This window comes from Scophthalmus maximus, chromosome 16 (genome assembly GCF_022379125.1).
Source record: "Scophthalmus maximus strain ysfricsl-2021 chromosome 16, ASM2237912v1, whole genome shotgun sequence".
Lineage (NCBI taxonomy): Eukaryota > Metazoa > Chordata > Actinopteri > Pleuronectiformes > Scophthalmidae > Scophthalmus > Scophthalmus maximus.
In genome coordinates this window covers 8855260-8998698 of record NC_061530.1, presented here as the reverse complement: position 1 = coordinate 8998698, position 143439 = coordinate 8855260, and the positions used below count along the sequence as shown (strand labels likewise).

Genomic DNA, 143439 nt, shown 5'->3' with positions numbered 1-143439 from the left:
GAGGGAAAGCCTGTAATTTTTATTCCCAGCCAAGAATCCCAGCTGAGATCGACAGGAGCTCCTCGTCGGCGGTTCGCTCATTACATCTCACCCGCGCCGCATGCAGATGTCCTATTATCCAGTTATTGTCATCTTCGCCCGTCCTTATCGACTTCCCCTTGGCACACATAACTGAGATGTAACAACCTGAAATACTCTGCTGCAACATAAGAGACTTTTTTTACATCGGGGAAGCTCATTGATTTTAATAGAAATGGAAAGATATGTATCCTATTCCTACTTCCAGTGAAATGGTTAGGCAGGAAACCCCCTTTCACTCTCCATATTTCTTACTTTACCCATGAACTCATTAATAAGCAAACAGCAGGATATGTTGTGGCGTCTTCTGTGGCTTTCCCTCTGTGTGTGCCTCAGATGTTCCATCTGTCAGGATCTCTCTGCCTGCTGCTCTCAGACCACTTGTTCCTGTATGGAAAGGATGGCCTGACACTCTTGCTCCACCTTCCTGTTGAGCGTCTGTCAGAGTTTAACAAGAAAGCCTTGCTGTGGATGATCCTAGCACCATCTAGAGGCTGACGGAGCGACTGCCGCAGCAGCGTGAATGATTCATCTCTGAGATTATTCTACACGAATCACAGCAGTGTTACACACATTGATTTTGTTTTGTTTTGTATTGATTTAAGGTTTGATATTTCCATTTGGAAGAATGTCCCTGTGCAAGTTAATTAAACGCATTACAAGCCATTCTAGACAGACATAATCTTTCTATTGAAATTACTTATTATCTCTGGATATCCAAAACAAGTGGGCTTAAGCAGTTCATCTACTCAGGCACATGTCTACACCCTCTATGCCAGCACCATGTGGAGACATGGGTCATAGCCGATTGCTATAAAACTCCATTCACCGCCGTGTGTGAACATATTTTGACCGTTACTTTGCTTGTGTGTGTCATGCAGCTGGCAGGCGAAGGTAGAGGCAGCGAGCATGGATGAGCTGGGCAGCAGGAACAGCAGCCTGCAGCGGAAGAAGCCACCGTGGCTCAAACTGGACATCCCCACCATCCAGCTAACACCGGATGACTCGGCCACACACACGCAGGTAAAAGCGCCACACCAACGCTTTTCACAACAGAGGAGAATAACTACGGGTATTACCAATGATAGAAACGTGTGCGTGTGTCCGTGTGTGTGTGTGTGTGTGTGTGTGTGTGTGTGTGTGTTGCAGCCAGTAAAGCGCCTGCGCAGTGTCAGCATGCCAGGGGAAAACCCTCAGACCTGCATCGCTGCCTTGGAAACTTCAAACAACTACCTCAGACCTCCTCTGGAGAGACAGCCCTCCATCACGCAGTCCATCAAGAGGTTAGGAGGCACACACACACACACACACACACACACACACACACATACACACTTATCTTTTCGAAACCCATTCTCCGCTGATTTTCTCCAGTGGCTATTTTCCTATGACTTCTGCATGTCTTCTCTTCAAGAATTCTCTGCATCATAACCCTTAACTGATCTAAGCCGTGGTCTCCATTCTGATTTAACACAAACTAATCTTGACGTCTTTTTTCTCTCTCTCTTGTTCCCTCCTTTTTCTTTGATTTTTGCCTCATTTATTTCTGCTTTTCCCCACTGCCTCCCTGTCTCCTCCCCATCTTCTCGCTGCAATGGGTGTTCAGTGACAAAAGGGTGCGCTTTGAGCGCGTCAACACAGTGCCCCCAAAGGGCCAGAGGAGTCCCAGGAGGGTGTCAGCCGTTCGGAGGCGGTCCTGCGTCCCCAAAATACTGAGCCGACGGCGTTCGTCCATACCCAAACAGATCATCAGGTACAGGAGAGGTGGAGGAGAGAGGGAGGGAGGGAGGTTGAAGGTGTTCTGCTTCCGCTTTCCTATTTGCAACGGTGTGTTCTTGTTGAATGTAACGCACAGAAGAAACTGTCATCACGCGGCTTCAATGAAAAGGTCAAATGCATCATTAATATACAGACGGTGTAAAGGCACTTCGGACGGGGTAAAAGGGGAAAACTGGATGTAAATGAATGCGTTTACCACCTTTTATCCGTAATTGACAGATTTTTTTGCACGCCAAAGAAATCCCCCCATCGCTCTCCTCATCTCTTTGTTCCACAGCTGTGAGTGCCTTGAAAAGCGTCTGTGACACATGAAGAATGCACATTGGGCGGCGTATTAGTGTCAGTCCAGGTGACACACAGCGCCATATGGTTTGAGGCACACAAAATAATACAATTAGTCATACAGACCCTCTACGCACCACACAGAGGATGTGGGCCACATCAAAGCGGCTCCCGCCATGTCGTCAAATTGAACGTAAATGTTTGAACGTGGGGCCAAAAGGAGCGCTTCGACGTCTTAACTGAATCACACCGAGGTTTATTAGCCTTGTATGTGCGGGTATGTGAGAGAATGAATGTGTTTGAGGTTTTTTAGAGATCTAATGGGATTGAGGGGAGGTTTGTGTACATGAGTCCTCGGAGGTTAGTCGAGGTACCTCCTCCTCAAAAGGACTTCGTAAATACAGGATAAATCTTGTTGCCGTTCAAACAAAGCGCTTATCTGTGTGTGATCTGTGCGTGAGCATGCTGACTCGTAGGGTAACCGGGAGGGCGCCGTGACCCCTGTTGATATGGAGGGCAACAGGAGAGCTTTTTTTTATGAGTCACGCTAAGGAGAAATTGATTTTCAACTAGCAACTAACCCTCAACTGAACGATCTTTTCCTTCTGCTGCCACAAAATGATCTGTGCGGCACAGGAGGTGCGGTTCACACTATGGGCTGTGGTTCGGAGAAGCTTAACGTTTGTAGTATCCCGACTCCATTGTGTGTGCTCGTATGTGTGCGCCGGTGTGTGCGTGCGTGTGTGTCTGTGTGTGTGTGTGTGTGTTTATGTGTGTGTGTGTGTGTGTGTGTGTGTCGTGTCCAGGCATGTCCCGGTGCCTTTCCTCCCTCTCTCCTCCCTCCTAATGTGTATGTGTGCATGGTGTTCCATCTTTCTTCTCTCCCTCCCTCTAATCTCCTATTTCCTGTGGAGTGCTGGTATGTTAAAGGGGGAACTGGTGTTTACACACACGCACGCACACACACACACACACACACACACACAGTTTGACAAGGACCAGAGCTGCTGTCTTCTCTGCCCAGTAGGTCACATCCTTTTACGCAGTTCTCGAGAAAGGACACTGGGACGCCTCTGCCAGACACTGACACATTCACACACTCTCTCTCTCTCACACACACACACACACACACACATACAGTCGAATGGAAACTTCTGTTGCGTGCTGCTGGCGACACGGGGTCAGAAAGTTTCAAGATCCTCCCGCTCATTGTGTGCTGAATGAGCTGGTCCAGCTGGTGGAAGTCCTCCGTGGATCCTTTTTACATCAGGACATTCCCCGCCTCGCCAAGGAGATCAACGCCAGCTTTCCTCTCACTTTTGATTACTCAGCCGCTCGCTGAGCAGGACAGGGGAAGTTACACCGAGTCTGGACATGTGGTGATCATCCTCTCTTTGCGTAACAGCAAGTGTTACAAGGTACCGCTGGCCTGGATATCAGGAAATCCCCTTATGGAACGTTTCATGTGTGATCTGCGGTGGATCAGTGTGCGTTTGGCGGATCATGGTTTAACACAGGTCAGGGGCTAAGCGGGGACAGTGTGTCAGTGATGCTGGTGATGGAGGCGACGCAGCTCCATAGTCCCAGCCCCCCTCAGGTATGACCCAGACCCCGAACCCCTCCTGGAGCTCTCCTGACAGGTGGGTGTGCTGTAGTTTTACTCAACCGGAGCTACGAGATACTCAATGTTGATCTGAGTCAACAGTGAGTCATGTTGACCAGTTGCTTCGTTAATTAGCGCAGGCGGTTTGGGGCCAAAGTCGAGATATGTCAAAAAAATCTTCATTTCGAATTTTGACTATCGTCGTGCTGGAGAAGACAAACATTCTGACTTCCCAGAGGAAAGGTTTGTGGTGTGACACAGCATGTGGATCAATGTGACACTAAAAGGACAAGTGAAAACAGAACAGTTGAAACTGTCCCTGTAAGTTTTTTTTGTAAAGGCCCAATTGCTGTTACTTCAGAGATGGACATGCAACAGCTTGTATTCATTTGCTTTTATTAAACAGCAAAACATTTGGTGAACTGATGCGTCAGTAGAACTATGTAGAGCTGAACTTGCCGTAGAGAAGCAACAACGAAACCCTCCGTTGATTTACCCACTCCAAACTAAATACCTATTACCCAAGCTTACATTTATCTTTTTCTTTATTCTGCGCTGTATTTTTTCAGCAGTGTAATATATTTAGACTGTCCCAAGATCTTCTACTTGATTTCTGCGTCCAGACGATTTCGTCCAGCCTGTCGTCACGGTATAGTAGTCGAGGCAGGACGTGTGTGTACCAGCCTTACCTGGGGGACATGGGAGCGACTCGTGGGCTGACATGAATCTTGATCTTAATCTATGACGTGTGATAGAGTTGTGCAGTCGTCAAATGGTTGTGAATATATTTTGTTTTTGAGTTTTGCCTGGGCCAATGTGTCGTGCATGTGCGCAAAGACAAATTACCACTGATCTAAACAACTACACACACAAGCAAGCGCCATCTGGCCCGATATAGGGCTGCATTCACATTGATTTACCTTCAGCGCTGTGGATGTTATCCTGAATTTGATCTTTTCCTTATTTTCAGTTAATTTCATGTTATGACCCCCTCTCCCCCTGGCCTCTCACTGTCTCCCCCCTCCCATCTGTGTGCACCTCCTCCTCTCCTGCGCAAAGATGCCGAGTCTGACCCCCCCAACTCTCTCTCTCGCTCTCTTCCCAAACCTCTCCTCTTCGTCTTCTTCACTGGAAGAACAACAACCAGGGCCAGGCCGCCCCCTCCCTGCCCCTTGCGCAGCCTTAAAAGGCTTCCCCAGCTGGCCTCCTTCTGGATGATGAGTGCCGAGTGTTTATTACTGAGTGTTGTGTTCTCCAAACAGTTCCCCCCCCCCTCCTGATCGGTTAACATGCAGGCTGGCTCGCGGCACTGTTAATGGTAAAAAAGAGAAAAAAGGACCAGGACGCACGCGGTGAATGAGAGTTTAGATGAGAAGATCAGATCATCTACTGCAGGACCGGCAGGCAGCAAGTGCTTCTTTACTGCTGACCGAACAGAGGCCAGCATAAAATTGCTATATGTCCCTTTCCGCTGTAGCCAAGAGTTATTAGTTTCCATTCACCCTTCATGCCGCGTGCAGTTTTACACACAACAAAAAGTAGCTGACATTGATCAATGCTTTTGGTTTGAAATTTCGTTTTCATATTGTAAACTCTGCATTTTTGCTTTCTATTTAGCATTTGTGGTACCAACAGAAAAGGTTCCATATGTACAGAGTGCTAAAACCAGATTCTCCCTGTATTACAGATAGACCCCTGTATTATATATAGACCCCCGAAGCCAAGATGTATTCGTTTCCCGTTCACCCTACATGCCCCATGCAATCATTCTTTTTTATACAACAAGAAGAAGCTCAAATTGATCATCGCTTTTGTTTTATTTTGTCTTATTTTTGCTTTCTATTTAGTATTTGATGTAACAAAGGAAAAGCGTTAGGTTTCATACGTCAAGACTGCACAGCAGGATTCTCTCTGTATTGTAGATGTCTGGCTCTCTTTCTCTCTCGCTCTCTCTCTCTCTCTTTCTCTCTCTCAGTATAGACAAGAAAATGACAAATTGTACCCGTGCCTGTCTATTGCTTTCTGCCTAATTTCCTCATGTCCAAGATCGTACAAACATACCAGAACCGTCGTCTTTACTCACTGACCCCTCCTCTCTCCAGGGGTACGGCCGACTGGTTCGGGGTGAGCAAAGACAGCGACAGCACCCAGCGATGGAGGAGGAAGAGCCTGCAGCACTGCCGCCACCTGTACGGAGGTCTCAAGGCTCAGGTGATGAGGGAAATGGAGCTGCACAGCCAGGACAACCTCTCCCTGGCCAGCACTGAGACCCCTCCTCCCATCTACCTCCCACCCCTCCACCCCAGTCACCACCACTATGGCATGCAGAGGGTAGGCCAGTGCCTTGGGGAATAAACGGAAGAATTCACTCCTTTTCACGTCGCTTCTTCCACTCTTTCACTCTCTTTCTTATTAGCTTAATGGCGCTTGCTTTTCCTCTTTGCTTTGTCATCTTGCCTTGGGTTCGATTGATGGATATTCTTTCAGACTAACACGTGGAGCTAAGTTTTTATGTGAAAACATTAGAATATTTGCCTGTTTTGATGTGACATGCTTATTCAACTCTAGTGGTTTTTGCAGAGCTCATGGGCCCTTTTCATCCCTCCCCGAGGCCGTGGTGTCACCCGATGTGCCTTGCAGAAAAAACACTGAATGCTGATTGGCTGTAAAGCAGAGCAGGTCAAAGTACAGTGATGATGTCACAGCATTTCAGACAGACAGACAGACAGACCAGACAGAGATTCCTTGAATTGTAGTATACAGACTATAGAGTGTTTTGATAAATGATTCAGTGTTTCATCTAGCCGGTTGATTGTTTCATGAAGCAGCCCAGGGGTGACAGTGCAAAATCTAAAGTCTCTGCTGCTATTGTCAATCATTTCATCAACACTACGTTTTGTAAATTGCCATATAACATTTGTAAAACTTTCTTGTCACTGAAATCTACTGATTGAAAAAATTAGCTTCACCTGATACATCAATCTAACCCCAGTTAAGATGTGTGCTCACTGTTCTTACGCTGTGTGTATACTGTTGTTTACTGTCCGTGGCTTGACTGAGTATTATAAGTACTCTCTGTGTGTGTGTGTGTGTGTGTGTGTGTGTGTGTGTGTGTGTGCGTGTGTGTGTGTGTGTGTGTGTGTGCGTGTGGGCAGATCGTAGACCCCCTGGCCCGGGGTCGTGCCTTCCGCATGGTGGAAGAGGTCGGCGGCTTCAGTGTCCCGCAAACTCCCCTCACGCCTGGCACCGCCTCCCTCTGCTCCTTTTCGAGCTCCCGCTCCGCCCTCAACCGGTTGCCACGACGACGCAAGCGGGAGTCTGTTGCTGTCATGAGTCTCAAGGCTGCAGCGGCACTCATGAAGGTGTTTTTTTTTTGTTTTTTTTTCTCAATACAGAAGTCTGCCTCTGACTCTTCTAAGCTTCTGCCGACCCCTCTTTTCCTGAAATGTTAATGACTTGTCTTATTAATGCACATTAGGAGCAGCTATAACTTCATATAAGGGCACACGGCAGTAGATTTATCTCCAGTTAATAAAAGGAGATTGTGCTCCGGATATTCAATGATCTCCATTTTTTTAATGCTTCAAAATGAATAGCATAGTATAACTATAGTATGTGCATTTAAAAAAATGCACACACACACACACTTAATCTCCATAATTTTCATGTTTTTGTAAAGAGATTCTTAGAAAACTCCCCTTTTTTCTCATTGCATTCTGCTGTGTCCCCGTCTCCTACACAAATGAATGGACGGGATTTATCTCTGAGTTTATCTCTGTGTGTGTGGGCATGTTACATAAGACATGAGATCAGCTGCCGTGCCGTGGATTAAACTCTTACTTTACAGTAATGTGTAGATGACCCCCACTGGCAACAGATGCATACACTGTACATATATACAGTGATGGGTGGGTGTTCAGGGAGATCCACTAGTGTGTGTTGAGCAGGGGGGAGGGGGTTTACTAGCAGATGGTCCACGGTGATGCACAGCGGATGCTCAGATATCTGCTGGAATGCGGTCGGAATATTGCAGAAGTGCAGCGCTAATCCAGCGACACACAGGAGGTCACTGCTGCTACGTAACCATAATACGACATTATCAAAGTGGCACACACACCGCTGGGGATTCCTCCGGATGAACTGTCTGACCCGGGGTGTACTCTGTGTTTCTGCCTCCCTGGTGTGAGCAGAGGCTGATAATCATATTGACCATGGTCCCATTTGTTGTCATAGTGATATACTGATACATCACATTAATTTATAGAATTTCTTCAGTAATGCTGCTTTATTGGCATGACTCCATACAGAGACTAATCATTGTACAGTGTCACTCTGACATCAGTGGATGACGATGTCTGTGTTCGTATTTCGGTTTGTCAGGGCCGGACGTTGGGCGAGAGCACCGCTGGGCGACATCGCAGGCGGAGTTTCATGCCTCCCAGTTTCTTCGAAGATGACACCGTGGACTTCTCTGATGACCTGGACACTTCCTTCTTCACCAGAGTGAGCTGATGTGGACACACTTCCACACACTGCCAGGCTAATCCACCTGAATCAACAATATTAAACTCAAAACTCCACTTTTCTCCGCAATTTTTAAGAATATATAATTCATGTATAGAATATTGTTATTACCAAATAAGTTATACATTTACATTACAACTTGATTTATTCATTTGACACAATAATTAAGCTCAGACCAAAGTTGATCCCCGGCTCCTCCCGCCTGCGTATCCTTGGGCAAGACACTGCAGACAGAGTGTGATAGATATAAAGTCTTGTGTAATTTAAGTGCTTTATGAATTGGTGTATAAGTTTGTGAATGTGAATTGTACTGTCAAGCGCTTTGATTGGTCAATAAGACCAGGAGAGCACGAAATAAATACAGTCCATTTAACATTACTGTGGTTTCATGTGTTGGCTCTTGCCATGCCGCTGTGCCCTTCTCTTAAAAATGGAACATATTCCTAGTTGTTTAAGTTATGAATTTCTTCTTACTTAGACGTTATCTTTGTAGGACGGACTGCAGGATGAGTTGTCGAGCTACGCAGACGAGGTTTTCGAAACGCCGTCAGAGGCCGCCCTCGACCAGCTGGATGAGAGCGAGCTCACAGGAAGTGCGCTGGATAAGAACGAACTGGAGAGGAGTCACCTCATGCTGTGAGTTTTTATCTGTTTACAGAATTTGTTATGTGCACATATGAATTCTCTTGCATGCTGCCAAACATTTGTAGCACTGAAGAAAAATTCTACATCTAACAACCAGTGGTTTGTGATTCTTTCCTCTGCTCTCCTCTTCCTCGATCCAGGCCCTTGGAGCGCGGATGGCGGAAGACGAAAGACGGCCCTCTGGTCCAACCTCAAGTGCGTCTGAAACAGGAGGTGGTAAGCGTCGGCAGCCATCAGCAGCGGGGACACCGGATCGTGGTTCCCGTCAAGAAGCTGTTTGCCCGAGAGAAGCGGCCGTACGGGCTCGGCATGGTCGGACGCCTCACAAACCGGACGTACCGCAAGCGCATCGACAGCTTCGTCAAGAGGCAGATCGAGGACATGGACGATCACAGGTAAGGTAGATGATTCTATTTTTCCCTTGGGGCGTGACAGTCCTCTGAGGTGAAAGCAAATGTAGCTGAAATTGTTTTTTTCTTTCTTCCTCAGGCCTTTCTTCACATACTGGATCACATTCGTCCATTTGCTCATCACCATCCTGGCTGTGACCATCTACGGCATCGCCCCTGTGGGCTTCTCCCAACATGAAACTGTTGACTCTGTGAGTTTCTTTACGATCTTTAGAGCGGTTGTTCTGTGAATTTCAGTTGAATTACCTCAGAAAAAAATGGATGACTGAGTAATAAGAGTAACATTTTTTTAGGTGTTGAGGAACAAAGGAGTTTATGAAAATGTTAAGTTTGTGCAACAAGAAAACTTCTGGGTGGGTCCAAGCTCAGTAAGTTTTCCCTTATAATTTTCTTCTTCTATCTGTTGTTGATTGTGCTTTATGTCTACTTCTATAATCAATAGTGTCCCTCTGAGGCGACATCCACACTAATATGTTATAAACACATCACTTTTTCTGTCTTTTCAATCCTGAAAACCTCTTTTTACTGAGGATGTAGCCTGACAGGGCTGTGGGATTCGCTCGAGGCACTGAATTATTGTAATGTCGCCCCCCTGCTGCTGTCCTGCAGGAGGCACTGATCCACCTGGGAGCCAAGTTTTCCCCGTGCATGCGTCGGGACCAAGAGATCCAGAAGTTGATCCAGGAGAAGAGAGCGAGAGAGAGCGAGTCCGGCTGCTGCGTGAGGAACGATCGCTCCGGCTGCCTGCAGACGTTACAGGAGGAGTGTTCGGTCAGTGAAACCAGAAACCAGACAACTGACAGCTACGTTACATCGGAGAGAACTTCTTCAGTTCAGTCTATCTTGAAGGTGTAACTGGAGGAAGTTTAAAAAGAGGTTCACTTTCCATTGCATTAAATCATATCAGACAAACTGTCAAAAGCATCTTCTGAAAGATATATTGACAAAGGCACAACATCGGACAGCACAGTAGCAGGTGAAATGCCACCTAGAGAACTTTTAAACAGTTAACTGCATTCAGCCGAAGGAGCCAATGCACAAAACCAACGTGTACAGATTACAGCTGATTAAAAAAAAATTTTTGAAGCTACTTCTTCTGTTGATCTACTGCAGAGCACCCTGGCAGTGTGGGTGAAGTGGCCTCAGCACCCCAGTGCTCCCCATCTGAATGGTGATGTTCGGCAACATGGTTCAGTCTGCCATCAGGACCCCAGGTGACTTCAACATAGTCTCTCTGTTTGTATGATGATAATTATTTTTCTTTTGTTTGAAATAAATGTAGAACTGTGGTTTGCTATCACTATCATGACTTCTGACACAGTGAGGTAAAAACGTTACAGAATGTTCCTGCAGTGTTGAGGCTCAGTCGTTTTTGATGGAAGACAAAAATATTCTGTCTTTTTGTTTAGTTTTATTAAATTTTGCATTTTATTTTGTAGAATTTGTCTGGAGCCAGCCTCCGTCTCACCTCACGAGTGGCCTGATGACATCACCAAGTGGCCCGTGAGTCCAGTTACATTCACCGAGGACCAGCACAGTTAAAAAAAACAGCGCTGCAGAATTATGAATGATGAGCGACTGTAAACTTTTCCCTGTGGCTGTGATCCGTAGGTTTGCACAAGGTTCAACTCGGGGAACCACACCAACCTCCCCCACATCGACTGCACCATCACAGGCCGGCCCTGCTGCATTGGGACCAAAGGACGGTACGGTTCAATCGGGAGACGGTGTCTCAGCCATTATCAATTTTCTGGTTGCATGTGTACCAAAAAACATCTTTAATTTGGCTATTTTCACGAATATTAGATCCTCAACACTCTTTCAAATGTTCCTTTCTGCTATGAGTGGTTGCTGATGAAGCGCATGATGTGTGTCATTTTTGCAGATGTGAAATCACCTCCAGAGAGTACTGTGACTTTATGCACGGCTACTTCCATGAAGAGGCCACCCTCTGCTCACAGGTGCAGTAGGAGAAACAGAGCAAACACTGCACAATTGATATTTTTGCTTCTTTTCAACCCAGTCAGTTTTTCAGAGGGTACCTGTGATGCGTTGATCCATGTAAAACATCGCCGCTCCAGCTGAGGGCATTGCTCTGCGGGTCTTTGTCTTATGTGTTGACCGATTGCACCACTGCAGGCTGTAGCGCGCTGCGAGCGGACGGACTTTGGACTGAATTCAACACTTTCATTTTCGTCCACAGGGTGGCAGTGGATCTACAGGCCCTCACTGTTTTTCTCCTCTCTCTCTCCTCCTCCAGGTGGCTTGTATGGATGATGTGTGTGGTTTGCTGCCTTTTCTCAACCCAGATATCCCAGACCAGTTCTCCAGACTCTGGCTGTCTCTCTTTCTTCATGCTGGGTGACTGAACTCCATTCCTTTTTTTTTCTTTGTCTCAGCGTTTAGACGTGAGAATTGAAAATGACATGTCAAATAACAGGTATATTTGGGTCAATGTTTTTGCTGTCTGTCTGTGTGTGTGTGTGTAGGATCCTGCACTGCCTGGTGTCTGTGTTGTTCCAGATGACCGTGCTGAGGGACATCGAGAAGCTGGCCGGCTGGCTGAGAATCTCCATCGTCTACTTGCTGAGCGGCGTCACTGGCAACTTGGCCTCGGCCATTTTTCTGCCTTACAGAGCAGAGGTACAATGTGACTATTGAAACAAAACTGTGTACAAGACACTGCATACGGAGCTCCAAAGTGTATCAATATTAAATTAGTAGCAGACATTTTGAAATATGGGGCTGACTTTAACCACTCTCAGCCCCTGGCGGTTTAATTTCCTCTCAGGACCTTCTGATTACCTGAACTAAGTTAAACAATGATTTTATCTAGTGGATGCGTGTGACAGTTCTGTGCCGTTTTCTGTTCACCCATTTCCCTCTTTTCTCCCTCTCTCAGGTGGGTCCGGCGGGCAGCCAGTTCGGCATCCTGGCCTGTCTGTTTGTGGAGCTGTTTCAGAGCTGGCAGATCCTTGAGCGACCGTGGTGGGCCTTTGCCAAGCTGCTGGCCATCTCGGTCTTCTTCTTCTCCTTCGGTTTGCTTCCATGGATTGACAACTTTGCCCACATCTGCGGCTTCATATCGGGATTCTTCCTGTCCTTCGCCTTCCTGCCGTATATCAGGTAGGTGAAGAGGGGGATGTTTGTGGTTCTGAGATCAGTTTGAGCCTCTATGACTTCATCATCAGATGCGTTATGCTCGGTTTCTCCTTTTCAGCTTTGGCCGTTCTGATATGTTCCGTAAACGGGTCCAGATCTGCGTCTTCCTGCTGGTCTTCATGGCTCTGCTCTCCGCCTTGGCCGTCCTCTTCTACGTCTACCCCGTGAAGTGTGACTGGTGCGAGTACCTCACCTGCATCCCGATCACCGACAAGTTCTGCGAGAAGTACGACCTGAACGCGCACCTCCACTGATTGTCAGCCCTTTTGAGATGTCGGCTGGAAGTGTTGTTGCAGCCAAACAAACAGCAACTTGAGACTGAGCAGGAGCATTTCTCCAGGAATAAGGAAGATAATTTCAGGATTTCATGTGGAGGTATGAATAAAGCCTATGCACGGAAGCCTCCAGGCATTTAACAAATAAATATTAATGTGCATGGTGGGGGGGGGGGGGGGGGGGGGGGGGGGGGGGGGGGAGTTACAAAGGCTACCATTTTTTTGCCAAATGATGTACCTCTCTTCTTACGTAACGTAATAGCACCCCTCACTGGCCAAAAGGACCTCACAACCTGACATGGCAGCAGAGGACGAGCTGAGGATTTTGGTTTTGTACTTTAGACCTGTCCGAACAGTTTGGTCCATTTACTGGATGTTCTCAGAGTTAAAACTCGCCAAGAACTCTAAAACTAAGTGCCTTACTGACTCACAAACCACACACATACACACGTGTTTTTTGTGCCACGTATCAGTTTTTTCTTGTCAGCAGTTTCTGGCAATACAGGCAGTGCTCCTTTACCTTTGTAGAAACTGTATTTCATAATCTTTGCAAAATCATGTACAAAGAAATACGTTTTTACACAGCCTTGAATCCACTTCCGTCACCGATGGATAGTTTTTTATAATTTATTCACCCCGTGTTACACGTAGAGAACGCATTGTGAATAGACATTAAAATATGACTTTGTGTTGTTGTTTTGTGGTGGTTGCGTTTTAGCTGCCTGACAATAAACATGACAAGACACGGACTTCGACTCATTTTTTATTCATTTATGCCGGTGTGTTTCCTACGGCGGATATGTCCAGGTGACGCTTGGAACTCACTACCTCTGCTTCATTCTGCACGTTACTGTGTGTAATCGGTGCAACGCACTCACCGACTGCACCACCGGAGCCTGTAAACGGCCCACTACACACTGACATGGCAAGGAAATGTACATTTTCCGTGGTCGATTATTCAGATAATCAGGTATTAAAAGAAACAGTATGTAACCGTCATTTTTTTAAAATCATATATCTCCATGTTATACAATAGAACAATTATAATGAAGAAAAAATATTTTAAACAGGACTGTAAACTTCTACAAACTGACACACAGATTGATCGGTCATCACGACAGTGGAAATGTGGGATTACTAGTTTCACAGACACAAAGAGGCCAGGGCGGGTGACTTTACTTGAATGGCTTTTTTATTTAGGAAACTATCGCTAAAATCTAAAATGAAAAAAAAGACAATATGCCACAGAGTAGTCTAGCAGAGGAATGTGACAAAACCAAACCAGTTTTTGTATGATTTATTTTTTATTCAAATATGAGCTTCAGTGTTTACTGTGCTCCCACAACAGGCTCCTGTGGCGCAATCGGTCAGCGCGCGGTACTTATAAGACAGTGACCTGCGGAGTGATGCTGAGGTTGTGAGTTCGAGCCTCACCTGGAGCAGTGGAGTTTTACCATGGTGGTTGAGCAGAACCGACTGATCGGAAGACACAACTATTATCCAGTGTGACAACAACAAAGTCCACAGGCCTTTTGGTTTCACTCAGCAGCTGCCCAGATTAAATGTTGTCTCTCTTTCACAAAAAACTTCTGTCAGTCACGTTCAAACTATAACAAGATTAACGTTAAACCCACAATAATCACATCAAAGTGGCACCATTTACTAACTTCTTCAAAATAAACTGTTCAAAACTAGACAATGTTTGATACGTTGTGTGGGTGTACGATATGATATTTTTTAGAAAGTGGTCGGGGGCTGAAATAGTGACTTTTGCTTTGATTATCAAAGAACCACGAACCTTTACTTTCTATTTATCACACTTTGATTTAGAGACTAGAATTTGGCATAATGTCAAATGTATTTAGTTGTACACAAATGGTCATTTCCTCAACATGATGCTCTACCTAGTTGATTCGTGCGACTTCTCAAAGGTTTCACGCGTGAATCTCTCGTGAACCGAGAGGGCTATCAAAGCATTCGGCCTTAAAATCTCCCCGAAAGTGTCAGTGTCTCGTTCAGTGTTCGAGGTGGAGGCTCTGCAGCGGCTCCAGTGGCGCAATCGGTCAGCGCGCGGTACTTATGAGACAGTGACCTGCGGGGCGATGCCCAGGTTGTGAGGTCGAGCCTCACCTGGAGCCGAGTAGCTTTATAGTGGTGGTCGGGCGGGGGGGGGGATGTTTTCACCGATCTCAAGACACAACTGTATTCTACTATGACGACAATGAACTACAGGCCTTGTCTTTCATTCAGCAGCTGCCTTGGTTGAAGTATGGACGTGTTCCTTAAAAAGAGGCAAACCTCTTTTTAAGGAACACTTCAAAATAATCATTTAAAGCTTCCCCACTGTCTCTTGAAGACAAAGTCCCCGATGAACCCCTGTGTTTCCTCCGTGCTTTCCGACAGTCAAGCAGGATTCTCCTGGTTAAAAGTCAACATGTCAGTCTGATTCTCCATCGCTTGTATTAACTGTGTGAGACAAGAGGTTTGTTGTTGGGGTTTTCTCAGGGAAAGACGCTCACTAGATGGCAGCCCAGGACCTATAACTTTCGACTTTTCAACATGACTGCATGCTCGGGCTATACCGCTTCAATCACAACAACATCCCGGTTGTTGTCCTCGTTGTGCTGTTCCGTGGGATTTGAATGTCATTAATTCAAGCAGAAGGTTTATTAGCGTGCACAACTCTTATAGGTGCCCCTGATGCTCCCTGTGTGTTGTTGTACCACTGGGTTTGTTCTTCCCGTTGCTCCCCTCCCCATCTCGTCAAGTGTACACACACACACACACACACACACACACAGGAACAGACATCACCCTGGAATTCATTAAGTCTTGTCTGTAATTGGGTCTGAGTAAATGTGTACTTACGTTGGAGAGGAGCTCTGAGAGGCCGAACCGCACAGACAACACTCATCCACGTACAACAGCGAAACTTACTCTGTTTGCACTTGATCAAGTACATTTTGCTTTTTGTAGTAATATATTAGGGATTCCCCAATGTCCATTCTCCACTTTGACCTCATCCTTTGATAAAAAAAATACAATAAGTTAAAATAAATGTAATTTAATTAAACGGATATGTATTTTAGCCTATATACTTTGAAATGTTCATCTCATGTTCCGCTTCAACAAGTGGTCACATAATATTTTTCACAGTATTAACAGTCAGTTTCTAACATTGCAGCAATAAGGAAATAGTTTCCTTTTCTTCCTCTACACACACACACACACACACACACACACACACAAACACACACCGTGACATTTTGGTCATCTGGTTATTTGGGGGCTAGAAGGTATTTCCGCTTTCGCGATGACCTTTTCGATATGAATTCTAGACGTCACTCACGTGTGCCGGAGAAGGCCTAGTGTTTCTGCTGACATTTTATCAGCCCGGGTGACGGATCACAAAAAATAACATTCCAAAGGAATAGTTTAACATTTCGGGAAATGCACTTCCTCGCTCTCTGGCTTGAGCTGTTTTCAGATATGGAGAATTAGGTCTGGACAAGGCCGTTCACATACGAAGAATGCAGCGGGAGATCGTCAGATTCTGGAACATTTAGCGACGGGCGGCATCCGGGTAGAGCGCCCAATCGCTCGCTGCGAATCGTTCAGAAATGTCCCTGCCGTAATTCTCAAATGGGCCCACTTGAATCTTTTCCAGAAATTATGACCAGGGGGGCATGCAGCAACATTCCCAGAAAATGTCCAGACTTCAGTACGTGTCTGGAGTTAGCTTTAGAGAGCTATTTGGATTTTGTAACCCTTGGATAAAGCCAGGCTATAGCTGACCGGCTGCTACTTATAGCCTGATATTCGGCATACGGACACGAGTTGATACGGCAAACCTGCCAGCATTCAGTTTCCCGTTCACACATCCTGTTGATGTATCAGTTATAGTAAAAGTAGGACATGTTTGGAGTCGTGTTTCTGGTGACTTCAATATTAAATCTCCTTTTTGGTCTTGGCCAATGTCTGTAATTGCTAAATGCTCCACTGTGTTCATCAACAACTAGTCACTAACTTTGTCTTGTTGTCACCGGGCAGGATGCGTACCGCTGCTGAGAGATGATGCTGTGATGGTCAATGGAAACAGGGACGTTGCTGCTCTTCAGAGCCCAGGGGGCACTGCAACTGTGACCCCTTTCACATTGTCCCATTGTCATTTCATGAAAATACAACCACAGCAGCTTTGCGCAAGATCTAAATATCATAGATTGCATGTATAACACTGTGTTATACAGTGTTATACATGCAATCCTCCCACTTTTGTCATAAAAGCTGGCGCTGCAGCTAAAACTGACAAAATAATGACACGGATCCTGAAAAATGATCTCAGAACTCGTCTTATTCTGTCGTCTGGTTGGTGCTTGGCCCTGATAGAGGCAGCGCCGAGAGCCATTAGCCCCCCTCCCCCCACTCACTGCCAACCCCATCCAGTGAAGACTCCTCATAGGAAATTATCTCTCCCCCCTCTCCTCCCCAACTCTCCCCACCCCCTCCGCACACTTCTCCCTTCTCCAATCCAACTCCATCCCTTCACATCCTCCTCCTCCTCCTCCTCCTGTCCATTTCATGCCTCCCTATTTCCATCACTCATTCATCATTAGGTTTTTCCACACCACTCTCCATCATGGCTCCTATAGAGATGGTAATGTGTCATGAAGAGGATGGTATCTATCTACGAGCCATTGATCATTATCAAACGAGACACACTTAGATACCCCTTACATATACCCAGTCCTCCTCAAGTCATCTCATCTTTAGATGGATGGCAGTTTTTTTCGGAATGGTTAGATAGGTAAAGAGATAGATAGATAGATAGATATATAGATAGATAGATAGATGGATAGATATTGCTTATGTACTGTAGGTGTTGTGTATGCCTAGAAAGGCGACTCTGAAATGGGACCCAGACAGCTGGCCAACAGGTGGCCACTGACAGACCCTCTCTCTTCATTGTGCCTGGAACAACCAAGACACACACACACACACACACACACACACACACACACACACACACACACACACACACACACACACACACACACACACACACACACACACTCCTAAGACTCAGCACCCAGGCCATCAGGTGGAGGGGGTGTTGTGTGTTTATGTGTGTGTGAGAGTGAGGGGGGAGGGGGAAGGCAGGCCTAGTACACACCTGTCTGGTGATCCCACCCTAAATGACAGAGTTGATGGAGAGTAATGTTATAGTTCCCTGCCCCCAGAAACCACATGGTCCCATACACCACCTGGACTGACAGTGAAAAACCTAATCCTGCCTGTGCACGTGTGTGTGCGCGTGTGTGTCCAATCATTTTTTTTATCACTGGAACGAGAGATAGGAGCACATAAATTGACGATCAATTAAGAAACTGTAATTAGTTTCTTAATTAATCATTGGTGTTTTTTGGGATCATGTTTTTGGGTGTAACATGCAATAAACCAGTCTTGCCATGTGCCATCCTCCAATACATTTAAAAGCCTGGCATGCAGAGTGCTTGAACCTTGGTGGACAGATATAACAAGTGTGTATCTGCCAGTGAGCAGGAGAGAACGCTTCTCTGTAGAGCAAACGGTTTCAGTATTGCACATGAGCAGGTCATCTAACAAGTGGAGCGTACCTGTGTTGTGTTCACGGCATGAAATTAATATATGAGTATGCATAGTGTATGCAACCCCGATTTTCCCATCAGAGAAGTGTTGCTTTAGAATGGCTTACTGCCCCTTTAAGTCCATGAGCCTCCAACTTGATACCATGAAAAATAGTCAGTGTTTTAAACCCAAGGAAGACGACTGATTGACAAAGCCATTCGTCATACGCCGGAGATGCTATGACTGGCTTCGTTTGACATAAATTGGGTACCATAGAGATTGTCATCTGCAACATCTTGCTGCACTGAGTTCTAGAGATTGTGCATCAACAAGGGGAAGGCCAGGGGATATATCAGGACATAATACTGTAATATGACTTACTTCCTGAGTCCCCCCCCATGCCCTCAACGCACACATTTCCATGTCATCTCCAGAGGACAATCCTCCTCTTCCTTGCCATGTGTCCTCCAGCCGTCCTGAAGACCTGCCCTTATTCTCCACTCATTGGATCCCAGTCACCAATTACACCCGAACACACACATGCACACACACGCACACACACACACACACACGAACACACACACGAACACACACACACACACACACACACACACACACACACACACACACACACACACACACACACCTCATTAGTGATCACTCTAACGATACTCTTTCCCTCAATGCCCTCTTAGAATCTCTCTGATGGTTAGTAATTCTCTCTCTCTCCTTTTCTCTCTCTCTCTCTCTCTGTATGCAAGTGCACGCAACATACACCCCCCCACCCCCTTGTGGGTTACATCTCACTGGATTCATTTTCATGGAACTGTTATCTGATATTCGCTCGGTGCACATGGGACCCAGAGAGGAAGGAGCAGAAGAAGAAGAGATGAGACTGTCAAAAAAAAGAAGGAAGAAAAACAAAAACGAGGTGCAGTGAGAAAAGATAAGATGAAATTAAGACCTGTCTCCAAGCAGGTGCCCGGAGTGTGTTAAAGTTACGGATGCACCGTCTGGTAAATTAAAGTGTACAGTGGGAATACCTCAGGGATCAGTGTTAAGTCCCCTAGTATTTAGTTTATATAAGAGATCTTCCACAACAATGTCACGGGAGAGAATCAAAGGTTTATGCTGATGGCCAATTAATGTCTCGGTACTGGTTAAGACAGAAGGTATATTTTCTTCCAAATCCAATGAACAATTTTATTCGGGGGTGAACACATTTATTTGGTCACTCAATGTTAAGATCATGGTGTACTAATGGATCCAAATCATTCCCAAATTAATTTTAAGAAAGATTTAAAAGCAACAACTTGGAATTCTGGATGATAACCAAATTCAGTAATACAGTTTTTCAGAAACGTTAACATTTGATTGTTTCCCTGAGAGATAAGCATCTACTTTCATTACTCTGCATTTGGGCACTCAGCATTCCCCTTAAAAAAAGATATTCCTCATGTTCCCTTACAAATAGGATAAACAAACAACAAAAATAAATCATTCCAATCAGTAGATGCAGAGCAGCAACAAGTGTGTGATGCCCTGCTCACTGCATTGAAGGGCAACTTTTGCTCCACCATAAATCCAGAAGACCTTCTTCAGAGTCTATGTCCTAGTAAAATAAGGCTCGAGGAAGTTGTTTTAAGTATGTCTTGAACCAGAAGCCTCACCTTTCGCAATACTCAGGGAGCGATTGGCCTATTTCTTTTAGGTTCGTCTGGAAAATAATCAGAGTGAAATAATTCAACTGCACCGGTTGAGTTTTTCCACTATATTAATTTGAACTCAACAACCTAAAGATGTATATTTTTGCAGTCACTAGATGGCCTCCGAGACAAGTCCACTCACATCTCTATTCAGGACTAAAAGGATCACACTTCTGGTAGATTTTTACAGTGTGAAGGTAGTGAGTGAGAACAGTCCGTCCCATTTCCAATATTATACAGTCTTTACAGTCGTCGGCGGAAAGTGGCTCTCCCACATTGCACTTATTGTTCATAATGAGCCACTCTGCCCCCCCCCCCCCCCCCCCCCCCCCCCCCCCTTCATTTCACTCTGTTCCAAGTAAGGAATGGGTCAATAAGGATGCTGCATAGCTGCAAGGAAGGAGCCATTGTGTCCGGTGTAAGACAAGCAGGACTAATCATTCTACAAGGCAAGTCGGGGCCTGTCTGAACCAAGGAGCGGCTGCTGGCTGTTAGCAGTCAGTCACGATGGTGTGATGGGCCAGAGTGACTCAGCACAGGTGGATGAGAAGAACACGCAACTGTCAAATCCCAATTATTGTGATTCGATTTTGCTTCTTTAAATAATGTAGGTTAACGTTCGGTAACGATCCACTCCTCATATTGTCTGTCGTTGTTTTACAAATTGCACGCGCTGTCTTCAACAATTCAGAGGGAAATATTGTATTTTACCCAGGTACATGATCACATTAGAAAAATGTGCTGTGTTGTTGCAGAATAAATTGCTAATTTTATTTGAAATACTGAATTTAATATGAGCTTCAGTTTGACCAACCACAACAGTAAATGCACCGGTTAAAATCTAATTAGACAATAAAACACAATATAATATATCTTGAGTACTTTTACCTTTGATACCTTAAGTACTTGCAGTCAAGCCTACATGCTTGGCCATATTGGCAACATGAGCAACAACAGGAAGAGCTGGTGGTGATATAGGCAGCATGACAAACAGTTAACTCTAAGCCCACTGCTTGCTTGCAAGAACAAACACACTCGCATTCCTTCGTGTCTCTTCGTGGTTACCACCTTCATTTGCCGCAGAGCGCTTCTCAACATGACCCGAGGAATCTCCGGGATCTCAGCCTGGCACAAACGCGGCATGACATATCCTGCACTCTTCAACACATTAACGAATGCAAATATGCAAACACACAAAAATCACACACATCAGGTCCTTCCTCGTCTAACGAATTAAGTTTCCTAAACGTCCACGTGTCACAACAGGACGTGGTGTTCTGCTTCCCCGAGCGTGGCGGAGGGACATTTTTGTCGGTCAATCATCAGCGGGGTAAACCGCTTGCCCGTTCACATGCGAAGTAACGCATCAGGAGAATGTCCGGGTCAGAAGTGTTCTCAACAGCAGTAGAATTTCCCAGATCACTCAGGTGAGGGGTGGCGCCTGTGTACGAGCGCCCACTCGCTTGCCATGAAATTTCCCGCAGATGTTCCTGCTGTGATTCACGCATGGGTAAAAGTGACGGAAAATTCCATCTGTACAGGAGTCGAGTGTATCTATGTAACTCCAGGTGCCCACAGACACGCTTATGTTTTGCTCAAGTTAAAATATGTTCGACTATTTGTGTCTTTGGATCGACTTTGCAATTGCTTGAAAAACTTTGCTTTGCATTTGGTCGCCTTAGGTCACAAGTCTTCCAAAAATCTGCTATTAAATGTTTGCCTCCATTAGATTTATGCAAAGCGAAAGCAGTCATCCTGTCTGCTCCCGATGCAAATCATCCTCCACCACTGCGATTCCCAGTTTTCTGAAATTTCCCAACGTGTCATTTCTTTCTCTCCTCGTCTCCCGCCATTATTCCTCCGGAGCAACAAATCAGAGCATCCCTTGTACGAGACACAATTTGACAACCAAATCAGTGTGTCAGGACGGCCTGGCCATAAGATGATGAGATGAGGCCAGGACTAAACACTGTCATCAACGTCCATATAAAGGGGAAATTTTCTCCCTGACATTTCTGAAACTTGCTTGAACATTCTCATGTTGATGATCTACAGTGTTGACTGATCTCCATCCTTTGCACACAAAAAAAAAAGCCATTTCATCTGGGGTTCTCAAATTGATCTTGAACCTCGCCAATCAGCTAATCATCATCCTCTGATAACGGACAGGAATCAGTCTCAAGTGTCTTACAGTCAATAGGAGCACTTGGTATGAGAGGAGGAGTCTTGAGTTTGCGGGGTGAAACCAGTGGAAAATTCCACAAGTAAACCCGTGCCTCTGATAGATCGCCACCACTGCAACAGCTTCGGTCAATACGCTTTAAAGGATCGAGGTTAAATCAACAGCAAACTCTTTTCCTCTCACCGCTTATCACTGGACATCTGTAAACTCCACTTTAGTCTGTTGCTTTATCTTTATAGGAGTTCCACTTGTGTGAGGTATAGAGACACACACACACACACACACTCTGCTGCAAACACAACCTGTACTTGTCAGCTGTTTAATCTCAAACTCTCCGACCTGTTTACCGTGGGTCACCTGCGTCAACAGTGACATGGATGCAGCTCTCTCTCAAGATTAGACTCTTTGTCGCCCCCCCCCCCCCCCCTCCTCCAGAGTGTGCAATGGAGCGACAGAGGGGCAGATTTAATGACAGAAGAAAATACCTAATAAGTGTGGCCGTATCGTATGTCACAGCTTTTGTGGCGTGACGGTTGGCTGTGTATTTGTTCTCGGAAGAATTACTCCTGAATCTCCTCCTTTGCATCTTGGCTCCGTGCTGCCGTCATCTTTCATTTTCTGACTGGCTTTGTGGCATCGGCCGGGGCAAGCTCGGGCTTGCACAGCCAGCCCTCCCAAGGTCTGAGGCATGCAACATGTACACACACACACGCACTCACGCACTCACGCACACACACCCTCTCCTCCAATCAAATCCAGACCCACAACTAAATGACTGATTTTGGAGTAAGCTCGGCTCTTCAGAAGAGACCAATCATGCATGGCTTCTGCTAAAGAGGCTGCACTTGCCTGCTGACCTGTCCGACCTCTAGCCATTGTCCAAGAGAGCGGGGGGCAAAATTTTGTTTATTTTGTTATTCTGTTTGTTTGTTTGTTGTTTTCCTAATTTGTTAATCATCATTGCAATACATAATCTCCAGGAGAATCTCTCGGGAGGGCTGGTGTCCATTATAACCAGTAGTGTAATGAAAATGTCCAACTGAATTCCCCGTGACTCTTTCTGTGAGGAAATATAAATGACATAGATTATCACTATGTACTCATTAATGAATAGTTTATCCTGTCGTTCAAAGAGGGGATGAAACAGTTGTGGGACTATTTGTGGAAACAGCGTCTGAGTTTCAGGACTCTGTAGATATAGCTCCAAAGTTGGATAATAAAACGGCACAATGCTAATTCGTAGCGCTCAGCCTGTTATTACCATGTCTGGTCTTGAAGCAGTCTGGCCATAATCACCGTTTCCTTTATTCTTCCTCTCAAGTTTAACGCCAAACAATTTGTCCTTAACAGTTTTCCTGTCCATTCAAACCGCAGCGCTCCAATTGGGTACATAAAATCGAACCCCTCCTTTTCCCACCACTGATAAAACCCAGTACATAAACCCGACAGCTCTACCAGCCTGCCTCCTTTCCCAGGTATAGGATACCCAGCAGACACAACAAGCGTGACGCTGGCGGTTTAACAGGGGGGCCTAGCCGGTCTTGCCAAGTTCTTTATGGTCTGGGGTGGGTTGCGGCGGTGAATAGGCCCCTGCCAGTAGCCAGCGGTGGTCAGGGCTATACATAGGAGAGGGTCTCGGCAGGCAGCCATTGTCATGTTAAACGGCGCTTTGAATGGAAGACGATGGGCAGGACACACACATAAAACAGAGGAAAACACGAGGAGGGGAGGCAAGGAGAGGAGACAAACACTCGACCACCTCGGAGATGGCACACATGTTATCTAGCAGAGGCCTCGAGTGTCGACCTTTATGAGACCCTCAGTCATTTAATACACTATACCAGCGCTCTACCTTTAACACTAAATAGCTAAAGTTGACCCATTTTTTTTCTGAAACTGACACCAACCTCCATAAAGCCAAGGTGCAACCTGTCACTACTCCTCCGAGGAATAAGGATCAACGAAAATGGTCCCGATTCGAAAGCTTAGGATACTAGCTAATATCAAAACGGTGTTTTAAAACCGAAACCATCTCCGTCCAATGAACGTTTTCGCTCCGTCCATACTAACACACCTGTAAACGTACAGTATATACTCGTCCTACGCGTACACTGGGCATGCGCGTGGCAGAGTAAACAGGAAGCGGAGACTGTTCCAACACTGCAGTTGGAACAGTCTCCACTGACAAAACATTACATATTCAAATTCTGAATTGTGAGATTAAATGATACGGCAGATATCCGCTCTGCGCAGCTGTGGTGGACTACATCAAGTTTTGGTCATTGGTGTGCTTTTTTTTGCAGCCATTGAAGTATATGTGGCGGCTGAAGACCAGCTGGTTGACAAGGGTGCACTTCAACAACCCTTCCAGTGGACATTCAAATCGTGCGATGGAGACACGATGGAGTCGCAACCAGAAGGTGACGCATTCAGAAGGCGCTAGTCACTGCTGACGCTGCAGAACTGTAGCAGTCCTCTGGCCCACGTTGTGCCCCACGTTGTGCCCTGTAGCTATCAGTTATGGAGCGCCGAAACTCTGTTGCATGTTACACCTTGGCGGGTGGAAAGAGCACGGGAGCATTTGTCAGCTGCCAGCTCGGAGCAGGGAGGGCAGACAAAGGGTTAAAATGCTCCGGCTGCCTGATAATCCTCCGCCGTTAAAAGCCCTCCAGAAAGACGTGACGTGTGTGAGGTAATCAGTAAAAGATTCAAGTGTGCCAGTGTGTTTGTGTGTGTGTGTGTGTGTGTGTGTGCGTGTGTCACACTTGTGTACACACACACACACACACACACACCACTGAATGAACAAAAAGAGAGGGAAAAGACTGGCTAGAGGAGGGAAGAAAAAGAGAATAAACACTCCTCTCACTCGTTCTCACTCAGACCCTTTCTCCTCTCCTTTGTCTCGCTCCCTGCCGTGTCAGTACAATGTGACGGAAATGTTCAAAGCAAACACACACAGAGTCACATCTGAGGACGGCTGATATGACCCGTTTCCATTCATTCTTCTCCTTCTCGTTTTGCCCCGTCCCCTCTCCTCTTCTCTCCCTCTCTATATTTGTGTTGTTTGCTCTCCGGGTCGTCTCTGTGGGCAGTGGGACCACCTCGTGAGATTCAACCGTGTTCAATGACCGCACAGGACAAAAATGTCCAACTCTTGCACTATCCACACCCCGTGTTGGCATTTTCCCATTGTTGCTAACAGGTGAGATTTTGAAAGAACGCGCTTCTCAAAAGTTTTTGGGGGTCGACGAACAAAACCTTGAGAACATTGTGGAAAACCCTTTTGAAGAACTTTGACGCAGCAGCAGCTCTCTGTCACCTCCAGCTCTCTCTTTGGTACATAACATGTCACTGTAAAGAAAGCAATATCAGTCAGTCTGTCCGGTCTGTGGCTCGAATATCTTGTGAAAAATTCATTTTATTGGGGTTATGTATTGTGTATTGTTATACAATCGGGGAACACAGCCACAAGCCAAAGAAAAAACACTGTCCCGTTCCCAAACAGGCCTGTTTGAAACCAGCACTTTACTAATAATATTGATGCTCCTGACTAGGAGATTCACCTTCGGCATTGAGTATAATACTGTGTGTATCGCCACGTTTCCTCCATGTCTCTCATGCCAAAGAAGGACTTTGACATTTCACCCCAAATATACTCATTCAGAACTCGTCATCACCGTAATTGTTTCCCCTCCCCGGCTCGGACGGACCAATCAGTCTGTGGCTGGTGATCTTCAGTTGACCTCCGTGTCGTGGCATCATGTGCCTTCAGAATTTGGCATTTAGATGTTTAATTGACTGTCACTGATAATGGGACTGTGCTCATTCAACCTGTGTGGGCGCTGCGAGGGGTGGCACAAAGTGACAGAGAGAGGGAGGGGGGGAGGGAGTGGTAGAGGAACAACACTGACCACATCTCCTACTACAGAACCTATCCCACAATTTGTATTTGAGCTAATGAGAACATTCCTCCTGTCCCGTGGAAAGGAGAGGAGCAAGTACGGTACAGTCGCAAAGCCACTTTATAAGCTGTGCCAATGGCAAAGATGTGTCTGCAAGAGGTCGGTGTCTCGACCTGAGGGGGAGTTTGTTAAGTAAGCAGAGAGACGTTAACTTACTGGCGAGTTCTGACGTGTGAGTCTGAGCTGGCAGGTAAAACCTGCAAAACACAGACGGACGGACGCAGACGAACGTCTGCACAGCTGTGGACGGAGGCGAATGAAACAGCGACTGCAAAAAAAACTGCAGAGGTCGATTTCAGTGACGTGAATTGCCCTCAGTCTGAACCGGTTTACACTTCTACCTTTTACGTTTCACTATAATCTCTCTGTTTTGTTTTAAAGTGCACATTCAGCATTTTAACTCACTGTTAAAGTTTCTGTATTTTTACTGTGTGTGTGTGTGTGTGTGTGTGTGTGTGTGTGTGTGTTGTATATTGCACACACACACACCCACGCACATCGCTCAGTGCCCACTGCAGTTTGCGGGTAGTTGGCCTCTTCCCTGCAGCCTCCCAGAGGAACAGGGATGTTAACTGGCATTGTTGGGGGGCTGAGCTGAGGGTGGCTTTTTAATAGCTCATGATTACTCTGGAGAGGGGAGCCCATAATTACAACCACAAATGATTTCACGCCCCTCACCCCCACGATGTGCTGTGAACCTAATCACAGGGAAGCACAGAAGGGGTGTTGGCGGTGGAACTGGAGCCTTCGACAAAAGGAGGTCTCCCCTTTGTTTGCAGACAGGAAATCGAGAAAATGAAATGAGCTTTGAGTTTCGTCAAGTTCGAGCGCTGCGCCGCCGAATGGAAAGTTTGCAGAGTTCTTCGCACTGTCAAGAACACAAAGAGCCTTCGGCTTTAGTTCTTGGAGAGGTTTAAAAAATGCTAGAGCGAATCATTTATATCTCCATTACATAGGATTTGAAACAAAAAGTATTCTGTGTATTATCTCATATGTAAATGTAGGCAGTCCAAATTACAGTAAATGAAGCTGTAACCAAACAAAATTCATAGAACACCAAAAAATAGTATTTTACTTTTCATTTAATGAGATGCGCTTGTTTTCCCAGAGTCAGTATAAAGACTCCCCGACATATCACTGCGTCCCCTTCACTTGTGATCGTCCCTGCTGGATTTCTGTCAACAGTTCCTCTCGTGTAGCAGTCTGACACCCCTTCATCTCTTCCCGGAAAGCTCGAGACGGCTTCTCTGTCATTGCCTCATTTGTTATCCATTGAATCAAGACAAAGGGCTTTCACCACAAACCACCTATGGGGACAAGCGCAGCGGTGCAGCACAGGCAGCACAGGCAGCACAGGTGCAGTGCAATTTAATGTCATTTTTCTGAGAAATCCACTAACATCTTGACCTTGGTGTCCTCTGGCCTCGCAACAGTATTGCACACTCATACACACAGACACACACACAGACACACACACAGACACAAACACACACACAGTCACAAGTGCTGACAATGAAACGGAGTTAGCATTCTGCCCACACATCTCTCTTGCCCGGCCCGTGCCAGCCGGCTGGCCAGCCAGACGCAGACACACAATGGCCAGACTACATGTCCTTAATGGAGGTGTGGACAAACAGAGGAATGCCGGGGGAGAGGACGGAGCGAAGCGTACGTCTGCCCACATCAGCCGGACCTCAATAGAGATTGGCCAAGAACGCGTAAAAACTGGCCCCCGCAAGGAGTGAAATAGTAAAATGGGGTTTCTCTTCTTCTTCTCCCTCATTGTGCAACTCAAGTCTGAAAGGGGAAAACGCTGGAACGTGAACAAGTGTCCGACGCTTACCCAAAGCTAATAACATTTACTTGGACGTTCGGTTATGTTTGTCGATCAACAGGGGAAAGCGCCCAGGGGGTTCCCAACCCTCGGTGAACCCCACCTCCCCATCAGATGAACTCAAGCACCTCTTCGACGACATCGTGTTACTGAAACATCTTTGTTTCAATAACTTTTAGCCTTTTCACCTCATGTCCAATACTTTGCTCATGACTTTCTATATGAAGCTAATTCAACCATTTGTACTGTAATATATTCAATAATTCTTGATTTATTTTCCGGTTATTTATATACTACTATAAACTTTTAACTATTTTGACATCGAATCCATTACTTTTAGCTCTCTAAATCTCCTGCTAGCTAGTTTTCACACGCTCAATTAGAATGTATTGTCCTAAAAATACTAAAATGCTCCCATGAAATTTGCATAACAAAATCTTCAACTAGATGGTGAAATGAAAACATTTAGTAACTGCTGTAGTCACTATGAAACGGGAGATCGTATCCATCGTTTCCACCGATCGAAGAAACCTTTCCCTTCACACTTTCCTCATTAATATTTCTCCTAATGATGTTTCCCCGGCCTCAGGTTTTGGAGGTGCCCCGGCTGTCTCCTTCAGAAGAGGAGTAAATAAGCTGAGAGCTCTCTGCAGCCGCAGACACTGATCACCGTGGCCTGCTACTCTCCCCGCCACTAATTGACCATCGGCCAAAGGACAAACCTCAGCCCCTCTGCCGCGTCCCTCCCCCGCTCCCTCTCGTCCTCTCTTTGTGCGCGCCTCCCCTCACCGCCACCTTCTTCATCGCTCACATATTCCCAGTCTTTTCATGTGCTTCTTTAAAAATGCGTCGGTCGCTCCTGTCTTCCCCCTGTCCCTTCCCGCCATTTCTCCGGCTTTTCTTTCAATTTCATCTTCATTTCTCTCTCCCCTCCTTTCGCCTCGGCCCTTCTGTCTGCCAGAGCCGTCTGCAGCCCTGCATAATTAGCTGGACCGAGCTGCGGAGAGTCTGGTCCAGGTCTGGCTCGGCCTCAACCCGGCTCATTACAGAGAGAATGTGTCTGTCCCGTCTCCTCCTCCTCCTCCTGCTCCTGCTCCTGCTCCTCCTCTGCCTCTCTTTACTGTCAGGGTGTTTACAGGGTGAGTTGGTGGATTCTAAAGGTGAAAAGAAACAATGTGTCTGACATAGAGACACTGGCGAACGGATGCAGATGATTACGACAGTTTATATTTTATATGGTGGATTGCACAATTACCGAGACATCTTTATCTTGTTACCTCTCACAGCCCCTGATCTTTTTTATGTGCAAATATTTCAATTGCTGTGGAAGAAAAAGTTTCATTTAATTGAGACATTTGATCATTCATGAGATTTCATCCTGCTAACTCACTTTCCGTGTGGATCAAACTTTGACGAGTAATGCAACTCGCTACGTGTTCAAGAATCGAGCGGCTGACCCAAGGGTGCGCTACAGTTGCAGGTCACACAAAGGTTACATTTTTGTTGGGCTACTAATTGGCCATGAAGGGCACACGGCACCATTAGCAACAACTTGTTTACGCTCACCTTGTTTTTTCCCCCCGTTATTCCGTCATTACGGAGGATAACTGTAGACAGTATCTCAAATGTGTAATGCCGCGTGATCTGTTGTTTTGACTCTTTTCGATCCCATTACCTGTCATGTAAGTTTGCCGTATTTTGTGTTTAACTCAACTTACTCGACTCGGAGTAACTTGAAGTTGGCAACAATTTATGTCAGTGTTGTTCATTTTGCAGTTCGTGTTTCTTTGTTATCTCCCCATATTACACCACCACCTGTAGCCCCTATTTCCTTACTCATACCGGCTCATTTTGTTTCCAGCATCACTATCTCTCCGGGATCTCCCGCCGTCTCAATAACCTCTCGCCTCTCTTCGTGTTCCCCGCGCTTATTTTCTCCGACTCATTTACAACTCTCAGTTGCGTGTTCGCCCCGTGATGCTGCCTCTGATCTTCCCCCTCTCCGCCATGTCTGTGCTGTTCTTTCTTCACCTCTTGCCTCCCTCTCAGGCTCTCTGCCTTCTTTTGCTTTTTTTCTTCCCCCAACACCTTTTCCCAGTGGATCCCTTGGATCGCTTTGTTCCCCAGTGGCTAATTTGACAGTTCTACTTGCCAACCTAGCAGCGGGAGCACCGTGTGTGTGTGTGTGTGTGTGTGTGTGTGTGTGTGCTGCACTTCTCCCCTGAAAGCTTCTCTGTTATACAACACAAGTTCTTGCCTTAACACTCAAACACCTCACCTGCCAGCAAGTATGCGAACACACACACACACACACACACGCACACGCACGCACACACACACACAGCTTTAGCATGGGCCAGCATCTTTTTTTCCCTCTAAATAAATCACTGTTTCATTCATCCCGGCAACCCTCACAGGATATGCAGTATATCTAACGGATGGATGGATGTTTCATTTATGCGTTAGACTGTTTACACAGACGTGTGCAGGCTTCTGCTCGATCAGAATTCATGTCACTTCATGTTGCGTGTGTGTTATCTCAGTGCTCATAAAGACAATCATTATACGAGGTTCGCGGAGACGTCTCCACCTCCGGCGGCTCTCTACATGACAGAATGGGCGGACAGGCGTGAAGTTAAAGCAAAGCCGCGATTGGTTCCAGCGAGCGGAGTCTAATCAGCCATCAAGCGAGAGATCCTTAAGTGGCGCTGAAACGGGGGGACACACGATTGAAATGCATATCTGTCTGCCCACACGGATCACATGCAAATGCAGAGTTTAATACTGAAGGTTCACACGCAAATGTATAGGTATAAAACCAACAGACCCTCCGTTAGCCATCATGGCGTTCCAATGGGACTGCTTTGGCCTCAGAGCAGCAGAGCACATGATGTGCTAACAGACTGACGTGCTAAGCACATATCCACACAGAGGCACACACACACACACACACACACACACACACACACACACATGCACAAATACACACGGCTCATGAGAGCCTGATGCCTTACCTGTCAGAGGCAGGTGTGCTCCCAGAGGACCCAATCAGTTTTAATTAACCCCTTGTGGTGGAGGAGGGGTGCAGGGGGGCGGATGTGGGCGGGAGATGGGAGAGCAGGAGCAGGGGCTAAGAGAAAAACCAAGAGGAGAGAAATTTGTGCTTATCACCGCAAGAGAGACGGGAATCAACAGAGAATAAAAGCCATTGATACGATGCTGGTTATATCATAGCTCCTATGTTCTTCATCTAATTCCAGCACACTGTCCTCAAAATTTCCTAGAAACTTAGCTGGTACTTAGCTTTGAAATTGTAGAGGATATTTCCATCAAAGGTCCAGGCAAGATGGATTACAAGAAAATTGAGCAAGTGTGAGTTACTGCAGTTATTACATTTGTGCCTCGTCTATTTGAGCTTTTAAGAAGGAATTAAAAAAAAGGAAATTACCGAGCAGGGACATAGGGTAGATCATACACATGCGTCAGTATCTACCAGAGTTTTGTTTTTGGTTCATTTAGGATTGTAACGCTACATGTTTACAATGTAAAGTGTACAAGTTGTGAGAAATTGCGGATTTTTCAAACACATATTCTTCTGATAAAACATTGACTGTGCGTGAAAATGGACGTAGAGTCGGACAGAGTCCGGAAAAGTGAGATCAATGAGGAAGTGGCTGAAAAAAAGATTCATGACGTCAGTAAAAGTTTTCCTGAGGAGTTTAAGGTCTCAATCACTAGTTTCAGCTCTTCTTCAATACAGCACAATGTTAATTATGGCCTCCTTTGGAGTTCAATAGACGATAAAGCACAGTATGCATCAGGGCATGAATGCAGCGCGATTGACAGCTAGAACCGTCCAATGGGTGCAGCTCGCAGGTGTAGGTGGGCGTGCAGTGTCCTCAGGCTCCTCTAAATGTTGCTTCTTCTGCTTTCAAAAATCCAAGATGGCGCTGGTTAAAATGCTACACTCGAGCCTTCAAAACGGTAAATTAAAAACTAACGGCTGATGTCACGGTGGGTTGCCAACGGATCAGATTTAGTCCATAAAAGATGGAAGTGCCCCGTTGGGTGATTCTCTCTGGGCCACATTTTGTTTTTGTGTTGCATTGCAAAACTCTCTTGTAATCACTATTTGCACTATGTACTTTTGATTCATATCAAGACTAGTGTCAGAAACATTATCATGCCTTATACGCTCCAGTGTGTATGAATCTCATACAAGAATAATTGGACATGTTGCTGGATAGTACAATTGATTGCATATCTCCTCCACAATACAAAGTGACTCAGGTCTGGTCATTAATTTTCTCGTTCCTTTGAAAATATCCAACAATGACGCTGTTCATTAAGGGGGGGTGGGGGGGGTGTTCAGCACACTCAGGCTCAGGGGACACACCGCTCACCTGCGGCACCCAAACATTGGCGCACAGTGATTCACTACAATCCTGCACGATACCGGAGGAAATTAATCAGCGGAGGTGGAAAAACTTGAACAAATGAATTTAGAGATGTCACGTACGCAGCTGCCTCCACCCAGGACACAAGGGGTTCACTGAATGGTTCAATGAGTATGAAAATGGTGGAAAATCTCAGCCCGAGCAAACACCTACGGGAGACATTGCAGTGTGTGTGATCTCCGCCACCGTCATCAAAACTCTTCCGTCACCGTGTGGATCTTCCCCGATGAATGACAAAGGCACAATGGCCCGCTGTGTCTGACATTGACACGTTGACAGCCAGTGTTTGTGTTGTGTCATTTGCGTACGTCTTCCGCAGACACGCATCCTCGCCGACACATCATTGACCCCCACATCCATTATTGAAGGGGTTGGTGGTTAGTGCAACCAAGGCTCGGTAGATAGGGTGTCGCGCTGTAGTCATCCTTGTGTAATCAGAGGTGATTTCCCGCGATGAGCCCACGGTCAGTAAACGTCGGTACGTCAGTGGGCCTGTGTCAGAGAAGCTGTTCACGGTGAAGTGTTCCTCACATGTCGACTCACGTGTTTGAAGATGACTTTTGTTGTCGTTTTAATGCTCAATGTAGACAGAGGAGCTTTGATATACGCACATAATTTTATTTTGCTGTTATAAAAACCTATTTTATCGCTTCAGTAAGCATATAAAGGAAGGGCACAAGGCCGGGGTAATCTTGAGCAAGCGCTGGGTTTGAACACATTGCATGTGTTCTGTATGTGTGTCTGTGTGTGTGTGTGTGTGTGTGTGTGTCTGTTTGATTTGACAAAGACCCCCCGCAGAAAGTGTGTGAGAGGTCCCCCAGTGAGCCAAATGCTCCACCGCTTCACAAAGCAAATCGCAGCTAATCAAATAAGAGCCCTTACCAGTGTGCAGGCATAGGGGGAACAGTGTGTGTGTGTGTGTGTGTGTGTGTGTGTGTGTGTGTGTGTGTGTGTGTGTGTGTTTCTGGAGGAGGGGATGGTGGAGGCAGTATAGTGGCTTCAAGAGGTCCTGCATAGTAGGTGGGAGTGGAAGGACACACACCTGCACCACCTTGTACTGTCAAAGACACACAAGCGTGGCTTGATACACAAAGTCACCTCACACACTTAAACATCAGCCGATACAAAATGAAATGAATCACACATCTGGTGTCTTTTGTTTATCTTTTTGTCCTATGCTCATCACTACATCCCCTTTACTTTCTTAAATGTTCTGTACCACATAAAGTGGCCACGTGGAGAAAACAATCAGAGACTTATTGAAGAATCCGAGGTCTGACTGATGACACACGCATCCATTTAGGAACCAAAATATTGACGGTTCAATGAAAGTCTGGAAGTTTTTAACATACGTACACTTTAAAATAGGTTGAAATGAATACAGTTTGAGCAGACGGTGTCAATGAAAGGCTACTTGGTTGTATCTGATAGGGATGTGGACAAAAATGAGACCAGCATATTTGATCTAGAGATGACCAACTAGTTCTTGAGTAACTTGTCCATGTCAAACAGCATTAAAAGAAAAGCGGTTCAGTTGCCCTAGGACAAAAAGTTGCACATCGCAACTTGAATGTGGCGAGATGAATTCAGGGGCTGAAGATGTGATCCAGCCGAGGATCAGGCAGAGCAGCGGATTGAGAGGGTTGGTCCAGACTTGTTTTCTGCTCTGCTCCTTGGCACCGAGATTGATGCTGTGATGTGAATGGCAGAGCTCCAGCGCTGTCCTGGCTCGCTGTCTACACACTCTCGTCCGTGCGTACCCTCCTGACACGCTGCCCTCTGGCTAGCCCTCTGTGTGTGGGCATGAGTGTGTGAGAGTGTCTGTGAGCCTGAGTAATCTGTGAGTCCCTTTGGTCTCTGTGCCGTGTGTGTGTGTGTGTGTGTGTGCGTGTGTGTGTGTGTGTGTGTGTGTGTGTGTGGCAGCTGTGTGCCCTCCTCCTGTCTGCTGTGGGACAATCAGCCACTCGCTGCGACCACAGAGACCAAAGGCGCAGGGCAAGAATGTCTTTCAGTGACCGGGTGTCGGATGCCAAGTTGCACACATGAGTCAAAATACAATTACGATACAATTGGTGCACTTTTATTATGAATATTGTGCGCATGTTCTTGAGTTGGAAAGCTGTGCAAATGTTAGGGAGAATGCATTATCCTAGGTGTGTAAAAAAAAACACCAAAAATGAATTAATATCAATTGAACCATGATGATCAGTGGAGTTTCTCTTAGTCTTTAGAGCTGCTTTAAACAACTTGAAGAATCTGTCCAATTAACCATTTCATACAACCTGTACAAGCGATGCAACCGGACTTAAGTAAAGAAGGAGGTGAGCAAATCAAATGAAAGCGTGACTTAAAATAAAAAAAACGATTAACTTTCAAAACGGCAGCCATGGTAAAGGTGAAAAAAAAGGTTCCCACCTCCTACTGTAGTTGATCATCTAAAAAGAGACGTCTGTCAGAGAAGCTGCAGTGTATTGTATCAGAGGTCATACTAATGTGCTCTCACAACCTTACACTATAAAGCTATAACAGTATCATTATGAATCAGTTAGCTATACAGTTATATGATACAAGACAAAAGTTCTCTTCCTGACATTACATTAATTTAAGCGCTAAAATCTCTGTTCCAAGAACCAGTGGGGGGACATCCCTCTAAATATTTTTTCCCAATGCAAAAAGCCTTAAACTTGATTTGGAGGTAACTCTACACCTCTTCCTGTGTCATGTAACCATTTCTGATCCAATCATGATCGAGCGATCGCGCCTGTGGTAAGCTTTAATTAGCTCGCGATGGAAATTAACCCTGAGGTTGCAGAACCCCTGGGCACGTTCAAGTCAGCAGCGGTGTGGGAACACTTTGTTATATATGCAAAGAGCTAATGAGAAACAATAGGACACATGACACCCACCATCGTCCCAGTGGAAATTCAGTACACATGGCCAAGACAAAGCAGCAGTGCACAGGAGTGGACACCGTTCACAGTCAAGTGATTGCTGTGACTGACCGACGAATGCTGTGAGAGAAGATGTGTTGCAAGGGACCTCACATCAACCGAGCCGACCAGAGACCCCTTCAAGTAAAACATGTTTCCAATCTTCAAATGACTCTTTTATGTAAAAATTGTAAAAGTGCACATTGTGCGTACACATAAACAATTGTAAAGTAGTCAATTTTGAGTGCAAACACGCACCACTATCGCAGGCACATCATACAACACTTATTTAGATGCTCTCATCTTCGGGAGCTTGAGAGATGTAATCTCTCAAGATTACATTGCGGTGAATGTCTAACCCCTTCCCACGTGCTCCGGACACATCTCTGCAGAGAATCGTTACAGATACAGACAGAGAGTAACTGGGCAGGAAAAAGAATAAAAGGCATACAAGCCCTGTGCGGCCCTACCAGGCTGAATAGAGCATCTTTGGCCTGAAGAACCTCTATATGTAATTGTAATTTCCCGTCTATTTGGGGGCAGTTGTGTTTGCACTCATTTGCAGCCCTGCATTTGTCCACACTGCATGCTCTGAACAAATGAAATTAGCACATCAAAACTGAACTGTGGGTTCACGGTGCATCCGCAAATCATATGCCCAGTCGTCATTAGTCACCACCACATATGGAGGACTAAAGGCTCCTTAGGACAAAACCCCCACGAACGAGGCTTTTGATTAGGGATAAGCCACGAGAGACATTCGGTTCTCATTAGAAATGGTCCTGTTCGTATTGACTGTAAACATCGCCGTGTGCACACGTTGTTGACCACTTCCGCAAGTAAGTAAAACCGTAATCTCTGTAAATGAAAGAAAAAAAAACCTTCACCGTTCTTTACCGCGGTGCTTTTATTCTCATTTCCCATCCGCAGTTCCTTTCAAAATGGAACAGGCAATCTAAGTGGAAACCTGATTTGCATTTCATGCATAAACAACAGTCTTTTTTTTGAAAGACTATGTAGGTGTGTTTCCTGCCTAAGCCCCTCCTGTCAGACCGGTCTGGAGAGGCATTAATGGATGGTCTCCCCGTTGAATACCATCCCAGTCTTTTTCCCTTATCAATATGTGATGAGGTACCTGGAAACCAGAGACGGTTGACAATTTCCCGCCAGTTGGGAGAGGTGAAGGTGACTCGTAGTGCAGGTCAATCCCTGATATATGTGCGCAATCATTTGCTTCCATGCCCCAACGAGGAGATTTCATTCATCAGCTTGATCTAACACTTAACCTGTATGTGTAATCACGCTCACTCAGGGGCTCCTCGGGGGCCATAAAACAGGCTCAGGGCGTTTACCCGCTGCCACTTTTTTCTTTGTGCCACAATGAAGGATCTAATTAGTGAGGGACCCCCATCATGTGTCTTCTATCAGCTCTGCCCAATAAAGAAAAGCTTCTGTGGCTTTCCCCAATAAGCGGTGGGTTCAACTCGGTGTCTATGCCACGCTGGGAGGGGTGCTTCTTTAGCAAAGCTGGTTGACCCTATTTAGGCCTGACTCTAATCAGGAGCAGTCCAGAGGGTGCCATGGTGGCAATAAAAGACGGAGTACACCCTCTTCTTGTCTCCGTTGCTGCTTTCGCCCTCCTGTGTGTAACCGTCCCAAGCTCACACACGGGAACACAGGGGCTGATGCAGAGCCGCCCAGAGGGGGGCACCAAGGAGGAGGTTATAAAAGCATTATAAGCCAGGTAAGCCTTCAGCGACGGCGCAGCTTGTTCCCCCTTCTTTGAGCAGGTCCGCGTGCTGGGCAGTCCCGGCCTCTCATCCACCACGCTGAATAGAACCGCGGGACTCTGGCTCCACAGAGATAGTGTTATCTGGGCCGCCACGGGGCTCCGGTCGCAGCCGTGTACACACACGCTCAGCGGGCAGCGCACACATCAGCATGAGCGCAGACAAAGAAACCTGTGGACCAACAAAAACCTTATGGGTATATAATGTAACCTCACACAAGCGAATGGGCACAAGGTCGCAGACAAACAGAGACAAATGTGGAAGTTCACACATGACACACACACACACACACACACACACACACACACATTTAAGTGTAACAGATGCCGCTTTGGCCTTCAACTTGATAGTGATAGTGACACTGACGTTTCTTCTCCAGCTCTTGCCTTTCCACTGCCAGCAGGGGTGACCTCAAGGACTAGAAATGGTATCAAAGGCCCATGGCTGTCACAGGATCAGCCCCTTCTATCGGCTCGAGAGGTCAGTGGTCAGTGGTCAGTAGTCGGTGTTCGCACACCACAGCCTCAAATCTGGCTGTGGTACCCGCTGTTTTCAGGAATCTGAGTTATTCCACCCGTTCCTGGAGATCTCCACACATGACCTGTGGGACGGGGATTAGCCGCATTTCTCCCCTTTTTTCCCACAACAATTTCAATTAAAAAGAGATTTGAGGCGGAAAAGCGCATTTTCGTACAGGGCATGCAATGAAACCCTGAAATGTGGAGATGAGATGTGGCTCTCAGGTTTTGAGGGGCATTTTTTCTGTCAGCTAAGACCCGTCTTCTTATACTCTGATAGATGCAGGGTCAACATGGTGAGTGCACAGGTGGTACCACGCTGCCTGAGACTCTTCACAGTCTATGAATATACAATCCAAATCGGAAATAACATGCACATTTTTTGCTTTTAGTTCCCTAATAAAGGTTTCCCGACACTGCGGTGTGTACTTATTTTCCATGACCAAAAATGGCCACTTTTGATGATCACACATTTTGGCCAAATTTTTTTATCAAACGGATAAAAGTTTGTCATGCAGCCAGCGATCACAAGATAACCTTTAGCCTTTAGGGAGCTATGGTTGAGCCGTGTTGTTGGGCAACAACCAGCTAAGAGATCGGAACGTGATCGATTGTACACTCATTCTTCGTCGTTTTTAATGGCGGTTGGCAACCAGCGTAATTGGCGCACAATCAGCAGCAGAGTTTTCCCTTTCTTGTGACGGTGGCAGATATTAAAATGTGGCGGAGAAGCAGAAGATAGATGTAGGGATTTTTTTTATTTTTTACTGTAGTGCTCATTTGTTTTTAAAACCAGCATATTGTATGTTTTCGATAGGTCCGAAAATTTAACATCAAAAAGATGTCTTTTGATGTTGAATTTAGTGTACAACGACAAGGAACCTTTGCCCTAACCACAACCACAACCACAACCACAACCAAATTAAACACAGCATTTAAAGCTTTAAAGGGGTCAAATCAAAGAAAATATGTGAGATGTTAACTCGTTGCCCGTCAGGAATTCCAGGAGACGTGACAATACACATGTGCAAGCAGTGAACCAATGAACAAAGTCATCCTCATCGTGTTCTCGGTTGCAGACATACCTCCCTTCAGGACTATTATAGTTAGATTCTTACACTTCAACTGCATAGTACTAAGACTCCAGTTGTCCTCCATCTTGTTATCGAGATGATGTCCTGGAACTGTGATCCTGAAACTGCAGCCTCCGGTACAGTAGAAACAACCTACTCCTTTGTGTTGGCTCTGAGATTTAATACCATTATGCTGTTTTTCATTTTTGATTTCTTGTCTTAAGACATTTTCAACCTTTTCATCCTAAACTGTGACCCACTGTGACCTCAGACACCCAAGGGTGAGGAACAATCACGAGTACTGCTGTGTGAACAATGGAGTCACAGTCACGGTTATCTGACATTTAACGCTATGCATAGAATTTGATAGTTCAGGTACATATGCTATGTTTACCCTGTGTGTTTGAAAATGCAAAGCGAGTTCAGATCTGTCTGTGCTGATTAATGATAAACCCTGGCCGACGTGTTATCTCTTGACTGCTCACACAGAGCCTTATAATCTCGACCACAGTATCCTCTACACTCGCATCCCATCATGAGCGCATGTTTTTCATCTCTCACAATCAAAAGACGAGCAAAAGTGTTTGTGTTACTGTTCTTTCTTTAATTGACACCATTTATTGCATCAAGGCATTATTAAACAGCTTTTAAAAAAGTACAAATGAAAATAACATGGTAAGATTAAATTGTCTGTATCAAACTTGATCAATATGATACAATATTAAAAATCTGGCTTTTAAGAGTTGAATTTGTGAAGCTGCTCATCACTTGTCACCCCAAACCAGCAGTAATTATACTCGTACATAATATGTAATTCAGATTTGTGGAAACAAACGATTCAAACAATTATTTAGAAAGAAGACAAAGACCAAAGTAATCGATAGAGGACAAAAAGAAATCCATCACCCAGTGATAGAAAATGCTACTCTTTTCTGTTCTTAATAATCAACACAAAAAAAAACCATGAATGAACTGCATATTCCTTATCAACAGATTGGCGAAATATAATCAACAAAGGTCCAATTTTCTATATATCTGGAAATAAAAACATTATAGTGAAGCAAACAGGAGTTATTGCCGCATGGAGTTAATTGTTCAAAAATAAACCAACGTGGACAGTTACAGCATATATGCATCATACATTATGGTCAGTAAACTTTAGAAAAAAACAAGATTTTAATACCATAAAAAATAAAAGGAAACATAGTGAAAAAAAAAGAAGAAGCTGTCTTGCTCCCCTAAAACTGCTGCCTATCAAAGTGCATAATGTTCGATTTCATGACTCAGTTTCAGGGCAGCTCCTCTTTTATGCTTTGCAATACGTCACTGTAGACAAATGGAAAATGTTCCTGCCCAGCTTCACGTTATACACTTCATGTATATATATATAAAATGGACTATATAACAAAGTCATGAGTGACTGATTTCTAATCTCACACTATGAATTTAAAATCGTTCTGGTGTCCATCCTGCTCTGGCGGCTCTGTCTCTCATCGTCACAAAACATGGCGGACAGTTGAGACGAATGGCTGATTTCGCTGCATGTCAGTACAAAAATGTTAGATGCTAATGTAGCAAAATAGAATCCTGTGTGTCCCCAGAGTCCCGCTGTGACAGTGCTTGTTTGTAGAGTGCTTTGAATGAGGCCTGTCGGGTTTTCTTCACTTTTCCTTCTGTCACTGTGGACAAATAGCTGTAGCTTATACAGTTCGGTCCGGCCCAGCGCTCACGTGAGCACATTCTCTTCATATTTGAGCTCCTACATTTTCAAAAAAAAAAGGGTAGGAAAATCCAACTGAGAGTAACCGTGCACACAGTCAAGGTCTTCGTCATTTTCTTCCTCGTGAAGACATTCGCTGACATCCATTTCGCAGAGTGACATTAGCCTTCAGAGTCTGCATGGACCTTTTAATTTGGTTGAATCAAAGTTACTCTCTCGTATTGTCATTTCATTCTGCCCCTTCCTGTCAATCACCCGACAGGAAGTAATGGGAGCCTATGCCAGGAAACAGTCCCTATAATAACAAAGTTTATAGTCACATCAATGTCTTTTGTTAAGGGCATCTTTGTTTGTTGGGCTTGCAGTTCGAGTTCAAGATAAGTTTGACATGATCGTGTTTGTATTTTAACACAAAAAAAAAGTAAATGTTATAAAAAATAAATTACAGATGCAGTGTGTATTGCAGAATGATTGGAAGAAATGCAGGAGTAATAGCGGTCTGGCTCTGTCACCTGTGTTTTATCCTCTTACAGGTAATGTGGAGTTGGACAATCAATCAAAGGCGATTAGACCGATAGCTGTGAATAATGAGTCAATGAGGTTTGGGGGTCAAAGGTCACAGATAGGCCTCCACTCGCTCCCACGGCTGCATCTCTGTGAAGAAGCCCTCGCACAGGCCGAAGCCTTGGTCCAGCGTAAGAGGGATTGCCTGCGCCTCTTCTTTGATTTCCTCCCAGGGCTGCAGCATCGCCTCCTCAGGCCGCTCCGGGAACAGCGTGGAGGGCTCGTCGAACTGCTGCAGGTGGTGGTGGCTCTGCAGCAGCTGATCGTGGTCCGGCTGCGGCAGATGATGCGGCGGCGCATGGAGCTCTCCCAGATTGGCCACGCACTCCATTGACCCCGCGCCCAAGTCCATGTAACCAAAGGACTGATGGTGGCTCAGGTGCTGGCTCTGACACAAGAGGTCCCCTCCCCCGCACCACCTCCCCAGGCCCGTCGAGTGCGGCCTCCCCTGCATGGAAACCTCCATCTCGCAGCCCAGGGAGCTCAGCGCCGTGTTGATGTCCAAATCCTCGAAGGTGCTACAGTCCCCGCTGAGAACGTCGTCGAACACCGATGCCAGGTCAAAGTCCCCCCTCAGGATGTCTGTTTTGTGTGCTTCTGTCCCTAACAGGGGGGACTCAGTCACCCTCATCATCTTGTTGCTGTTCTTAGAGGGCAGGTGCTTCCGTTTGCCGCCCACCCCTTGGTAAGGGCAACCATTTTGGGTGCTGTGATAACCCTGAAGCAGTTTGCTCTGTCTCTGTGTGCCCCCACTGCTGCTGCTGCTGTATTGGTTAGACGACATCCTCCTGCGTTTAAAGATGCCGTTGACAAACATGTCAGCATACTGAGGATCAATCTGCCAGAATCCTCCTTTCCCTGGCTCGTCCTTTTGTCTGGGGACCTTCTTAAAACACTTGTTGAGGGACAAGTTGTGACGAATAGAGTTCTGTGACAAAAGACAAAAAAAAAGGTAGGATATTTAACATGATCCCAAAGGCTTTGAGTCAGTAGTGCAAAAACCGAAAATGCCAGGTTGTCTTTGAAAAGGGAGACAAGAAGAGAGAATGAGAGGGAAGGGGTTGGGTGGGGTGGAGGGTGTATTGATGTTGTTTGTATGGGAGAGCAAATGTACCTAATGAGGCTTTCTAGTATCAGGCAGCTCTGTGCATTTCAAACATGATCAGCTGTGCTTAGCTGCTATCTCTCTCAGGAGCCCTCATTAACACACACAACACACACACAACACGCACACACACAAACACACACACAACACACAAACAGACACACACACACACACATTAGAGTGTTCCACTTCATCACCATTCCCCTTAGACAAAAACCCTGTGCGAGCGCTCCACTCCTGGAAGATGGAAATTTCAGACTCTTGCATTGAAAATCACTTGTCATGGAAATCATCAAGGCCGAAATTAGATAATTTAATGTTTTTTTGTTCTGCATGATTATAGTCCTGGATGAAAAGAAAGAATTTTGAGGGTTTTTTGTTTTGTTTCTATCCTTCAGCTGGTGATTTTTGTTTCCCCACACTGACATGGGCTACAGAACAGGTCATGTCTGATGCACTGTCCTCTGCAGACATGGTGTCTGATGGTGACACTGGAGTCAATTGCTCACCCTTCCCTCCCTCACCTCACCATTTATCTGACTCATCAATAATAGACGGACTTTTCTGGTCTCGGTTACCTGCCAGCTGGGCTCCGCGTGTCTGTAGTAGCAGAAATTCTCTGTTATCCAGTTGTAGATGGTGGACAGAGTCACTTTGGGCTGCTTGCTGGCCTGCATGGCCATGCAGATGAGAGACGCGTACGAATAGGGCGGTTTTACTTTAGGGTTGCTCTTGTAGTCGACCTCGACCGGCGGGCTGGCCTGGATGGGGATCTGTGGGTAGCCCGGTGTGGAATGTGCGCAAATGGCTAACCGCGGTGCCACGGTGGAGTCGCTGCCGGAGGTGACGGGGCTGCCCAGGTACAGAGGCATCCCGGTGGCCGCGGTGTCTCCAGCCGGAGGGCTGGACGGAGAGTCGGCGCCTCCTCTGGGGAGGCCGAGCCTCTTGAGAAAGAGGTGCTGCTGGGAGGACGGACAGCCCGGTCCAGCGCCGCTGGGTCGCTCCGGGTCTGCGCTGAGGATGGAGAAATTCTGGAGCCAGTGGAGGCTGGTGAGGCTGTCGTCAAGGGGGGCCGAGTCGGTCCCGGGGACCTGATCCTCCGGGGAGACCGCCAGCCACTTCTCCTTAAACTTGTTCGCGATGTCGGGGCTCGTCAGGACCGGCATCCTGGCTTTGTGCGCACGGTGAGGGCTGACGACGACCGAAGGATCTTCAGATGAGCATCTAAAGTTGTGTTTTATCTTGAGGCCAAAACAAAACAAAAAATGCAGTTAATTAAATGAATCCAAATTCTGCCTCACACCCAGATGCCAAATAAATCTCCACAGGTGGGAGCAGGCGATTGCTTGGTTGAAATATCCAAAACATGCAATGAATTCAAGCAGCAAATTGTCAAATGGTGCGTAATGTCCCTACCTCCGGTGACCTGTTTGGAGGAGATGCTCCGTGTGCACCTGTTGCAGTCCGTCCCTGCCTCCTCCTCCTCCTCACCGAGGTCTCAGCGGCGCATCCACTCTCTGCGCAACAAGTGCGGCGGGGGGAGGGCGATGCGCATCCGGCAGCAGCGCGTATATGGAGGAGCTAGAATTTCTTGCTTTTTCTTTTTTTTAAACGCCACTCAGGAGATCCATGTCGACTCCGAGCGCCGCGCTCTGTGTCTGACTCTACGTGGGAGGTGAAGACGTGAGAATGTATAGAGGCTGTAAAATAAGTCTTTCTTAAAGCCCGAGAGACTGCCCACTGTCCCTTTAAACGCCCGGGGGGAGTTCTGATTGGCTGCTTATCTCTCTCTCTCTCTCTCTCTCTCTCTCTCTCTCTCTCTCTCTCTCTCTCTCTCTCTCCCCCCCTCTCTCTCTCTCTCTCCTCTAACTAGAATGCTGCCTAATTGAATGATAAACGCGGAAAGTGTGCAGCAAACGATAAGAAGACTAACCAGTCTCTCTGTCGTTCATCTCCGTCTCGGTCTGAAATGTGACCCCCCCGGTGGCGCTGACAAAGACGCGCCACAGGTCCCGCTCGGAGCGCTCTCTTGCACCTCAATCCACTGACGAACCCGTGTTCACCATGGCGTGGCGTGACAGTGTGAATGTTACTGTCACCGTTTTGCAAAGTGAAAAGGCCAAAGAATTGTTACTGAATTGTTACTATGATTTTTTTTTTAAGGAGTGAGCATTCGCCTTCAAGATGCAGCCATTGTTGGTACACACATCAATCAGGCAGAGGTCATGTTAGGTTCCTCACATGCTGACATATAGCCTACAACATGCAGACACATATTCAGTGTACATGGTCCCTGTGTGTGTGTGTGTGTGCCGACGTCCCTGAAGAGCCAACGTGAATCATTAGGAAACACTGCCACCCAGTGGATTAATACTGCGCTGCAGCTGCAGCAGAGGGCTAAAGTACTGATTGTGGCACTTACAGTATCCTGTGGTGCAACAGGCAGCGTAGAGGCCCTGAGGGTGAGAGAGATGTTCTATGACCGTTGATCATTTCCTACAGTGGTGCACTTGAGCAGTCCCTGGGATTCATCAAGGCTGCATGCACGCCCAGAGTTCATTCTGGTTACACCGACTGTTGTTGGCGTTGTATGTTTTCACAGTAAATCTCATAGACCAGACAGCTTGACAAGTCTCATAGCCATTGCCATCAGATATTATTGTAATATTCTGTGAAGCCACGGAGTGTGGAGCCACTACATGTGAAGACATATGTCATATCTCTTAAATGAGGCACTACTCACGGGTCAAATGTGGGATTTCAGTAGGAATGAAGAGGTAGATTAACCCATTGTCCAAGAAGTAGTCTGGCACCGAATCTACAGTGGGACGGACAAGACAAGATATGTAAATAAAGCTATCCATGCTAGACTATTCGTTGCTAGACTATCCATGCTAGACTAACCATTGATAACTTTTCCAGAGCGGAAGCCACTGTGGCCAAGAGTAGCTATTACACAGTGGCATGCTGAATTTCCCTTAATTTCCCATTATCTTTTGCTGATAGGGAGCTTATTCCGAACCGGCTCCTTTTGGGAACCAGCCTGCATTCTGACAGGTTTGAGAACAGAGTGTCATGCCAATGTCAAGTCCCACTGCTAATGGCCAATTAACAATCAAAAAATCTGACGATTGTTGCAAAGCAAAATTTAGGTTATTTTTGTTGGAAAGAAATCATGGCTGACAGGACACAACTGCTCCTCATGAATTCAGAAAGCATCTTGTTTTCAACTACTCAACATTGTCACGACGTAGTTCATTTAAGCGCCACACGTATCATCCACCGTGGCCCAGCAATCGCTCTCTCTGCCGTGATCTCACGAGGATACGCAAACCTAATGAGATATGTTTGGTCAGGAGTTGGACTGAACTTAACCTGCAGGTTAGCCGTTCAGCATAAGTTACCATGGTGACTTACCCCGGTAAGAAGAGAACCAGCTTCTTACTTGCTGAAAAGCAAGTTTGTCTCAGAGAAATTATGTGCAAGCTAAAAATAATGATAATAAGAAAAACAATAGTTTGATCTAACAAAAATCAAGAGAGAGAGAGATTTGTCTACAAATTGTAGGTCAAGTGCTTGCATAAAACTTTTTTCTGGGCCCTTTTAAAATCCTAATCTCACTACTCAAAAGTCACAGTTCTGAAATTACTGGTGTCGTATCTCAACGTTTGAATCGTTTTCTGTCTCTCATGTTGTTGTCGTCATCATGTTCCCTTGGCCTCTTCCTTGACGCCTTCCCAAACGGTCTTGGTAATCTTGCTTCCTCCTCCACCTGCTGGTGGTCCTCGTCCATCTCCTCCTCCGCTCCTTCAACCAAATCAATGCTACTGTGAACAGGATCTTGGCCAGGCCTATCTGTGCCTGTGTCAAAGATGTTGTTGAACAACCCATAACAGCATACGGACTTGTTGTAGCTGGTCTCGTCTTCTGCTGTATCATGCTCTCCTGAACTTTTCCTGGATGGACCAGGCAGGGGGTCTTCTTCAGCAAGCTGAGCATAAGCAGCCGCATTTTTGACAGGATTACTTCCACTATCGCTGTCAGCATTATAGTGGCCATAGACGCTGCTGTCAGTGTCATAATCATCAGTGTTATTGTCATAGTCAGTGCTGCTGTCATCAAACTCATTCCACCAGCCTCTCTCTTCATCTTCCTGTCCACCCTCCTGTCTAGACCTCCTCCTAGATCCTCCAGGCAGAGGGTCTTCTTCTACACCCTGGTCCCCCTCAACACCTGCATCCTCTTCACTGTTCACATTGACGTTGTGGGTGTCTAAGCTATTGTCGGGACTGTCGTAGCCTACGTCGCCTTCGACGATTTCAATGATGACTTGGTTATCATCTCTCTCATTATTGTCATTGACAGCACGATGATTTCTGAACATTACTGGAAGAATTTCTATTTGCCAAACCCAATTCAACCAAGCAATGGCATTATCATTAAGATCATTAGCTGATGGCCGATCTCCTATTGGGTATCGGTAAAAAGACGGACCTGCAAATCAAATCAGTTAGAAAAGTATATTATTACCATTCATAGAATATGTAAATTGGTTACCATTAAACAGAGAGGTCCGTGTAAAATGATGAACCAAGTACTTACGGTTTCGACCGTTGTGATGTCCGTCTCCTCCCCTTTCCATTTTGACAGAAACTAAAAAGTCATTATATAGAAAAGTAATTCATTCTACCACAAAAGTCTGCGGCTACTAGTTTCAATTGATAACAAGATACTGGCAATAGTCTGTTCACATCAGAATTCACAATATATACATAAGCAACGCATATCTGGGGTTGCGCGGTGGTGTAGTGGTTAGCGCTGTCCCCTCACAACAAGAAAGTACTTGAACCATGTTCTCCCGTGTATGTGGGTTCTCTCCTGGTTAGGTTAACTGAAGACCCTAAATTGACCATTGGTGTGAGAGTGAATGGTTGTTTGTCTCTGTATCTTGGCCCTGCGACACACCGGCGACCTGTCCAGGGTGAACCCCGCCTCCTGCCCAATCTCAGCTCGGGTTGGCTCCAGCCCCCCCACGACCCCCAAAGGATAAAGCGGTATGGATGGATATGTATATCATATGAACATATTGGATAGATACATAAATGCAATGGAATGAAACCTTTGATCATTTGATATGTCATAATGCAGCTCTTGACTTCAAAGGCACTTTTTTCTTCATTGATTCTCATACACAGATTGGCTGAAAATGAAACAAGATCAACAATAATCAACTTTCACAATGCACAAAACACTACACAAAACCAAGGAAACTGAAACTAAATGTCACCAACTCTTAATTAGGCTGTCAGCTGTTCAATACAAATCAGCATGGCCAACGTTCTTCTCCGTTTCTTGAGCCCTTTCCAAAAATTTCAGGTCAAATTTTTTTTTTTATTACCACAGTCGGTCTGAAATGCAGCAAACCAAGCAAAATACTTAAACACTCACAAATCATTAAGCCCTCTTTTTTATATCCTTTTTGAGATGCCCTTTTAAGAGTACAATAAACAAATTGACATTTTCTAATAAACTTTAATCAATTTGATTCTTGTATGCAGGTCTTATGCTGTATCGTGCTCCCATGAACCTTTCCTGGATGGTGTCTGACATGTTAGACCAACAGTAAGTATCTAGACTAGACAAATTTAGACATTCAATATGGTACATCTGTTTTGTTTAATGCATAATTGCATTTTGAATGTTTTTGTTATACTTTGCACACCTTTGGGCCCTTTGATCCATGATTGGAAAAAGGAACACAGGGGTTGCACCTTTTATGGGTGGATAATAAATGATAATTGAAGGGGAGATGCATTAGAGATTCATATTTAGAGATTCAAACAACTTCTACCAGATCTGAATAGATGTTTTCATTTAGTTTAGCACAATTAAACTAATAAAGTATTGGCTCTTTGTGTAGCTGTATAGCAGACATTGAGATTGCTTTAAGCAATGAAAAGTGCTCTATAAATGCAATTTATTATTATTATTATGATGTCTACAGCAAATGTTTGTGGTTTTTTTTTCTTCTTCCGGGTGCTTCCCTTCACCACCAGGTGTCTCCATTTCCAATCTTCCGCCCACCCCTTCACTTCTGCTACAAACATGCCATTGATAAAAGAATGTTTACAGTTTACAGTTACCCACAATTCTGAGCGGTGTGAGGTCTCGTTTACACACACTTTACACACACAAACACACAGCCCGTTTCCCTTACTGACCCTAATCCAGGCACCTGGAGTATTTGTAAAGGGAAACTCAAGGGATTTATTGTTTTTGGGGATATTTTCAATTAGAGTATTTGAAGAATTATAACCTCAGTGCAACTCTGTTCTACTGGCCATGCATTGCCTTTCAGGTGCCAAGCAACCAATAATGTCAGATAATTGTTTTTTTTGCTCAACATTTGGTTATCATGTGCTGATTAATGTCAGTGATATTCAGATTAAGGCTAGGTTATCATTACTATGCATCTCGATGGTCACCTGGATCAAGATGGGACCTGGATCAAAGGCACAGTTGTCTGTATTGTAACCCGGTTTTAAAACCCTGCGTCAGCCTGCTGTAGTGTCCTTGAGCAAGCCGCCCTGCAACCTCACCGTGTTACATCGACAAAGGAGAAATGAGAATATGATGTAGTACCACCGCAGTCCGCATGTGATGAGAGCGCGCGCACGCAAACACACACACACACACACACACACACACACACACACACACACACTTGGCAGAGCTACGCACAGTGTACAAGACGCGCTCCTGAATGTACACCGTGGCTGTCGGCTGTCCCTAACTTAACTCCGAGCGATGTAATTGGCGCCGGTGGATTTGTTTACCATATTTGGCGAGGCGGTGACCCAGCGCGCCCGGCGATTGGACGAGAGCGGCCGTCATTCACAAAAAAAAGCTCGGCCTCCCGGAGCTTTGGCGAACAAAGCGCGCGCTCACGGGAGTTGTAGTCCAAAACAAACCTCTTCCTGGGACTCGTCGAGCGGCGAGTCGTCCGCCTCGCGGGGATTTCGGCGCCGCGCGTGTGCCGGCGTGTCGACTGTCGAACTACTTGCGATTAACGTGTCGTCAGGAGTCAACATTAAAGCCCCGTCGGAGGGAGAAAGACACGCGGCGCGGAGAGCCCCTTTCGCTCGCAGCATACAAATCCCACCGGCGGCGCCCCCCCCCCCTCCCTCTGATTGGCCGCGTCCGCCCGTCAATCACGCGGCGTTTCCCCTTCCACTACCGCTCCTACAGTAAATATTTGTGTTTGCTCAACCGGCTGTAATGGTGGACGACTGAGGCGGACGAGCGGAATACAACTCGAGCGAAGAAAGAGCGGACACACACGGTCCAGAGTGAGCCCCCAGAGCCAGCCAGCCAGCCAGCGAGTAGGACAACGGAGCTTTTCGTCGAAAAATGGATGAACTCAAACATCAAGTCATGATCAACCAGTTCGTCCTGACGGCGGGTTGCGCGGCGGACCAGGCGAAGCAGCTCCTGCAGGCGGCACACTGGCAGTTCGAGGTAAAAAAAAAAAAAAAGAAAGAAAGAAAGAAAAAGAAAAAAAGAAGGGGGGAAACAAACGATAAAGCTTCTTCGCGGCGGAGGGGACGTCGCTATGTTTCGGTGTCACCGACCGTCAGTCCGGACGGGAGCCTCGCGGCCACTTTGGAAGCTCTCGCCCAGTTGAACACAAACACAAAGCGCCAGTGTCGGAGCCCGTCGGGGTTCTCCTCTCACTGTGGCCGGGGGGAGTCGCTCCTCCGTCTGCAGCCCTGAACTTTGTGCTGTATTTAAAGTCGACACATCTGCGCCCCAAGCCGGAGTAAACGAGCCGGGGACAGGCGCAGCAGGGCGCAGCGTACACGCCACCTCATCCAATTAGACTTCACTCCAGATTAAACGCCAGTAATCCGACACATGACAGCGGCGAGAGGACCGTTACGCAACGGTCGTGCGGTGCCGACCGGCCCGCTACACTGTCGCTAGAGCCGGACAGTGTAGCGGTTCCCTCGCCCGCTAGATTGTTTATTTACGTCAAGGCAGCGGACGATTGGACGAGCTGCTGAGCATTGTGTTCTTGTCTGACACACACACACACACACACACAAACACACACACAAACACCGATGGCACACGAAGATGTAATTAATCCTCTGTTGTTGTTTTCTTTATTGTATAGACTGCCCTCAGTGCCTTCTTTCAAGAAACAAATATTCCATATGGCCATCATCATCAAATGGTGAGTGCAGAGACGAGGAGGAGGAGGAGGAGGAGGAGGAGGAGGAGGGTGGTGGTGGTGAGGATGAGGATAACAACATGCCTTTAAAATGCTCTTCATTGTCCCATTTATTGAATTATGTGTGTGTGTTGTATTATTTGGTGTTGCTCGAAGGGATGCCGTGTTGCAGCGGGCGGGGATGGGGGGCCGATAGACGGGCCCCCACAGGCTGGGAGGGAGGATGCTGTGCTAACAATAACAAAGCACATGTCGGCCATGTTGTGAGCTTCCAGAAATAAACACAGGGGCAGGCATGCAGCTGCAGCGGCCACACTGAGAGAGACACTATACACACACACACGCACACACACAAACACAAACACACACACACACACTCTCTCTGTATGTGTGTGTGTGTAGGGGGGAGTAGGATTGATTAATGCAGAAACATAAAATTCTACATTTGTTTTATTGGATCAACTTAGGTGCATAAAAACGGAAAGTATTTCCGGGTAAAAGAGAGAAGAAGAAAAAAGTCTGTTTCCAGGAAGAAGACAGCAACCGCTCACAAGCAGACCCCCCCCACACACACACACACACTAATCGGAAGAGAGAGTTAAACTGGAAGGTGTTAGGGCTGCAGCAGACTCTCCATAGACACACATACACACACACACAGGAGGTTGGACATTACGAAACACAAGCAGTGTTTTGGGGCTTTTAGCAGCAGCAGCAGCAGCCCACTTTGGCAGCACACAAGCCTTTGTCTGCAGCTGCATGCATGGCAGCATCCAGCAACAGCTGCCTTCCGGAAGAGTCTGACATGAGTGTGAGGGAATTTTGGACGAAATCGTTGATCGTTTATTGAATCTCTCTCTCTCTGTCTCTATCTCTGTGTCTCCCTGAAGGCTCACTGTCTGTTGTGTGCGTTTGACTCACTGTTTGTGCGGCAAAAACGGCCATCGAACTTCTAAACGTTTTGCGCGTGCTCTCTTTATGTCCACTTGGGTTAGTGCAATATTGCCAGTCAGCAGAAGAAATGGCTCTCTGTGATATGAATCCCTTTTTTTAACCACAGCTTTATTATAAGAAAAAAGAGTTCGGCCAGTAAATAAGAGCACACCATTCCCTCTATTTAGCTCATGAAATGTGTCCCTTCAGTTTAGAGAGCAAACTGTCTGCCAAAACAGGGCTGAGCTCGTTTGCTGCGGACACCGGATAATGAAAGTCGCGGAGAACGTGCAGCACCTAGTGTTTGTGGTGTTATTGTTACAGGCAGGTTCTTGCATAACAAGTTGATGACGTCCTTTTTTCACTTTTTTTTTTTTCTTTCACATATGCTGGCATGATCTTTGTTTTTGCTTTTGTGCTTAACATGCCTGCGTTTGTATTTTGTGCGGGCACAGAGTGGGTGTCTGTGTGTGAGTCACAACAGGACTACAGTAGGGCAGCATGTCCAACCTTCCTGCAGCTTATGAGGCCACAGTGTTCGTTGGTATACAAACCTAATCCACTTTGCTTGCTCGCGCTCTCACTGTCAACTCTCTCTCTCTCCCTGTCTCTCTCTATCTGTCTCTCCTGTGCCCTCTCTTTCTTCACTTTAAGAGTAAACATGGACAATATTAAGTTACAAGTTTGTTAACCATGATGTTGCGTCAGTGGCCGCGTCGTGTTGCAACACAAAGACTGGGCTGGAGAGGCTTCACCCCAACCCCACAGGCACCGGCCGATAGCCTGTAGACATGCACCTCTTGGCCGCGTGGCAGATTTGGACGTCATGTAGGTCACTCAGTTTGGGGATGCTGCTCACTGAGCTGGTTTACACTATTGTCTTTTTTTTTTAGGCCCGCAACACAATGTATGGGGCTTAATGCGGGATAACAGATCACTTTCCCCATTTCAATTTGGCATCGCAGGGAGAGAAAACATCTTGAATACCACAGTGCTGTTGTTAAATGTTAAATGAATGCATTTTGTTGCTAAACAAAAACTTGGATATGTAGGAATTGGCATTTCGATTTGTAAGCAATGCCAAGTCTGATTGTGTTTTTGCGTGTTATTGTTAATACATAATTTGTGTATTGTATGTCAGAGTTTTATGCCCTGTACCAATATCAAGTTGTGAGCTTAGTTGGTCCACTCCCCAGTCCAGTCTTTTGTAATGCTGTGAATGCTGAAGGATTTAGCTAAAGCTCCAGTCATTAACTATCCCGGAGCCAGGGGAGTGCCTTTGCTTTGGCACATGATGCGATCTGTGTTTTTGAATGAAGTCATCAAGGCTTACATCTACAGTATGTTTCACGATGGACACCCTCAGTCCAACCTCAGCTCTATGTTTCATACAACCCCTCCCTGTCTACTCTCAGTTTTCTCCTCCCCCCCACACATACATACACACACACACACACACCCTGCCCACACGAACACTTAGACCTTACCACAGCCCTACAGGATGCCACGCTCGCACCGACCCAAAATGGACCCCTTTCACAGCAGAAGGGGGCAGGTTTGACTAAAAACACAGCACCCGGACTTTCTTCACTTTATACACTCTTACTCCTCTTTTGCCTCCCTCCCTCGTGTCCTCTTCTCTCTCTCTCTCTCTCTCTCTCTCTCTCTCTCTCTCTCTCTCTCTCTCTCTCTCTCTCTCTCTCTCTCTGTTTACAGACACAAAACATCAGGTTCAAGAATTCAATTTGCTATTCGCATTTCCTGTGAGAGAATTTTCTAATCACTGCCCTGCTCTCGTCCTCTTGTTTTAGCCGCATGCTCAAAGCAGCCACCACCTTCAGAGCAACACGTCGGCGTGTCTGCTCAAAACACTTGGAACGCACAACGTATTCCTCTCGCTTCTGGCAGTTTGATGGTCTTACTGAATGTACGCGTATCCCTGCCTTCATTTGCTTCCGTGCACATTCTCGGGATGTTCCAAGCTCGTTTTAAGGCCTCGCCTAAAAGTCTGAGTTATTCCTGCCACAGTGTTTACAATATCTCCTTACACAGTTGGAATGCCAGCTGTCCAACAAAAATGCTCCTCCACGTTCTCATTGCTCCTCATCATATAATGCAGAATAATGATAGAAAGCGTTGTCATTTGTAAGAAAAATGACCTAAAATTGTTTCTCTAGTATACAAAAGAGGTAGGTATAGGTATAGGTAGATAGCTTCTTGTGCACACAAACAACTTGGGGAAAAAGGTATTTTTTTCGCTCCTCTGGGTTTCGATTAATCTGTGAACCGGGAAAGAAAAGCCGCCGACACTTCACTGTGTGCTCACGCCAATGTCAGTGTTTCCGTGATCTGTATGTCTCCCATGTGGGGCACGTCCAGGCACACTAAAGTGAATGAATCCTCATATGACCACATAGAAGGAAGTAGCCCAGCTGGATGACTTCCACTGTTGTCTGGGAACATGTGACCCCCCCCCCCCCCCTCTCATGTGACGGGGCTTGGAAACTAACAAACTAAGCCACACAGCCTGGTTTACATGTGTGTAATTTGTGCTGGAGTTATGACTAATAAAGACATTGCAACGAGGCCGTCATGTGGCAGCCCTGCAGTATAAAGTCAGGACTGTTCTGCTGAAAAGTGTGTTGTCTTTAGTAGGTCAGAGTAATAAAAATAATCCACTTAAGAAATATTTCACATTCTCCATCCCCCCCCAACCATGTCTTCACTCTTTACTTTATGTCTGCCTCTTGTTTTCATGTGAAATTTTTATTTATGTGTATCTGGTCTTTTCCTTTTCTTATTTAGATGAGTCAATAAACTAAATATAGGCATTAAATCATCTCTGCCATATCCATTCATAGAACTTTTATCTTTTCCGCCGAACTACCGAGAACAACCGAGCCCGACCCACATTCTGCAACCCACAGAATCACGAAGAAAGAGCTCTACGGTTTGAATGATCACATTTTTTTTGCTGGACCATTCCTCACTGGCGGTGACGCACAAGGTGAAGGAAACTGGGATTTTTATGAAGGGCAACGTCCAGCTCCGACTGCTCGGGCACAGTGACGTAGCAGACTGGTTCTGGGCACAGCGGGGCAGGTGATAGAATGGGCGTGGGGATGTTTAGAGGCCGTTTCCTGGCAATATGAACCCCCAGCAGGAGAAAGGAGCAGGTTTTAGTGTGTGTGTGTGTGTGTTTCTAGTAACTACAAACAGTTGGTTGCGGTGTCGGGGTGTGGCTTTAAAAAAAAAAGGGATTTTTCAGAAATCCAAACTGCTCTTCAATTAGCGATCTCATCTGACTGAGATTTGTAGTGTGACGTTTTCCCATGCAGAAGAGCAAAGGTATAATTACCTTCCCAAATTGTGACGTGACAACAAGCAAGACTTACTGCTACTGTCTTTCTCTTTGTCTTTGCTTCTGACTGTTTATTAACACACTGGGAGGGATGCAAGGTGGTTGACTTGAGCATATTAAAGATACTTGGATTGTTTCTTCTGATGGCTGTGAAGAACTGATGAAAACAAGTGTTGAGGGTAGTTTTGGCGAGCACCAAGGGTGAAATTGACTAAGAGCAAGGCGAGTCTATCACAATACAGACATGGCGTTCTCTGTCCCGATGGAGTCTACTTGCAGAAGATATTAAGTGCAGGATGGGGTGAAATCCAGTTTATTTTGTCCTCACTGTGTGTGTGTGTGTGTGTGTGTGTGTGTGTGTGTGTGTGTGTGTGTGTGTGTGTGTGTGTGTGTGTGTGTGTGTGTGTGTGTGTGTGTGTGTGTGTGTGTGTGTGTGTGTGTGTGTGTGTGTGTGTGTGTGTGTGTGTGTGTGTGTGTGTGTGTGTGTGTGTGTGTGTGTGTGTGTCTGTGTGTGTGTGTGTGTGTGTGTGTGTGTGTCTGAACCAGTGTATTATACAGCCATGCCAAGCAGTTTGCCACATCTGAAGAGGCTTGGCCTGTGCTCTGCATGTTCCAGCGTGTTGCCCTACATGTTTCCAGGAGCACAGCTTCCCAGAACCCTAACCACACACACACACACAGACTTTAGCTCAACTTGAGGGAATGGGAATCCATGTGGGATGTCTGCGAGGACCAGATGTGTTTATGAGCGGTTGGAGCTAGATTGGGTTTCACACTGACTCTCAGAGTCACCGAGTACACCCAGAGACACACAAGTGGTGAGGCCGATGGCTCGGGGAACACAAGCAGCACATGGGAACCTTGTCTGCTGCATAAAAGAGAGAGTTGTCACATGACATCTCCCTGGCCTGTCTTCTCAGGTCAGCAGTAGCGCTGCAGCTGGGCTCACCCTGCTGACTTGTGAGCACCGGCCTGCCTCTCCCTCGCCCCACTATTTACCATGCACTCACCTTACACAGCCTCGTCCGTCCCGCGTCTGCTTTCCTGGCTCACATTCACAACCCGTGACTCCTCGCCGGTCTCAATCCTACACTGAAGGCGAGGTGTCACTTATTTAATTACAGTGTAAAGGCAACATTTGTATTTTGAGTTTTTGAATTTAGAAATCTCCTGGAACAGCCAGCCATTCGTCTTGTTTTTCTACGCTTCCATTTCTAGTCATCTGTGCAAACGCTTCAGCAGATGCGGATGCATAAATCAATTTGCCTTTTGCGACGGCAGCGCTGGGAAATTTTGATTTGAGAGAGATCAGAAAGTCCCCATCACATAGTGTTCAGTGGTTTAGATTGAGACCTAACATGTGTTGAGTGTGCGGTGAAAGGAAAACTGAAGTGTATGAGCAGTCTTAAGAAAGTTAACCTTTGGCAGGCTGAGTGTTTGCATCGCATCGTGTTTTGCTCTTCCTCGCGTTGACCTTCGGCCTAGTAGTTTCTCTTGCCAGCCCGTTACCAGTTGAGAGGCCAAAGCTCTTTTTCTAGATACGAGTGGGCCAATGAACACCTATTGTTATAGCCTGTTAGCAATTGTTGTGAGCAGCACAGTGTGTGCATGTGGTCAAACAGACGACATTCTCCCCTCAGTCCCATCTCTTCCATCCATAGCTGCTTTTCTTTTTCTGTGTCTGTTCTCTCCTGCACTCGTTCTCCTTCCTGGTTATTGTACAGTGTCGGTAAACACAGGAAGACAGTCTGGCTAATGATCAGCCGAGTCCCGCGTGAGCTCAAATCCAGACATTGCCCTGTGTGGTTACAGTATTAACTCACACGTCCAGACATACACAGACACTTGGGCTCGACAACTAAAAGGTGGGTGAGGGGGTGGGGGTCAGGGGTGAGGAGGGGGGAGACGGTCACTTGAAAACGTTCAGCAGCACCTGTTGACCTCCTTCATTCTGTTCCGAGAAGGGAAACATCAAGTTTGAACTCCAGGCCTCTCCCAGAAAAGCCTGACTGTCGCCTCCATGTGTGTGAGCTGCGCTTGATGGGATGATAAAACACAGAAAAGTTGCTTGTCTGGTTTCGGTTTCGACGTGATGACGAGGTGACCCTGAACGTCCAGTACATGTGTAAAAGAAATGGCAGATTTCCATGTGCAGCTTGGAAATGATGTAGGCAAACAGAAGGAGGGAAGTCTAACAAAAAAAAAAATATATATATATATATATACACACACATATATATATATATGCATTTCAGCATGGACTATCTCTTAAATATGAAGAAGGATTTGTTGTATTTTGTATAATTATTATTATTATTGCAAACGTCAAATCTCCAGTGGGAACTGTGAATTTCCAGGTTATTTTAAAGGTGTAAAAATGTAATGAAGTGATTTGTAGTGTAAAATCTTAATAATGATTAACATCACACTTTTTGTATCATAGTCTTCATTTCACCACAAGGGCTTTAGGTGTAGATAGTGCATTTCTATTGAGAGACTCATGCAAAGCAGTTTTTGTAAATAGGTAAATTTCAGGTAGCAATGAAAACAAAATGTTGCCCTACCAAGAAGTCGTATAACTGCTATTTCTGTCTAAGTGTTATTATTACATGATCACTCATTATCTTGGTTATGGTGAACATGGTGGGCTGGCTTCACTTCTTTAGTAGGTCACGGTTGCTTTGGGATCCAACAAGGCCAAAAAAAACCAAACCAAAATCAGCAGCACTCTGCTGCAGTACACACACACCATAAGAGCAGCAGTCACTATTTAAATATTAAGCAGGTTGTCCGAATCATGTCGACTTAATGGTCTATGTAGTCTGCCCTCTCTCTTCTCTTTCCTCCCACCTCTCTCTCTACGTTCGGTTTCAGATTCTGTTTTACCATAACTCTCCCTTCTTCCCTTTTTAGACTTTTTTTTTTATTTGCCCCGTTCATTCCCTCTCTTCTGTTGACTTGTATCTGCCACTTTGCCCTCGTGTCCACAGCCCTCACAGAATATCAGTCAGAATTAGCCCCGACAGTTACACATTTACAGCACGTCTCTTTTTGTGTCATCCACGAATGGCACGGTTTATTTTTGTGGCACATTTTACCTTCAACGCCGCCAAACTACAAGTAGGGGCGTCAAGAAGTGTGATCACATTTTCTTCACTAGACAGCAGCTTTGCTCCTCTGAGCTGCCCTCGTAATAGTCCCTTTACTGTGCTCAGCAATTTCAGTGGAAAACTTGGATTAAGGATTAAGGTTAAATATCTGTTTGAGACTGAATGAGACCCATCGACACTGAAGAGGCTCGGAGAGTCGAGGCCTGCCGAGTTCTTACGTGGCCAGTCACCGTGTGTGCTTTCATGAGACACACAAAATATGAAAACAAGCTGACATAGTTAGTTGCCAGCAGTAAAAGGTCTGGACACATGTCGTGGAACTTATTACAGTATATGATGTGACGAAACCCTCAGTAGTAGTCGGCTGTAAAACATGAAACATTGCCTTCAGCTTCAAATATATGACCAAAATAAACATTTTGAGGTGTGCATGCTTAGTGAATAGCCTCAACTGCCAAGCCCCCTGTGCAGACACCCTTGTTTTTGCAGTCGTAGAGCTGGAGAGAAGAATTCATTCCTGACAGTCTCTCTGACCACGAGGCCTGTCGCGATAACTTTGTTTTGTCGGACGATACATTGTCCTAGAAATAATTGCGATAAGCAATTATTATTGTCATTTTAAGACGCCACTTTTTGCCACGGAATCTTGCGAGCCTGCAGTACAGGCCTATTGGATCGTTGCGAGTGTGAGTCAACTGCAGTCTTCTCTAGCACGATTTGTGTCGCTGCTGAGAGAAATGTTATCTGTAGTTTAAATAATGCAAGTCTTTCTCAAGCAGACGGTAACACCGCAGTTGGTGAGCTGCGACTCCGACACGGAGCAGGTGAGAGGACAGAAGCAGCGCGACTGAGTGGAATGTTGTTGACATTCATGCATTGTACGATAAGTCGATAACATAACTATTGTGACAGGCCTACTGACCAAAATCCACAAATCATTTTGTATTCGAAGCTATAAAACGGTACATCCCGCTCAAAGTGATTTTGTCTTTGTCAGTTTTCCATCAGTATATACCTCCCACTGAACAGTAAATGAAATGTTCTAATCCAAACAGAAGATCCAGTTCTAATAAGAACTCGGGCCTGAGGATCAGGAGACGGCATGCGTCATGTATCACCACCGCCGTCCTCGTGTCTCACAGATCTCTCAGCGCAGTTCACTGCAAGTGCTGACAAAGAATGCGTGAAGTGTTCGAAAGGGAAGTGAGAGAGAACCGGAGAGAAGGGCGAGAGAGCAGACAAGACATGCACGCAGTGAGATTCAATAGGTCATGATAGATCATTTGTGTGTCAGAAACAACTTTAGCAAGGAGGCAAAGTTTAAATGTGAAAGTGCGGCAGGCTTGGCCAGATGTCTAATTTCACAACAGCTCAAAAGTGGCTATGGATATTGTGAAATTTAGAAGGAGCAGTAATGGTCCAACCTGCGATCCTCCCCCAGTTTAAGAGCCTTTGTTGGAGCATTTGTTTCTTTGAATGACAGCCTGACACACAGCCAATGTAAGCTGTAACCAGACACCTCCAATTTGCTTGTTATAACTTGCATATGACATTTGATGTCAGCAAAGGATGTCTGTATGTTTTAACTAAATTCATCACACTTCATCTATTGCAAAATGCGGCTTAAAATTCCTGTGACAGCTGGAAAGGAGAGGGGGTGCGTGTGTGTTTTTCGCGCGATATTAAACGGACGAGTTCAGTCGGGGTCACACGACGTATACCTGGACCCTCTGCACAAGTATGCTGGACGAAAAGAAAGCCTCTCTTTCTCGGCCCGGCACATGCACGCACTTGATGTTTCTGAGGAATGTGGTTGGTTAGACTGGAAATAGCTCCAGCTCATCTGTGTTTGTGGACAAACACACACACACACACACAAACGTACACAAACGTACACAAACGGAGGAGTGTTTAAGAGCTGTAGAGCCTCACCGCTGGCCCAGGCCAGGCATGTTTGGAGTGCCCCCTCCCCGCCGCCCCAGTCAACCATGTGCTCCCCGTGTCCGGCTCAGCAAACAGCCTTGGAAGAGAGGCTGGACGGGGCCGGGCGGCTGTGGCCACTGTGGCTACAGAGCCGAAGGCCTGCCACAGGCCTGCCTCAGCCCCGACCGATGAACAGGAGATCTATGCCGCTTCGTCATAACAACCGTCCCCATGACAACCGCGCTGCTGGCTCTGTTTTGAACACAAACTCTGCCTCGCTGTCTTCTGTTTCCCCCGTCTCTCAATCTTTAGATCTGTCTGTCGCATGTGCTGTCACATACACACAGTCCGAAGGTCGCTGGGAACATTGTGTGCTGCTAAACACTGTCTGACCTTATAGATACAGTATTACTTGAATGTTTGTTTTTGAATTGAACATTTTTTGGGGGGGTAAATGATCCTGCAAGCTTGTTAACTGACTAACCGTCCACAGGCAATCATTTGTGTGGCGTTACTGAGCTAAGCCTCCATCTTATGATGCTTTTCGGCCAGATGTCGACAATTGACTGTTTCACAGTAGTGACATCAAATTTAGAAGCAGGTTTACCTCACCGGACCTCTCACATTATTCCTGAGCTGACATGTGCTCACAAAGCAAACAGCAGACGCGCATGCTTTTCTTTCTTTCTTGGCCCGTCGCTGTATACGGAGCCAAGATTTACAAACAAACACTCTCTGCCCTTGTGCATTATTCATATTCAGAGAATCAGTTTCTATTTTTATCTTATGTCATAGTCTTGAGTGAATAGTTCAATGTAAAAAGGGCAAAAGAAAAGTATCCATTAGATGGAACAATTATAAAAGCGTACGCACAACAATTTATCTATCTCAGATAAATATTTTCTCCTTCGCCTGCTTTTCGTCCATTTCAGTTTCATAACCGAGCTGCACGTACGTTCCTGGGATACTCACACGGCTCACACCTCACATTGTCTGTGCGTGCGTGAGGCAAACCCTCTTTACGCCAGTGTTTGTGTGTGTGTTGTCTGCATATGTGCACAAAGTGAGTGACTTTCTCAGATGAATCATTAACCCTCATGTTGTGACTGCAGACTGCCCACATGCTATGTGTTGTCTGTTGTCGGAGACTAGCCGGTTGGATTTTTTTTATTTTTTTTACTTTGGTTCTGCATACACCGGCCTCGGCGGCGCACGCAGTATGCCTCCCTGTCCTCGCCTCGGTGCAGCGAGAGTTAATCTGCCTCTAAAAAGACACGGTAACCTGCGTCGTCAGAGCAGTGTTTTCATCTTGTGTGTGGGAATTTGAAGTCCTGCAGGTTTTACTTTGGGTGTTGTTTTTCTTTATCGGCTCTGACAACAGACAGGTCATGTGCTCTGACACAGAAGGCTCAAAGCATGACACTGGAGTTCACTTTGACAAAATACATACACACACATTTGTATACGTACATCCTATATTCATGTGGAAGATATGCTGATTCTTTGTATGAGGGTGGGGATTCTGCTGAGGCTACTGTCAGTGACAAAGTGTCAGATAAGCAGTTGGATCCAAACCCTCGCAGCCTGGCAGAGAAGACGGCTGGCGTGTCTTTGGACCAGATCCTCTTTCCCGTGGGTCGATGGCGTCTGCGTCTCCGACTCTGTCCAAGGTCCCCTGCACAGACCACACACACACAGTAGTCGTGTGTTGTGTTTATTGTGTGAGTGGAGGAGTGTGAGGTGGCTCATTGGTGAGAGACGCACGCGTGGTGTTCGAAGTCGGTGTCCTCGTCACACTCCCTTTGTCCTTCTTGTTCCGGGCTGCTGTTGAATGTGAAGCGGGGGCCACAAAATGAAACCTGTGCGGTGAAAGTGAAATGTGTTGTGTTTCATCTGACTGCAGGTATTTTATTCATACCTGCTCATCCACGTACGTGTTCGTGGATGAGCAAGTCAGACGCAAATGTCCCAGCGGACAAACCGAAAAGGTCACGTCGCCAGCACTTTTGGCTCATTTTCTAACCCTTGGCAGCAAACGAGGAGGCATCTATTGTTTTTCCACCTCAGCGAGATCACCAGGTTTATTAAGAAATCCGACCAGTACCCTCCACCGCTGCCCGCCAAGAACAGGAAGGATCACAGAGGTCACCTCTGCATTCCAGGGTGTCTCTTTACCGCAGGAAACGCTCTCAGAGGCATGAGCCAGCGTTTCCTGTCCTGAGTGCACAGTGGACACACGCTCACCTTTCACAAGACAGTGCCACCCTGAGAAACCCCTGGCCCGGCGTGGACCGGCTCAGCACGGCCTCGGGCCGCGTTATTCCAAGCCAAAGCACTTTTAGGGGGCAAAGTAGTCCAATTACCCCCCCTCCCAAGGGAGGAACGGTATTCCTGTCACTCTGTTTATTTTCTTCTGAAGGCATGTGCACTAAGGCCGCGTGCCGCAATCTGAGAGCCGTGAGTGGCGGAGCTGAACATAGATTAGATACCAGGGGTCCACCTCAGAACTGGACGTTAAAAACAGGGGGGGGGGGGTGTTGTTTTGGCAGCTCGCACCATTTCATCCCGTTAACATATTCTGGTGCAGTGTTCGTGTGTCACTGCAGCTGCTGTTCCCAGTAGTTGATTCATGCAGCCCATGACTCCCAATTCCAGAAAACCAGGAGTCATAGGCTCCAAACACTCGACCTGAAGAGGCGGGAAGTGTCTGGACATTGTTACGGTGCAGAAGGAAAACACATTTTGAGGGAGACTGTAAGGACACAATCACAAATCAAGTGGTTCATCATCTAATGCGGTAAAGAGGTTTGTAGGCTGAACAGTAGGTGATGTTAATTTGAATCCCGGCTCATATTCCGTCCTGTCAGTTTTTCTTGAATCCCAAGTACGTGTGATTTTATGAAATCCTAATCCTGGGAGTTGCCAGGCTGTTTTCTTCCACTACATCTGCCTGGTGATGGAGGATTATTTTTGCCGTGTAGGTACCTGCCCTGTGAACGTTTTAGCCCAGGCACTTATTTTTAGAGGTGGGGGGGGCCTCCTGGCTACACGTCGCTCCACCTCTGCCTCCCTTTGGAACACAGTAGCTTGTTGTTTTCCTGCTCACAACTGGACGGGGACATGGAAGAGGAAGCAGGACGCGGTGCTGCGGGTGACAAGCCATGTCAGGGAGGACGAGGAGGACGACGATGAAGGCGTTCTGTGCTCGGAACAGCCAAACATGTTGTTCGCATGGCCCGATGGCTGCGAGGTGTCAGGTCCAGTGTTGTTTTTGGCACGCGGGTGTATTGTGTGTGCCCCGGGGTGTGTTCCACTAAAGGAACTCCTGGCAGCAAGACAATAACAGCGCTGGCACAAGGGAGGGTCGGAGCAGGTCGGAGCACAGGGGAGTGTCATACGGCAAAGGAGGCTTGGTTTGTGTCTGTGAGTGTTTTTGTCCGCGTGTGTCCACAAAGCAACATGAGCTGTTATTCTCAGTCTGACCAAGTTTTATTTAGTCTGCTCAAATCAGATTGTGCTCGAAACAGGAAGTGGATGTAAAAGCATCAGGACCCTCGGCCTGGGATTCCCCTAAATTTTCCGTCAGTTACACCCAAACGGTCCTTTTAAAGGAATATCTGTCTGTTGAGCGAGGTCGACGACTGCTATCTCTGAGAGATGTTTGTAGTTCGGTGCCATGTTTACACGAGTGAGAGATAACGATCAGTGGCTGTCATGAGGCAAGTTGCATTGTACAAAACCCACAGCGAGTACATGTTGTCTGTTCTTATTCTTTTCATTTCCTTATACATTTATATTGTTGTTATTGACTCAATTAGATGATTCTTGTTTTCATCTTGTTATAAAATCAAGTTATAAAACTTGTGTTTTTTTTCACTTTACATATTGAGAATAAAGTCGAAATGTCGAGGAAAAAGTTAAGCTTTTGAGAATATATCAAACTGGCACGTACGTGTGGGACGGCCTCTACGGAGGGATTTGTGTGGATGAATTGGTGAAAGTGTACGTCAGCTGTGTCTGCTCTAATGTCATCCCCGTTGAAAAAAACTCTGAGTCTGTAAGAGTTTACAGGGTGGAGTTCAACTTTAAGATGACAAAGACAGGATATTGTGCTCATAGTGATTATTGTTTTGGATATTCATTGATGCCTCTCTGTCCTTGCTACTCCCCAGATGTGCACCCCAGCCAACACGCCAGCGACGCCCCCCAACTTCCCGGACGCGTTGACCATGTTCTCCAGGCTGAAGGCGTCCGAGAGCTTCAACAGCGGCAGCGGTGGCAGCCCCATGGCCGCCTCCATGGCCACCTCACCCCCGCCCCCCCAGGTCGGCGGCTGGGGGGTCTCACCTAATGTGCCGCAACCTCCACAGGGACTCTGGACTCAAGGGCAGCCCCCCACGCAGCCCTGCCCCGCCTGGCCCACGGGCGTAAACCCGCACGTGGGCGCCGAGCAGAAGGCTAGTGTAGCGATGGAGGCTGAGAGATGAAGGGCGGCATGGGACTGAAAGGCCCCCCCTTACACCCCGAGGAGAGAAGGGAACGGGGTATGAAAGCGGGGAGGGAGGGAAGGGTGGGAGGTGATAATGGGTAAAACAAAAAGAGTTTTGGTCTTTTTCTTTCCCAAAAGAAGGACGGATGGGAAGAGATGGAAACTACGCAAACCAAGAAAAACTCAACGAGGACAATTCAAGAAGAGGAGAAAACCAATGCAAATCTCAATACAAAAAATAGAAAGAAAAAAAAGATACGCACACACATAGTAAGAAGAGAGCAACTGCAATCTTTGTTAGTTTTTTCCTAAGTAAATGCATAGATAAGAGAAATATTATTGAACTAAAAAAAAATAAAAAATAAAAAAATTGTCACGCCCAAGGATTCTATATGATGTTCACGGACATTCAAGGCAGCAAAACTTAATTTTCTGTTTTTTGTTTAGTTTTCTTTTGTTTTTTTTTGTTATTTTCCAGCCAGTGTTTTTTTTTTTTGTGTCACTGGCATTCTGTGTTTCTGCAACTGTCTGTGCTGCATGAGGAGGGAGGACGTTGCAATGCAGTGTTTTAGATTGATTCAAAAATCAACACGCACTTAAGTGTGAGTGTGTACGCATGTGAGCGGGTGGTCAAGTTTGTTATCAAAAAATGTATACACACACACACAGTTTATATATTCACACACACACACACACACACACACACACACACACACACACACACACACACAAGCGTCTAGAAGAAACACCTCCATACTGTCATCCCCATCGTCAAAGGTGGGACTTTTCTTACCTCGCCTGGTGGTCACCTGACTTCTTTCAGCCAATCAGGGATTCTTCTTATAGCAACCATCGCCACCACCGACACAGGACATGTTTTTAAAGTTTATGCCAACTGATTTTCGCAGCAATGGTTCTTTTTTTTTTTCCTCTTCCTTACAGTTTTAAACCTGGACTCAGACTACAGCTGTCCTCTGGAGATTTGGGTTATTCCTTGAGAACCAAACTTGTGGACTTAATGTAATATCGTTTTTTAAATGCAAATTTGTTCTGGGTTTTTTCGAGAGGTTAAGGGAGGCGGCTTCGAACTTGGGTGGGACTTGAGGTTGACGTTTTTTTTGTTTTGTTTTGAACGGGTGAATCAAACGCACCCGAAATGGCAACAGATTTACTAGAAAATACAAAACACGGCGACTTCATCTTTGTAAACAGAATTGCCACTTTGCATGATGTGTTCATAATGTGTTACATATTTTGTAACAGACATACATGAGGTCGAGATATTGTTTACGGGCGGGGGTGGAGTTAAGGATCAGGGTGGGCCAGCGGGTGTTGTTCCCATAGCAAAAAGAAATGCAATAGTGCAAAGTGTCTCGTTCAATATGAGAAACAAAACAAAAGAAACAGGGTGTGGGGGCAGCTGGGCGACGCCCACTACAAGTTATTTAGGGACACAACAGACTACTTATGAATATATACAGTATATATGTGTGTGTATATATATATATATATATATACACACACACACACACTCTCAGTTAGTGTACTACAGAGGGGTTTTTACAACGTTTAGGTTTCAACATTCGACCGGTCCCTGGTCCATTGATCCTGCTGAGGGACAGTTCAGGGACAACCCTGACATACGGCAATATTTGAAAAGCAGGGTCCGCCCCCTAATTTTAGTTTGTCCTGTTTGGATTATTTTTACATTTGATAAAAGCTGAGAGAATAAGAAGAGATATTTTGAATAGCTTGAGAATCTTTTTTTTTTTTTTAAGATTATTAGGGGAAGAAAAAGAAAAGGATTTAATAATGAATAAATAACCAACTTCCTTTTTTTATTATTTAGATTAAACTAATGTTTGAGTTCATCCCTTTTTCATGCTTCATACTTTATTTGGTTAAATCAGAGCGTTTTCTGGGTGGGCCTGTCCCTAAATGGTTTCTCATGTATGTCCCCCCCCCCCTTGTTTGACTGTATGAGACCATTCCCACAATATTTGTGGACTACCTGATAATTAACTTATCATTTTTGTGAACCTAAATAAATATTGTATGTCAATCTAATAAGTGTGTGAATATGGGTGTTGCTATAGTTTAGCCTCACATAAATTGTTGTGTGTGTGTCAGAGAGAGAGAGAGAGAGAGAGAGAGACATCTGAGCAGCGAGTTAAATAATGACACTAAGAAGATGGAAGCATCATAATCTCACGCTTGGCTACCTCTCAGTCTGGCGGATTTAATAGTCAGCCAGCCAGACTACGAAATCATGTTCTACAAACCTTCATCTTGTCTTTTTATGCTTCTCCGTCTGTCTTCCTCTGGCCCTGTGCTTCTGAGGACTATAGCGTCTCTCCGACGATGAAAGGGGCCGGAGATAAAAGCCAACATGGAGCAATAGAGGGGGGGGGAAGCTTTGGAGAGAGGGACTCCAGCTCTGCGGCCATTGCTATCTTCGCCTCTCCGAATCCGCTGCTCTTTAGATGTAAACACAAACAAACACCAGCTGCCTGCGTGCACACAGTCACCACAGACAAACACCCACTACACACACACACCCACATGCCAGTGGTGTAGTAATGGTGGTGGTGGTGAAGGCGGGTCACAGAGTTCTCCATGCCCTCGGCTCATTACACGACTGCTTCTCCCTCTGCAGGAAACGAGAGAGGAAGCCTGTGCCGATCGCTGTGTGCCAGTTTCGAGCCGCGCGGAGCGTTTTTCGGAGGGCTCGGGTGACTGCGGACAACTTGGCACTGCCCCTGCACTGGAGGAGCATTGTGGGAACAAGGGACAGCAATAAACACGTCGGGGTTTCGATCCAAGAGAGTCAATGATGGCAGTGCATTGCGTATTCAGACAGCGCTGCGGGAGGCCTGTGAAAAATAATTAGCAGCCTCCCGTTTTAGTTTGGCGATATCTTTAGATCAGTCTTCCCAGAAAACAGCCAGTCTCCAAACTGCCGGTCCGAACAAAGCCTCAATCACTTCACCACTCTTGACACCAACACTTCCTTGAAAATGACAACTGGGACAGTTTTGAATAGCCAGACCTCGCACTGCCTGGTCGTCTGTCGGTTTCATGTTCAGCATTCATCCAAACTGTTTATTCAAATGGGCCCTTGTTGGCACATTGTGCAGGGATACAGGCTCCGTTCAGTTTATCCTTTGCACAAACCCAGGTCTTCTGGGTCAGTGGACGGTGTGGACACAACGCGGCGTCACAGATGGCTCACCTGTCCTGCTTATTGTGTCAACATGACCATATTGGTTTGCTGCCGTGGAGCACTTAAAGGTTTTTGGTAAATTAGTCTGACCTCAATTTTTATGTGTTAACTGTATTTGTTTTTTAGACAACACAAAACAGAGGAGGTCCGGCCTTTCAGAATCTACGAGACAAAAGTGTTAAACATGTTACGGTCATTCATACATACGCAGAATCCACATACCGCCACGCTATTCACACCGTTACGCGCTGTTTCCGATAGTTAGTGTTGGTGAAAGTAATAACAGCGTCGAATCAACATTCTCAGTGAAGAAGAATGGTGGGAAACATTGACGGACGTAGTCACCGGGTCCGGAAAATGAAGCCAGTATTCTGTGGAATGACCAGCAGAGGGCAACTCCACTGGTTGCAAAAGAAGTCAGTCAGTTCAATAGAAGTCGATTCTACTTTCACTTGATTTATAATGTTAGGGAAACAGTTTAATGTCTCAATCTCTAGTTTCAAGTCTTCTCCAATACAACATGATGTTCATTTTGTAAATGATGGTCTCATTGAGCGTAAAATAGACAATAAAGCACAGTATGCATTGGAGCGTGGATCGAGTGGGATTGACAGCTAGTACCATCCAATCGGTGCAGGTGTAGGTGGGCGTGCAGTGGACGAGCGCTCACTCAGACCCATAATTCATTTTATTATGTTCCCCTGTGCTTTTCCTACGGTGACAAAAGGCCCATTAGCGCCTGCCAGTCTACACGGTTGGTCCTCCTTTGTACTTACCAGTCTTTTCTCAATGATTTAAAAAGTATAGGTTGCAGGTTGCTATTACTGGCATGAGGCAAGACGGTGCTTAGGGGCTTTATATCAGCAGGTAGAGTGAGATGTGTAGACAGGGTGGCTGGGGGAGGACAGAGGACACAGAGCGGACACAGTGACTTTGTGTGCGATTGTAACCTGGCACCTCACCTCCCTGTTCTGTTCTACAGGTGGAGGCCCCGTCGGAGCACCGGAAAAGGTGAAGCTATAGCAGCAGTTAAGACACACACACACACACACACACACACACACACACACACACACACACACACACACATACAGTGCATATGCACAGTACATACATTGATGGTGAGGTGCTTTGATTTGACTATCCTCTACAGCTGGATTCTCATTTAACTTATTTGAAGGACAGAAATGCTCATCACAGCTGGTTCCTCTATCGGCCCTCAAGTGGCCCAAATTTTTTTTTAAAAATCAATAAAGGCAACTTTTAAGAATCAATGGAACTGGAAAAACAGCACAATGGAAAACAGATCCAGTCGATCTGGATGAGCACTTGTGTTCCAGTTGGTCATTTCAGCACCAGTTTTATCACCTCCCCCTCTGTGTGTGTGTGTGTGTGTGTGTGTGTGTGTGTGTGTGTGTGTGTGTGTGTGTGTGTGTGTGTGTGTGTGTGTGTGTGTGTGTGTGTGTGTGTGAGAGAGAGAGAGAGAGAGACTGCGACTGCAGTGAACCTGTGACAATGGCTGTGTGCCACTTCAGCCTCTCTGTGGCCGAGATGTTGGGTTGGACACAAAGCTGCCTTTATCTCTGCTCTCAATGTTGTATCAGTGCTGCCTGGCTGGATGCATAGCTGTGGACTTAAATGAAACACACACACACACACACACACACACACATAGGGCCATAGAATGCATTTAAAAATGGACGTAGTCACCGGGAGAGTGAAGCCAATGCGGAAGGGAAAAGAAATTAGTTTCAATAGAAGTCTATGAGAAAATGCGCTGCGACCCTAACCCTAACATTTTTGGGGATGTTCCATATCCTCGAGAGTTCGCCTAACCCTAATAACAACCAAACTTTCCTCACCCTTAAACCCCTACCCACAAACTTTACCTTAACCCCTGACCCACAAATCCACTTATTCCCAGTTGGAGACATGGCTTTTGTCACTAGTCGGACAAACGGAGAAACTATCCCCTATGAATTGTTTTTTTTAGTCTGAAATTTGTCCTAAAGCCCTGGTAGCCTATGACACATAAGCACACACACACACACACACACACACACACCAGTTCTGACACAATCCAATCCACTACTGAGACTGGAAGCAGCAGGTGTGTGCTTGTGTGCATGTGTGTGTGTGTGTGTGTGTGTGTGTGTGTGTGTGTGTGTCTGAGACTATAAAGAGACCACTGACCGTCAGGGGAAGTGACAGAGACGGACACATGCTGTTTCTGTTCCCATGTCATGCGGTGCCGGTTTGGAGAAAAGTCACGGAAGCAGCAAAATGTATTGTCACGGTGTTTGTGTGTGGACAGTGTGTTAATGTAAATATGAATTCACTGAGTCCATGGTGTTTGTGTCCGTGTGTGTGTGTGTGTCCGTGTGTGTGTGTGTGTGTCCGTGTGTGTGTGTGTGTGTGTGTGTTTGTGTTGCCTAAACAGGTCAGATGGGCCTTATGACAACATTATGCAACAGTGCACTTCTTTCTGTGACTTTTCCTCCTTCTCACTTGCCTCTAAACACCTCTTCTCAGTTTCACCAGACTTCCCTCTGTTCACAAGATCTCTCTCTCTTTCTCTCTCTCTCTCTCTCACAGAGGTACGGAGAAAGAGACTGGAATGTGGACAGGAGACTTTTCCCGAAAGTCACAGAGGGGAAACGAGCCGTAAAGCCCATTTACAGGTGAATTAGCAGGTTGTTACGCTGCAGGACATCACAGCCGTGGACCTGCACCGCGGCCCTGCTCTGTGGCGGCGGCGGTCTCGGCGCCACTCTGTTCTCGTGCCACAGTGAAGAAGCCTCACAGTCAATCATCAGCTTTTCTACTTCCGCTCGCTAAATTGACACCACCCGATGTTTCCACGCTCCTCCCCTGATCCCCGTTGAGTTTCTATCGCCCAAGCACGAGCCCGCCGCTGTCTGCCTCACATCAGACATCTTTCCGTCAGAGTCCCACGCTGCAGCTCGCCGCTGTTGTCTGGACCGCGAGGCGGGCGGCCCTGCGGTGACAGCAGGGGTTCCATTAGATCAGATGAAACATTAACGATCCCTGTGGGGAGTCGGGCCGCTGCGGCAAGCAAGCGAGCGAGGACAGAGCACACCGGAGAGAAGGGACGAAATCGGAGGCAAATGAGAACACAGCAAATGAGGTTCGTATTTGACTGCAGCGCTTACACATCCAAACGTACGACTTACAGCAATTGAATTAGCAGCAGTAGAATAACAAAAAACTAAAGTATGTATACAACCCATAACTTGCATTTTGAATCCATTAACGTACTCGAGGTTGCAAACATCACCTTGTGATACGGTGTGATACTTGGTGCATGAACATTTCAGGTATCATAACCACACAAAGCTCGTATAGAATCTCGTGTTTGTACATTCATACACAAAATCTTTAACTTCCGTGTCATTCCGATTCATTTGGCCCATCTCTCTCTGGGATTTAAAAAACAAAAAATGACAAACACAAAATATTTGCCCCCCCAAATTCAGCCTGGCACCAGTGTGTCTCTGCAGACGTGGAGGGATCCGTGTGCGGGCACTGACCATGACGTCTGGATCTGCAAGGAAAGAGATTCAAATCACTTGGACTGTGAGATCTCCAGGCAACACGGTTCACGATTCATCCTCATGAGCTCTATGCTGACAGTCTGAACAACACTTCAACCATCAACTTGCTGTTGCGGGATATTTCAGTCTCGACCAAAGTGGCGGACAGACACGCCAACTGTCTGTCACCTGCAGAGCCTTGTCACTAGCACGGCCAAAAACATGTGATAGTGCCATCCTCATCCTTTAAAGCGGAAACTCTTTGGCTCCAACTTGTCATCATGATGTGTTAAACTGTGTAACGGCGCTAGAGATTACACTGTGCACCGAAGTTGACTGTTGCTATTTTAAGTTTGATATTTGCGGTACACTCGAAGAACAAAATGTTCTGTGGGGTTTTTGAAAGTGCGACGACTCCTCAGAGAGTCTCCTCAGTCCCCTCTCAGCAATCGTCTTTTGTTGTCTTCCCATTTGCAATCTCAAAATGACCACGTCAACCGCCGACACGTGTTTTCGTAAGGCCCTGGGCCTCCTGTTCGGAGGTGTCCTGCGGGGTGAAGCGGCTGCAGATGTGTTGACACGTCAGTTCCCCTGAGAGGAAATGAACCTGCACCCGGAGGAGAGGCGCGCGGCGGTGACACACCCCGGACACACACCACCGTGCGATTTATCACCGTGATCCATCTTTGTTGTTCCAGGCTTAAATAAGAAGTTGCGGTTTCAGAGCTCTGTATTCGAGGTCTGAATGCAGCTGCTCAACAGTGCCGCTTGGAGATTTTGAAGGGGAGGTTCTGTTGCTTAACAGCTGATGTACAGTGGCAATATGTGTGCGTGAACGTAACTCGTGTGCAGATTGCCTTGTCTGAGGGGAAATGCGACGCAGTGTCTCCCATGCAGAGCTGGACTTGTCCTCGCTCGCCTGATGCTGCAGCCGCAGGCGTCGTTTTTCATGCGGGCGCTGCACCATGCTGGCAGCATGCCTGGCAGCCCCTCTCCTGTCCCGCTTTCCCTGTCCACTGCTCCCTCTTTTCACCTCTCTTTTTTATGTTTCTCGCCTCTCACTCACTTACTTGCCCCCTTACACAAGCGCACTTCTCTCCGCCTCTGCCCCTGCGTCTGGCCTCCAATGCTCCTGAGTGGTGCAATGATCTCGTGCCCGTCTGGCCTCAAAAAAAAAGAAAGGGGCTGGAGGACTGTGGGTTATGATGACATAATTTCAGCCAGCAATGTTCAAGACCAGGACAAAAGCCAGCTGCTGTGAGCATCTGTGTGTGTGTGTGTGTTTGTGTGCGTGTGTGTGTGTGTGTGTGTGCAAATCTCATCGCCCCCTGTTACTCAGTGTGAGTCCAGCCGCAAACTGCTGCACAGGAAGTGATTTTAAACAATGGGTTTGTTCAAACGAGAAACCAGGAGCATCCTCACACACTCACTCACGCCACATTGTCGTACCCATAGACTGTCGTACCACACTCGTGGAACGTCCTCATCGCTGCCACCCTGATGTAGAAAAATCAATGGACTACTGCAACACAAACGATTGGTCCCTGTGACGTTTATGTGACACAGACAGTGGAACAACCATGTAAATGTCAGGCGGACAAGTACACATTATATGTTGTAATCTATAAAAAAAACTTAACACAATGAGGTTACAGTAACAACAAAGACTACAACGGTGTTGTGGTATAATATCCTTCAGAATTGGACATCCCTGACTCCCATGGGTTCTACTTTGGTCCTCATAAGTTCGTATAAGAAATACACAGAGGCACCCGACGCACATGCACACACTAACACACACTAATCCGGGTATGACGCAACCCTCTGAGCATGTCATCATCAGTGGGACTCTCTGGGGTGGGGGGCTGATGGACACACTGGACAACAGAGTGTGTGTGTGTGTGTGTGTGTGCGTTCACGTCGCCTGGGTCTTCTACTGTCCAGCGGATGAAAATCACAGCAGCCTGTATAAAGTATATACAGTTTTCATGTTTACAAGCTCATTTCTTCTGCTGCTGTTTGAAAACATTGACATGCGAGCTCAGAGGATAACACTAGCCAGCTAGCTTGGTAGCTGACTTTTGTATTCTACACCAACCGTGTTGCTCACAGTGACGAGCAAGCAAGGAATCATCACCTAAAGGGATAGTTCAGTGATTTTGAAGTGGGGTTGTATGAGTTACTTATGCGTAGTTAATATGTTACCTTGTGGAGATGGTGATCAGCGATTTCATTTGACGGAGTTCATAAGTTTGCACTTTTGCCGCAGTACGCTTGAAAAAAAAAGTGCAAACTTAAACGGCTCTCTGGCGGCAAAAATAGAACCAGTTACATATACATTAAGTGTTGTTTGGGGATTTAAGTATAACACTTTTATATTCATATTTTCAATTTAAAAGCAGTGAAATTAAGACAGAAAACCGTATGTGTTTTATCTTCATATTTTACATTCAGCACATATGAAATAGATATCGGGAAAAGAGGCTATAGAGAAAAATATATGGGTATATTAAAATGTGGAGGAGAGGAGAAAAATCTGTGAAGTTGATATAAAAACCATTGGAATAAGAGGTGGGGATGGTTGGGGCTGCTTTGACCTCTACTAACCAAATGTTGTGTTTTAACCATTTGTCCTCTTACATTTACATTTACAGTTATTTACTGTCCAACAATATGTGAGAGCATTTATTCTTTTTCTGAATAATGGAGCTCATTAACCATCAGGGTCTATGCATCCCTCCCTGGGTGACTAATACCCCGACAGGTGGTTGCTGTTATTTGATCTGCATGTTTTTGAACACACACACACACACACACACACACACACACAGATGCACACGCGCACACACACACACACACACACACACACACACACACACACACATACACACGCACACACACACACACACACACACACGCACACAGAGTCAAGTAAGCAGCCGGGATATTAGTTCTGTCAGTATGTGTTGGTGCCAATGAAAGAGTCTGCAATAATAGAAAGAAAGAGGAAAAATATGAGACTTGCAGAGAGTTCCTTAATATTTCAGGTTGATGTACACACTGAGGGATGAAAGAGTGGATGGATGCAGGTCTGCCACTGCAGGACGGGTGACGTCAGCCGTGTAAACTGAGGAAATAATCCTCTGTGCACCAGACCTGCTATTTTTAGTGTACCACCATGACATCTAGTGGTCAATCGCTAGAACAACACACTGCATGAATGTGATTCTCTTTAACACTTACAAACACTGAGAAATGTAAAAACGTGCAATCCTTCTTTCTTATGTACTTCTCTGTATTACATGTGTGTTTTCCCAGGCGATGATGGCACCTTATAATACTGTACAACATAGTGTAGAAAGACAAATTGGAAGTCAACATGAGGTCAAAGATAAGGCTTGCATGAAATACACTCCTTATCTGTGTGCCCATGAAATGACAGTCTGTTGGCCTTTGTTTTCACTCGGCTCAACCTACCATACACACAAACGTTGAATATGTAGGTCAAACACCCACACCGCTCTGCCGATGTCGTAAACTGGCTCCAGGAATTATTGATGCTGCGGTGGCTGGCAACTGCCACATTCTGCAGTTGAACAAGCCGGAACGCCCATATGCCAACAAACTGCACAAGGTTTATCATATTTCTTCAGAACAAAACAGGATAGGAGGGCTTCTGTTCCGGCTCTGGACCTCTGAACATAATGCATTATCAGCAGTAATTGTTTCTGATGATTAAAAATGAAAAGCCTCATCAAAAATGTTCATTTGATATATATATATATATATATATATATATATATATATATATATATATATATATATATATATATATATTTATTGGAGGCAACTTTTTGCAAGTGGTAAAGCCATCCAAGTGAATATTTTTATTTTATCACTGGACCAAATGACTACACATTGGAGTGATTAACCCACCTCAGCTCCCCTTCACCCTGCGGACTGTTTTAGTCTCCTTCAGCCCTTTGTTTTGGTCTGTCATCTTGCCACTCTACCCCTTCACCCTAGCTGAAGAGCCATATAATTTCCGGTAGGAATTGGTGGAGACCAAATCAGAGCTAGAAGCAGATACTATATTAATATATAAATATTGGATTTACATATTTACATGTCAAATGCTACTGCTGCACTATATCTGATGGATATTAACATAACTGTTTGCTCCTCTGACCAGAAGATTAAGTGAATGGTGCTTAGAATACTTAGAATACTAAATTACATGAGTGGTCCATGACTTAATAACAACCTATCAAGGATAGAGATATAGTTTAGAATTTTACACCCTGAAAAACTCCAAGCTGAGCGAAGCTCAACCGCTTGTGCTTGATCAGATTTGAATGACATGGGCGTGGAAACATGAGCAAACAACCACACAACCGTCATCACATTTTGATACAAATGTTTCTTAATCCCCATTGGTGCTCAACTGGTTACTGGAAGCTGCTTTCAATACCTTGGTGTGACCACAGCCTTCATTTACCGGCAGGCACTGACCATTCACCACATTTACATGTTTTATAGTTTAACAGAGGCGTATCTCTTTACACTGTTTACATTATTTAGAAATTGGTATCAGTCATATGCCCTGGTGCCGCTGCGAAAGCTGGCCAGTTGATGGACAACGTATGATGAATCTCGTTCACAGCGCTTCAGATTGGGGTTTTGTTTTAGGATCCAAACCGAGAGATTTTCCACGAGGTCTGAAGTTGCTCCAGAAGGACGAGCCTGGATTCAGATTCGTCTCGTTGTGGTTTATATCACTTTAGTGTGAGGACCCAGCACTTTGTTTTACCTGCTTCGAACGCACCAAGATTGGAGTCCCTGAGGCAGGATGGAGAATCCAGACCAGGACATGGAGCTCCGTCAGTCTTCCAGTCAGGCATCGAGAGTGACATTGAATACCGGCGACTATTCAGAGCCACAACAGGAGCACGAACCTGAGCCCGAATCCAACCAGGAGACCCCGGAGCCGACGCGCCCCCCACGGCTGGAGCTCCTGGAGTTCCGCACAGAGCAGCTTCACAACAGGCGTTTTCTTCTGCTGAGGATGGAGCACATGAGGAAGAAGGCAGGTAATAACTGTGACGGGAGCATAAAGGAAAGACAGTTAGCCCCTCTTTACACTCATGAGATAAAACTAGAATCTCACAGGAAAAATGTCTTTTAATTCAAATTATAAAATCAAAAAAGCTTTTGTTTTGAATTCACCTGCATTCAGACTGGCTCGGGGCTGGCTAGTATACATTAAATTCATTCATTCATTTTAACTTATTAGGCTGGATGACACAATGATATGACGACATGACAACGTAACATCACAAAAAACAATTGGACAAAAAGTAAATTAAAATGGAAAAGGAACATGGAATCCCTTCAGTTAATAGAACAATGAGATTGACGGTACAAGCACATTGAGAAACTGGAGTTTCAGATTATCCCACTTTTCATTTCCAATTTTATTATAGTTTATCCCGCTCCCCCCCAATGTAATAAAAAAAGAAAGAGATTTACATTTGTTCCCGATTGAGCTTCGAAATATAAATACTTGTAATCTGGGGACAGTTTTCATCCAGGAAACCCGGTGTTAAAGGTGCAAGTTTTAAATAAATCAACTATAAGTCAAGCCTGAAGTATACATGTCCCCACGGCAGTGACGTTCGAGGACAGCGATGAAACGTGCGAGCTGGAGTCCATTGAGAGCGAGCTGGAGGAGCTGCAGGCTGAAAAGAAGGCGTTGGAGGAACAGGGGGAGAGCTCCACCCTCACAGAAAATGGAGGTACGTCGTTCCCTCGGTTTTACTTGCTGATGAACTGGAACGCCTCTTGCTTATAGGCCTCACATTAGAAAAACTGTATTTATTAGTTGCTCTTGCACTGATTCACGCTCATACCCATAAAGACGTTGCCTGCTGCATCTACACTGTCACTCCTCTAAATCAGGTCAACAGGATGACTGTCCCACTTATTATAAAAGTGGGACAGTCATCCAACCCTGTGGGGGGATCTACATTCTGCCCCCTCCTCGGCTAACGCAGGAGGACATCGCCGTGGTGCAGACAGTCAAAACTACAGCTGAAGCAGAAACGCCAACAGGCCCGATCACTCCAGGTGGGGTTACACCAACTCACTCACGGTGCATTCAACGTGCATTTTCAGATACATCCTACTTTGTCTTGGGGCTAATCGCAGCGTCCCCCTGTCTCCGTCTCTTCTCATGGTCAAGCGGGCAGCCTGTGTCAGATGTCGGCCGTCACCCGGTGTCCTTCCTGTGAGGAGGTGGTCTTCACAGAAACCCAGAGCACAGTGGGCGACACAGTGTGGCTGCTCTGCTGTCTGTGCACCATGATGGGGTCAGCCTGCACGTTGTTGTTGTTGTTGTTTTTCATACGGTTATTGAACGTGAACATCAGGCGTCACGTCTCTGTTGTCTCCTTCACAGATGTGCGGCGGGCTGCTGTTTGATCCCTTTCTGCCTGAAAGGTGCGAAGAATGTCCAGCACCGTTGCCCCCGGTGTCAGGCCCACATCCACACCTTCCAGCCACTCTGACGCGGACATGGTGTCCAGCGCTACATTGAGGAATCTCTGCAAGCGTCTCCATATTTGACTTTTCATCTGGACAAGGAATCTGGCAGATTTGCCTGGTGGGAACTGCACAAAGGCTCAGAAAACTTTGGTGGGACGTACTCGTTGTTTTCGACTGCCTTGGTCTGGTGATGCAGCCGTGAGAGTCGGCCTCAGTTCGTCTTTCAACGTGACACGGAATTAACTCGAGCTCTCCGCCGTCAAGAGACGACTGCTGACCTGAGGACACGCCCGTTTCCTTGACATTAGGAAAATACATGTGGCTAGATTTATGACTTTAAACTGAATATATGCAAACACGCCGGCACAGGAGCCGCCGAGTCTAACAAAGAACTGTTTTCATGCGCTGGCAAACACAAGTCAATGTTGTGACTTCCTTCAGTCCTGTTCAGTTCTTTTTAAAAAGCAACATATCTGTATAATAATAATAATATTGTTTACTATAAAAAAAATGTAAATCATCCTGTAAATAAATTTACTTCCGCACGTTCACAGTACACCAAATTTTAATGACACAAAGGCATACAGTACTTATATACATCTTTTTTTAAGTATTTACAAAATAAAGAGCCCATGGATGTTACACATGTATAAAAATATGCATTGCATCTATATAAATATATACATAATGTGCAAAACATATGGCATTACAAACAACAAGAGGCATGGCGTGGGTGGTGGAGATGGAGGAGACTCGGATACAGAGAAGAATGTAAATTAGCTGATGGAGAACCTCTGAGCCTCATCTACACTTCCACTAATGTCTCCAGAATACATATTATATCATGTAAAGAAACGTCCTCGAGCTCTGTTCTGACGTTCAACTTCTCCACCCGGGATGTACAATGTTCACATGACGATAAAGGTGTGAGGACGAGCAGGAGCCGACTGGCTAAAATAAGATATTTAAACAAACCACTTAATCGCTCAGATATGAAGTGTTTTTGATCTTGGCCTTCATACGCAGTAAAGGCCCCCACATGGATAAAACCAAGGCAGGATTAGATATTGAGTACAGTATATCGAGGGAGAGCAGCCATTATTGCTTTGAGCTGTCCCCGTGTGGCCAGTCGGCGACAACAACGTCACTGTTATTCATGATGTAGATCGGCTGCAGCCGAGAGGCCCGTGTACACGTCTGATATGAAAAGGCTCCGCAAACCAAACAAATTATACAAAGGGAATCTTTGCTTACAGATTTTACACAAGCATCAAAACAAGATTACATGAGTTCTTTTGCTTTTCACCCCTGAAAAATAAACAAAAACATAATGTTCCACTGCCTTTTCTGGCGACAAAATATCAAATCTGATTAAAGCTGATGGAAGGGAAAAAAACAATAACAAAAAACAGTTAACGAATCATCATCTCTTCTAGGATACACAAAAAAATCAACTAGTGACTCTTACTGTTCATCCAATGTAATGTGAGAAAAAAAAGAAAGAAACACAACTACAACACAACGGGTACAGTCAGTGGGATACGTACAACAAAGTCCAGGAGCAGGTCGGTGCAGTATTTGGCGTAACTCTGTTGGAGTTGATCTGAAGACAAACGTGTCACTGCAGCAGTTGAAGGACAGTGTTGACATCTCCGTCATTTTGCTCAGCTCTCCACATTATTGCTGATGTGTGAACAGCAAGTCAGCATTTCTTCGAAAAAAATAGAAAACATAAAAAAACAACAACATAAAATAGCCCAATTGACTTTTCATTCTGCTAGAAATGACCCTGAAGTACCAACAACAATGTGCCGTCGTGCCACAGCTGGAGAGCAAACGCCCTCTAGTGCCCATGGATGTAATAACACAAGGAAGTGGTTCAAACGTGAATGCAATTTCACTGAAAGTGAGTTAAAAAAGAGCAATCTTATTTCAAAGTGCCATAAAGTATTGATCCCAAATGGAAGAGTTAGACTACGATACTAAATCAGTAACTCATTAGTGAGTGGGATATGATGCAATCCGTGACAAATAAACGTGGAGCATTGGTGACGGCTTTAAAGGGAGCGGAGCCCTCAAAGAGGTGTTTGTGTGCGCGTTAGTGACTGTATCACACCGACAGTACGACACCGATTCAAAACAGTACAACAGTCATCAGAAGCCTTTTGAAGGGTGAAGTTAAATGTGGATAAGATCGTGCACACAGAGAGAGACACACACGGGTGTCCATGCAAGAGACAGGAAGACAATTCCACACGTGCAGGCACGCACACACAGGCGCGCGCACACACGCACACGCACACACACACACACACACACACACACACACACACACACACACACACACACGTACACAAAGTGCAGGGATACTGTAGGACAGCTGGGTATAAAGATCATCTTCTCAAAAAGAAATCGTTCTTGATGTAACTTGCGGTGACTTACACACAATTCACACGTCACGTCTGCTTGTTTGCTCCCTTTCTATTGTTTTTTGTCAGTTTACCATCAGAGGGAGAGAAGAAAAGATTAAAGAAAAAGAAAAGCTGCCAACTTTGTAAGTAAAAGTCTTACTTTTCCATTCCTGTCAAAAGTACATTCAGAGTAACTTGGGAAAACAACTGCAGTGTCTCTGGAGAGCTCGGCCACATGATCACCGCGCCGATCGCAATCATTTTGATCACTTTGTATTAACGATCACCTTGGAAATGCCAAGTTCATGTTTCCCTGTTCCTAGGTGAAGGGGGGCGCGTGGTTCGGTCTTGCCATCTGGTTTAGTGCATACCTCTCACTTCGACGGAGGAGCGTCCTCCTCTCGTCTCAAGTTCGTCAGCTTGTTCGTCAGCTTGACCGCAGGAGACGTTGTGATGGGTCAGAGAAAATCAGAGTTGTCAGCAAACATGTAGTCGACAGTAATGTGGCAGACTGGACCAGTGTGAACAGGTTGGGGCAATTTAAAAAAAACTTGGCTCGGAGAAACGTCAGAGCGCGTCTGGCTTCACAATTATAAAGGGAACAGATTTGACAGCCCTTCCCGAATTCTCAAAACATTTAGATGAGGAAGTGGTTATCAGCTGAGAGAAGCCCACGACTCAAACGCATCCTTGTTAAAGAATCTAAACTTGTGAATGTTTTCATCACAACTAGATTTAATCTGTTGTCTGTTTATTACAGTTATTGCGCTGTAACTTCTGTACCAGCTGTTATAACATACTGTTGTATGCCTCAGTGGAACGAATGCCGACAGAAGCGCCACATGAAGTTACTGGGCTTCAGACACAGGAGTCACTGAAAGATAAACCAGCCACACTGTCAGTAGAAAAAAACTGGGCAGTTGTATTAGTGTGGTTTTAACAGTATTTACAAAGCGTCCAATGCTACCAATCTTCATTTTGCTCGGCCGCCTCCTTTCTGTAAAGAAATCAGCACTGAAATCACGACATCAGACGCTGAACACGCCGACTCTGTTTAAAGTCCCTCCCCCTTTATCACATTGATTTTATCTTCTCTGTTCGGTTGTAAACAAGCCTCTGTTTTTGAAAGCTGTGCAAACTCCTGCTTGTAGTTCAGCTTGATAAGTGCACTGTCCTGTACAGCGTCTCTCACTGTAGTAGAGTGGGAATATTACAGATGTTGTGGATGTACTGTTAAAAGAGTGAAATGGCACGTACATGCCATGATTTCTCCTCCTTTTGTTTCCTCATTTAAAATAATTCTACCTCTTTCGGGCCACCAATCTCTTTCTTCTTCTTCTTCATCCATCTCTCACTCTTGGCTCAGCTGCTCAGTTGATTCTCCTCCATCTTCCTTTTCCAAGCCTCCATCAGTCCCAGTGCAGCTGCAGGTCCTGCGAATCCAGGAAGTCTGTCGGGATCCCCAGTGGCGTGAGAGCCCCGGCAGAACCCGGGGGCATGGTGAGGTCCAGCCACTCCATGTTGTCCAGTGTCGGGTCAGATAGGCCCATGTTGAGTGAGGAGGGGGGAGAGGAGGAATCGCAGAACGACAGATCCGATGTGTCCATGGGCGAGTAGGGCTGCTGCTCCATCAGCTGGGCATGGAGCTCCTCCATCAGACCCCGCGTGCGCAGATCTGAGACGGGCGACGTTCCGGCCAGCGTCCCCTCCAGGAAGGCCTCCAGCTGATTGTCTGTGGCCAGAGAGCAGAGGGTGGGCAGGCTGGGGTCGAGGGCGGGGCTCAGGGTGGGCGGGGGAGCCATGTGGATCTGTGGAGGTGGTCTGCAGAGCACTGTGTTGACAGGCAGTGTGCTGACGTTGGCCGTGACTGGATGGTTCTTAGTGTGAGACACTGGGGTGTCCTGCTGCATGAATGGTGTCATTTCTGGAAGAAAGTACACAGGAATAAAAACATGGATTAGTGTTACACGGACATTGAATTTCATATGACATTTTAAAACCTTGCTCATACGAAACAGATTATTCTGCACTGCACCAAGGTACCTCCGCTCTCTATGAGGATGTCGAACAAGTCGTCCATTTGCTGGCTGGTTGCCGTGGGAACCTGAGAAGACATTCATTGGGTTAAGAGACTTCCGGCAGCGTACATAAAAAGCAGAGCAATTCCTCAAGGCATCCTGTGCATCTGACCTGAGAAGCGTTGTTGACGTGCATGTTGCGGCTCTGCTTGACGGCCTCCTCGTAACGGGGAGGCTCTCTCGATTTGGGAAGCTGAGTAATGAGGGAGGTGGGCTGGAGGATGAAGGCAGGCTGGGGAGAAGACGACTGGGAGAACGAGAGGGAGAGAGAGAATGCAGGCAGAGTTAAGGTCCGATCTGTGTGAGGCGACCATCACAAGTCGAGAAAATTGATCACATGAAATAGTAAATCAAAAAGTATCCAAGTAGTTACAGGCTGAACCAAACTAACCTCCCTGCCTCTTCAGTTATAACTCAGCTCATACCTTGTTGACGGGTCCATTGGAGATGTGGTGGTTGGGCGAAGCCCGTGGAGAGACCCTGCTCTCTTGGGAGCTTCTGAGGAAACACTGGGGATTCATCTGTGGCCTGACCTGGTTCTCTAAGTCAGTCGTACTATTGCACACTGTCAGAGTCTGTTGAGACACAAGAGCACGACTGTCATCTGGCCCAGCAAAAACAACAATTACAGACACCAAAATATGAAACAAGGAAAATCATATCTGTCAAGAATTGGCTAATTATAGACAAACATCCCACATAGAGCTACAGAAGTGGGGATATACAAAAAATGATCCTTAGTTGCAGTCCTGCTCACATGAGCTACAGTATGATTTCTCCAGTTAGAATCATTAAAGGACAGTGGTAGATCAACTATTGATTTTTAAGATGCAAAACGACACATTACGAAGTTGCATCAGACGAGGGGTGTGGCCCGACTGACCTGCAGCAATGGGCTGTGGTTGACTAAGTGCTGGCTGGGTGCGGTCTCCATCTTGGTGCTCTGCAGCTGAGGAGCCGACGCCTGCACCAGGCCTGGATTAGAGACTGTGGCCTGGAGAACTGGCTGAGATGTGGGGAGAGAAAAATACAGCAGCCTGAGTCTAAACGCTCCATTTCTCCAAACCCAAACTGAATTGGTTTGTTGAAGCAGGTAAACTTGCCATTATAATTTGACACCTTACAATACGCCATTGACTCTCACCTGCAGGCTGACAGTGGTGCGCGGCAGCTGGATTGCAGCAGCGTTGTTGGGTAGTGAGACTGGGAGGAGGATCTGGGTACCAGCCTGGGCGGCCGTGGCCAGCAGAGTCTGAGGTTGCCTGGATGCAGCTAACAGGGTCTGGGACTGACCCAGGACCTGGGAGACTCTACCTGGGTGGCTGATGAAGAATTGCTGCAGGCTGGGGGCAGTGGGTTGGGCCTGGGTCTGGGTCTGAAGTTTGGGACTTCTCCTTGACTGGTGGAGCAAATGCGGGCTGGTGCTCACTTGGGGCTGGATCTTGGTGATGAGCTGGGTTTGGGTCTGGAGCTGGAGCGGCTTGCCGGCGGAAACAGTCACGTCTTCCAACTTCACCACCGTTGGCAGGGGGCTTGTGAGAGCCTGGGAGCCCGGGACAGGATTTGAGATGGTAGCAGCAGTGGAACAGTTTGACAGAACAGTACCCTCCATTTTCACTGCATTTGAATTCAGCAAAGTAGGAACAGGATTCATGGTGGGTAGAGAGGTTAGTTTAGGAGACACAGAGGTAGAGTCGGCACTGCAGCCCCCCTGGCCTCTCTTCTCCACCTCCAGCTGCATCTTCAGCTCCTCTACCAACCTCTGCTCCTGCTCCAGCTTCCTCATGAGCTCTTCTATCTGCCGCTCCTTCTCATGGAGCCTCCTGTCCTTTTCCTGCGGGATGTGAAATGGGCTGCGAGGTGAGGACCGTGGACCTGCAGAGCCAGCGCTCACCATCTGTGGTTCAGAATGTGCCTCAGACATGCCTACATCCTGCTGGAGGGCGGAGGGGTCAGTGGGGATGGGTGAGACTGGAGGGGTGGAGGTCATTCTCTCCGAAGCCACCTGGTGCACTGGGAGTACTATGGCAGGGGTGGTGGAAGCAGTGGTGGCAGTGGAGACCTCCATGGTCATGGAGGTGGTAGTGACGGGAGGAGGAATGATGGTGGGAGCGGAGGTGCTGGGATTGTCCTGGAAAGGTTTAAGTCTCTCTATCAGATCAGTCTTTGTTCCCGACACTGGGAGGCCACGCAGCTTCAGCTCCAGCTTTAGCTCCGCAACCTACAAACAGACATACATGTGATCAGGTCAGTATTTTAGACTTGGCTGAAGGAATAATACAGCTAGGAACAGTTTGACAGGAAATCACAACTTAATTGTCATCAAGTCACAAACTTGATATGACATATTAATCACAGAGCTTAAGATGGGAGACAGTGAGACACGCTAACCGATTCCCCCCGCTTCCAGTCTTTAAGCTAAGCTAAGGGCATTATGAAAGTGAATAGAAAGCAAATATGTTGAAAAAAAATGTAAGTGCTGGTGTGAAAAATGTGTATCTGTGTAAAAGAAATCCTACAGGTTAAAGGTTAATTTCTGACACAGGTGATGCTTTTCACAAAATCCCCACGTGTTTGTACTTTTTTTTCTCACTATTTGACAAGGGAGCTATTATTTATTTATTTCATCTTTTTAAATCTAATTTAACAAATGGTTAAAAAAACCACAACAAACAGATTTAAGCTTCCTTGATGCCAGGACAAACCCTTGTAAATCTTATATGGAGCTGTCAGATTTCTATGATAATCGAGGTGGAATTATCTTGAGACAGTGTGGTTTCGTCAGCTGAGCAGGCTGATAAAACAAACACAAAAGGGTCCGTCCCTCTTTACCAAGATTGAAGACAAAAGACAGGATTTGCAAAGACCTTCATCTCCTCCAGGTTTGCAGGCAGGACTCCCGGCCTGCGGTTTGACAGTGAATTGTTTGGTCGAGCCGGAGCTGAAGGCAGAGGGGGAGGTGGAGGGGCGGTGGGCAAAGACACCACGATGGAGGTTGGCAGGCCGCCCGCCGTGCTGCTCTGACCCTCTGCCACAGGTCTACAGAGGAAAGGCAATACAGAAATACAAAAGTTGAGGTCATTGTTATCGGAGGAAATCATTTCCACCATTTCCAAATCGCATGAATAAGAAACAGAACGAGAGGAAGGAGGAGGTGAGAGACGTGCAGGCACACAAAAAAGTTTTGTTGTGGAGATAATTGGAAAGAGAGGAAAAGAGTGGAAGAGAGGAAACGGAGAGAGGAAATCTGCTCCCAATATGAGCAGACCATCCATCCTGTGGCCCACGCCACACTGACAAAGCCAGTCAACCAAACCACAGCACACGAGCACAGTTCAAAGGCAGTGCAGCGTTCCAGAGGCTGAGAGGACATTTATGAAAACAGCAGCTGGTGTAACAACATCCTGTTAATTATTAATATAGTAAGACAGATTGGCAACTAGCTCTAGGCCCCCTGGGTTGTCGAAACCATTGATATTTGGCTAATATTAGGCTTTCAGGCATTTTTAGCTAATGAGTCGTTTGTTGCGCAAATACAGATAAGAGGCACAAACAGTGATTAAGGTAATATAACTCTGTACATTAATACTTCCTATTTTGGTGATGGCAGTCATGGTTTGTCATTGTAATATTCCATAGACGTACTTGAGTGGTGCTGGTAATATAGTCTGGTAGTTGTAATGCTGCTGTTGCTGGCTGAGGATCTGCAGCTGGAGGAACAGCTGCTGCTGCTGCAGTAGTCGGGCGTAAGAGGAGTCCATGGGCGCTTCGCTGGCCTCCACCTTCTGGTCCGGAGGAACATACTGGTGGTATTTCAGCTTCTTTACCCTGGACTTTGGCTCTTTGCCCTTCTTACTGCGACTCTTCTCGGAGGGCGTCTTCTGCTGGCTTTGCTGTTGCGGGAGGAAACTTTTTTAGCGTACGGATTCGTCCAACACCGCCGAGACACAAAGCCAGAAGCAATATCGTATTCAGAGGTGAGAGAAATGGTTGCCCTCACTTTCACCAGTGTTGGGCCTGGTTTGGAGAAGGCAGCAGTGACAGCTGGGCGGCTGGGCGGAAGCTCACTGGTAGAGATCACTTTCACTGTTGTTGCTTGTGTAGCAACTGGGAGGGCCTGAAGAAGAAAAACAAAAAGAGACTTGTTACTGCTAAAGAAACATTCAACACTGTTGGCCAAGAGGACACAATTACTATACCGTTCTCTATCTAACCTGCAGCATGGTGCTGAATAATGGCACAGGTGCTGGGGCGGGAGAGGGCGTCTCTGGTGTTTTGCTCTCCGCTGGTGAGGGGGCAGAGCTCAGAGACGCCTGGCTGGCTGGCTGCTCTGGGGACAGGGCATCGCAGCTGTCTTCATCCAACACCTTGGGGTAATTCACCTGGCCGACTGAGAGACAAACAATGACAAGCAAAGTGGTGTGAGTCCACTCTTTTCTTGTCATCTCTATAATCCTCTTGTGTTATGCTTGTTCAAACAAAGACCTCCTTCTGATTGTGTCTTCTGTGGCGGGACTGAACTAAAGTCCCTGCTCTGGTGTCCCTCACCGATGATGGCTTCTTTGACAGTGGAATCCACTGGCAGAATGTTCTTCTCCACCAGCTCCATTGGGCCGGGCCTCTGGGCGATCTTCTCGTTCAGGTTGTCGGCCAGCCGGGCCCTCTTCAGCCTCATCTGGGTGGCCTGCAATGAGGGCTCTGCTCCAGTCTCTAGGAGTGTCACAGACAGAGAACACTGTATATCATACTATATAAAGATCTTGAAACTTCTCTTAAATTTGGTAGCCATGTTCTTGCTTGCGTGGCCCAACACAGCTGAACATACATACAGTAGAAGGAAAGTCTGTGTTACCGTGTGAAGACGGTAGCTTAAAAGGGCCACAGGAAACACTACAAAAAACATGAAGTGTACATACTGTGAATTAGTAAATGATCAGCACCTTGTAGGATGTGCATCCTGACCAGCTCTGCTCTCTCTGGACGACTGCGGATCTTGTGCTTCAGGAAATTCTCAGTCTTGAAAAAAGAAGAAGAAGAAGAAGAAGAAGAAGAAGAAGAAGAAGAAAAAAAAGAGAGAACAATTAGTGAAATAGCTTAATTGCTATTCCAGTCCAGGGGTGCATCTCCTTCTCAAGTACAGATTTAGCACTTTATTTCTAAACTGTGTGCCCTTACCCTGGCCCTCTCCAAGCTGCGAATCTGCCCATGGAACGCTGCTGGGCTCTTCAGGGCTGCAACACGTAAAAAAATGTTCAACAAATTCAGATTAAAAACAAACAGGGTTAACATGTGATGGACGACTGGCAGCGCTGACACTCACGTGGCATGATGCCCTGGTCCACCAGCTGCTCCCGGGTTCGCCTTTGCTGAAGCCTCAATTGCAGGACTGAAAGCAAGAGGGATTTTTTAAAAGAAAGTAAAATAAAAATAAGAAACAACGAGACAATGAGCTCAAACTGAGGAGGTAACCACACACTAACCTCTCCCCTCCCCCTGATGTGGAACTCATATCCTGCTCTCCAGTCATTATGCTGTCATTAATGACAGTGTCTTTTTTTATTATCATGCACTCAGGACGAGTCTGGTCTTTACGTATTTTAGCAGGCGACCCCATTTCTATAAACTTTGGTTACACATACAAGTGCATGATAGCGTCCGATATTTTTTTTACCATTTCACTTATGAGTGCACATAAATCAGGGGTATTGAGGTGATTATCGAGCTGGTGCCTCCTGTAACTGATGTTTAAACAACACTCCACACTTCCGGGACAAGATGGCAACCAATCAGCCAGATGTGCTGGACTACACTGGTTCCTCGTAACTACTGAGGAATAGTCAAGTACGAGACTCAACACAGGCTAGATATGTAACAACAAAAGGAGAATTCTTAAACTTCAAAAGGACGAGAGTGTGAATCCATAAGGGGGCTTACAACTAAGGGAGGAGACGCATTTAGTAGAACATGTGTATTTTTTACAAATTTAACACAATTTAACACAAATTGAAGACACTTCTCCATTCACAGGAAGTGACACTTTTCAAAAATTTCACAATTGCTGTGAAACATTTCTAGAAAATCAACCTCGGCTCCTGTTTATCCATGACACCGACATTTTCGGGCCCAACTAAACTCAGTAAATAAACAGAGAAAGGTATTTAGTTTGTTCAAGGTGACGCATAGAAAACTTCCAGTCAGTGGCATTCTTATCAGTTCCTCCGGGAAAAACTGTCCAGTTGACCTGTGACCTCAGCGGGCTAAAGCGAGCAGTGGATGATAGGACCGAGCCGTTTGATCACATGGAGGCAGACACGTACACATCAGCCCCTCTGGGAGATCCATGGAGGAAACAGGCTTTAAATGAAAATGCAGTCAATGAATGAAAATCATCGGAGCGGCATGTTGCATATTTCACCCAAATTGGGCACTGTTGTCGCTCTCCCTCTCACAAACACACTGAGTGTCTGTCCAAAAAACACTGACCATCAGCAGCACTTGACTAAAAGTTTAAATTCCAAAAATAATTTGTACCTGATGCAGCATTTTATTCAACAAAAAATTCTTAATGGGTTAGACTCGCGTTATTATTCTAAAAAAACAGACTCTCATTCCCTGTCACTACAACTCAGTCCTCCTCCTGCCCCACACAACCAAAGTGGTCTTAAGAAAGTCACACCTGTCATGATGGTAGACAGACTGACACATGCATGTTAGAGCCAACATGCGAGAAGAGGCTCTGCGGTTAGTGCCAGGGAAGGCTTAGGGGGTGGAAAGTATGAGGTGTTTGTGCGCTCTCACACACAAAAGCCCAGATGATGAGAGGGTGTTACTACTGTTGACATTCCACAGACACTTTCAACTGTCCGGACTTGTTGCTGCACAAATATCAAAATAGCTGCCAATCGACCTATTGATTATCACACTAATCCTTTTCATCGTGATTTTATTAACCTATCTTCTGTCCATTAGAAGGCCTCTACAGCACTATGTCCTCACCATTTTTGCGTTCACTGAGCGGAGGTAGATTCTGTATGGGCTGCAGCGTCAGCTCCTCTAGCTCATGGGTCACCGCCTCACTCTGGGGACTGGGCACCAGCAGACTCGACATCCCACAATCCCCCTCTGCTCCGAACTGCCACTGGCAAACCTGGGGCTCCATCCTGCCTCAGGAGGTGGCTTGAGAACAGGGGTATCGGTCACCGTCCCCTTATGTTATGTCTCGCTGCTACCTGTGTGGAAACAACGAAAAAAGAAGAAAGAGTGAGGATATGGAAGGATGACTAAGGACTGCTCTTCTCCTCTAACTGAATACGTCACTCAGGGATACTTTGTGGGCTCCACATGAACAGTAATTCAGAATAATCATCATCATCCACTTGGTAAGACTCCTTCGCCCCAACTGCTGAAATGCTAAGAGTGGCATTTCATTTCAGCCATCTGGAAGAGCTCAGTCGCAGCCCAAATTATTCATTAAACGAGCTGGGTTGGCCATTATACTGAATAATCGCTTCAAACCACTGCTCATGAGAAACAACGCCAGTTTGCACATGAATGTTCCCTCTGTTCAGACGAGCCTCATAATCTGGAATATGACGTCGCTGTGGCGGTTTCAAACAGAGGGAAAGGAAACATTTTGGGGAGCAAAGCAAACAGTTCAGTATCCATGGCTTCCCAACAGTCTCTTAACCAGAAGATGACAGATTGCTCAGTCTGAACGTGTATGCTATTTATCGCTCTCCAGCAGCCGCCACACTCTCCATTCCAGGACGTAAGTGCGCTTTACTAAGCGTCCTGATGTGTTGCTCTTGGCTGAGAACCACTGTGTTCCTATGGCCGCCTTTATTTCCGCCTGCAGACCCTTGAAGTGCCAAAGACATTAGATGGCTGAGGAAGACCATGGAACAAATTTGGTTACAGCGCATGTAAAAGCGGCCCGCTCTGGTTGCTGAACGCTGATATCAGGCAACGCATCCAAACACAACAAATCATTAACACTATGTTTTATTGCCTCTTGGTTTTCTTTTCTATACCTTAAAAAGTACATCAAAAATGGTTCAGTTTCTCCTGTTGAGAAAGTCTGCAGTATGTTTTTCGTAAAGACATAACACTGTATTTAAAAAAAAAGCAAGATTAATTGAGATTTTCACACAAATGCTATGGTCCTTGATATTCTCACTGTGTTTCCTCAACCTGATCCTCCTGATCTTCTTCAACTACAACGGTTGATAATTCTTCACTCGTTATAGAAAGTGGGAGAAAAGATCAATAAGCTAAACAGTTATATTAGTCTGAATGGCAGTCCTAAAATATCTGTACATTTTGAAAAAAATGTTCAAGTGATCATTCTCAATATTTATTTATGTTTTATTGCCCTGAACACCTGTATATGTCATATATAAAGGGGTTGCTCTAGTTATATAACTCTAGTTAAATTCCTAGTATTGATAATAAAAATGTGCTACTTGTGACATCTCATTAAAAAAAGAAGGAGCGGCAGAAATCTGAAGGCACTGATGAATAATAGATGTAGCCGCTGGTGATATATTCAAAATTTGACCTGATGTCAATTTCTCTTAGAAACTGAAACTACATTTTCCTGAAATTTTTGATTAGTGGGTGTTTCTTGCTTGTGTGATCCACATCTAGATCGGGATCGAATAAAAGAGAAAGTCACTCACGTTGGTGTTTCATCTGATAAAAAGTAACCAATCCAAAAGTTTGTCAACATTGGTTTGGCCCAGGGGTTCACAAGGAAGAGCCAAAATATAGAAGAAGAGTGATGACAAAGAAAAAAAGGAATATAGAAATACATTTAAGAGTGCCCGACAACCTCCATGACAATCTTAGTTGTTTGTTTGTGTGCTTGCGTGTAAATAGGTGAGTGAATAAGTGAAGAAGCAATAATAATGATATTCTGTCTGTAACTTCATTCCTACCAGTAGTAGCAGAGGACAGCAAGGGACGGAGGAGAGAGATGTCTGGGACAGTTGTTGTGCAGAGTCACATTAAGCCATGGAGTCGAGCCTGGTAGGAGACAGAAACATGAATATCACAAAAAAATTAATGAAATTCATCACAACTAACAGAGCACATCACGGAGACAATACTTTTTTTTTTGGCGACATTTGTAATTCTAGGTACCCACTGCTGTCGTGTCTCTACTCTCTGCCCTGCACATCAGATACAATCATTTATAATCCACTGTGTTCAGTGCCGTGATGTCTTCTACATTTGATTTTCAGTTCCTTACACTTGTTTCGCCTGTTGCTGGTCCCACTTTGTTAGTTTATCCCAACCAAGCAACCAGTTCTGATGGTTACGTGAAACATGTTTTGTAAAAATGTAAAAAACTGCTATTTTACAAGAAGATAACATTTAAAAACAACCATTTTCAACAAAAAAATTGAAAGAGAAAGGGGAACATCTACCTGAAACTAAATTGATATTAGCCTTATAAAACAGAAGCCAACCAATAAAATGAGAACACACACACACACACACACACACACACACACACACACACACACACACACACACACACACACACACACACACACACACACACACACACACACACACACACACACACACACACACACACACACACACACACACACACACACACACACACACGAGGGCCACTTGAAGATGTCTGAATGAAACTGGCCCACACTCGAGGCTGCATCAAGGTATCATCAACTTCAATGTTCACAGGTTGCTAAGAAAAACTGCAGAGGTCTCTACGACAAACAAAGTGGCTCCTTCACGCACAGACAATAGAAACTCTAGGTAGTGACGATTTGAGCTGTATGTCACGACGGAGATAATTGTCTTGAAATACATTTCTGATAATGTAATGTTGTAAATTTGTTTATATGTCAGTTCCTCCCTGACAACAGAATCATAAAATGTGTGGTAAGAACAACAATGACCTTGTTTTGCTCCTATGCCAAATTTATGCTTCTAATGTTTTGGTTGTCCATTGAAGATGTGGCTGATTAATTCTTCATTTTTATGTATACATCTTGTTTTCAAAGGAGAGTATTTGGCAATGACTTAAACATTTTCACTGGCAGTACAGCATTTTTGCCAGTGATCCAAGTCTGGGGGGGCGGGGGGGTTGAAAGCTGAGTTCTTGCACATGAAGCCAAAAAAAGACAGTCCAACTATTTATTTGATAGTAGATGGATTTAAATTGACAACAGTAAAAGACAAGCGAAAGAAAGTGACGACAAGGGTTCCAACAGACAGATATATACATGCTGTGTGTGTGTGTGTGTGTGTGTGTGTGTGTGTGTGTGTGTGTGTGTGTGTGTGTGTGTGTGTGTGTGTGTGTGTGTGTGTGTGTGTGTGTTGGGGACAAAGTGAAAGGGAGGAGTGGGGTGAGGGTGGGTGAAAAAGTGAGTAGGAGAAAGAGAGAAATGTAAGGGAGAGGAGGGGGGAGAAAAAAACAACCGTCAAAGCTGATGAGGCGTTGTGGGATGAACATGGGCACGCCATGGCAGAAACAAAGAGCACATCCAGATGTCAGGCGCTGGATCATGTAGGCAACAAGAACCATGTGTTTCATTGAAGGGTAACACACACGGTTTGTAGACACAATCTATAAACTCAATACGAGAATCGAAGGTGTGATCAACAGTAGAGGATAAGAGAGTGATTGGACATTTGCTACTCATGGTTATCATTTCATTTAGTACGGTTTTACTTTCCCCACACAGGTTTCAACAATAAACAAAGAGTCACAGCTAACACAAAAAAAAAATGTTAGCCAAATATGTCACATGACCAGTCAGAGGAATGCTCTTTTATTCTGCCACTGGGTGTGTCTGGTATTTCGAACTGGGCACATGTAACACGCAGTTCAGTAGCCCACACTTATGTCAATCAAAGCACTCATCACTTCCATGTCAGCAAAGAGCCTTCTTTCTTGCGAAACGCGATACCAACAACCCGTCACCTTGTGTGTCATGATTCAGACAGACTAATGAATGAATAACGTTATCACCACAGAATTGTCATCAAAACAAACAGTTGTTCATTGCATTTTAACAGAGAATTGATCTCGAAACAAAACAACACTGATATGGGTTTTAGTGCCACATTAATCATAGACCACAAAAGTTAATTAGCATTCAGCAGAGAAAGAGGGAGAAAATAGATTCTTAAGCTCTGCCAGACTGCGATGGAAAGATGGCACAACCTGTGAGATTTTGAAGTCACAAAAACTGGACAAGGCACATGAGACCTATGAACTTAGACATTTCACCAAAAGAACTGACAAACTAACAGATGAAAATACATCCTCCAAATGAGACATTTTACTTGTGGGACACTAAAACTGCCATCACCTAACATGCTACACGTTGAAGGAGCTATTTCTCCACATTACCAATGCTTAGTGCTGAGATCAATGAATCACGAGCATCTTGGACCAACCCAAATTAACTTAACAATCGCCGGCCTCAAATTTCATTGATGTTTTATATCTGCAACAATGGAAGATTGAGTTCAGCCAGGTTATTATTTGAGTCGACATTTTTGCACGCTGACAACACTGTGTGGGTGTGTCTGTACCCCCCCAGCCCACGCGGGGCTATTCTCGCTCTGTCTCTCAGCCTTGTAAAGCCCTCGACATATGTCACCTACCGCTGAGTCAAAGGCTTTGTCTAGAAACTAGAAATCTTTTAACTAGGATGACCTGGAATCTCCTTGGAAAAGCAAAAAGCTACTCATTAAAATCTCACAAAACTGTATCTGAAGCAAACGGGAATGTTGAAAAGAAGAGCATTATTTTGACTGATATTATGTGGTTCAAGGCATTGGATATCTAACATTTTGCTTGTTACATGGTGGGACAGAATCATAAATATTGCTCATATCACTTAAACCGATGAGCCATTAATTCTGTAATTATGTGACAGATGCCAACCCCCTTCCATTTACATCTCACACACACACACACACACACACACACACACACACACACACACACACACACACACACACACACACACACACACACACACACACACACACACACACACACACACACACACACACACACACACACACACACACACACACACACACACACACAGCCTGAGAACCACTCTCTGCCAAACTAGCTTTTGTGTCTGCAGTTTTCTGGGCCTTAAATAGACCACGTCTTGTCCAAAAAACAAGTCTGCACTCTCCTCCTATCCAGAGATAAGACGGGGATGATGTCATTGCTGCAGCTCATTCCCTAGAATCGGCATTCTGGTCTGTTCCCACAGACACACAAACACGTCATGTTGTTTCCTTCCTGGCTGCCTTTGTACACTTTGCTGACTCGATCCTCTAAAACAGGACAAAAAGACTGAATGAAAAAAAACAACGACAAAGCTCTTAATGGCTTGCAGCCAAAAACCACAAGAGAGCCACACCTAGTAATAGAAGAAAAGTTTCATAGCCACACTTCAGGAGCCATAATGTGAAATAGGATAATAAAAGTGTTACGCAGGCTGGTTATGTAAAGCAGTCTCTGTGAGGTGAACAAGGATCTGACGAAAATGTCCAGGGTGACATGCTCGGTTGTGAATAGATGACTCTAGCATGTCAGTGCCGATAACTCCTGCACCTGAGTGTGAGTCGCACTGCCTCGGTCACTGCAAGCGGAAAAAACAGTCCAGCTTTAGAACATTCCAGCATTGGCCCTTTTCATTTAAACAAGGATCGAGTTCTTCTCAATGCAAACACTAGCTGTGGCGTCGATTTGGATATTCGGTTTTATTTAAATTCAATTTGCCACAGGGAGAGGGACACGGGACCCTTTCGTCCGAAGTGATCCGGGCAGGCGGTTCTTCCTGCAAACCAATACTGCACTGGGAGGTTGAGAACACACAGGGACACACGGCTCACAGCCCTGGGATGATTACTCTGCCATCCAGCCGCATGCACAGTGTGTGAGTGGACGCTGATGTTTCACACTGTCCAATGCCTGGATGGGGCCACCTCTGAAAACCACCATCACATCCTGCCTTCCCGTCTGTCTGTCTGTCTGTCTGTCTGTCTGTCTGTGTGTGTGTCTGTGTGTGTGTGTGTGTGTGTGTGTGTGTGTGTGTGCGCGCATGTCTTTCCAGAGTGGAGAGCACCAATTTTGGCTCTACACAATCGCATCACAACTAAAAAGCATTTAGTTGTGATGGTTAAGGTTAGGGTAAGGGGCTAGGGAATGCATTATGTCAATGGGGGTCCTCACAACTATAGACACAGACAGACACACACACACACACACACACACACACTTGCTGCAGCACAACCTCACTCAGCATGCAGAGAGCATTCCGGCTCCTGCACGAACAGCTCGGATAAACACACATTGAGCAAAAACCAGTCACACAAACAGAAAGCAGCAGGTTTAAGCAGCAATCACATGAGGTGTCGTTGAGTGACATGGCAGTAGACTCCCCCGCGGCGGGTGTCTTCGCAGTGGAGAGGAGGGCGGGCGGGTGACAGAGGTGAGCTAACGTTGGCTAGCTACTTGAAATCTGACAGGTGAGTGAGTGAGTGAGTGACAGTCGGAAGAAAACGACGGGGCTCCGTCATGACCATCATTTCCGGGACTAGCGAACATCCCTCGGGATAAGTTACAGTTCAACACTCGCTGTACAAGATAACCTGTGTGCTCTTTAACCGCGCCGCCGTCCGCCGTGTCCCCGTCTGCTCGACAACAGCAGCACATTTTCGCCAGTTAGCTCCGTTCCGGCTAACGCGGGCTAACATGCTAAAAACAAGACAGCGCCGCCTCGGGTGTCTGCTCTTACCGCACTGCGACGACTGGAAACCGCCCGAGCTCTGGTTCACAACGACATGTCCACTGTTGTCAGATGTCAACTGTATTCACTTTTTTCTTTCTTCTTCTTCTTCTTCTTCTCTCCCTCCAGCTACGAGATTGAAGTTTAATTTTACGGAGTAAAATGGCTGCGACTGGGTCGAGGTTGGTTCCGATGCAGACTGACGTCACGACGCTGTCGGACAGGAAGCGTTGGGAGGGGGCGTGGCGGAGGCCAGGGAGGGGGCGTGGCGGAGGGCAGGGAGCGCTGACCGCTGTTCTTTCTCTCTGATCAGCATTTAGCATCAGACCTGGATAATTGAAAAAAGAAAAGAAATAAAGTAACACACGTCAGCACACCGCCACTGTTACCCACATGAAAACCACTGTGTGGGAACCGCATGTGGTTTAACCCTGGTGGTTCTCTATGAATTGCCAACGTGAAGCCGGTAGATGTCTACTGTATGGAGTTACATCATCCTCAATCATGACATCATAAACTCTCAGAATAAATTAAACATAGATGACATAGTCCTGCTACTCTTGTTTCCGTTTCTTCACTATAAGAGGTTTAGTTAAGCGTTTACGTGAAGTACTGTATGTACTGTGCATAAAAAATACAAAGACAGTTATAAAAAGTAACATTTCCTACAGCTGGACCACTGGCGGCAAGTACCAAGCCACACGCTGAAGGACAGCGTTGAAAAACATGAGCACAACAGCAACTGCATGATCAGAGGTGGTTGTGGCTTTAACCGTAGTTCAGTACGTCTATTAAGAAACCTTGAAAAAGAGTACTTTGGAAAGTATTGCACAAGGGAAACAAAAAATGACATCAAAAGTAGAATATCTGGGAATAGATTATGTTTTGAATCTAATTTTGAGTTTGCTTTAAGACTATACTAGCTGTGCTGTTCAGGGGTTATATCTTGAAATAACAGGTCATTATAAATCATACAACACATACTCTTTATTAAGTTATTTCAAGAATATAATAAAAGTCCCACATTTTGCACACATTTGCAGAGTAGTTTCCAAAATACAAAAATTCATTATGCACATTAATATAATATGCAGTTTCACATGAAATTGACACAGACTTAGACACAGTACATATATATATATATATGAGACACTTTCATCTTTACAATGCAGGACTAATCCTGATGTTTAGAAAATTTTACAGATGAATCAGAATCTCTGCTTTTATTCCTACGATGTCTGTTTGATCTTCTGCACAGGAGCAGGAACATCAGCAACATTATGCAGAAACTCATACAGTAACTTAGCATTTTGAGCATTTCCAAGTATTTCAGCAAGCTTGACCTGGCTGAGTTTGGCTAAATCTGCCAGGCTGTCTGCATTTCTTATCAGTGCCCCGTAGTTTTTTGTATTGACCCCAGGCATTTTTAAGAGGAAGTCATAAGGTCCGGGGTTGTAGAGCCCTGCTGATTCAGCCATTATATCCGACTCAGCTGTAACTGCCTGAGCTGCAGCGGCGTCTGGTTCCAGGCGGCCTTGCTTCAGCTCCTTGAAGAGGTCGGCTGTGACGTGTGGCGAGGGGCACCAGAGTATTCTGAGCCGGGGGAAATGCAAGGTGAGTAGGGTGAGTTTTGAAGAAATGTCATTTGATGATATCTCATGACGGAAATCTGATCTGGCCATTAGGGAAAACGGTTTCGCTGGGTCAAATTCGATGAGCAGCACTGGTTTTCTATAGTAGCGGGTCATGGAGAGACACTGGGTGTAGAGACGGCCGCTCTGCAGAGAACCAATCAGATCACTGACGCTCTTGCGCTCCACACACGTGTCCGGGGTAAGGATGTAGTCACCAACTTCTAGGGTGACAGGCTCGATGTCCAGTCCACGGCGGTGCAGCAAGGAGGGGAGTTCACTGCGGAACTCACGCATGTCCACAATGACTCGTGAGGGTTCACTGGTCTGCTCCTGGCCACCTGGTCATTGGACAGGATATGGAAATACATGATAAGGAAACGTTTATTCAAGAAAACCGTCAAGAAAATTCAAAGAGAATGAAATAAATAGAATAAACATACACTTAACTAAAACAGACATACCTGCTTTGCGGGTGTTGGTTGTGGCATTTGCAGGCTCTAAATTTCTAGCGAGATCTAGGTTGGTGTCTTCTCGTCCCTCCCTCTCCTCTGGTATGACCATAGTAGCTTTTTCCCTGCAGTATTACACAAACAAGCACCAATGAGAACCAGACTCGGTAACCCATCAATCGATCAATGACTACCATGTGTGTAGTTCATCGTAAAGAAACACTTCCTGACCTGATGAGGTGTTCAAAGGCTTTCTTTTCCTTCGAGAGCGCTGTCAGGTACTTCTGTTCTTCCGTTGAGCCTCCGTAGATGAGGAAATACACCCTGAGCGCTTTCCCGGGCCGGCTAGCTTTGTAGATCTCCAGTTGTCGGACGAAACTCACTTCAGCATCGTAGAGCACCACAAAACTGGGCTCCACCTCGTGCAGCACCCGTGTCAAGCTGTGGGGGTCCGTGCAGCCTTTCAGCGGGTGGATGACAGTCAGCGGATCCTTCAGGACACCATAATAAGCATCGGAAGACAAATCCAGCTTCAGTTGTCCTTCTTCTTCATCATCCTCCTCCATTAGTTCCTCCTCGTCTCCGCTGCTGCCCAGCACTACTGCTTCCTCCGTCTCCTCCTTCCCAACCATCTGGGTCAGGGTCAGAGACGGTCTGCTTTTGCTCTTGGAGGTTTTCTTTTTTTTCGCAGGCTCCTTCCCCTTGGCTCCTTTTTTGGGCCAGCCTTTTCCCTTTTTGTGAGAATCAAGCTCCAGGGAGGCGGCGGCAGCAGGATCCCGTTTACAGATTGTGCGGGCATATAGTCGGTTGAGCAGCCAATCGGAGCCGTGTCTGATGTACTGCTGTAGCTGGGCACAAGTCCGGTCATCACTCGCACAGATCAGCACGCGACCTGGAGTCAACATGTTGGGCAGTTAGAAAAAATATAAAAAAGATCAATTTAAAACTACAGGCCTTTATTTATACCAAACATTATGAAACATGTATGTTGCTTTCTCTAGGTCCAACTTGTAAGTAAACTGGACTAGGCTCCAGTATGTGCAGAACTCCGCTGCCAGGGTTCTCACTCAAACCAAGCCCTGGCAGAACATCTCCCCCACCATCATCCATAACAACGTGTTCATGGAGAAAAATACATTTCACTCTCTTGGGTCTTTCGCTTATTACTTAGCTAGTTTAATGTACAACTACCACCTTCTAAAAATTTGAAAAGTAGCATCCATGAAATGTTGTAACTATAGTACATTGTGTAAATTCGTAGATCGAATTGCACCGATGACATGACGGACATAGTGTCATGCTTTTAACAACAGTGAACATTAACCTGGTTCATGTTGAGGGCTCTTGTTCTCCTTCTCAATCTCCTGCAGCACCTCAGTTAGAGCCTCCCACTTCGGGCTCTTCTCCAGCACCAGGTCTCGTTTCACCTCTGAAACACACACAGTGATTAATGATCATAATCATACATGTGCGTACCGATAACACATATCTACTCGGAGGAACACATCGTCAGAGATCTGTTCACTGGCCGGTCACCTGAGGTTGAGGATAACTTGTGTTTCTCAGCCTCTGCTCCCACTTTGAGTTTCTTCTTGCTCTCACTGATGCGGTACACCCGACTCCTGGAGTTCACAAACATGGAGGTGCTGGAGTCCAGGAACAGCCACCCTGATACAACAACAAGCAGATGCAATCAGGGGATATTGAATATGAATTATGGACATTGACAACAACGTTATATGTACGCAGAGCAGATGAGGCGATCTAGTCTACCTGAATTGGAGCCAAAGATCTTTTGGCTGGAGCGCAGCGACTCGAGCAGATTGAGGAAGGTGACACAGTCGTACTGGGTGAGGTAGAGCAGGAGAACCCTGAGCACCTTCAGGTCCTGGACCAGGGCCTTGGTCTTGGCTCCCAGTTGGTGCCACAGGGGGTCCAGGTAGTGACGGATGGTCTGGGTAAAGTAAGATGGGCTCATATGCAACTTCCGACAATAAAGTTCATCCACTTCTAGTAAATCCTCTGAGGACAGTGAATACATTTTAATCAAATACATAATTACGGCTGGAGTTTAATTCAGTGCCACTGTGGATTAATGTGTCATATGTCAGTGACAGGATCAAACCTTTTCAAAAGCATTTCCTAGTGTGTTCTCCAGTGAGAGGTCCTCAGCCTCCAGGGTAGGGTTGTAGCGTTTCAGCTCCTTCAGACAGGCGCTCATAATGTCAAGGATGGAGCTCTGAATCGCCCTCATAGCTGGCGTCAGTGACACGTGGAGCTCCACCACCTCTGGTTTATGCCTGTCCAGTGCTGTGTTTACTGATGCTTGGAACCTGTAGAATGAAGCAGTTAAGGGAGCAATGGTAAAAAGGGATGAGGAAAGCAAACCCCTTTCCTGCTTTGACATGCAAAATGTACGTCCTGCAGTACCTGGGCCACAGGTAGAGCTTCTTGACGAAGAGGTTCCTCATCACACGCTCCACCTGGCAGAAGCCGGAGGAGAAGGCTGTGGCCTTGTCAGTGAAGGCCTTAATGAAGCCCGTCTTGTTCTTCTGTCTGAACAGACGAAGGATGAAGGCCTCCTGACAAGACTCAATGATTTTATGGGCGCGATACACAAGGATGCCTGAAGTGTTGGTAAAGAAAGATGTTACAATAAGAAGACCTGTAGAATGTAATGCAGTGAAAGAACCAGAAATAAATACATTTCTTATAAAGTTTGTGATTACACCACCACTACTTTTGTGGCAACATACTGGAACATTTAAATATATATTTACATTTAATGTTTATTTCAGCAGATCTTTATTTTCTTGAATATGTAATCAAGACTGTACGTTTTATTCTGCATATACAACCAAATAATTTAATCTAGAGGGAAAAACATCTATGTTTTTTTGTTTCTCAATACATTTGCTTAATACATTTGAAAAAAAACTTAGCTTTAACTGTCATCTCTCTTGTTGGTCTCAATATTAAAAGCCCTTTCAGTGATTTTGTGAAAGCATTCAATCTAGTGCCTCCCACGTGTTTACATTTAGATGTTGGGTTGTGTCTTTAAGATTACTCATCACTCATATGTTAAAACTACAGTTGTATAATTTACTAACCCTACATTAAGATCTTAGTGATAAGGTTAGGGTACTACAGTATCAAAGAAAAAATACAAGTACACAAACAAATGCTCTTCTTGTAGCCGTGATCAGACAGTCTTCTGACCTGATATGAGATGAGCAGGGATGCGGTCGGTGAGGAAGTCGACCACCAGGATTCTACTGGTGACAAACAGCACTCCTCCCTCGGTGTAAACAGTGTAACGCTCGGCGCTCTGGACGTCGCTGGTCACCGTCCTGGGCAGGTGGGTCACACCCTCCACCCGCAGCTGCTCTGTGAAATACTCCTGAGAAAGGGAGGACGAGCAAGAGAGCGTTTTTTTGCTAAACAGGCTCTCTGTAATTTCCACATTGGCTGCAGCGGCAGGAGAGTACGTGCAAAACTCTGAACTTGAATCATCCAGGAATCCTGAAAGACGATTGTTATCTGTAAGATCACGTTGCCTGGTGTAGCATTGAAGTCCACCACGAATTCATTGTATGTCATGTACAGACACATGTACAGACACATGTACAGACACATGTACAGACACATGTACAGGCACATGTACAGACACATGTACAGACACATGTACAGACACATGTACAGACACATGTACAGACACATGTACAGGCACATGTACAGGCACAAGTACAGACACATGTACAGACACATGTACAGGCACATGTACAGACACATGTACAGACACATGTACAGGCACATGTACAGGCACATGTACAGACACATGTACAGGCACATGTACAGACACATGTACAGACACATGTACAGACACATGTACAGACACACGTACAGACACATGTACAGGCACATGTACAGGCACATGTACAGACACATGTACAGACACATGTACAGACACATGTACAGAGACACATGTACAGACACATGTACAGACACTTGTACAGACACTTGTACAGGCACATGTACAGACACATGTACAGACACTTGTACAGGCACATGTACAGACACATGTACAGACACACGTACAGACACACGTACAGACACATGTACAGACACATGTACAGACACATGTACAGACACACGTACAGACACATGTACAGACACTTGTACAGACACTTGTACAGACACATGTACAGACACATGTACAGACACACGTACAGACACATGTACAGACACTTGTACAGACACTTGTACAGACACATGTACAGACACATGTACAGACACACGTACAGACACATGTACAGGCACATGTACAGACGCATGTACAGACGCATGTACAGACACACGTACAGACACACGTACAGGCACATGTACAGACACATGTACAGACACATGTACAGACACTTGTACAGACACTTGTACAGACACATGTACAGACACATGTACAGACACACGTACAGACACATGTACAGGCACATGTACAGACACATGTACAGACACATGTACAGACACACGTACAGACACATGTACAGACACATGTACAGACACATGTACAGACACATGTACAGACACATGTACAGACACATGTACAGACACACGTACAGACACATGTACAGGCACATGTACAGACACTTGTACAGGCACATGTACAGACACATGTACAGACACATGTACAGACACACGTACAGACACACGTACAGACACATGTACAGACACATGTACAGACACATGTACAGACACATGTACAGACACATGTACAGACACTTGTACAGACACATGTACAGACACACGTACAGACACACGTACAGACACATGTACAGGCACATGTACAGACACATGTACAGACACATGTACAGACACATGTACAGACACATGTAGAGAGACACATGTACAGACACATGTACAGACACATGTACAGACACTTGTACAGACACTTGTACAGGCACATGTACAGACACATGTACAGGCACATGTACAGACACATGTACAGACACATGTACAGACACATGTACAGACACATGTACAGACACATGTACAGACACTTGTACAGACACTTGTACAGACACATGTACAGACACATGTACAGACACATGTACAGGCACATGTACAGACACATGTACAGACACATGTACAGACACACGTACAGACACACGTACAGACACATGTACAGACACATGTACAGGCACATGTACAGACACATGTACAGACACATGTACAGACACTTGTACAGACACATGTACAGACACATGTACAGACACTTGTACAGGCACATGTACAGACACATGTACAGACACATGTACAGACACATGTACAGACACATGTACAGACACATGTACAGACACTTGTACAGGCACATGTACAGACACATGTACAGACACATGTACAGTACGCTGCTCTGTCGCTTTACAACACATTGAAACATGCATTAGCCACGTCGCTGGCCCAAATCACCTAGCAACCGGCGGACTACGAGGTCGTCCGCAGACTACCCGAAGCGGGCTAGTGAAGCTGACCTAGTGAAGCTGACCTACAGACACATGTACAGACACATGTAGAGAGACACATGTACAGACACATGTACAGACACATGTACAGACACATGTACAGACACTTGTACAGACACTTGTACAGGCACATGTACAGACACATGTACAGACACTTGTACAGGCACATGTACAGACACATGTACAGACACATGTACAGACACATGTACAGACACATGTACAGACACATGTACAGACACATGTACAGACACTTGTACAGACACATGTACAGACACATGTACAGACACACGTACAGACACATGTACAGGCACATGTACAGACACATGTACAGACACATGTACAGACACACGTACAGACACATGTACAGGCACATGTACAGACACATGTACAGACACATGTACAGACACATGTACAGACACTTGTACAGACACATGTACAGACACATGTACAGACACATGTACAGACACTTGTACAGGCACATGTACAGACACATGTACAGACACATGTACAGACACATGTACAGACACATGTACAGACACTTGTACAGGCACATGTACAGACACATGTACAGACACATGTACAGTACGCTGCTCTGTCGCTTTACAACACATTGAAACATGCATTAGCCACGTCGCTGGCCCAAATCACCTAGCAACCGGCGGACTACGAGGTCGTCCGCAGACTACCCGAAGCGGGCTAGTGAAGCTGACCTAGTGAAGCTGACCTACAGACACATGTACAGACACACGTACAGACACATGTACAGGCACATGTACAGGCACATGTACAGGCACATGTACAGACACATGTACATGTACAGACACATGTACAGACACATGTAGAGAGACACATGTACAGACACATGTACAGACACATGTACAGACACATGTACAGACACTTGTACAGACACTTGTACAGGCACATGTACAGACACATGTACAGACACTTGTACAGGCACATGTACAGACACATGTACAGACACATGTACAGTACGCTGCTCTGTCGCTTTACAACACATTGAAACATGCATTAGCCACGTCGCTGGCCCAAATCACCTAGCAACCGGTTGACTACGAGGTCGTCCGCAGACTACCCGAAGCGGGCTAGTGAAGCTGACCTGTTCCGGCGTGGTTGTGTTGAGCAGGAGCACCAGGCTGCCCTGCTCCGAGTACACCCGCATGAACTGCAGCAGGATGCGGTCTATGCCCATGCCCTCCGCCGCCACCAGCAGCCCGTCGCAGCCGAACAGACTCAGGAACATCTCGGTCTCAAACTCCAGCAGCGGAGCCGCCATGTCGGCGCCACCAGGACCGGGTCCTCTGCTCCTCTCCGCGACAGAGTCCCCCAGCTTTTTTTCTCACACACACCGCCGGTGACAGGTGTCAGCTAAAGGCGCTATAAACCATTATGAGCCGGCAACAACACAACATACTGCATGCAACAGCCACTGCTCTATTGTTTTGAAATTTGACTTCCGGTCATGTGACGATAACCAGCAAAGATGGATTCGCAGAGAGCGCCACCTAGTGGCTCGGAGCAGTACATCGCGTAGAAAATACAAAACATTTTTCTTTTCACTCTGTTCTGATCTGCAAAGTTTAAATTTACCTTGAGAGGACACAGGAAACACTGAGTATGCGTGCGTGCTTGTGTATATAAACAATGTCGATTGAGCCTGTCAGGAAAAGTATTTTAAATAAATGAGGGGTGAAGTTGCAGAATTTAAGAATTAAGTGTTAATTAAAACCCTATTTCAGAGTCTCTTCCATCACTAATGAATTCCATTAATGCTGCCTACAAGTAAAGAAAGAGTAATATGGAAAGCTTTGAAGAGCAGAATAAATACAGTAATGCCTGTGTGCCCCTGCTGTAGTTCATGATTCATCATAGAGTTATAATTTAAACAGTAGTGCACTTCAAACTCTGTGGGAGTTACTGTTTCAACATGATTGTGCTCCTGTGCAAACGCAAAGTTCATCTGAACAATTGAGGTTGAATTATCCAATATTTCTCAATGTGGCAACATATTAACGTCCATGACGTTCGATCAACATGTTCAACAGCCATACAAAGGTGAAAAGTTTGGGTGTCCACACACTTTTGGCCATGTAGCATGTTATAAGATTCCCAACCTATTATTTGTTGAGGCTATCAGTTGTCCGTTGGCAAGATCTGATGCTGACATTTCTCACAAACTGCAGGAGATGTAGTGGTAAAGTGAGAGAGAAATTTTAGAACCCCCCCAAAAAAGGCCTCCGACAGTCCAGCCAACATCAAAGGTGACCTTGCCGGGCCCACGCTGGTTTGCCTGAACAGAGCAACACGACTAGGCAGGTTCATAGGTGCCTTGAACAGAAACTGAGAACTTGATAGAATTGAGGGGGGGCTTCAGGAAAGCCAGCGTGACAAGAAAAATGAGACTGACTTGAAATATTAAGGCAGACGTGACAATGTCCAGAACAGGCAGAAAAAATCTCCTCCTCTCCTAAATGTCTTTTAAAGTTCTCCATTCTATCCAGCGGATTTATTCAAGTGAGTCCTTAGCAAAATAAAGCATGTTGCTCTGAATACAAGGCATCATTTGATGTTGTTTTTGAAGAAATGAAACACGATATCAAGGTCTGTCACTAGCAAATCTCCAGTGTGTTGCAGTTAAAGTCAATGACGGACTCTGCAAATGACTAGAGAGCTGGAGATGACTGAGGATTTAAGTAATGCACTGTCATGAATAAACCTATAGGGAGCAGTGGAGCACTTTGATTTTTACAAACTCATGCATCTCAGACGACGCGTCTGCCTCTGGTTCTGTGCGTATGAGAACATGTGTCCATTCGACCTCTTCTGGGAGTCCGTGTCCGGATGAAAAAATGAAAGGGCCATTTGGATGGTGTGATGACACGGCACCTTCAGGGCTGACAAGAAACAGAAAGAAAGGGATGGCAACTTAAACATATTCTGCTATTATTACAGTTCTATGGTACATGAGATTGAATCAAATGACCTAGAAATGTGCTCTGAGGAACCGGCATGTTTCCGTGGACGGCTTGGCACGCGTCCACTTTCTCTTTGCACCGAGCGGGATGAGTGAAATGAAAGTAAGTGCACATTTGGCAGCTGATGTGCGTCCTGGATCTCTTGGATCGCCTGGCACCACTGTAAATGAGAGGGGAACAGCTTGAAATTGATGACAGGCTGGAGGATAAAATAAGATGAGATACTTAACACTGCCTGCCTGACTGCAAGTGTAGGAGGGATATAAGAGAGAGAGAAAAGAGAGAGGAGCGAAGGCCCTGATAACATCCCTCCAGCCCTCATTAGGAGAAGAGAGCTGCAGCGGGGGTTTTGTTGTAAATGGAGGGCTAAGCCTTGGAGCAAACCAGGCTCTGAGGACCAAACACCAGGTCTCTGGAGGTTAACACACTCTCTCTCTTGAAAGGAATAGCTCAACATTATGGGAAAATACACTCGCTTCAGTGGTGGCTGGAGCCGTTTTAAAGTCAGGGGACTTCAATTTCATTAAGCGTATATCACATGAGAAAATTGTAAAAAAAAAAATAAAAGTGGAATTTCGGCCAAGGAAGACTTTGTCTTTTGGTGATCTGCAGGTGAGAAGAAGTCTGGACTAAATTTGTGTTTTAGATCATAATCTCTATTTCAAGGGCATTTCCATAGCCATATTTTTGACATGTTCCACATGATTTCTCAGAGATATTTCCTGGCAAAGTCAGTTTAAAAGGAAAATCCTTTCATACGTCAAAGTGTTGTGTGCAAGCTTACCAGTGAGCCATCGCAGAATTGGTGGCTGCCTGCTCCTTTTAAAAAAAGACAACTTTCATATCATAAAGGAATGTCAAATGTATACACTCCGTTCAAATCTGAAAATAGTCTTTTGGCATAATAAATAATATTTACAAAAATGTTAGATTGCACCTGAGGTTCAAGCAGCCAAATCAGGGGGTCAAAGTCTGAAATGCATGACTCACTGAAAAGCCTTTTAGCACTAAGAGCAGTCACGAATATAAAAAATTAAATTAAAAAAATGGTTCAAGCTGAGCCGAGTTTCAATGGATATGAAAGTACTCCAGCAGCTCGGGAGATGGCTGCTGTACATGTGCAGCATTTCAGGCTGTCATGACCCCCATTACCTCAGCACCTCGGTGCAATGTGACTACAGATTATGGTGCTTGGAAACGGTAGCCTGACGCCGCTACATGTTTGCAAATTGATATTATTACAGAACCCCCTCAGTGCACTGAAACACCGATGAGGGAGAGGAGCATTTTGGCACTCGGAGTTGGGTCAAGCAGCAGCAGTCAAGCATCCTCTGTAATGCTCAACTGTAATGACACACGCACAAGTAATGTCTCTGTTTACGTAATGGTGTGAGCTGATTACCAAAAGCAAAGAGACCTATGTATTTTTTGTTGTTGTTGTGTTTTTGCCGGGGATGCAATTTGCACATATTTGCAGTGACATAAAAACAAGAGACGGAACATTATGGCAGAGAGGAAAATGCAACTCCCGTACAGTCAAACACAGCATGCATATTATATGCACATATTCCGTTGAAGCAAATGTATGGCTTTTCTGAGAGGCACGAACAAGGCAGGCCGCCTGTCACATCCACTTTGGCAAATCACCGTGACAGCGGATGCCAATAAAGAGGAGGAATGTGGCGTTTGTGAGAAAAAAATGAAAACAAGGAGCAGAGGGGGAGAGCTGGGGAGACGAGAGGGGAGAGACAATAAGAGGAAGTGAAGGAGTGAGACACAGAGCGACAGATAAACAAAATTTTCCCGCCTGTAATGTTTGGCGAACTAACGCGGCGGCTGGCTTTGTCAAATGGGCATATTAGATGAATAATTCACGGCGGCTGACAGACTGGTGGAGGTTTGGAGGATGGTGTCAGCAGGTGACAGAGGAGACATGTTACAGGCTGCAGCGGATGTCAGTGATGCATTAGAGGGAAATGACGCCCCGCACGTGTGTGTGTGTGTGTGTGTGTGTGTGTGTGACCCAATAGGAGAAACAGATGAGGTTTGTTTGGAGAAGATATGAGGAAAAAAGATATGGAGTGAACAAGAGATTGTGTGTTTGTGAGATTTCAGAACCACCAGCGAACATGGAAATACCCTCCCTGCACTGGGACTCACATGCAGAGGTTTCAGGACCCATTAGCATATCTCGCTCAGTCCTCCTCGTGGCCGAACGGCGTCACGGGAGAACAGCAACTTTTGTTTTTCCCCAGCACAGACTACGGAATCGAGGTTTTTGCTTCGTTTGATGTTCTGGAAATACATTTCCCCCGACTATAAACCAATAAAGCCTAAATCCTGACAGATCCGAGGCGCCGCTTATCGACCGGCAGACCTCAGATCCACAATGCTGCACTTCCTAGACCAGAGATGGAGGGGCGAGGAAGAACAAGAGAGAACCAAAGAAGAGGGGCAGGGATCAAGGCGCTCAGAGGCTGATTTAATCTCTACCCGCCAATGTCCTGGAGTGGCAAATCTCCAATATCTCTCTCTCTCTCTCTCTTTCTGTGCGTGTCAACACAGTAAAATGACGTAGCAAAGAATAGCCGACCATTTTTTCTTCTTCTTCCTGATACATGGTGGACAAGTCAATTACCTCTGCCAAGGGGTTTGTTAACCCTAACCCCCCCTAACCAATGTCAGTTGCTTTGTTCGTCTGTTAAACCAATTTCCACCAAACTCGGCGGAGGGATGGGGCCTGGGAAGAACCTATCAAATTTCGCTACGGATTAAAGGGTGGATCCAGGATTCTTTTCCCCCACTTTGTTTTAGGACAAATAAATCCATTGGGGTCATTAGACCTGTCCTTTTCTTCTTCTACATTCCTACTATAAAAATAGACGAGTGCTCGGCCTTGGCAGAGGTATGCGCTCTACCTGAGATCAGTTTTCAGTCTTCTTTATCCGTGGACAAACGTCACAATAGAAAGTACATATGTTATATGACTGTGATATGGTTAAGGAGCTTTGAGATAAAATAATACATTTGATAAATTAACTGTTTAGTGTCTCCCTAACCAACAGTCCAGTCTCTTATTATTAATAAGGTCAGTGCCTTATTATTTATTTCTTGTGAACACCAGATGTATGGTTTTCAAAAATCAATTAATGTCCGATATAGCAAGCTATGAAAGAGTCATCAAGATTTATTTGTGAAAGCATGGACCCCACTCCTGGACTATATTAATAATAGACAATGACTGATCTTACACATCATGTACAATTAATTTTCACCTGATAAAGCCTGGTGTTAATATGTCTATATTTTTATGATTCCTTATTTTATTTCTTTTATTAACTTTCTTTGTTCGTTTTGCTTGTTTTGTTTCTTTTCTTTTCCCTTTTTGACGTATTTTTTTTCTTTCGTTACCTTTTGATTTATCATATGCCTAAATATATTGACACAGTCAAGTTTTGATTCTGTACAATTGCATATGGTTGCTGTGGAAATATGGGGTGGGATAGAAGGGTGGGGGGGTATTCATAATCTCAAAAAGTTCTGAGAAATGTCTTTTAAAGACACAAAAAAACAAAACAATAGATGGTGGAGCCACACGGGTTCCACAACTTTGCCCCGTGAGGACTCTGTGACTCTGGTGATCCGTTTTCCATGCGTAATGCCTCGAAAATTGCAACCGTCATGGAATACATCCCTGTCATTGTCTCATCAAACACAAAAAACATTAATTTGACTCTATTCCTTTATAGGAATATGAACGCATTCTGCTTACATGCACAAGTCCCTAGCTAACTTGTTATTCACTACACATTAGTCAGAATAACTGAAAAGACCTGTATGGATCTATATTAATGTCGTCTATATCTATATATAAGTGATTCAACAGTGGGAGTCATTGGGAGTCGACTCCCGGGACTGCAGTAACAATGCGCTGAAAAGCTATAATTCTATACTTAATTGAATCATTTAATCGCGATCATGTAATCACCTTGGAAGATCAGCAGGTTCGCTAATGTACCTGCAGTAGATGTCTGATTTAAATTCAGGTCAGTTAACAGAGAGCATGTGATACGTAGTGTTTTATTTGATCATCAAGAGTCAAGGATGGAGCTGCGTTGTCAGAGTCCCGGCGGAGATGAGAGACGGGATCAAAGTTCACACGGAAAACATCTATAGAATCGTTTGCTCTCATTTTTGACCCAGCCCAGCGCCGGAGTACCAAAAGAAGTGCAGCTGGGGGAGTGATGCAAGGTCCGCGTGGACCCAGCCTATCTACCACGAGCCAGTCGAGGCCCAGGCCCATCGCGAAAGTTCAGCTAACGCTGTATGTGCGGCACCCCCCCCCCCCCCCATCACACACACACACACACACCTACACAAAGAATTACACACTTCTCTTTATATAAAAGCCAGATAGCTGTCAAGCTGATACAGTTAAGTCAAAGGCAAAGGAGGATTTCAAACATTAGCATTCCTCCATAATTCCTCCTAATCCCAACACTAACACAACAGTAGGAAGTTCAATCTAATTGAAGAGGGGATGAAAGCCAAAGATATCCTGTGTGGGAAAAAGATATCTGGATTAATTAGTATTGTTGTGGTAGTGTGTATGCGTGTGTGTGTGTGTTTTGGTTGTATAGTCGTTGGTACACGTGTGCCAGAATGTGCCTGTGTAACCGTACATGTGCGTGGACGTGCTTGTGTTTGCATGCGCGAGGGTAATTGTTAGTGTTCACTGTCATAAGAAGCATGTTTGATTGGATTTTCCCGTTTTAATCACTCCGCCTCTATTTTTGCTTGTGGTGGTGGGGCCTGGATAATTACAAGTGCGGATTAAATTTGAATGTCAACATGTTGTAAAGGCACACAATCATGTCCAGAAACACACGGGGGGCAACCAGGAGGCATCCTTTTGAACCAATCAACCCCCCGCGAGTGTTTGCTGGTACTTACAAGTCTCTGATTTTAGACCCCACTGCATGAATGGCCATATGTCAGGACCACGTGCACGCGTGCGCTTGTGTATGAACACGTGCTCCTGCGGCCCGCCTGTTTAAAATGGATGGAAACTTCGCTAATATGATGGATGTCAAAACGAACTTGAAAGTATAATTGAATTCTGCTGCTAAAAAATAAAAAAAAATAAAAAAAATCCACAACTCAAAATGCTAGCACTCAGGTAATTTGCCAAAGTGGCCACAGCACAACCTAGGCTCCAGCTCATCAAAGTAATGGCCTTCCGGATCCACTGAATTTGTTTTCAGCGTCATTATGCTCAAAACAAACCCACGCGAACAGCATTTTCGTCCAACCAACTCCAAAGAGGCACAAGGGGTTTCGCAACTGATGACAAAGGCAATGCTCAGAGGTGAGGTAAAAAAAAACGTTGTGTAGAGGGGGAGACAAAATAATTGTTGGAGAGGGGCATAATGTGCACATTTCACAAAGTTACTTTGAATTGTCAGTGTAACACATGGTGTGAATAAGGTGGCTGTGCTTCTTTTGTTCTGAAACATAACAGGGTCGCAGCTGCGTGTGTTTGTGTGTGTGTGTGTGTGTGTGTGCATGAGCGTAGATCTGTACAATATTCATGCAAATCAAAATTTAACTGTGTATGAGTGCATGCGTGAGCACCTATAGCTTTGTCCTGTCCCATTATGTTTTCCACATGTGTCCGTTGATTGAGGTTCTATTCCACCATAAAGGATTGAGTGCATTCGACTTAGATGTGCACACTAAGCCTTGGTTTTCCTCGCTCCTCTTCTTCTTCTTCTCATCCCTCCCCCGAGAAACAGAAGAATATTAATATTTAGAATAATTGTTGCCCTGCCTCGCTCCGGCTCGCCCCGGAGGCGCTTTCAGCGATGCACAGCACGTCGGCGCCCGTCAATTCAGTATGTTGTTAGCCTGCGTCTTGGGTGCTAATGTTCCGCCACAGTTTATTGCTTGGTGAAAAAGGCTCCATTAGTGCTGACACCCACAGCAACGGCATGCCGACGGGATGTCATGCGCCAGGCTAAAGAGGTGTGAGAGGGAGCGCTGACTGACAGGCAGGAAGTCAGAATGTCCACCGAATGGCACACTCTGTGTGTGTGCGTGTGTATAAAGGACATTTACCATATTTGCCAGCATCCGCGTGTACACACGATAAATATTTAGTACGTCATCTTCACCTGTGCACGTGTCTGATTGTGTGTGTGTGTGTGTGTGTGCATTATTATGGTTGCGTAAGAGGGTTAATGTGTGATAGTGTGTGCATGCATGCATGAGAGAGAAGTGTGTGTGTGTGTGTGTGTGTGTGTGTGTGTGTGTTGATATGTGTGTGCTGTCTCCTCTCAGGGGAGAGCAGGCAGTTTAGAGTCATGTTCACTCGTATATGCAGCTGTTACACTCCGCTGTCCCTCGGGGGTCCTATGGAGGCGATGGGGCCCTGAGGGGCAAGAGTTGCGTTGGCTGTGGGAAATGGCTACTACGTCACACAGCCAATTTTTCTCTGCCGGCTCAAAGAAGTTGGTCGGTTACGGCCTGGCTGCAGCAACTCTGAACTTATTAAACTCAGTGGGCATATTCCAACCGCCCAGAACACGATTGATAGGCATCTGCATGCATGGATGATAATATCAACATTATGGTCGGCATCCAGCCACAGAGGCTGACGATCTTGGAGGTAGCACGCAAAGGCATAAAGGGGAAAAGATGAGGCCATTGGGAGTATCAATCTTTTTCCTCAAACGTGTTAGAAAATACATGCATACTCTGTAGTTTCAGAAACAAAAATATTCCAAGGTCTGAGGTTGTGAAAACTACAGATGGGCTCCTCTTGTGAACACGGCAAACACAAACCCATTTAAAGGCAGCAGTATTCTGTGCCTAGGTCTGCTATGGCAGCGTGTTGAGGAAAAAAGATGAAACAAACAAATAAATCAATAGCACTGTATCTCTGGTTAATGATGCAACCCGTCTTCCGGGACTAAGGGACAAATGGGTCTGTGATTTTAGCCGAACATCTTTTCTCTAAAAGAGAGAATAACATGCACTGAAAGGGGGATATTGCAGAAATATGTCTCCGTTATCTTTCTTTTAATCGTGTTGCTGTTGTTTACTTGTGTTATGTAATAAATCCACCATGCCTATTGGTTCACGCAGGAGCCAGAGAACGTGCTGTGGGATTAGAGATAATCATTGTGTTGCAGCTTCACTGCTATTTCACACACACACACACACACACACACACACACACACACACACACACTATTTGATCACCAATCTAAAGCTAAAAATATCAGAATCATTTTCATAGTTTAGATATTTGGATAGAATCCAAAACAAACCAAGTACAATAGAACCTATTGGGGATATTCAACATTTCTGTAGCCTTTTCCTCAAAAAAAATATCACACTTTAACGTGCTACCTAGACTGGAAAATTATACAAACGTAACCCATTTTCACCATATCTCCACATAACTTGTCAGGCTATACTTTGACGAGATCACCAAAGCCATTACAATTAATCGACTGGCGAGTGTAAATGTCTGTAGCAAATTTCATCGCAATCTAACCATAGACATTTCACTCAAAACCACAAATATCAAGAGTGCAGTAGCTTTAGAGGAAAAGTCTGTAAATCACCGAAGTCATTGGGATTCATCCTCTGGAGAATACGAATGAATGCCTTTACCAAATTGATTGGCTATACACAGCAGTATTTTGTATTTGTATTGTATATTTCAGTCTGGACCTAAGTGGCGGACGTAAATGAAAGATGACTGTAACACAGACCCAACATTGCCATCCCCAGTCTACAATCAGAGGCAACGCTATTCGTTTTTGAAGTGGTTCTGGTGACGGATTTCGTTCTTTTTAAATCACGCTTCAAATTTACTTTTTCTGGTGAAGCAGGACTCAGATGCAAAGTGCAGAGAAAAAGAAGGTATTATAATTCAGGGAGAAACCGAAAAACAAAACAGACTACGGAAGTGAAGTAATCCACTGGGGAAAATAAAAGGAGCAAAACAAGGGGATACATCAGCAAAACAGGTGATATCACAGAACAGACAAACTGACAAAGACAACAGGAATCACACAGAGACTGTATATACACAAGGTAGGCAGGGAAAATTGTACACAGGTGAAACACAATTGGGGGGGGGGGGGGGGGGGGGGGTGTAGAGTGACAGAAAACAAGAGACAGGAGAACAGGAAATGAATGTCAAAATAAAACGTGAAGCGACAAACTCCAGATTCAGCAAACACGAGGGGAAAACGAAAGGTAAACTTAACCCAGGCAGAGACACGCAGGGAAATCAAAGTATGACGAAACAACGAGGGTGAGAGTTGTGCTAAGAGTTTTTGACAAGAGAATGTAGCCATACAAAGGGCACTAGAAATGTGAGCAAATATCCATCCATCGTCTACCACTTTATCCATTTAAGGGCCGGATGACATTGGGGCGAGAGGCGGGGTTCCCCCTGGACAGGTCGCCAGCCTATCGCGGGGCCACATACAGAGACAAACAACCATTCACTCTCACATTCACACCTACGGTCAATTTAGAGTCTTCAATTTACCTAACAGGAAGCCGGAGAAAACCGGGGGGAGAACCCACGCATACACGGGGAGAGCATGCAAAGTCCACACAGAAAAGCCCTGGTTGAAAAGCCCCTTCATGGCAACAGAGCTACTTTTACCAGATAGACAGCCGTGGTGTTGCGATCACAGGGATCGCAGGAGGCCTCGTCAATATTGCACATCAGATTGACACAAATAACGCAAAAAACGGTTGCATATTGGCACAACATTAGAATTGTGGGGCCAAAATACTTTGGATTTATTTATTATTTTTTCGCCCAAAGGTGTTGATTTCTGGTGTTCAGTCCAAAAAGAATATTGTGCACAGCCTCAATGTGTCACAATTATACTTGATGTTTCACCCAGCAGTTGCGGTCTCATTGTTCTCCCGGCCAATTCCTCACAGACACAGTTTCAATTTGCACACACACACACACACACACACACACACACGTGTGTGTAGCTCGACGGGCGCAGGTGCTCCTCCTCGTGCTGACGAACCGCTCCTGTCTCGCCTCGCCGCTCGGCGGTCACTTCCTGTGCGCCGGTAAATCAAAGAATTCTGCCACTTTTTTGTTGTTGTGGTTGTCAGCAGGTGGCTGGCCGCGTTTCCACGTCCAAACTAACCGTCGACACGATCCTCCATCTTCACTTTGGGGCGAGTGGGAGTCCAGTCGGTGGCGGCGGTGTGAAGAAGAGTATTGTGGGTAAATGTCACAGGGAGCCTTCTGTTCTGTATGTGACTAAGAAGTGAACAGTATATCTACCAATTTGTCTGCTCTAACAACAGAGTGGGGACGAGACGCTTGAACTGGATAGGAGGATTTCTGCAGATTGATATGATATGACCAGGCGCTGTCGATGACATCTTTTCAGACACACACACACACACGCGCGCGCACTTTTTTCAGTAAATTAATGGTTGGTGTACACTGTGTTGTGGCCGCACACTGAGGACTCATGTCACCGGTGACTGTTGCACACACAAGGCTCACTTCCTGTTGTCGCGCTCACGTCATCCTGGTTGCATAGTAGACACTCACGTCACCGGGCTGTATCGTGGCGCAGGCTGCCTGCATGCGAGAGTACTGTGAGTTGACAATGTAGCAGTATATTCATGCTGCGGTACGTTCATTACATTCGGGTTTGAATAATCAGGAAATATTTGTTTTGGCTGATGGGAGTCACCCTCTGCTGGTCGTGCCAGAGAATAAAGGTTTCAGGCACTCCCGCATTGGCCTCATTTTTCCGGACACTATTTTTATGCACAGTCTGTGGTTACAAAGCTTTTATTCGCCACCTTTCGCCAGAGGTAGTTATTTTACCACTGCTTCCTTGACACCTTCAGTAGTTCTTTAAACAGTTGTTGAGATACTTCAGTTTGGACAAAAGTGGATGACCACTGGTGTAATAGTTTAAACAGTTACATACAGTAGCTGTTGTGTGTTCACTGTTTCGCTACAGAACAGAACCTCCGTGGAAGACGTCGGCGTATTGCTCAAAGACATTCAAGGAGGGTGGAAGCTTTACGTCATGAATGCTTAACAGTGCCTGTGCTCTCTGGACTCAAAGTGTGAAGTTTCAGCTAAACCCCCCCCCTCCAGAATTCAAAATGAGAAAGCTCGGAGACTTAGTTCGAGCAGCAAGACAATTACCATTTTAATTTTCTCATCACACCCGGTCTCCACCTACTCATTATTACCGGTGAACTCACTAAGTTATGCGCACGTAATTCCCTGTCAACCGCGATCAACCCTGGCCGAAAGGTATTTAAAACCGTCTAACGTGTCTTTCGCGGTCACTGCTGCGTCGCCACTCCATCGGCAGCGTCTCCCCCAGAGTGTGATGGAGGAATTGAAAATGTCTCAGAGAGCAGCATTTATGGATACCATCGGTTGTTTTCATCAGTTCCAATGCAGCATTTACTTCAGATCACAGGTCAGTATAAGAACATACAGACAAAATCACGGCTATCTAATATAATCTGATGAACAAACGACAGGGACAGTGAACAAACGTATGCATATTTATGTGAAAATATGAGGTGCTATTTGTGTTATTAACGCACCAGTTGGGATACATCTGTGACCAGTCAGACTTCATGGCTGAATCCAGCCCCGTTGCATTAAATAAAGTGAATCATGGGCATTTCTGACCTCACTGGATACTCGAATCATCAAAACATGCTCCAGATTGGCGAGCGAGCGAGAAGCGCCAGCTCTCCCGCCAGCTCTCCCAGTCTGTCTCGCTGGCTGCGAGCCCGGAGGACAGGGCCCGGCGATGGATGGGCCTGTCGCCGGCTCTCTGCTGCCCAGATGGCTTTGCTCTGTCAGCGGGCTCGCAGCCAGGAGGGGTGGCACCCTGACGTCACGCCATGATTGGATACGCCAACTTTCATTTGCTTCCCCCCCAACACCTGTGGACAGTGTGGTGAAATGACGGGGTGGCGGTACTGGAGCCTCGCCCAATGTGTGTGTGTGTGTGTGTGTGTGTGTGTGATCTGTAAGGGCCCATGTGTGTGTTCTTGTACTTGTAAATACATCTTTCACTTGTAGCATTACAGTAAGTAAAATAAAGTAGGGATTAGTAGTCAACATTAAAAGCTATATTTTTCATAGTGTGGGCCTGGTTGCTGTCTTGGGTTTTGTCAATCAAACAGACGGTACGTCCAATATTCCGCCCACACACGTGTTTTCCTTCACTATTTCACAACTGTTGATGATGAATTGATGTTTGTGTTATTGAAAGTCTGTAACAGTCCCGTGTCATTTGTGTCTTTTGTTCTTTTCTAAAAATATACTTCTAAGATGGTGTATATGTGGCCCACACACTTAGCTTATTAGTCACATACTGGTGATCTCACATGCGTATTTCAGCATCTCAGTCTCAGGGTTCTCCAACTAAGCCTACTAGTCTCAATCGGTCAATGGATTACGTCGTTGCACACGACGTGATCCATTGACCGGACACACCGCTGAATTAACTGGTCCGATTGAGAATCACTGGTTCATGACAAATAGCCGAGCAGCCACAACCAGTACAACATTCAGTTCAAGTAAACCCCTTCGACTTAAGCTGATAATCATATCAAAGAATTATGCCATGACCGCACAAATCCGTTATAGAAAGCAATTCTCAGTTTGGGTCTAATTTTTTGATAAAGCTCTCTCAGTGGTGTCATTGTTTACTGCAGAAATCTCCCATTAACTGCAAGTCCTTCCACACTCTGCCATGAAGTCATTTGACTGAATTACACAAAAGTGGATTTAAGTCCTCGGGCATTAAACCGCAGAAGATTTGTGTAATGAAAGTACTTTTCCAACAACGGCGAATAGGAGACCTAACTCACTGAGTATGAAATTTAAATGCAGCTGTCATTACTTTTTACTTTGAAAACTTGCAGGACTGTTGCCGCTCTTCTTTGCTTCTTGATCCGGTTGCATCACCTCCACTATGCCTCGCAAGTTGCCTCTGATCTTCGCCAAGAATAACTGATGACCGCTGCTGCCTTTCCATCGTGCGGTGATAACTCCTCGGACTCCTTCGGAAGCCAAAAACCGTCAGGCGGACATAAAATCTGCACTTGTTTGTGTCTCTGGCGATTTAACCAGCTCACTTGTGAAATGTTAACATCTCCTTCACGCCATCAAGCCGCACACAGGCCTCTCATGTGTGTTTAAAAGCTGCTGACCCATGACCCGGGTCTCCCACATGTACTTGAATTGCACTCTCGTATGAGAAAGAAAAAAAACGCTGGGGAGAAAACATCAGTGTTGTGGATTTTACACCCTGGCAGCTGATGAAAGTGTTGTGGAGAGGCTTGTGTGTCTTTAAATGTGTGTAGTCTCTCCCTGCGTGTGTGTACGTGTAGTTTCTCTCTCTGTCTGTTAGCACTGGAGGACACTGCGACAGCCTTCTAGATCAATAAACAGGAAGTAGCTTTCATCTGTCACAGTGGAATAAGTCTCCTGCAAGAAAAAAAGAAAAAAACAGAGAGCAAAACTCATCCCGCTGACCTCAAGTCTGTCCAGAAAGCTGCCATCGTTTTTTTTTTTGGACTATCATCTGCTTCACAAATGAGCCTTGATGTTCTTTCAAAGACATGACAGATATGCGATTGTTTGCTTCTCATCCCAATTCTGCAGCAACTGAATACAGGACTAAACCTCCGTTTCAGAGCAGAACAGCTCTAAATGTGGCCGTGCACCGGCGTGTGGGTTACTGAATGATTCACTCTCCTGTTCGCAGTCCCGCCCGCGTTTCAGTCTCTCAATAAACAGCCCTTTGCTCAACCGCGGAGTCCACGAGCAAGCCATCCCCTCCCGCTCACTACCCTCTGGGCCAGGTAATCTTTGGTTCGACACAGATTCGAGAGGAGAAAATACGATGGCAACATGCAGCAGTTGAAATTGGATTCAGTTGAAGATGAACGTCCAGCCGGGATGTGGCATTACGTTGAAATGCCACATCCCGTCAGCCGCTCTCTGGTCATACCGTCTGTTTTATGCCTGCTGTGGTGCAAAGCGGATGATGCATCTCCAAATTAAACGTTTAAAAAGAAAGCACTTCGAGATGACGGACACATGTCAGAGCCGTCGTCGTCCATTAAACCATGCAGAGCAAAAAAAAGATGTCTTTTTGGAGCCAGATATTTTTCTGCTTTCCTGAAAGAGGCTAAACAAAAACAGGGTCATATGGATAGTAAAAACAAACTGGGACTCTTTCATGTGTTTACACCACAAAAACATTGATTGTGATTCGTTGCGACGGCCGTTTCATGAAGGCGCCTCAGAAAAGCTGAGCTTATTGTGAAAAATCCTGGCTCCAATGAACCTGACGACAGGGACGAAGCAGCTTGTAGCTGATGTAGATGGACTCATCTGCACAGAGAAGCAGCTGCAGCGGGAGGCTCAACTCGCTGCAGATCTATCTATCCATCTACCTATGGTTTATATCCCTCAGGCCTGGCTGTCTGCCCCCTTTTGTCATTTTAATAGACTTGGTGACATTTGAAGAGACGAGTAATACTGAAAATGTTGCTTCCTGTCAGGCTACAGCAATAGGTCACAGTGTTGGAGGTTATGTAGCTGTTCATTACATCTATTTGAATCCCATTGGCTATTAAAGCGTCGACAGAAACACTGAACAGATACTTTGCGCCAGAGGTAACATGCCCACAAAGCATGTTCGTTGCGACCACGCTCACCTCACTTCGACCCGCTTCTGGGCAATATGCGTTTCAGAAAATCCAGCTCATTCACGGAGTCATCATAACTCAGTCGAATGTGAACGAACAGACATATTTTTAGTAAGACATGTCCTGCGCGTTCTCAATGTTCTAAGCGCTGAAGTGCCAAGTTACATTCTGCTTTACGTTTTAAAAGAAAAAAAACACAATCATACACAGGGCTCATTAGATGAAATCAACATTTATTATAAAAATACAACCAACTGTGTCTAAGTCATGGTGTTCAGTATGGTAATTCATTACAATTCCAACATAGGGACAAGTGAAAGTGTGATGCCCCCCCCCCCCCAAAAAAAATTGTGTGCTCCAAAACAAATGCACACACACACACACAGATAAAGAGCAATGGGACTGAGCTCGGCTACCGTGAAGATATCAAAATAGATAAGGACATCAGGTTCCTTCTCAGACAGGAAATTAAGGATATGGACTGAGTAGTCTTTCACAAATCACACTCATTATCCATTACTCTCAGACGCCCCCCCCGTCCATCACATGCTGACTATTGGAAAAAACGGACCTCTGTCGGTGTAAAATTTGGTCAGTGAGCGTGTCGCTGATGGAAAATCACCTACGGTTCACGTCACACCACGGACGGACGTGCACTTTCTCCACCGACACTGGCAGTCACACACAGAAGTGTTGCTAAAGGGTTGCCATGACAACTCTCTTCTATCCCCAGTCGGTCAGGGCGAGTATCTCTGTGTGTTTGTGTGTGAAGTATAATCGAGTATAGTCATTTAGGACTCACAAAGAAAATAATTTTGTTGCAGAAATTATAATTTCAGGCTCAAAAATAAGTCTTGCATCTCGCAGGCTGCAACAATGTTCAGCTGCTTCAGCTCCGACTGAACAGTCAGAAAAACACTGCGCCCTCCCCGTCATTAATGACCAACACATGACATTTCACCAGTCTGTCACCAGTCCTTCAGTTTGGCATCCACCAACACAGTCACACTTTCGCCTTGTGCACCCAGTGTGTGTGTGTGTCAGGATCTCAAACGTGTGCAGATTAATCGGATTAGGAGTCATTTCAATGTGACGTGTCAACTTTGATCGAGACCACGGTGCGGTGATGAAACGTTTTCATCACAAAAACCTCACAGTGGGGGGTGGGGAGGGGGCCACACTCGGTTTGATCCACGCCTTCATATACGAGTCACTCTGAGAAACCGAATGGATGCCGCAACACTCGCGCCACAGAGTGATTCGTTGTATGAGGCAAAATTTGATTGATTGATTGATAATTGACTGTAATTTTACCTGGTTAGCAACAGAGTTCGCTGGCCTCAAATTTCTGTTGCATGCATGTGAAACAAATTCAGTCGCAGGAAGGAAAGATAATGTATTTGTCATGAAGGATAGAACTGACTGCAAAACTGATCACAAATGTGTCTACATCATCATCATCATCGACATCGACATCTTCATCAACATGTCATCACCTGGAGCATTTCTTTTCTTCTTACTAGTATAATAAATATTGCCACATTGACTTAAAATCTGAGGGATTGTTACTTTGAAAAACAAGATTGTCATTGATTTGTTTTAATGATTAGCATGGATTAAGAATTATCTCTCTAGTTAACATTTATCCAAAGACTAGTCTCTACAACACTAGCCAGACATACAGGGGAAAAAAAAAAGTGTGACAGTGTAGGCCATTCAGGAACCAGGGTCAGATCTTTCAGGCCCGTCAAACAACGAATTAAAGTTACATAAAAACACATAATACAGTAATGTGATTAACTTGCATAGGATTGGCCACCAGGCGTTAAACTGCAGCAACAGCAAACATCGTAGAAGGAGCGATTGCATCTGGATATTTTAGGATCACTTGAGTAAAAATTGGAGTGGATCTCTTCATCGTCCACACCTCCTGTAGCTGCTCTGATCAAAATGTCAGTTATCCTAGGGACGCTTCCTTAAAGGAAGGAGCCGGCTGGATACATTTAAAGTTACACAGGAAACATAATGATGCTACTGAACTTACACTTAGACAGACAGACATGATGTCATGCTACTTCAGATAGAGGAGGACTGTGGCTCTCCATAGAAGAACCAACAGTGTCAGAACACAATCGCTGATGTTCGAGCGGCCCTGTCGGGGCTGTAGCAGAAGAGATAATTACATCCATCCTGCTGAGAAATAATCCAAGGAAAACATTCAGCGGAGCAAAGATAAACTCAATTTAATTTCATAATAAGATTCTGTTTAACTCATAATGTCCGGCTGCCTCTTTAACGGATTTGTCTTTTTCAAATACCTGTAAGAACAGGGGCTCGAAACTGTAAAAATCCAAATAAACTTGAAAATATATTTTAAAAAGTAAAAACTTTTCCCGTTTTCACTCATTCACTGGGCCTCATGCCTGGAGGAGTTTCCTGAGGTCCTCTTCCACGCCCCCCGCCCTCAGCTGCTCCAGGTCGTGGTAGCGATGGACAACACCGTCGGCCGTCACCACCACCACCCTGACGCCGTGCGCGTCACGGCCGAGCTGGCAGCCGATTGCCGAGCTCACGACCATGTCCAGGCCGTCGTGGCAACCGCCAGCGTTTCGATGGTAGTGGCCAGAGAAGACCGCCTTCACCCCTGTGGTGGAGAGAGAGAAGTGCGAGTGCTGAATTTGCTGCAGCGGAGAAAAAAGGAGAAAAGCCTGAACGTGTCTTTTTTTTGAGGCCGGACTTAGTTTGTTTACGCCGCTGATTTAAATCAAGATATTACAAATAGGCAACATGCTGTATAAGATGCCATGTGCTTCACACCGTGTCTCACCCTGTGTCCCTCACGTTTCGATTAACAGCTCATAGCACAAAATGACCAAAACAGTATATCTACGAGGACTAGTGATCAATACCAGGGACTCAATGTTTGCTGCACCAGAACATTTCAGGCTTTAAATAACTCACTTCACAGCCTCTGGTGTGGTTTTTCAACAAGAACCTGATGCTCAGTTTCTTGGTATTTGATAGAAGGATTCACATTTTGTTATAGGTCAATCATTTGCATAATATCGTCACTTGAAATGGTTCATCATAAACATGCATTTAATAGCAAAGAAAGAAAGACAGAGGGACAAAGAAAGACAGACAGAAAGAAGATATTTTCAGCCTTCCAGTTGTAAAATATTTTGAAAACCCTGGGAACTTCCATTAAGCGAGGCACAATTTTCAATTTATTTTCAATTACAAACGACATGGTTAATAGGACGGAGCTGGTGTGGCTCGGCCCTGCGGCACTGATGCGGTGTCGCTACAACTGAAATGACTACAGACGCCAGACGAGGCCCACTTTGAATGAGGGCTGCAAAATGAGTTGTTTCTCTGTGTGAAGGGAGCGTTTGTCTGAGTCTGGGGGGATTTGGTTTCACAACTTGGGGTGAAACATTTAGACTTTTTGGCAAGTTGCTGTCACTTTTGGCCGGCAACATAAAGAAATTAATTTGGATTGAAGGAAAAGATCTGAATTATAATATAATAATACGTCATATTACGACACGGTGAAGATGGCTTTAATGCTTTAAGATTAGAAAATAAAGTGTGTGGGTTATGGTTGATGATTGTAGGACCTCATGTACACATACAGTATGTGTGTGTGTGTGTGTGTGTTTACGCTATAAACATGTGTATAGGTAAGAGGATCGTGAAATTAGTTTTCTGCAGGTCTTTGGCAAAGAAAATGAGCCGCTCTATTTTCTATCTGCAAGTGGTCCTATGGAGGGGAGTCTGGCTGCCTGCTGACTCCTCTACAGAGGGAGAGACCCAGCCAAAAAAATAATGAAAACTGGCAACAAAAGCGGATAAACTGCAGCCTGTGTATGTGAAAAAAGGCACCGGTCTGTCCCAGAAATCTGCACAACAAAGACAAGGAGTATCCTTCTGAAAAAAAACCTCTATCCACTGCTGATACCGCTGCGACTTCACTCCCCACGAAATTGCTCAGAACCATCAAGTACGCCGCTCTGCATAATCACAAAGGGCAGCGGAATACAAATGTGACCTAAATTTATATTAATATTCTGAGCTGTGCGAGGACAACGGTTTGCACATGCTGGACCATTAAATAATTCATCTGCCATAGATGGGAACTGATGATTTAGGCCGGTACCAGCCGAGGTTGAATTCATTTACAATCGAAAACTCACCCTGCTGAGACCCGTCAGTGGGCGTGCAGCTGTATCACTATGGACCACACCCTTCATGGATCTGTTTGCATACATGCGTGTATGACCAGGAATTATAAAATGTCATATAACCTTGCCCACTGCTCCAGGTGCCTTAAACACTGGCCAGGTTCAACACTGTCTAGTCCCAAATTGTGTTTACACATTTGTGTGAATGTGAATCCTTGGTGTTGTTGCCAGACGATGACCGAAAGGCCCCAGATGCCCTTTATGTCTATAGAACTAGCTGATTAATCTGTATGACTGTGTGCACAGGTGTGTGTGTGTGTGTGTGTGTGTGTGTGTGTGTAAAAGTGTGTGTGCATTTTTCTGCAATGTAGTTCTTCAGTGCTCACAGACATGTTAGTGTTTTTGTATCTGTTCTACGAGGAATTACGCAGCTCAACTACAATTGTTCAGACCCTGCGAATGAAAACAAAGCGAAGCAGCGAACAGTAGTGTGAGCCTGGGAAAACGTTTGACGGGATCAACCGATGACTCAGGCAATGCTGATTGTGGAAATGCTGGGTTGGTTACAGTATCCACCAGGGAGCTGCAACGTCTTTGTCACCTCAGAGACATAAGGAAGTGGGAGGAAGACGCCATGGCGGCAGTAATGAAGAAGTGATAGACAAGAATGAATCCCGTAATAATGACGACGACCGAACCCATCGGGAGAGAAAGAAAATCCGTTTGAAGCTGAAACGGCTTTTCTGAACCTCGTCTAAAACTCCCAGAGATGCCACGATTAATCATGCCCCCAAATAACGCGTGGGAGTGTGTAAGTGTGCATATGCATACATGTGTCAGTGCGTCTGAGTTCTGTCGCCACGTCTCCGATGATCCACATCCCACGCAGACGCCGCACGATGCCGCCACGCAGCAGCAGTGAGCTTCTCCCATATGTATGTCACACACTGTATGTGTGATGCATCCGCAGTTGTAGCTTCAAAAGTTACAGACTAAGTCAAATAGTCAAATAGTGAAAATGTCCATGGTGAAGTCATCAAATTTCCTGCAGTCGATTAGCTTAGCTAAAAGCAACCGACACACCACCCCGGTTATTGTTTCTACACTTTAACAAACAAGAACTCATGTATTAATCAGTGCGATTAAGGGCGCTAACACACCCACCTTGTTTGGTCTGGGCCTTTGGACTTATCAGTCAAGTCTGAACCAAGATAGAAGGTGTGAAAGGAGCCTCGTACCACGGTCCGGACCAACGGACCAAAGTTTAGTCCGACCCAGAGAGGTGGTCTCCGTCCTGATCAAACCTGAACCATGGGTCGGTTTGTTTAATTACAATTTTTTCCACAGGATTGCTTGCGGTCTTCGCCTCCGAGGATGTTCATTTTGAGTACAGCGCCTGAAGTTGGTAATGTTGGTAGTAACATCACAATGATATGACAGTGGCAACGAAAAATTAAAGCCCCAGTGTGTAAGTTTTTTAATTTTCTGGCGGGATCTGGTGGTAAAGTTGCAAACAGCAACCAACTGAGCATCCGACAGGGGACACTTAATGGCGGCACACCGCTGATTCCATTTCCGGTGTGTGACCGTTCTGTGCAACAACCGTATTCAACACGATGTAGCAAACATGGCGACTTACACGGAGGTCAGGTCCACCTCATGTAACTATATTTAACTCATTCAAAGTTGACGAAAAAATATTGGTTATTTGTTGCATGTGATTATACATATATGAACACAGTTATGGACAATATATTCAATTTCTGTGAATAAGTTCTTCTCAATATTACACACTGTAGCTTTAACTAAATCAACTGGATGGGGAGTTACAACCAGCCAACGCTCCCAAAGTAACAAAGAAATAACCCTTAGTCCAGACATTAAGGTGTGAAAATGCCCTGAGAGTCACTAGTAGGTGGATTTTGTTACCATGGGACAGATCCAGGCTCTTCCTCTTATTTCCAGTGTTTATGCAAAGCTAAGCTAAATGGCTCCTGACGGTTTTTTCAGACATTCAAACCATATGGACATGAGACGCAAATTGAATTTCAAACAATTACTTCAATAATGAACTAAGTACGGTATAATATCCAAATTAGAAAAAAAAATTCAATAGCACTAGGCAGAATATAATCTCTGTCAGATCGTCATTACACACTACAGCCTTTCTTTCAAGGTCTTAAGAATAGCTGTGAATTGAAGTGGACTGAATCAACAGACAATTTTCATGTCATGTAAATGGATTGTCTCGCTCCACTGGCTTGTCCCAATGGACCTTATGGAGTAAAAACTGATTTCATAGAGACAATTTAGCACAGGCAACAGCGATAACACCCCCGTCCCTTTTCAGAGCGGCGTCATTACACAGGCTTCAGGAGTCCGACCGCTCCACCTGGGTCCTTGTCTGCTGAAAAAACTAAAAATCACTTTCTGAGAGAAAAGATGGCCCGTGTCCGAGGAAAGAAAAGCATTTTCAATTTCCAAAACATTGTCTGTATGAATAAGAGATAAAGAATTGAAAATAAAATTTAAAAAAAAAGGTAGAATAAAGAAGTTGATAAAGCTGTCTCGTTTGCAGTGCAGTCAGAAGATAAAGCTGACCTCTGAAATTGTCTCCAAGAAAAATAAATGGAGGAAGGCACTCTTTCAATGTTAAAGGTAGAGGCTGAGATTGCCTACATTGAACTGCCCCCCCCCAACAAAAAAATACCATAGTACTTTTGTAACATGTAACTATTGGTAGACCAACACAGTGAATAGTGTTTACGCCAAACTGGCCACCCTCTTTCAGGACACGGGTTGAATGTAGGTCAGACACTACTCAGGTCTCGCTCTGGTGCGACCTCTGCCTCATGGGTAACCCTCTCAAAAAAAGGCTTGCATGTGCACTTGCACTGGGTAAGCCAAATTCAATTTTTTTTTTAACGGCATCAAAATAAACAGTGTCGTTTAGGATGACCTCGCTGGCGTTGGCCAGGAAAGTAGCTGCTGTTAGACGAGCTAATCCTTAATCCATTAAAGGACCAATAATCCGTTTGTCATGAAACACCAGAGTATCCCATTCGCACTCGTCGTGTCCACCTTCAAACTGACTGAGGGTGCGAACAGCTGCAGCAGTTCTCTGCTGGAATGAAAACTTGTGGACGCGTGCTGCTGTCGGCTACCGCTACCTCCGGGATAATGATAGCTGGCACCCCTCTGGGAAAATGCACTTGCACTTGACAATGACGAAATATGATACACGACCCATTACCCTTGGCTTCAAAATAGTAGCACACACCACTTTCTGTACATTGTTATCCAAAGGGACTCGTGGTATAATCAGTGTGGGTGGCCTGGTGGGACGTACACTCAGTGGCTATGGCCACTGAGCTACACCGAGAATAAAATCCATCTCCTTCCATTGACAATAACATTATGAATCCACTCAGCCATACAGAGGATGGGACATATAACTGTGCAAAGTTCCAGTGTTTTGCTCTACCTGCTGAGCTATACACAGATTGGAGAGGCCGTACACCATAAATAAGCGTATCACCTTCAGCGGTGGAATGTTCAGCCCAGTTCCCCCCTGATTTTTGTCTCCTCTCTATGCTTTGCTGCGTTCTCCCTCTTTCCTTTTGCTGAGTGGGTGCCCTCGTGAAAACATGCACTCTCTGCGCTGATAATTCCACGTCTTGTCTCGGTCTCTGCGGAAATCCCATTTACCTGTCAGCCTTGAAACAGCACTGGCTCTTTTGTGTTTTTCTTTGTGATAAAGACTCCCATCTGGGGACTGGCCTTTGCTTTGACAGACAGAGGTGGGGAGGGTGGAAAGGAAGGAGGCAGAGAGAATAGAAAGAGAATACCCAGAGTAAGCAGGCAGCGTGATGAAAACAGATTCAAATTGAATTCTGATAAGGGATTGCAGAAAAAAACACAGAGAAGGGGGGGGGGGGGGGTCCCTACCATTATCAACATGTATTTTGCGAATCCGTTTATATGCTAAAGTCGTCTGAGCCACGTTTGTCTTAATTGTTGGACCTGATTGAAACACCGTTTACTATTCAAATGCTAATAGTCGACGCCGGCGTCGTCCACAAAATAACGGAATAAATGAATTAAGGAACCGTCCGTCCTCATCTAATTATGTTTGTACCCCCTCCCATCAATCCCCCCCTCCCCTTCTTTCTCTTCCCACTCTCCATCAACTCCCTTTCATCTCTCGGCCACTGATTTGCAGGCAACAAGATTGGATTTCCTAATTGCGAGCTAAGTTTCTATCTTGCCACACAACCTCCTCCCATTCTAGGAGAAGACATTTTCCTTCACATCTTTCTTCCTTCTTTCTCTTTGACACAAACTCCTACTGTTGCTTCTTCTTCTGCATGCCTGTGACAACGGGCTGCGTAGGAGTGGAACGTGCACCGTGCACGCTTGGATTGAAGGGCGGTTGCCATTAAAGTGCAGGTGAAGCAGGAAATAATTCATCATGAAACGGTGGCTGTTGATAATTTGCATGACAGGGGGATACAAAATGATACGGCGTGGGGAGGCATGTTGCAGCCCCGGCTCCCCATAAATCACTCCCAGCCATCAGTCACTGCGCACCCATCCCTCCCTGTGGCCTCCAATCTCTCTCTCTCTCTCTCTCTCTCTCTCTCACTCACACTCACACACACACACACACACACACACACACACACACACACACACACACACACACACACACACACACACACACACACACACACACACACACACACACACACACACACACACACACACACCAAAGGGAGCTGGGAACTGACAGTAGTCAGCATCCCATCTATCCTGCTATGCGCATGCAAAAGGTTTTGGCCATTTGATACACAACACCGTAGCAAATCATCCTGAATTCACCCAGCTATGATCCGTATGTTTTCTTTAAAGCTGTAAACTCCCTTTCACACCAATGCAGCAGGAGATTGTTCGATCAATTCAGTAATCATAGTAAGAAAGTTAAATGTCGTATAAACACATGACCCTTGCCCGAAATCAATTGTTTGTAATGAGCAAAAGTTTGATAAAATCTGAAATTATCCATTCTAGAGTAAGTAAAAAAGATCCTGTATTTGACCACATGAGCAACCACAGGTATTGAGACCCTAGTTATACAAGTAGAAGAAGTGAGCTTTGGAATCAAGCTGAGGCAAGGCAAGACCCTCATCAACAGCTAAATCAATAAAATGGCAAATGAGGAGGAAGTGTTGCAGATTACTTCATGGATATCATCCACTTCACCATTCGGATTCTTTCGAGCATGAACAGATGATGGCTCAGTACACAAAGGCCCTCATTCACTCATTCGGCGAGGCGGCTGCATCCGGCGAGAAGCTGCAATGGCCCAAAAAAAAAAACACCACACAAATGAACTGAACTGTTAGAAGCCTTCTTATATTTACCGTACTACTTAAACCGACCTTCCTGGCTCATGTTTAATCATTTTATCCGTGCGCGAAACGTGACTCCCCCACTAACGCAGCCCCGTAAGAATGCTCTGTGACTCGTCCCCACCAACCGCCACCGCTGGTTCCAGTAGAAAGAGAGAGTAAGACAAAGACAGAAGGAGAGATACAGGATTGCAGCATTGTTCAGCCTCATCATTAAAACAATGGGGTTAAAGGCTTAGCCGCGACCTCTTATCAAATCCCCAGTGGGTGATAAATGTGTCTTCGCTTTTGAACAGAGTGGGATCCTCGCTGATAAAGACAACCGGCAGCGAGATAGCGAGAAAGAGTGAGAGACAGAGGTTTATCTTCGCCTCTAATTAGCTACTGTACGTACAACTCTACAGCCGCTAGCGATTTTGGGAATCTCAATGAATTTCTCTGCTGCTCTCGTTTAAAAAAAAAAAAAAAATCTTATTTTACATAAACAGGGTTTGGAGGCGAACAAAAGCAGCAGGGGGGGTTGCATCTATCTGTCTAACTGTTCATTTGTCCTTGCTTGTATGTGTGCTGAAGGTACCCTGCATGTAGGATAGAAAACCTTGGAAGGGGAGGAAGGGGGCAAAGAAATCTAATTACTGTACTCCATCTACAGGGAGAGGACGGGCCGAGAGCACTGCTGGGATTTCCACTACTCTCCGCTCACGTCTTACAGAGGAGACACCAGTCTCTAACCGAGGGAATTCAATCTGCTCCGAAGAGACGAAACCTGTTCTCTCTAAATTCAACATCTTCAACGAGCAAGCGACCTACAACTTTTTCCACATCTTTCTTCCTCCGCTTGCAGTAATTAAATACCGCCTCAATCACATTCACGCAAATTGGCATAGGTAGGGGCAATAAAGGTCAAGACAGCAGTATTTACTGTGATTACGGGTATGACAGTGATAAGGCAGCACATGAGTTTGCATAATAATAATAAAGAACTTCCTCCAGGGGTCCAACAAACTGACCTTACTGTGCTGACTGAACAGTCTGGGCAAAAGTTACAAGTTTTTTTGGAACAGTCCTCTTCCAATCAGGTGCAGGAAGCCAGCAGCCGCAATAACAGCCTCACAAATGCTGAGCCAAATCCCTGGCCACTGCAAGTTAACTGACACCACAGAAGAACACCACCGGAGTGGCTGGAGAACTCGGCTGCACGGAGCAGCGTGTACGTTCTCACAGTATGAGGACCAACCGCGATGCCAGAGAAACATGTGTGCAACATCCGGCGATCCAATTACAAGGCTGCTTTCTGTAGGCTTTGAATTCGCTTGACAAAGAATGCAGAAAGTCGTCCAATTTTACCTCTTCGTTCTTGCCAGTCTGCTGTTTCGCTTTGCTCAAGTGGAACTTTCGGGGCTGCCAACAAAGAAGAATCATCTGGAAGTGTTTTTTCTTTTCTTTCCTCAACAATATCCGTGTGTCATTGGCAGAGAGAAACACTGTTTAGAGTGTCGTAAAAGCATTTTCAAGTCTTCCAATAAAGCTCAGTACTTCCTGCAGCATAACGTGTGTAATCCTTTTCCAAGCCAAATGATGAGAGCGAGCTGCAAGAACATAGAGGAAGACGTATCACTGTCAGCTGCTAACTTCAATGAAATCTTATGAAAAAAATGACATCCATGCTTTATCTGTGCCAATGCTTTAACTTATCCTCCATGGATTTGAATCGTTCTGAGAATAAGACTGGATACAGGAGAGTGTGTGTGTGTGTGTGTGTGTGTGTGTGTTAGGTTAATGATGCTGCCCTTTACTGTAATGACGGTAATGATCACCAGAGTAAAAGAGCACATCTGGAGGATACAGGATCACAGGGTGCAGCGGTGAGGACAGGCAGCGGAGGGAGATGATGCGTGAAAGCAAAGAGGGGGGGGAATTACCATTGCCAATGTATGTCCAGAAGACAAATTTACCATGGATGAGAGGAAACACAGCCTCTCCCTGCACAGAAAAACAACACCCTTTCTTTTCCCTGGGTCTCTTTTTTTTTCTTCATTGTGCAGTAAATAACATATCCTAGTTTTCTGTAATTCCTTACTCGTTTTGATTATGGGTCTCCTCTAAAAGGCCCACAGTCTCTCTGATGGGATGTTTGTACCGAGCGTTTGCTTGCCCTGCAGGGAACAGTCCTCGGTTTTGCAGCTAACAAAATAACAAATGAACAAGTAAATGTTTGTTTCATTAAACTTGTTTTTTTGTGAAGTACACATGCACACAATGATTTACAGAGGCGGTCCAAAAGTCTGAGACCACTTTCCATTCACATTGTTCTTTTGTGATTTGGGTAGGTATAGTTGAAAAAGTTTATGTAAATAGACAATTGTTTCCATGTTGAAATTCCCAAATAAACAATAAGCTTGTCTATTGTCAATAAGCTGTATTCAGGTACAGTGAGATATATCATGGCAATTTGTCAGGATATCACCAAAGTCATTTGAAGAGGAAACCTCCTCCGGGAACCTCGTATGTGTTTGTCAAATTCTGTGCTCATCCACTAATATTTCACTAGACCAGTAAAAAAGTCAGGGTATCCCCAAAAGTCATAAGGATTCATCCTCTGGACCACATTCATATACTTCGTGTACCAAATATTATGGCAATCAATCAAATTGTTATTGAGATATTTCCCTGAAAAATATAAATGTCAACCTTGTGGTGATGAGAGTCTGGAGAAGGGCGGTGGGTCGAACCTTCAACCGACTGACATTTCACCCCACAACGCCGTGCTGTGAGGACGACTACAACTCGAAAAATGTTTTCTGGCCATTTTTAATAAATAAGATAAACCAATCTATTAACATGAGTGTTTTCTCTGTCACTGTTCATGCCGCGGACTGACACCAATCTATTCTCGGTCAAAATGCTCCAAATGGTTCAAAATTGGGTGTGCGAACTAGAACGGAGCCGAATCCAGGTTGGAGGGAAATGGGCCATTTCCTGCCCTGGCAGCGACCCTGATGATTGCAGTGTAATCGGGTACAGATGTACAGTTGCTGCTATATCATTGACTGACACACAGTGTCGAGCTGATCACAGTGTCTTTTAGTATGCCCCCAGGACAGACTCCAGTAGCTTCTGAGTACAGATGTTACAGCATCAGTCATCACCAAGATGCTCCTAGTTGGAGATAAAGGGGGGAGCAGGAAAAATAAACCGGGGGGAGGAGTGAAGAGCAGAAAGAACTAACAGACAAAGCCTGTATTATTCAACAATAACTGGTTTGATTCTTTTCATGTGAGGGCTGATTTTTGTCAGTTCATTGGATTTCGCTTTTATACATTAAGCTGACATATCAAGAGCTACAGTGACAAAGCTGTGCTGTTTTTCATAGTTTTTTTTTTTTCTGTGCAATTTTCATATGTGCCATAAGCTTTTTCTTACTACTTCTACATTCCCTGTGATCTGAAAGACAGAGGGTTTTATCTTACACCTGGTGCAAAGAGGTGCCAGGCATGAGGCAAGTTTCTGTGCTAATTACCATTTTCCCACTCTCCCCGTTGTTTGAATAGCAAATGCACTTGTGCCCATCTGAGCACCCATGGCACTTTCCACTGAAAAATTGTGTATTCGGGCACATTGTTGCTAAGGCAACAGAAAGAAATTGTGTGATTGACAAACAAAAAAAATGTCTGAATGGGGCAATGGCTTAGCATTTCATTGTCAGTGTTTTTATTAAAAATAGTTATATACACCTACATAGACAGGTTGCACAATGTGTGTACACTCTTCTCAATACACACCAGGATGCTCGAATCAAACACTTTCATTCGCACGTGAGCAGGTCTGTTTCCTCTCTTACTATCCGGCAAATCTGCCATCATAATACTGTAGCAATCCACCATCATGCAAGACCCCCTGGCTTTTTAATAGGGAATGGGAGACTGCACTCCGTTTGCTTTATTGCATGTTGCCCCAAAAGCACACCGATGATTAATTAGGGGCATAAGTACAGCCCTCTTAAACCATGTATCAGGTGGAGCTACATTTTTTTCCTGCTCTTAAACTAGCCCCCACAAATGCACTTGTGGCATGCGCCATGAGCTGTGATCCACAAGCTATGATCGTTACAATAGCGGCCTGGGACTCTTCATAAACTCACCAAAGCTAAAGGATAACCTGACCGCAAAAACACACTGAGACAATTATTATCTATGGGAGAGGTAAGGACTGGACACAGAGGAAACACAAATGCTATTGAGGAAATTTGATGGCTCGTAGCGGCAGTAAATCACATCCTGTCTCTTGCTGTGACAAGCAGAACCATATATTGAACATACAGACACAAACCTAAATGTACATGCATACAAACATGAGAAAATCATGTAGTGTACGTAGCTTTACAGTGAGCAGGACATCAATAATGGAAAACCAGGTTCGTGTAAGAATGCCTATAGTTCACGCAGTACACGTCGTGTGAGTACTAAAATTGCGTACAGGACATGTGTGAACAAGAGTGCGAATGGGAGAAGGACACTGGCACGTTCCGCACATACAGTGAAGTAACATGCTCCATTCTTCCATATAGAAAAACCTGTATGAACTGCCCTTTAAATCTTTAACCAGTGTTCCCTTAGAGGAGCAATCAATTATGAGAGGAAGGGTCATCAGACCAAAACGGGCCAACACGGTTAAGTACATGCTGGAATAATGGCTGGATAATGAAATTAATACTCTCCCCCGCCAGTCACCTTGGTGCATGATTGAGGAGCACGGCATGAGAGCGTATGAGAGGTTCTGTCAATCAGTTGTGCAGAAATGGCTGCCCAGAGCGATGTGTATACATGCATGAGTGTGTGTGTGTGTGTGTTTGTGTGTGTGTGTGTGTGTGTGTTTAGCTATCGCCTCCTCCCAGACTTATTGTCCTTGTGAGAGTTTCCCTGCCTGGTAACCTTGGATCACAGTCTTATAAGCTCTCAACAGTGGATTTTGATTATAGAATTATTCTTCCTTATAGGATGTCAATGCATTCAGTAATTTAATTATGCCTGTTTTGTTTGTGTGGGCGCCAGGAGCTCCTCCTGTGCGTCTGGCTAATGGCATATTAATCCTCCGCGCTCGGATCTTAACTCTGCTTTAGTTAAGATATGCTAGAAATGAACAGGTTTAATGGGAATATTAGCGGAGCGGAATTGAGACAAAAAATTGAAGGCCACTTCACAGACGCTTAAATCCATAATCACAAGAAACACTGCTGATATTTCAGGGTTCTGGGTGACACAGCTGCTTGACTTTTCAAATAATAAAACCTATGTTTCTCTTCGGTGACTTTTAACTGTAGGCAAACAAACGCAAAAACTGGAATCAAAAGAAAAAGTGGTTGGAAGAGACAAAAGTATATAATATTTCATGTTGAAGTGCCCTTGAACAAACTACTGGACACAAAGTTGCTCAGTCACTGTGAGCTGACTCATATGAAGGCGAAAAGAAAAAGGTATATTGTGCCCATGATTTGTGCTCCCTGTTGTCCTACCTGCCTTCTTGAACCTGTCCAGCAGGTTTTGTCTGACTTCCCTCTGCAGGTTGAAGTAGTCGTCCTCCTCATCAGGGCTCTTTAGGTACAGAGGGATGTGCTGGAACACCAGGACGTGTTTGGGTTTGGGTTCCTGCACAGACACAGACAAAATTCAATTGTTGTGTCATATGGCTGCAGAGGAGAAGCAGTTATCTAAACCACAATGTCCAAGACATCGCAAAAGAAGACATCATCCAGCAGAACCCCTTTCACAAATCAAACGAGAACAGAATCACATCGCAGAAGTCAACCTACCGTCGAAGAGGATGCTCTGCTCAGCTGCTCCTCCAGCCACGTCTCCTGGGCCTCCTTCAGCTGAGGACAGGCCGAGGCGTCGTAGAACAGCTGGGAGTTAAGAACCAGGCAGAAAACGCCACCCACCTGAGACCACAGCAGAGAGAGAAGGCAGAGGAAAGTGGTAGATGTTATTTCCCAGGAACTCATTCAATTTTCAAACTATTACAAAAAAGTGTGCACTTGTAAGAAAGGGCTGTTTTTATAGTGCCTTTCAAACCATCTAACATTACGACATGTACAATTTCTTTTTCTTTTCTTGGACTAATTCGTGTCATTTTTACTGCTGCAAAGACTTGACTTATGCACAAAAGAGCCTTTCTAATATTCTACAGGTTATACAAGGACAGTTGTGTGAGCAACTCCCCTGGAGTCAAAGGGGGCTTGTGGCCTGTTTTTTCATGAAGGCAGAAATATGTAACAAAGGACTGGGAGTAGGCTTAAACGAAAAGGCTGGGAGGAAATCAAATCATGTTCAGTGTACAACAGGATTTCATAATGAAAACAAAAAACAGAACACACTTCTAGTGGGTCAAGGGATTGTAAAATGAAAAAAACAACAAACAACAAATGCAAGAATCTGACAGTGTTAAGACTGACAGAGTGAACACGGATATCCTTTTGATTTAGATTCAGATGTTCGCCCACCAGGGTGAGTCTCCATCAAAGCTAGCTGCTAAAACCCAATTCTAATTTGAAAAATCAACCACCACGCTGAACGTCTGAACATGCTGTCACTGATGGCCACTGTTCTCTTCACACAAGGCCATAGCAACATGAACATTTCTGGAACTTTCTGCGGTGTGTGGGCAGAGCATGCAGGAGGCAGGACATGTTGATAATCCTCCTGCGGAAAGCAGTGTTTTTCTTTACAGTCGACTACACACAGACTCTCACTGTGAATTTTCTGGAGATTTGACTGCAGATTTCTCATATGGGCTCACTCGGATATTTTCAAAATCAATTGCTAGGGGGCTGGCAAAGAAAAGTTCGAGCAAATGTCCAGAGCAACATTTGCGTTCTTCACATACAGCCCCTCCCAAGAATTTCAGGAAAATATCCGGACTTCAGTGGATGTCTGAAAGTAGCTTAAATGTAATAAAAGCTAATACAATAATTGGTGTCTGCTTACCCAGAAGCTGAAGTAGTCGTCCCCCCATGCACTGCGGTACTGCTCCACTGTACCTGGGGTGGGTGTGTTGCCCAGGTCGTGATTCCCACTGACAAACACCAGTGGGATGGAGGGATCTGTTCCCTTCAAGGCCGCCCTCAGGTCTCTCTCCTGACCTTCTCTGAACGGTGTGTCTGGGGGAGAAAAAGGAGAGCTCAGCTTGTGTCCTTGTGACAAATGAAGTAGTGGTTACAGTGCACATAGAAAAGCAAAAAAAATATTGACTTGGAAAAAGCAGATGCTCGATAACAATGGCATCTAACTTGGACTAGATAAAAACGAGCGAGAGAGAGAAAGGGGGAATTTATATGGATGTTGATGAAAAGTGTCAGAGTACTTGTGTGAAGGGTAGTAGAGGTGAGAGTCGCCTAAGGGAAGGGGGATTATTTGGATGATAATGATGACGACTCAGAGAATGATCAATGCTCTTCACTGCTCGACTTTATATCACCATGGTTACTGACATGATGGGTAGTGTTCAGACCCCCCGCCCCCCCGGTCTGCTCGGCCAACCCAACCTCTCTGCGCTGAGCTGTGCGCAGGCTGCAGCTCGGTGGTGCGTTTGTCAGATTCATTGGTCTAAGATACATGAGGCCACTTGTCTTACACGATCTTTACAAAATGTTCGGCTGTTTGCTGTGTTAAAATCAGCCACGCTACTCTGTTAAGCCTGGAGTTCACAAAGAGGAAAAGACTGCAAAAAAAGGAGGGAGTCAAATTAAATTAGTCCCAGCATGTATTAAGGCCAGGGAAAGGGCGAGACTCAAATATATCTATAATTTAGAATGTATATCAAACAAACCTATCGTCCCCTGCTCTCAAGTGATTCCTTCCTCTCCCTCCCCTCCTCTGTCTCTCTTATTTCATTTCCTTTTTATTCATCTGAGTAATTATTTTACTGGCCTACTTTTGGAGCAAACATTTCCTTGGATGTTTGGAAAGGACTCATTACATTAAGAGCCTTTTCTGACAGAACAGCTCGCGCGTGGCAAAGTGAGAGAATGCAGAGTTTAAAACGTATCCAGATTAATAGGTAAGCCGTCGTTTTCACTGGTCTCTCTTTTATAAAATAAGCCTGCCTGTCAGACTTCAAACCGTCAATACAACACAAACACACTGAAATGCAGAGACTTGAAGGCACATTTTGTTATGTAAAACTGTTTCTGTGTGACACTTTTAAGACTTTGAATTTTATTATATGTAACTGCATACAGTTTATTCATTTACGCACAGTACACTCAGACTAGCTCGGAATAGTAATAGATCATCAGTCAACAATCACATTAAGGATTCAGATGGATGGCAGTGTTAAATATGAAATAATTGTCTTTTGCGCATGCTGGTAAAGTGCTGTATCATTAAAGTGCATTGAAAATAAATGGTATTGTAATTAGAGCTGGAGTGATTATCAGCCCATTGTGAGAAAATAATGTCTTTAATTGCCAGAAAGTTACTTAGCACCTTTGTGTTTTCGACAGTTGATCCAACAAAAAAAGACATCTAGAGAAATCTTGGACATGATGGACACATTTCTGACACATCTTTAGACCAAATCTAATTGATAATGAAAATAATCATGATTGTAATAATAGTTTTGTAGTGTATATTGAAATTACAAAAATTACAGGGGTTTTTTTTTCACTGCAGGAAACAAATTCTGTCAGAAAAGAAACCGAACCTATAAAACAAGATCTTCTCTTGGGACACGACAGTCTGAAGAAGAATCTTGATGAATGCGGGGACAGCTGAGGCCACAATCACAACATTTGACCGCTGTCTCAATTACATACAAAAACAGTTTTTACATACAAAAACAATTTTTCCCTGTTTTTAGTATATTTCCCTGTGCCGAGTAAAGTAAAGTATTCATCAAGCTTAGAGAAATCTAGAAGGAGAAATGAATGAGAGGCATTTTTCCTTCTTCTTAACACCATCAATGTGCCCTTTAGCAAGGCACCGACCTGACCTTCTCATCCGCTCCAGTGGAGACACTCTGTGGCTAGCACAGAAAAAATATGTATGCTTCACATCACCCAAGTGTTAAAGTGTGTAATTAAGTGAGAGGGAAGCAGGGTGGGGCTCGTCAAGAGCATCTAGCCACATTTTACTTCCTTCAGATGGGAAAATATTAATTAATAGCACTGTGGCAGGGACGCTGTGCTGCCTTCTGCTTGCTTACACCTCCAGATGCCTGCCTAACATAGCATGTCCATGAATCATCCCTCACTACCACATGGCTCAAACCAATGCTCAACCATAGAGTAGCCCACCAATCTGCAATTAAGGTAATGGCTAGTGTCAAGTTAAAGAGGCATAGGTTATTTGGATGAACATCATTTTTTTTTGTTTTGTTTCTTTTTTTGTTAGGGGTGGGTCCATTTCAAAACTGTTACACCACTAATAATAAATGTAGATAAGAATAAGACATGAATTAATTGATTTAGAAAGAAAATAGTTATAAAATGCTGCAGAGAGGTTCACTTCATTCACTTCTAAGCAGAATTCTTTGTTCTTGGGAATCAATACACTTCCTCAACCTGCTTTCCTTTTTTGAAAGAAGCAATTTATATACTGAATGGGGGATGTGGAAACCAACAACAACAAAAAAACAATACTGCTCTCCGCTCTCTCTGGAGCTGACTGAGAGGCCTTGTTTTTTTAATTAGATTGCATACCCGTGATTCTCAAACCCTGACAAGAGACTTTGGCAGGTTCACGTAGAGCTTGTCCAACACTGTAAGCACTTCTCTCAATTTTCTCTAAAGACTGGCTGTCGACACTGCACATAGGCATTGGTGTGCGGGGTCTTGCTGTCGCATACATTTTCTTCACTCAGACAACAGTGTTTTCAATGTGTGTGGACCGCTATATTTGTGAATAACTCAAGCAAGTACTGGCACTGACAGGTTGTGCTGATGTAGCACTGGCCTGCAGTTTATGTAGCTGAGACTGAGACCAAGTCATTAACTCTATCCACACACAACCTAGTAACTTGCATTATAATGGGATCAGTCCTGCAGAAGACAAGATTCACCATAAAAAGTGTACAGTACAGTGAACTGTCCAGGTCCATTAACCACAAGATAATCAGGCATGCTTATCTTTCTTTTGTTGGACTGCAACAGTGGGGCCAGTCCTACAAATGTGAAAGTCCAGAGAAGCTGCTTTGTCCTGAACTTCTCCGTTGCTCCAGACATTCTATGGAGTTTTCTACTTCCCGCCCCCTTGTGAAATCACTGGAGAATGTCCGAATGAGCCCGTGTGAAAATGCAGCAGGAGAATCTCCAGAGAATACACAGCCAGCAGGGGGGCATTCTGATGACTGAAATTAAAAACAATGCTTTCCACATCGGTGTTAGCGGAGCCTCCAGCATGCTCTACCCAGACACCGCAGATTACCCTGCTTGGACAATCTCTAGCTGCATTTGTTGTGTGAGAACGGCAAACTCTGGAGACTGTCCGGGCTGTATTCTGTGGACATTGTTTGGAATTCATGTCTAATAAAAAACACCTAGAGTAATTTTATAAACTTAACTTACTGGTAGCTCCAAACCCCTAAGAAACATATTACTTCCCACAAACAACTGCATGAGCCCATTAGATAAACACACACAAAACATCCCCACTTACCAACCCATCTCCAAAAAGATTTCAAATATGCTTCCGCATGTACCAAAATCGAAATCTCCCAAGGCTGTCAATCCTTCATATTGTCATCTGCTTCAGAATCCCACAGAGTGGCTCATTTTATCAGCATTCAAAAACAATTGAACAGGTTTTCACAATTACAGTGGGGGGACAGGGACGTCCCAAGGTGACCTCTACTTCACCTGTGTGTTTAACACACATGCCAGCACACACACAGATGGGCACACATACTTGAACACTTCTCCTGCCGTATCATGCGAAACATCCCTCATGAACCCCCAGAGACACTGCTTGCATCCTTTGTAGTGCTCATTAGGAGAGTGTTAAGTCCAGCATGTTTCTCTAATCTAATCAGCTCTCTAACTCGAAGCCCCCCGCGCCTCCTCCCCCTGCTGCCCCTCCCCTCCCTACTCTTTATCCCCTTCATTTGTCAGCTTTGAAAATAAGTGAGAGAAAGACAAAAGAGAGTATAAGTGAGGGAGGGAGACGCAGCGATAGGGACAGAACGAATGGCTGAGATTGAAGGAAGTCCTTGAGATAAGACAGCGTCTCTTGAGGGTAAGCTTGGATTGGAGAGGAGACATGGAATTGGGATCAAGGAACTTTGTGTCAGTAAAGGTCTGGCTGACATGTTGTTGTTGGGGGGAATGCTAGCCAGCATTTCTTTCAGGAATCATGACCCGTTTATTGGGGAATGAGATTGATCCTTGTGATGGGATGTAAATGAAGGCCATCTGGTTTTCCTCTCCATCTCATGTGCTTCTGATCACTGCTTCACCGACAGTTCTTTGAAAAGAACAGGGTTTTAATAAATGGTGATATCACTAGTCAGCTTTCAATTTTCCTGACTTCAAATGGAGATGTAAAGTTAAACAAGCCCACAACTAATTAAGACAAAGATCCCATTGTTGTGTGTGTACCAGAACAATTACAAGAACTAACAGAGCTTTTGATTCCCCAACACCAGATTTAATTCACACTGATGCTGCCTCAAATAAATTCATCAGAGGCATGAATAGAGTGTGTTGGGTAGTGTCAGACTTGCAAATGAAGGCTGTCAAAATAAGGTATGAGGCATGAGACTGCAGCGGGTTTACTTAAGAGAAAAGACAGATGATAGAGGAAAGAGAGTGAGAGGGAGAGAGAATAAAAGAGAAAGTGAGAGCGACCGTGAGGAGAGAGAGAGTGAAATCCGTGGGAACAGAAATACAGTTGCCAATTGCCCATCGCCGACAGGCAGCAGTGTTGACAATGTCGGTTGACAGCCAGCTTCCCCTGGCCGCCACCCATTCATTCTGTATTGTAAATAAACAGTTTAAGGGGAGATGTCACCTGAGAGACGGAAGGAACAGCTCGTAATATCTCATCCCTCCTCCCCACCGATGCAGCAGCCCAGTTGCCAGGCAAGTGACGGACGTGGCAAGTAATGAGGATGGCACACACAACCTGCTCTGCTGGGGCTGACAGTAACAAGGGCTGACGCCGCGACGTTTAAAGGTCCCCAAGGCCTTGCCGTTTAAACCCCATGGTTACACTATCTACAGTCCCACTGTGCATCTGAAATAGATCTTGCTGTGACCTATAAATGCGACTGATCAGAGGGAGACAGGGGGTAGAGGTGGGGGGGTGGTGGTGTTGGAAAAATGGATGCCGGCCATGTTTTGGTCTGAATGTTGAGATGATAGAGAAACATGGACACCTCCAGCAAGCCTCTTTGTTGACAGGGAGATAGCTCCAGGAGTGTTCAAAATTGTCCCTGTGCAGTCAAAATCGTTGGTCGTTTGCTCTGTGACTCAGCCAAGCTAAATCTGTGTTGCATATGAATAGTTGCCTTGAGTCAGAGTTTAGAAACGGGCCAAGGACGTTCTACACAACATACTGCACCCAATACAACAACGTATTCTGCTTCTTTATACTTTCTTACATAATCTACAAATCAGGTTCAAATTCACTGATGCTTTTGACATGATCCAAACAGACACTCTGATAGAGAAGACATGCGGAGATGGAGAAAGAGAGAAGTTCGCCTGCCGACTTTCACCTCTCTCGGTGTGCCGATTCCTTGAGGCCAGTCAGCCAGGCAGGCACCTCATGCTAGCTCTCTAATTGTCATGCAAAGGCAGTTTGCACTGGTTGGCGGCTTGCGGCTCTTTTTGCTGAACATTAACTCTGCAGTGGGTCCAGCCAGTTTCATTTACCCTGTTATCGAATCAGGCAGCTCGACATCAAGGAAAACGCACACCACGTAGTCATTCCATTACAGTTCCTTCAATAAAAAAACATCAGTTATCCACTAATGTCTGCCAAGCTATAGTCAATGTCTTACACTAAGAAACACAGGAGAATTGCCTGTAGCTTTAAAAGGTATTTCACTTGATAAGTTGGATTGGCTGGTTTAGGTTTACAATCTAGCATTAATCATCATCATACTGAAACCGAGTGACTGACATACAGACAGTGGGCAACTGAACATAGCATGAGCCACACAAAGCACGTGGGCTCCAAATGAGGTAGGACATGAGCAGGAAAACGATTTTATTTTGTTTACTTGGCCAGCAATTTCTGGAGGTATCCAACTATTGTCAAAACAGGTTCCACAATGAAAATCTATTTGTCTGGCTGGACAGTGAAAGCATCTGGTGAATTGGGGAAACCAGCTGCCACTGTGGTAACAGCTGTCTGCTTGCAGTTGTGGTTGAAAGACATCTAACGTGTCTTAGTCAGAGCATGAGAGAAAAAAGGGAACACTACAGCTAGATATTATTCACAAACTAAAAATACTCATATTCTCCATCTGCAACCAGGATTCATCTGCTGAACCATTTCAACAAAGCTAAATATTTGCCTCCATGCAAATAGCTTGAAGGCAAACAGGTGCTTTTTATAGATAAATATTACATGCTGTCACAGGGGGTCTGATGTTAACAGAGTAGACTAGAACCATTTCCTTTTTTT

At 45.3% G+C, this 143439-nt stretch overlaps 7 protein-coding genes, 1 long non-coding RNA gene and 1 other non-coding gene across 30 annotated transcripts in view; 5 read left to right on the top strand and 4 right to left on the bottom strand.

Annotated features, from left to right (window-relative positions):
• Positions 1 to 14452, top strand: part of rhbdf1b (rhomboid 5 homolog 1b (Drosophila)) — a 28166-nt gene extending 13714 nt beyond the window's left edge. For 7 of the 15 annotated variants that reach the window (XM_035612884.2, XM_035612882.2, XM_047327652.1 and 4 more), the window contains 19 exons: positions 960 to 1101; positions 1228 to 1361; positions 1685 to 1831; positions 5845 to 6073; positions 6898 to 7104; positions 8123 to 8245; positions 8760 to 8902; positions 9052 to 9306; positions 9401 to 9512; positions 9615 to 9689; positions 9931 to 10092; positions 10435 to 10535; positions 10761 to 10824; positions 10933 to 11027; positions 11207 to 11282; positions 11582 to 11682; positions 11811 to 11964; positions 12224 to 12447; positions 12542 to 12937. In XM_035612884.2, the coding sequence (XP_035468777.1) occupies positions 988 to 1101; positions 1228 to 1361; positions 1685 to 1831; positions 5845 to 6073; positions 6898 to 7104; positions 8123 to 8245; positions 8760 to 8902; positions 9052 to 9306; positions 9401 to 9512; positions 9615 to 9689; positions 9931 to 10092; positions 10435 to 10535; positions 10761 to 10824; positions 10933 to 11027; positions 11207 to 11282; positions 11582 to 11682; positions 11811 to 11964; positions 12224 to 12447; positions 12542 to 12737 (2712 nt within the window). In that variant the 5' untranslated portion in view covers positions 960 to 987 and the 3' untranslated portion in view covers positions 12738 to 12937. Of the gene's footprint in view, positions 1 to 959; positions 1102 to 1227; positions 1362 to 1684; positions 1832 to 3191; positions 3780 to 5844; positions 6074 to 6897; positions 7105 to 8122; positions 8246 to 8759; positions 8903 to 9051; positions 9307 to 9400; positions 9513 to 9614; positions 9690 to 9930; positions 10093 to 10434; positions 10536 to 10760; positions 10825 to 10932; positions 11028 to 11206; positions 11283 to 11581; positions 11683 to 11810; positions 11965 to 12223; positions 12448 to 12541; positions 12938 to 14106 lie in introns of those variants that run through there. The other 8 variants (XR_004785684.2, XM_035612890.2, XM_035612893.2 and 5 more) reach the window with 8 other exon arrangements.
• On the top strand, positions 14107 to 14200 carry trnai-uau. Its single transcript has 2 exons — positions 14107 to 14144; positions 14165 to 14200. It is a non-coding gene; the product is annotated as a tRNA-Ile (tRNA).
• A 22584-nt stretch (positions 14453 to 37036) lies between the features above and the next one.
• On the top strand, positions 37037 to 39209 carry LOC118286947. Its single transcript, XR_004785548.2, has 3 exons — positions 37037 to 37180; positions 37606 to 37706; positions 38915 to 39209. It is a non-coding gene; the product is annotated as an uncharacterized LOC118286947 (long non-coding RNA).
• Positions 39210 to 39400: 191 nt separating this feature from the next.
• foxj1b (forkhead box J1b) lies at positions 39401 to 47267 on the bottom strand. 4 transcript variants are annotated; one of them, XM_035611578.2, is made up of 5 exons: positions 45624 to 47267; positions 44950 to 45024; positions 43623 to 43870; positions 42785 to 43447; positions 39401 to 42029 (listed from the first exon to the last, which is right to left on the bottom strand). In XM_035611578.2, the coding sequence occupies exons 4-5, from the start codon at positions 43370 to 43372 to the stop codon at positions 41154 to 41156; spliced, it is 1464 nt and encodes a 487-aa protein (XP_035467471.1). In that variant the 5' UTR covers positions 43373 to 43447; positions 43623 to 43870; positions 44950 to 45024; positions 45624 to 47267; the 3' UTR covers positions 39401 to 41153. The 4 variants fall into 4 exon arrangements, with proteins under 4 accessions (XP_035467471.1, XP_035467474.1, XP_035467473.1 ...); XM_035611581.2 differs by having other exon boundaries at positions 46809 to 47267; XM_035611580.2 differs by lacking the exon at positions 45624 to 47267 and having other exon boundaries at positions 44950 to 45582.
• A 1942-nt stretch (positions 47268 to 49209) lies between these two features.
• ubald1a (UBA-like domain containing 1a) lies at positions 49210 to 66322 on the top strand. 2 transcript variants are annotated; one of them, XM_035611584.2, is made up of 3 exons: positions 49210 to 49724; positions 50383 to 50442; positions 63939 to 66322. In XM_035611584.2, exons 1-3 carry the CDS (start codon positions 49617 to 49619, stop codon positions 64251 to 64253), a joined length of 483 nt encoding a protein of 160 aa, XP_035467477.1. In that variant the 5' UTR covers positions 49210 to 49616; the 3' UTR covers positions 64254 to 66322. The 2 variants fall into 2 exon arrangements, with proteins under 2 accessions (XP_035467477.1, XP_035467476.1); XM_035611583.2 differs by lacking the exons at positions 49210 to 49724; positions 50383 to 50442 and adding an exon at positions 62323 to 63189.
• Positions 66323 to 75209: 8887 nt separating this feature from the next.
• On the top strand, positions 75210 to 78124 carry LOC118286944. Its single transcript, XM_035611582.2, has 5 exons — positions 75210 to 76122; positions 76702 to 76827; positions 76991 to 77158; positions 77274 to 77400; positions 77490 to 78124. The coding sequence occupies exons 1-5, from the start codon at positions 75882 to 75884 to the stop codon at positions 77596 to 77598; spliced, it is 771 nt and encodes a 256-aa protein (XP_035467475.1). The 5' UTR covers positions 75210 to 75881; the 3' UTR covers positions 77599 to 78124.
• On the bottom strand, positions 78123 to 96071 carry mrtfba (myocardin related transcription factor Ba). 4 transcript variants are annotated; one of them, XM_047327868.1, is made up of 17 exons: positions 95873 to 96071; positions 91001 to 91088; positions 89061 to 89293; positions 87385 to 87450; positions 87240 to 87295; positions 86981 to 87080; positions 86550 to 86774; positions 86279 to 86454; positions 86065 to 86181; positions 85710 to 85957; positions 84932 to 85103; positions 83209 to 84285; positions 82948 to 83070; positions 82490 to 82639; positions 82177 to 82311; positions 82030 to 82090; positions 78123 to 81910 (listed from the first exon to the last, which is right to left on the bottom strand). In XM_047327868.1, the coding sequence occupies exons 3-17, from the start codon at positions 89221 to 89223 to the stop codon at positions 81396 to 81398; spliced, it is 3384 nt and encodes a 1127-aa protein (XP_047183824.1). In that variant the 5' UTR covers positions 89224 to 89293; positions 91001 to 91088; positions 95873 to 96071; the 3' UTR covers positions 78123 to 81395. The 4 variants fall into 4 exon arrangements, with proteins under 4 accessions (XP_047183824.1, XP_047183827.1, XP_047183826.1 ...); XM_047327871.1 differs by having other exon boundaries at positions 86613 to 86774; XM_047327870.1 differs by having other exon boundaries at positions 87005 to 87080.
• Positions 96072 to 96830: 759 nt separating this feature from the next.
• On the bottom strand, positions 96831 to 105054 carry ercc4 (excision repair cross-complementation group 4). Its single transcript, XM_047327460.1, has 10 exons — positions 104580 to 105054; positions 101166 to 101346; positions 100377 to 100572; positions 100072 to 100279; positions 99720 to 99900; positions 99483 to 99614; positions 99271 to 99375; positions 98178 to 98838; positions 97959 to 98071; positions 96831 to 97835 (listed from the first exon to the last, which is right to left on the bottom strand). Exons 1-10 carry the CDS (start codon positions 104754 to 104756, stop codon positions 97093 to 97095), a joined length of 2697 nt encoding a protein of 898 aa, XP_047183416.1. The 5' UTR covers positions 104757 to 105054; the 3' UTR covers positions 96831 to 97092.
• Positions 105055 to 120435: 15381 nt separating this feature from the next.
• Positions 120436 to 143439, bottom strand: part of cpped1 (calcineurin-like phosphoesterase domain containing 1) — a 29420-nt gene continuing 6416 nt past the window's right edge. Inside the window, exons 3-6 of the mRNA XM_035612278.2 lie at positions 136798 to 136970; positions 135627 to 135752; positions 135330 to 135462; positions 120436 to 122866 (exon numbers count right to left, since the gene is read on the bottom strand). Of these exons, the coding sequence (XP_035468171.1) occupies positions 122640 to 122866; positions 135330 to 135462; positions 135627 to 135752; positions 136798 to 136970 (659 nt within the window). The 3' untranslated portion in view covers positions 120436 to 122639. The remainder of the gene's footprint in view (positions 122867 to 135329; positions 135463 to 135626; positions 135753 to 136797; positions 136971 to 143439) is intronic.

Bases quoted from the DNA above. Each gene is read 5' to 3' on its own strand.
- foxj1b (XM_035611578.2), bottom strand. From the start codon at position 43,372: ATGCCGGTCCTGACGAGCCCCGACATCGCGAACAAGTTTAAGGAGAAG. The intron at 42,030-42,784 runs GTAACCGAGACC...CTTTTGTCACAG, and splicing joins ACGCGGAGCCCAGCTGGCAG to AACTCTATTCGTCACAACTT.
- ercc4 (XM_047327460.1), bottom strand. From the start codon at position 104,756: ATGGCGGCTCCGCTGCTGGAGTTTGAGACCGAGATGTTCCTGAGTCTG. The intron at 100,573-101,165 runs GTCAGAAGACTG...CCAACACTTCAG, and splicing joins CCCTGCTCATCTCATATCAG to GCATCCTTGTGTATCGCGCC. The intron at 98,839-99,270 runs GTTAATGTTCAC...TGTTGACTCCAG, and splicing joins GAGCCCTCAACATGAACCAG to GTCGCGTGCTGATCTGTGCG.
- mrtfba (XM_047327868.1), bottom strand. From the start codon at position 89,223: ATGGAGCCCCAGGTTTGCCAGTGGCAGTTCGGAGCAGAGGGGGATTGT. The intron at 87,081-87,239 runs GTAAGGGCACAC...TCTTTTTTCAAG, and splicing joins GCAGCTTGGAGAGGGCCAGG to ACTGAGAATTTCCTGAAGCA. The intron at 84,286-84,931 runs GTCTTTGCAAAT...GTCTGTTTGTAG, and splicing joins CAAACCTGGAGGAGATGAAG to GTTGCGGAGCTAAAGCTGGA.
- ubald1a (XM_035611583.2), top strand. From the start codon at position 62,998: ATGGCCCGATGGCTGCGAGGTGTCAGGTCCAGTGTTGTTTTTGGCACG. The intron at 63,190-63,938 runs GTGAGTGTTTTT...GCTACTCCCCAG, and splicing joins AGGAGGCTTGGTTTGTGTCT to ATGTGCACCCCAGCCAACAC.
- LOC118286944 (XM_035611582.2), top strand. From the start codon at position 75,882: ATGGAGAATCCAGACCAGGACATGGAGCTCCGTCAGTCTTCCAGTCAG. The intron at 77,159-77,273 runs GTGGGGTTACAC...CTCATGGTCAAG, and splicing joins AACAGGCCCGATCACTCCAG to CGGGCAGCCTGTGTCAGATG. The intron at 77,401-77,489 runs GTCAGCCTGCAC...TCTCCTTCACAG, and splicing joins TGTCTGTGCACCATGATGGG to ATGTGCGGCGGGCTGCTGTT.